The sequence below is a fragment of the Solanum verrucosum genome, unplaced genomic scaffold (assembly GCF_900185275.1).
Source record: "Solanum verrucosum unplaced genomic scaffold, falcon-dt-bn FXZP01000252.1, whole genome shotgun sequence".
NCBI classification, from domain to species: domain Eukaryota; kingdom Viridiplantae; phylum Streptophyta; class Magnoliopsida; order Solanales; family Solanaceae; genus Solanum; species Solanum verrucosum.
Window position 1 is genome coordinate 5,746,357 of NW_026019988.1, and position 119,316 is coordinate 5,865,672.

At 34.0% G+C, this 119,316-nt stretch overlaps 11 protein-coding genes and 1 pseudogene across 15 annotated transcripts; 3 read left to right on the forward strand and 9 right to left on the reverse strand.

Moving 5' to 3' along the window:
* Nucleotides 1-10,506: 10,506 nt before the first annotated feature.
* Nucleotides 10,507-14,867, reverse strand: LOC125819110 (CDP-diacylglycerol--glycerol-3-phosphate 3-phosphatidyltransferase 2-like). The gene is made up of 7 exons (XM_049498625.1): nucleotides 14,403-14,867; nucleotides 13,443-13,540; nucleotides 13,301-13,351; nucleotides 13,025-13,138; nucleotides 11,404-11,460; nucleotides 11,231-11,316; nucleotides 10,507-11,116 (listed from the first exon to the last, which is right to left on the reverse strand). Exons 1-7 carry the CDS (start codon nucleotides 14,815-14,817, stop codon nucleotides 10,996-10,998), a joined length of 942 nt encoding a protein of 313 aa, XP_049354582.1. The 5' UTR covers nucleotides 14,818-14,867; the 3' UTR covers nucleotides 10,507-10,995.
* Nucleotides 14,868-15,427: 560 nt separating this feature from the next.
* On the forward strand, nucleotides 15,428-17,132 carry LOC125819122 (uncharacterized). The gene is made up of 3 exons (XM_049498636.1): nucleotides 15,428-15,485; nucleotides 15,603-15,797; nucleotides 16,754-17,132. The coding sequence occupies exons 2-3, from the start codon at nucleotides 15,646-15,648 to the stop codon at nucleotides 16,818-16,820; spliced, it is 219 nt and encodes a 72-aa protein (XP_049354593.1). The 5' UTR covers nucleotides 15,428-15,485; nucleotides 15,603-15,645; the 3' UTR covers nucleotides 16,821-17,132.
* A 1,134-nt stretch (nucleotides 17,133-18,266) lies between these two features.
* LOC125818672 (uncharacterized) lies at nucleotides 18,267-27,753 on the forward strand. The gene is made up of 18 exons (XM_049498183.1): nucleotides 18,267-18,579; nucleotides 19,424-19,493; nucleotides 19,783-20,412; nucleotides 20,513-20,701; nucleotides 20,841-20,954; nucleotides 21,807-21,865; nucleotides 22,101-22,167; nucleotides 22,268-22,319; nucleotides 22,426-22,518; nucleotides 22,699-22,782; nucleotides 22,917-23,323; nucleotides 24,296-24,357; nucleotides 25,166-25,235; nucleotides 25,832-25,912; nucleotides 26,005-26,106; nucleotides 26,314-26,438; nucleotides 26,643-26,763; nucleotides 27,400-27,753. The coding sequence occupies exons 1-18, from the start codon at nucleotides 18,512-18,514 to the stop codon at nucleotides 27,496-27,498; spliced, it is 2,493 nt and encodes an 830-aa protein (XP_049354140.1). The 5' UTR covers nucleotides 18,267-18,511; the 3' UTR covers nucleotides 27,499-27,753.
* An 825-nt stretch (nucleotides 27,754-28,578) lies between these two features.
* On the reverse strand, nucleotides 28,579-33,133 carry LOC125818702 (protein TONNEAU 1a-like). Its single transcript, XM_049498213.1, has 8 exons — nucleotides 32,871-33,133; nucleotides 31,594-31,726; nucleotides 30,234-30,322; nucleotides 30,008-30,130; nucleotides 29,600-29,706; nucleotides 29,495-29,520; nucleotides 29,259-29,415; nucleotides 28,579-28,768 (listed from the first exon to the last, which is right to left on the reverse strand). The coding sequence occupies exons 1-8, from the start codon at nucleotides 32,955-32,957 to the stop codon at nucleotides 28,723-28,725; spliced, it is 768 nt and encodes a 255-aa protein (XP_049354170.1). The 5' UTR covers nucleotides 32,958-33,133; the 3' UTR covers nucleotides 28,579-28,722.
* Nucleotides 33,134-37,261: 4,128 nt separating this feature from the next.
* Nucleotides 37,262-38,228, reverse strand: LOC125818731 (50S ribosomal protein L10, chloroplastic). Its single transcript, XM_049498244.1, has one exon. It carries the CDS (start codon nucleotides 38,152-38,154, stop codon nucleotides 37,465-37,467), a length of 690 nt encoding a protein of 229 aa, XP_049354201.1. The 5' UTR covers nucleotides 38,155-38,228; the 3' UTR covers nucleotides 37,262-37,464.
* Nucleotides 38,229-42,341: 4,113 nt separating this feature from the next.
* Nucleotides 42,342-47,624, forward strand: LOC125818973 (protein IN2-1 homolog B-like). The gene is made up of 9 exons (XM_049498480.1): nucleotides 42,342-42,582; nucleotides 43,883-43,957; nucleotides 44,596-44,656; nucleotides 44,766-44,852; nucleotides 45,853-45,951; nucleotides 46,027-46,129; nucleotides 46,205-46,281; nucleotides 46,591-46,698; nucleotides 47,514-47,624. Exons 1-9 carry the CDS (start codon nucleotides 42,398-42,400, stop codon nucleotides 47,622-47,624), a joined length of 906 nt encoding a protein of 301 aa, XP_049354437.1. The 5' UTR covers nucleotides 42,342-42,397.
* Nucleotides 47,625-48,219: 595 nt separating this feature from the next.
* Nucleotides 48,220-53,294, reverse strand: LOC125818713 (nuclear transcription factor Y subunit B-10-like). Of its 2 annotated transcripts, none has more exons than XM_049498225.1 (7): nucleotides 53,075-53,294; nucleotides 52,771-53,019; nucleotides 50,628-50,757; nucleotides 50,328-50,333; nucleotides 50,146-50,229; nucleotides 49,970-50,034; nucleotides 48,220-48,558 (listed from the first exon to the last, which is right to left on the reverse strand). In XM_049498225.1, exons 2-6 carry the CDS (start codon nucleotides 52,992-52,994, stop codon nucleotides 49,978-49,980), a joined length of 501 nt encoding a protein of 166 aa, XP_049354182.1. In that variant the 5' UTR covers nucleotides 52,995-53,019; nucleotides 53,075-53,294; the 3' UTR covers nucleotides 48,220-48,558; nucleotides 49,970-49,977. The 2 variants fall into 2 exon arrangements, with proteins under 2 accessions (XP_049354182.1, XP_049354181.1); XM_049498224.1 differs by having other exon boundaries at nucleotides 48,247-48,558; nucleotides 53,088-53,294.
* A 1,639-nt stretch (nucleotides 53,295-54,933) lies between these two features.
* Nucleotides 54,934-63,197, reverse strand: LOC125818644 (uncharacterized). The gene is given in 13 exon segments (XM_049498156.1): nucleotides 54,934-55,436; nucleotides 55,438-55,664; nucleotides 55,801-55,911; nucleotides 56,508-57,531; nucleotides 57,695-57,833; nucleotides 58,936-59,027; nucleotides 59,148-59,196; nucleotides 59,278-59,361; nucleotides 60,470-60,579; nucleotides 60,728-60,881; nucleotides 60,956-61,083; nucleotides 62,516-62,615; nucleotides 63,022-63,197. Coding segments are annotated over 12 exon segments (2,607 nt in total). The 5' UTR covers nucleotides 62,609-62,615; nucleotides 63,022-63,197; the 3' UTR covers nucleotides 54,934-55,040.
* A 3,072-nt stretch (nucleotides 63,198-66,269) lies between these two features.
* Nucleotides 66,270-78,329, reverse strand: LOC125818639 (mediator of RNA polymerase II transcription subunit 15a). Of its 4 annotated transcripts, none has more exons than XM_049498149.1 (11): nucleotides 78,086-78,329; nucleotides 77,333-77,444; nucleotides 75,509-75,629; nucleotides 73,578-74,972; nucleotides 73,142-73,212; nucleotides 71,640-71,714; nucleotides 69,285-70,604; nucleotides 68,861-69,196; nucleotides 67,179-67,379; nucleotides 66,966-67,054; nucleotides 66,270-66,632 (listed from the first exon to the last, which is right to left on the reverse strand). In XM_049498149.1, the coding sequence occupies exons 1-11, from the start codon at nucleotides 78,220-78,222 to the stop codon at nucleotides 66,425-66,427; spliced, it is 4,065 nt and encodes a 1,354-aa protein (XP_049354106.1). In that variant the 5' UTR covers nucleotides 78,223-78,329; the 3' UTR covers nucleotides 66,270-66,424. The 4 variants fall into 4 exon arrangements, with proteins under 4 accessions (XP_049354106.1, XP_049354109.1, XP_049354107.1 ...); XM_049498152.1 differs by having other exon boundaries at nucleotides 69,285-70,586; nucleotides 73,142-73,203; nucleotides 78,086-78,279; XM_049498150.1 differs by having other exon boundaries at nucleotides 73,142-73,203; nucleotides 78,086-78,279.
* Nucleotides 78,330-87,210: 8,881 nt separating this feature from the next.
* On the reverse strand, nucleotides 87,211-89,932 carry LOC125818668 (mediator of RNA polymerase II transcription subunit 15a-like). Its single transcript, XM_049498180.1, has 4 exons — nucleotides 89,446-89,932; nucleotides 89,142-89,212; nucleotides 88,022-88,096; nucleotides 87,211-87,425 (listed from the first exon to the last, which is right to left on the reverse strand). The coding sequence occupies exons 1-4, from the start codon at nucleotides 89,930-89,932 to the stop codon at nucleotides 87,219-87,221; spliced, it is 840 nt and encodes a 279-aa protein (XP_049354137.1). The 3' UTR covers nucleotides 87,211-87,218.
* Nucleotides 89,933-89,935: 3 nt separating this feature from the next.
* On the reverse strand, nucleotides 89,936-95,058 carry LOC125818969 (mediator of RNA polymerase II transcription subunit 15a-like; the record flags this gene model as incomplete). Its single annotated transcript, XM_049498476.1, has 4 exons — nucleotides 95,030-95,058; nucleotides 93,656-93,708; nucleotides 91,565-91,639; nucleotides 89,936-90,952 (listed from the first exon to the last, which is right to left on the reverse strand). Coding segments are annotated over exons 1-4 (1,170 nt in total), but the record flags the coding sequence as incomplete, so codon positions are not given.
* A 12,536-nt stretch (nucleotides 95,059-107,594) lies between these two features.
* Nucleotides 107,595-112,147, reverse strand: LOC125819128 (mediator of RNA polymerase II transcription subunit 15a-like; annotated as a pseudogene).
* Nucleotides 112,148-119,316: the final 7,169 nt, after the last annotated feature.

Genomic DNA, 119,316 nt, shown 5'->3' on the forward strand with positions numbered 1-119,316 from the left:
GGATTTTGGATGAATTTGGAGTTAACAAAGACTATGTCGTTAAAAGATGGAAGTTGTAGTTCTCCTATAAATGAGCGGAACAGTCCATTTAGAGAGGTCTCTTTTGGTGTTTAGAGTTCAAAAAGTGTCCATTTTCATGCCAGACTCGTTTGAAACAACCTCTATAGCTCATAAAGACGGTGACATATTGCATACACTTTCATTATCCCGAATTTCACTATATATGTTAATTATCCCCAAAATTATTATTTTTTCAGTTGCTTTGATTCTGTTAGGTATAAACTGTTAACGTGAAAAGGAGAGACAATTTTTGTTTCGAGGAAGAACATGATAAGTGTATGATTTCTAAATTAATCACCAAATCCATAATTAGATTTAGTTATTAACGGCATCACACATTCTTTTTTAAAATTTTTTTTTATAGATTTAGTTATTAGGGTTGCTTATTAAATATTTACATGTATTTAATAATTTTTTAAATAAAAATATATGACTTAAGCAAAATTTATATATTGAATTCAGTTAAATCCACTTTTAAAATGATGGCTATATCATGTTTTGAACGGTAAAGTGAAGAGGTGACTTATTAATTCTTTCACAAAATATTATGCCACTAATAAGTTGAAAAATAATTGAGTCTCATTTTTCTACCTTAATTTTGGGTGACAAATATCATTTGTCGCAATATTTTATTTTATATATGTTGATTTTAGCATTTAAAAGAATATCAATCGCAAATCCATTACAAACTTCTTTTCTTTTATCAATTCTTTTTGTATAAAATTTTAAAATACACCGTATTTGATATATTATATGAAAATTATTAAATAAACGCTTAAAAGTAATTAAAAATATTAATTATTTGTTTGTTTGATAGTAGAGAATGTACCAAGTGCAACCGAAAAAAAATAATTACTAAATGAGGAACACAACAAAACATTTCATGTTCACGTAGATTCAGTGAAAAGAGTGCAACCAAGGGGTGTGATGCCCTTTATAAACCCACTACTACATTTTATTCCCTAAAACAAAACTAGCTTAGTGATGGATTAATGAACTAATTAAACTAATTAAGTGTCATTTTCATGACACTAATTAATTATAATTAATTAACAAAACTTAGTGCAATAGCATTTTCTATGAAAGCCAAATCCAATGCAGTCTCCACCAGAGAAATATTCGTTACGGCAGACGAGAGCGCAGTTGTGGTCATGCAGGCATGGACCCTTGTACCTATGGCTTTGCGAGATGCACACTCTTCCCTCCGCCCCTCGGATCAACATTTCTGCATCCATAATTTCAATTTAATCGGTTACAACATGTTATTATGTATGTCAAATTTGTTACGATCGATAATAACTACAATTACATATTCAATGCGAATACTATTGCTATACCATAAGTTGGAAATTATTAATAGGGTCATTTTTTTATGATTCTTAATTAATTACCTTGAAGTATAGGTAATTATTTTTATATATCTTTGCATCAATAGAGGCCAAGTAAAGAGGGAAAAAAAAAGATTGATTTGTACAACAAATATATGACCAATATTCCTTCATGGGAAGCAACAAAAGTCGTAATAGACTAAATAGGAACATTTTATTTAAAATATATGTAAAAATGTGTAAGGATACATTTTAAATTAAGGGTGTGTTTGGTACCTAGAAAATATAAGTTCTTTAAAAAATGAAAAAAATAATAATATATTTTTCTGATGGAAGTAGAAAAAAAATATATTTCACAAGTGATATTCTAAATTTATTGTCTCATCCCCACATCAAGACCTCCATTTCTTGACCATCCCACCCCCAAACCTCTATTCCCCACCAATGGCGCAGACAAAAATCTTGCTAAGGGTGTTCAACAATCAATATATACTCATGAAAACTAATTTAATTTGTGATATATTTATATATTTATCTAACTTTTAATATTATACAGTATAATTTTTCGACGAATAGGATGTTGATCAACTGACCATCTTTTACTCTAAGTGGTTACACCACTAATCTCCATCATATTCCACCCATCATAATATTTTGTTAGATAACATATAATGTTCTGTGAACAATATCTTTCATTTACTTATCAAATATCATAAAATAACTCAAAACTCAGTTTTTTTCCCCAAAAATATTTTCCTTTATACAAAGCAAACTCAAGATATGAGCATTTTTCCTAAATGTTTTTTCTAAATATAAGTTCACATTAAAAAAAAAAGGAAGAGGAAAAAAGGACTTACGTGAAGTGAACAAAATGACAAGGAGAAACAAAAGACCAGAAATTTTCCTCTCCATTTTTTCTTTATTCCTTTCTTTTTTCACACAATGATATGATATTGTTACTCTTTAAGGCTAATGACATTCACTATAAATAGAGAAATGGTAGTGTCAAATGCCATAATTTTAAATTAAAAAATACAAATTAATTTTTTAAATTATTTATAAACGAACTTTAGTTCAATAAAAAAAGTAGAGTATAACATGACTTGTAGTATATTATATTCTTTAATATAATCATCTTAGTACGGACAATCTCCTCACGTTGAGCATATGCATTTCTCGATATAAATGGTTTAAAGGTTGGTAAGAGTAATAAATATCAAAAATAAAATTTGATTGTTGATAGTAATGGTTATTTCGATATACTCCCTCCATTTCAAAATAAGTGAATCGTTGACCCCTATATTTATAGTTCAAAATAAGTGAATTTTTCAAATTTTAAGAGAGTTGTTGGAAATTGTTTCCATTTTTAGTCTTCATTTATATCTTTAAAATGATATTTTCAAAAAGAGTTAATTGCTCATATTTATGATTTACTTTGAATTATTTATATTTTCAAGAATAGTTCGAGAATATCTAAAAGGGTAAAAGTGGAAAGTGGTGTTCATTTTATGTCATAAACTTTTTTTTCTTAATGAAACACATTGCCTCAACAATTCACTTATTTTGAAATGGAAGAAGTAAATAGGTTAAAAATTGGTAAAAGTAATAATATCAACTATCTCAAATCAAGTTTTTTGAAGAATTTGAGATTTCATCTTGTAAGTTAAAATCATGAAATAAAATCATATGTCCAAACACTAATTTTATCTCATAATTTTAAATCATGAGATAAAATCACATATCCAGACGAATGCTAAAATTGCCGTATCAAAAGAGTTTAATATAATAATTAGATATTTACCAAAGCATGCATGGCTAGTGGCTAACAGCTCAGCTCCTACTAGACTTTAGTGTTCCAAGGAGGAATCACGTGATTAAGAGCCAAATTAAACATTAATTAATAAAATGATTAAATTTAGTGGTTTGCAAATTCAATACTACTATAGTTTTTAGGACTGTGTATCGATCAATTCAGTTCAATTTTGAAGTTTATCGGTTTAACTTATTGGTTATCGATTTGTAGAGATGCGAAATCATTATAGAATCACTAAAAAATTGACTTATCGATTATTGATCGTTATCGGTTTAACCATTAAGATTTGACACAGAAAAAATCATTGAAAATCACATAAAAACAAGGTGACAAATCAAATGAACCATGCACATGAGTTCACAAGTTACATCTTTCTCAAAAGCAAACATTTTTACATTGTAGAATAACCAAGAATTTGGGACAACCAGAAATAAAAGTAGCAAACCAAATTCTAAGTCAAGGACTTTATATACACATGGTCTAAATATAATTATTTAATTTACTATCGAGTTATCGGTTAAACCGTTAAGAAAAACCTAAAACCGTTAAGAATCAATAACTCGATAACAAAAAAAAATCAAAATCGTTAAACCAATAACCCTTTTTCGATCAAATTATCAATTTTGAACAACCCTAATAGTTTTACATGTTGTATACTATGGGTGTGTTTGGTATGAAGGAAAACATTTTCCGGAAAATGTTTTCCAATTTTCTCATGTTTGGTTGGGTTAAATGTTTTGGAAAATCTTTTCCAAATCAACTCATTTTCCTCAAATTTAAGGAAAATGACTTCCCTTCAAAACTTAAGGAAAACATTTTCCAAACCTCTCTTCCAACTTCAAATTACAATTTATTTTTTTGTTGAAAAATTCAATTTATTTTGTCTCTACCCTCAAACCAGCCCACCAACCACCCCCCAAAAATAATAATTTTAAATCTTATTTTTAAATTCAATTTTTTTACCTCACCTTCACCCCTACCCCCAGCCCTTCCCAAAAAAACATTAAAAATTGTTTTTAAAAGATATTTTTAATTTCAATTTTTTATTTTTTTACCCCCACCCACTACCCTCGCCCCCCATCTGCCCCCCTATCAACCCCCAACTCCCTTCAAAAAATAATAATTTAAGTTTGTTTTTTAAAAATATTTTCAACTTCAAATTTTTATTTTTTCATCCCGATCATCGATCACCCACCCCGCTCACCCCTCCCCCCCTCCCCCCAAAAAAAATTTGCCCCCACCCCCCCCCCCCAAAAAAAAATTAACGTTGTTTTTAAAAAATATTTTCAATTTCAAAATTTCATTTTTTCACCCCTACCCTCGACCCCCCACCCACCCACCCCCTACCACCCCCCCGACCCCAAAAAATAATTTTTAAGTTTGTTTTTCAAAAATATTTTCAATTTCAAAATTTAATTTTTTTCACCCCTACCCACCACCCCGGCACCCCACCCACCCCCTACCAGCACCCCCCACCCCCAAAAAAAAATTTAAGTTCGTTTTTAAAAAATACTTTCAACTTCAAAATTTTATTTTTTCACCCCAACCCTCGACCCCCCCCCACCCCCTACCAGCCCCCAGCCCCCAAAAAAAATTTAAGTTTATTTTTAAAAAATATTTTCAATTTCAAAAATTATTTTCTACTCTAGTTAAAATAAAAGATATTTCTCAAAAATATTTTTCATTCATAAGTCAAATACTAAAAATCTTTTCCGAAAAATATTTTTTACTCATCAACCAAACATGAGAAAATAAGTCAAAAATCAACTTGTTTTCCAGGAAAACATTTTCTAGGAAAACATTTTCCATGGAAAACATTTTCCTTCATACCAAACACACCCTATGTGTTAAAAAAAAATTAAATAATAAAAGGCGTGTACGAACCAGAGTTTATTGAAATAAGCAAATCTTAACGCAGTTATAATATCAAAAAGTTTATAACATGAAAATAAAAACTATCACATCTAAAACTAAAAGTGTCAGTAAAGGAAAAGAGACATTTAATTGCAATATATTTTATTACCGTATTTAATGTTAATTGAGTTAATGTTAATATATATTATGGGTTAAAAATATACTTAATATAATAGTAATAAAAGAAAAAACTAATTACAAATATAATTTAAATTTTTAATGGGAAAAGGGTAAAAAATGCCCTTAAACTATGTGAAAGGAATAAAAATATCCTCCGTTTATAGTTTGGCTTAAAAATGCCCTTACCGTCAATACTTTGGTTCAAAAATGCTTTTGCCATCAATATTTAGTCCAAAATGCCCTTATTGTTATTTAATGGAGCAAAATGCTCATTTTCCAAATTAATATATTATTAATTTCTTTTTAATACATTCTTTTTCTAATAATGTTTTTAAAAAAAAATTACCAAATGTTTATCTTACTTAAATTCAGAAAAAAAAAATATAAAATAAAAATATTTCTTATTTTATTATCATTATTTTTATCGTTATATAAATATAAATTAATGATGGATATACTATGATCTTATATATATGACATGTATTATATGTCGAAAGGGTACATGAAGTTATTCTATTTTAATTGATAAAATGAGATTAAGAAGAAAAAAATATTTCCTACATTTTATTTGTTAAAGCGATTTTAGAAGAAAGAAAACAAGAATAGTGTTCTTTAATAATATTTTAATTAGGATGAAGATGTGTTTAAAAAGAAAAAAATATAATATATTTATTTTGAAAAGGGCAATTTTGACCCATTTTGTAATTATAGGGGCATTTCTGAACCAAAGTATTGGTTGCAAGGGCATTTTTGAGCCAAAATATTGATAGTAAGGACATTTTTTAGTCAAACTATAAACAGAGGACATTTTTATTCCTTTCATATAGTTTAAGGGCATTTTTGACCCTTTTCCATTCTTAATTAAAACTCCGACATAGATTTAGGTTAATTAAATGCAAATGAAGACAAAAATCAGACAAAAGGAGCTTGGACGGTTCTGACCCAAAAATCGAAAAGATCTTTGGGTTGTTGGTGGGATATTATTATAATATTTGAGATTTGAGACTATAAGATATAATTCGAATCAATATTAAATTTACTAAGTTTAAAATTTGTGATTTAAAATATATTATAATATTGGTAGGAATATAAAAATCTATGGGAAAATGCGTCGCATAAAGTCATTGTTTACAAATTTAAGACGTGTGTCATTTTCCAAAAACAAACCTTAAAAAATACTTTTACCGTTCATCTTTATTTGTTCATTATATTATTTTGCGATATCTAATAATATTTGACCAATTTATTAAATTAATAAATAGTTTATCATGTTATGTCTATTTTACTCTTATTATTATATCGTGTCAAATCAATAGTGAACAACTATTATTGAACAGAGAGAGTAGATCACATTAATTAGAACGAATGAACTATTAAATAAAATCATTTTAATAAAATATATCATCAACAGTAACACATATGATTCGATTAAAGTCTTAAAGAATTAGGAAGCTCCTATCTTTGTTTTGCTAGAAAATTCGAACTAAATATTTTTAGAGAAACTATATAACTAGAGTATTAGACATACTTTATTATCATATATATTTGGTCGTGACAGTATCTCACACTCCCACCTCCACGATCTTCAAATACCTCCACTATCTCCCTCTCTTTCTTAATCTTCTCAATCAGGGGCGGAGCTACATGGAACCGAGGGGGTCACCCTAACCCTCTCGCGGAAAAATTACACTATATATGTAAGGTCAAATTCTGATTTTATGGGTATATTAATTAAAATGAACCCCCTCAACACTAAAGAGAATGATAGTGGAATGGTCAAGGGGTTCAAGTTCCACCTGGAAGGGCTGAGTTTCAGGCACAAATCGCAATAGTGTTTTTTTCATCTTTTTTTTATGCTTTAAAAGGGCTGAGAAGTTTTGGGCCCAGATTCCCAAACAAATGAAAAGGCCTCATTGGTTCAATGTGAAGCCTTATCCTTTTTATTTTTCATTATTTTCTTTTTATGCTATTTTTTTTTTTCAATTTATCTTTGTTTAAATTTATTAGCCGCATTCTTTGTAAATTTTTCTTTTAGATTCTTCTTATTTATATTTTTCATTTTGTTTCTACATAGTTCTCTTATGTGTACTAAGTTGAAGAAACGATAAATTTTTATTAAATTTTAAATTGAGTTTGAAAAAATATTTATATATAATAAAGTAAATTAAATTTAACCGAACGAAGAAATATTAAAATTGTGAATAGTTTTTTAAACAAAATCTATTTAATTTAATTTTTTCTCTTTAATTCATTGTATTTTTTTTCAATTCTATTCTAAGGAGATGAAAATTAAACTAATCTTATTTGATTTATTGATCATTTGTTTTTTTACAAATGACTAACCTAGTAAATTGAATTAATTGAAGTAAAAAAAAGATAATGTCATTTATTTATTTTCTAAATATGTCAATTTTTACCCCTTTAAAAAATCTTGGTGATTTTTATAGTAACATAGATTGAAAGGGCACTAATTCATAATTTTTTTAATAAAAAAAATCAAAATAAAATAAAACATGACAAAACTTAAAGAAAAAAAGAGCACAAGAATTTGAAAAAAAAAAATCGATGGAGCAGGGTAAAAAGTAAGAACCTAAACGTAGCATAACAAAACAAGTTAAATTTAGCGAGTTAAGATTAATATTTTTCTTTCCCATCTCACGTATTTATTACTTTATACTTCGAACCCCCTTAGCGAACATCCTGGCTCCGCCACTGCTCTCAATACATATTTGCATGTCCCTAATTCAAAACTAAATCTTGATAGTCAAAAGTATACAAAGAGGTTTTTTTTTTCATTATTCTAATATATCTTGGTTTACATCCCATTCATGTATCTGAGATAGAGTTCATATTGCTCTAAAATTCGATTTTATAAACTTTTACAAATTAGGTTTTACATTGTTTGTTTTTGTTGTTTCTCAACTATTTTAATGGATGACCATTTACAATTAAAATCGGATGATTCTTGTTAAATGTATATCTCAGTTTCGATCCTATACCAATCCATGCCGATTATTTTGTTTGTTTTTCATTAACGGTTTTGTTATGTATTTTGTCATTGCAGGGTCTTCATCTGCCAACATTCAGAGTGAAAATAGATCTAAGTTTAGGAACAACCCAATCAAAAATGGAAGAATTATGTGCCAAACTTTAATTAACACAACAGATACACAATTAAACCCTTTAAAACTGTTGGATACACATATCTCGCCTTTAATGATACATGTATCTCGCATTAACTACCAAAGAAGGAACTGATGAAGAAGATAAAGTTTAGGGTTACACAATTATTTTGGTTTGTGATTTCGTTATTTATGAAAACCTGTTAGAGTTCACATGCAAGGATCTTGTAATCAGTTTGGGTTGTTAATTTGTCATCAATTAATCCTTTAATTAAGGAAATTGGTTACACCCCCTTTAATTCAAATTAATAACTTGTGTATCTCGACTTTTAAAACTGTCGGATACACGTATCTCACCTTTAATGATACATGTATCTCGCGGCCAAAATATGATATAGAAAGTAATATTACAAACTACCCTGAATTCTATAATTAGGATCTAAAGTGTGTTTATATAGTTTGCCTACTATTTTCTGCCTCGCTCATTTATTTGTTACTACTAAACTATCGAAAGAGAAAAAAAGTAATAACCTCCAAAAGAAGATTTTATGTAATGATCATTCAAACCAGGGGCGGCTCTAATAAATCGGTGGCCTAAAGCCAAATTCGAATAGAGGCCTTAAATTCGAATATATTTTTTTTATGAAGTTTATTATAGCCAATTATTTAATCTTTCTTGAGACATAGTACTCATAATTTATCAAACTTCTATTACTTCTTTGCTATTTTATGAAAAGTTTATATTTTCTACAAATAATACTCAATATTTTTTTATGTATAACATATTATTATTATTTTAAAATGAGGCCCCTCAAATTTTGGGGCCTAAGACGGTTGCTTTTTTTTCAAAGGGGTAGAGCCGCCACTGATTCAAACCCATTAAATTCATATATGTAGATCTCGACCTAAATAAATAGAAATATTCAAAACTCATTCATAAATTAATATCCTGAAATTGGAATAAAAAGTAAATAAGAAAAGCCAATCAATCTAAACAAATCGTAATTGAAAGAGAAAATAAAGTCCTAAATTCGAATTTTATAAAATGAATATTAATGAATGGAATTGTTTATAAATACAACAATAACAATACATCCAGTGTAATTTAAATAGTTATCCTAAAATTCAGCACAAGCCACTTACTAATTGTACTTTATAGTATAACAAACTCGTATGGTAGAAATAACGCTTACTAGCTCCTTTTCAATCCTATTTTGGAAAAGTAATTCAACTATCAACATTAATGTTGATTAGACTCTTTAAAATATTATTGTATGTGTTAGATCCTTTATAAATTTACTAATTTTGAAGGATTCGACACGTACAGATCAATAATTTTTAAAAGTTCCAGTAACATAAATTATCATAGTGAAATTTAAAACTTTATCAAGTGACTATTTTCAATTACAGAGACTAAAAATATAGCTATTGTGAATTTTAACTGCTTATATAAGTGATTTAGGGCGAGGAATCATATTACTCATTTCAACATGTTTTGGTACCATATTCCTAACAGCTTAATATTTTATTTTATTTTATTTTCATATTGGGGTGGAGAGGGGATTACAATACGGGAAATCGAAACTTCATCATCAAGGTGGGAGTTTAAATAGTCAATCAACTAAGCTACTAAACCTTGCTATTATTACCTCTCCTTTTTTTATCAATTCAATGTCAACTCATCTCTTCTATATTTTCAGCATATATCTCTTTCACCCTTTGAAGGTAGAGGTGAAGATAAAATTGGCGTACACTCCATCTTCTCGATATTTCACTCATGAAATTACATTTAATGTTGTTGCTTTTTTATCAATTCAATTCATTACATTTCCATTGCCGATTTCACTTGACATTCAAAATTTCAAATCATTTACCTCCTTTTAAAAAGGATTTCTTTGCGTTTACATTCAAACTGCAAGTATGCTGTGTTCGAACTCTTCAATTGATGTGTGAAAGAACCTGCATTTTTAGAGGATCCTATACGAGTACGACAACACAACAATTTTGAAGAGTCCAATCAACATCGACTGCAACAGCTGCCCAACTCAGACGGGTAATTCTTCACACGTATGTTTCATCTCTGATAAGACAGATAATGAATGACCTTAAACAGAGAAATTTATCAAAATTCAAAACGACTCTGTACACCTTATTGTTCTTAACAAACACCTCGTCCATAATTTATTGCATGATAAACTGTTACTGCAATGTGTAAGATGCTTTACGACATCAGCAATATTGATCCGAAGGAGACATAAATACGTCTGGTTCAACCGGAACAATATTCGAGTATAAATTCTTCCTGTCAGAATCGATTACAATAGATATAGCAAATTCCATGTATTTGATGATATAATTCCTATTGAGCCTCCAATTTCACTAAAGAATATGGTTAAAGAATGAAATGGAATAGCAAATGTTGAACACAGCCAACATTTTCATTTCTCTCTGTCACAACCAAAGTGCACCGGATAAATATGGGGCGAGGTATGTCAGAATTAAGTTAGCAACTTCACTCATAGTCGAGATGCAACTGCAAAGTGCAGTTCCCTTTTGCAGAATCATGGATCAGCTTGTGTACAACCTGCTTCTCCACAGCTAGTAGCATGAGCCACAATGTGATCATTGGCCATGATTTCTACATCAACAATACTTTCGATATCTTTCTCATATACACGACCAGAGACCATAAAGCTAACCATGCTGAAACATATAGCAAGATCACACCAGAAGCTACAAAAGTTCCAGCCCCTGATAAACTGCAGAGAGGATAGTTACAGAGGTCAAAGAAACATTCACATGAATCTTCAATCAAAACAATCAACATCCCTTTTCCTTCAAATATTAGCGTGAGTATAGAACAGAAAAGTTACCTGCTATCTCTGGTAAGGAGAAGGATGGTCAATGCAGTCATCTGAGTGGCTGTTTTCCACTTCCCCAAGTTATTCACAGCAACAGCCTGGAAAATTCATTATTTAATACTGGGATAACTAAATCACGAAGTGGATTACTCTTAAGAGTGAATAATAATAGGTTGATTGTGAACCTCTGAAAGTTTACCACCCTGAGAAGCTGCCCATTCTCTAACTGCAGACATAGTTATCTACAAAAAGATTTGCAAAATGAATAAAAAAAACAGTGTTTATCATTCATCCACAGTGAAAAATAACTAAAGATGCAGTGAAAAGATTTTCGAGGAACATGGAAAAGCATCGTATGATGTATATTTGAGAAAAGGTAATAAAAGAGCATCATGGAAAAACAGATATTGCACCTTGAGCAAAAGCGACTCCCAGGCTAAATATGGACTAAGATATCTCAAAGACCAGAAAGATCACATACTATGCAAAACTTAATAATCTAAAAATACAATAAGGTTTATCAAGAATACGCACAGTTCCAATCCATGTTCTCAAGAGCTCTCAAATGCCTCTTTCTTTTCAATCTAAGACGATCAGTGCTTGCATGTTTCAGAGAAGTTTATCCTCGCAGCATTACTTGAAATATTCATACTCGATAGTTTACTTGACACAAATGAAGAGGAACAGTTCTAACTAAATACATTTCAGCAAGAAGGATATGAATAATAGCTTCAGGGAACTCTAGAAAAAATATTGTGATTGTAATCCCACACTGTGGGAAACGATAGCAAAGATATTATCTTTTGAACAACTAAACTTATACGTGGAAAATCTATGCATTAGAATTAAGATAAAAAAAAATTATGACCGTGGTATCTGGGCCAGCTTTCACGCACCTAGAATTAAGATAATAATTCAGTTCAACACCAAAAGTACTATTAACTGCTTAACACAATTTACCTCATGATAAATGTCATTTTCATTTCCCTTATAACACAGATTTGTAGTTTCTTACTAATATACTAGAAGCTCAAATTGCTAATCAAATTTAACGTGTATGATGGATCCAATTACTATATGGTTTGAATTTTTCAGTTAAGTTCTTCTTATTCTTCCAGGCCCTTGCAACTCCACTCCAACCTCCCCCCATCACCAGAAAAAACAAGTAAAATAAAAACTGAAGTGTGCAGCGGGCAATGATCCAGTGACCACCGAGAGACATGCTCCCATGCAATATAATTGTATACTGATAGAGTGAATAGAATGCTAAAAGGATCAAAACTTTTCACACCAATGCTAACAGTTTTCATGGTCCATCTAACATCTTCTATTTCCCTAAGGCCAGTGTACAATAGAATTTAACAGAAATATAATCTTAGTGAAACCTTCTGCAAATTTAAAAACTCTTTCAGAAACTCATTATCCAAAATGTTCCTCTGGTATACTGCAACAAAAAAGAACCATGTCGAAAATGAAAAGTGCAAGTCCGTTATGGTGTTTACACACCTACAAGAGAAAAGAACTATGACAACATAGTTCCTGATCTCATGACTATTAATATCACAAATTTAAGTTCTATTTCTGAAAAAAACACCATGTGAAAGGAAATGCAATCTATATTAGTATAAAGCGGCATTATTCCTTCACTAAATCCTCCCTCACTTGTCAGACTGTCATCCAAAGGAAGTTTTACGATATCTTGATTGGAAACCATAATGCTCTAAAGCACGTCGTTATGGCACTTTGGAACACTGCCAATGTGAAAGGAAATGCAATTATGAACAGAAGTACAGTTAATCCACTCACCTCCCTGCCAATTATAGCAATTGAAGGTACAGTTAGTAGCCATGGCAATTGTCCAAACAAACTAGCCTCCAAAGGTTTGGTGCACAACAAGATCAAGGTGGCAGCGACCATTAGCTGTTGAAGTCGAGAAGAGTTGTATAAAAAATGTCTGCTCTTTTATTACAAGCAATGATGCTCAAGAGTCTCAAACATTATGGATAATGGAAGCAACTTGGCTAGCAAACTGGCCAAACTTCCAGGTAATGCCATGTGAGTTAAAGAATAAAGAGAAAATACCTTATCAGCCACTGGATCTAAAAATGCACCAAAGGCAGTTCCTAAGTTCATCTGGACGTGTCAAACCAGCCAATTTTGAAAGTTGAGATAAGAAATTATAATTCAAGAAGAAATGATTCTATTGAACAGCAGAAGCATGTACCTTGCGAGCAAGATATCCATCAAGCCAATCAGTTATTGCTGCAGCAATAAATATACCTGTTGTAGCGGTTGGTCCCCACCAGCTATCAACGTAGAATGCTATATTAAAAAGGCTACAAAATCAGTTTTCTTTTACAGTGTATCATCTGAAAACAAATTATGCTGTCCAACCAAGAAAATAGAAAAAGTTAAGAAATTCTAATAAACTTATCCTCTCATCCTGATTTGTCCTAATGACTGTGTAAAGGGTAACAAGTGAAACTTACAATCCAAGAACTTCTGAGATTAAGTAATAAAAGAGATCAGCAAACCCATATGCCACTCATTAGAAAAGCTTACATAAAAAGCTTACAATAGACTAATAACAAGACAACTACATTAAATCGTCAGATATCTGAAACGCCTACTCTCTTTATTCAACTATTAAGAAGTTCTATACAGCCTTTAGATCAGAATTCAGGACAGTTTCCTCATATGGATCATCTGTTTCTTGTCTCTAATCAATATGCACCATGCTCCTCAAGTTAGCAATTCAACAAGCAAAAGGGATTTTTTTTTTAAAACAAAATCTCTTTTTACTTATTCCAGCTCCCAAACCATTGTTCCATTGCAAAAAGATACAACTAGGTTTTCTTAGTACACGGAATTTCGGAAGAAAATCAGTGGCTTTCTCCTCTCCCACTCATTACACCAATCATTTCACACCAAATTGAGCAACTTCCTTTTTTTTCTGGATAAGTCAAATTGAGTAACTTTAATGCAAAACGAATACATACTTCCTTCTTCAATCTAAATGCATCAATCAATTCTACTAATCAACTTAAGACATTGAAACTCACAAAAAGGAGAAAATCAGCTCCAATTACACTCCAATTTCAGATATCACAACTAAATTTACCACATTGCACCCTCTCAATTAGCTAGGGTTAAACAAAACTAATTGTATCCCCCAAAAACTTACTGGTAACGAGAACCGGAATAGCGGCTACACGTCCGATTGTCAAAATTGTAGGCAGTGTGAGCAGTTTATCAGACTTTGATGGAGCTGATGACGACGACGACGACGACGACCTCAATGTCTTCTCCCTGTGGTGATCCTCCTTGTTACCAGGTGTATAGCCCATGCCAGTGGTAGAAATATTCCTCACTGAAAAAGGGGCATACTCCTCCTCCTCCTTCTCCTTCTGACAGGAAAAAACTGAGACCTTCAAGAATCCCGGCGCCGGAGTTGAGATCCTCCGGCAACGGTAAATGTGTGTCGGCACCACCGGAAAATTTGTTGTTGGCGCGGCGGTGGAGGAGAAGGTGCGGTAAAAATTGTAGGGCATGTGGCCATAAATAGAGACCACAGCTTTGAGTTTGAGCCCCACGAGCATCGTCAATTTTATTTTTTTTGGTAATAATACGCACAAAGGCTTAGGTTAGTCGAGCTGGTTGGTGAAGAGGCTTATTTTGTTAATAATGTCTTTTAACTTGCGCAATCGATCTCAATCATATTTTGGTTTTTCAATTTTGTACGTGCTTTTCTCATATATCACTAGCAAGATTAGGATCTAAGATATAAAAATCTCAAATTAAATGATATATTTATATTTTATATTTTTTTTATCTTATAAAGTTACGATTTTATAGGTCATTTATAATTTACTAAAAAATAAAATTTATGTTATTTTTTATAAGAGATTTGTTTTTTCTACTTATAGGTGAATGTTTGGATATTTCATATGAAAATTTGAAAAAAGTATTTTTTTGTTTTCAAATGAAAAAATGATAGTAATTGAAAATTAGATTGTATTTGGTCATGAATATAAATTGAAGTAACTTTTGATTTTTTGTGACTGAAAAAGGTAAAAATAATTTTTTGATGTTTTTAAAATTTCAAAATTTAACTAAAATTAATTTTGTTTTTCAATTTAACTAAAATCAACTCAAACCCTAATGAACACTCTTGCTCTGAGATCTAGTTCGGTACTCACTGCAGCCCCTCTCTGTTACTCACGGCGTTCTCCTGAAGTTCACCTCTACCGCTGCCGATTAAATCACTGTAATTTCTTCATTTAGGATTACGTTTTGTTTCATTTTTGAAGCAAACTGTTAAATTTACATTCAAATTAGATCACCGTGCTGATCATATATTCATCTCCACTTGATTAATCGCAAGGTTCAAGCAATTTCACAATCAAAGAAACGAATTGATCTCCAGAATGGCGTTAACGAACTTTATACTGACAGTTGCGGGAGTGAGCGCTGTGGTTTTACTGATGAGGAGCGACGTTAAACAGTCTGCCTCCATCTTCAAGCGCAACGTTCGTCAAATTCGCCACTGGCTTGAGGAAGAGTCTGCTTCCGCCGCTAAGTATGTCGTCTACTCGTATTTCTCTTTCCTGTTTCTAATCAAGTATTTGCTCTGTTCATTTTGTTATCTGGTTGAAGTTAGTCGTCTTGTGCTTATAGTTTGCATTTAGTCATCTCTGTTTGGATTGAAAAAGTTATCCATTGATGAATGCTAAGTGATAAGCATTAGAACTGACCATATTCGTAGAACTAGTCGTGCTATTGCTACAAGGGTAGCAGTGTGAGAAGTAATTGACTGGCTTAACACTAATCAGTTCTAGTTAGAATGTTCTTGGTTCTCTTTTCTTTCTGCTAATTTCCTCCATAACTCAAAATTTGCCATATCTGCTATTATACCTTTGGGTAGAAAGAAAGTACCCTGTTGAAGAGAAGAATGGAAGTTACATAATGGTTTATATTCTTCTTCAACATTAGGCCTGTCAAAAGGTCTCAAAACGGTTCGGTTCAGTTGGTCGTTCCACACGCACATTTAGTGTTCAGCCCCCTGACTATTGGTAGTACAGCTCGACAACTGGCCAATTAGTGTCCAAGCATAGAGAAAAGTTGTTGCCACATTTTGCTAGTAAACATTGGAGCTCTATCGCTGATGATGTCTTCTGGTATACCATGAAGCTTGTATATGATATCCAAAAATAGTTTCGGAATATGATAGCAAAATTCAATGCATAATAACATGAAACAATATGTTTTATTCTTCTATAGTTAGAAGCCTAAGTCCCATAGAACTGTTTTATGAATTTTATTCAAAAACTCTTTCTCCTTGCGCTTCTTTTTTTTCATTCATCATTTCTCGTCTTCTCTTGTATCTTAAATCTTTGCTCATCTCATCTTATCATATTTGTTTCTCTTTATATTGAATCCTTCACTTTTGCTTGTTTGGTTATTAGTTGCAGTCATCATTCTGTTTGTGTGAATGAGATAGACGTGAGTCGTGACATGCCATTGATATTTTTGTAGGGGAATGGAGAAGGCAAAGCCGAAGGAGATACCTCAGAAGGACATCCCCAAAGACGACAAACACTAGATTTGATTCCTCTGTCGAAATACATACTTATCAGATGCCTTGTGATTTCCCAGCCACCATTTCAAATTTTGTTCCATAACATATGACTAATTTAGACTCCCCATTAGTGTATGTATCCTGTTAAATATACTTTTGCCCTTTTTGGTATTGGCAAAATGAGTTATTTTCACATACTGTGTCACCATAGAGCTTTCAAAATACTAATTGACATGAACTGAACTCTCTTGTAAGTTGTAATAATCATGATCTCTCAGATTCTCTTGTATCTTTGAAGCTACTAGGTCAAATAACATTTGAGACATCATTTGTTTTCTGTTTTGTTTCCCCACCCAGTATTTGGTACCCGCATTGGAGCCTGACTATTTCGGATTTGCGTTGCGTGGATCCATTCCCTCCCTACCAAACTTAGAGTTCAACATTTTTTTTCCTTTTTGATGATGAAAAAATGTTTACAAGTCCTTTAACTTGTAACCAATCTTCTACCAGCAATTATATTGTTTGTTAATGAAACATTGGAAACTCTCCTTTTGTAACTTTTACTTGATAATGATTATAAGTATTTTATTATAATATCCATATCAATTGATGTATAGTTTTAAGTTTTAGAAATGATTTAAAGAATAATTTTGAGTTACGGAATATTTACTATGGAAGCAACTAGCTAGCATCGTACGAAGTTGCTCAAGATTGTCTGTTCGAATTATCAAACAACCTTTTTTGGTGGAGTCATAGTCATGTTGATTATTGTAACCACCAGTATTAGATTTGTCAAAAAAATGCATTTTTTGTTTCTTTGGCATGCAATCACAAATCAATCTCTCCTTTTGTCCTAATTAGTCACAAATCAATCACTCATTTTGTCTTAATTTTTAGATATTTTAAGTGTAAAAATAAAAATTTCTTGAAAGAAATACATAAACTAAAATTGTAAAAGTCTAGCCAAAATTGACTATCTAGTAAAATCAACACCAATAATCTTTATAAAATAAAGAGAGTTAAATAAAAAAAAATGGAGCAAAAGGAAAAATTGCTATTTTTAAAAAATGAAACATTGATTAACACTCATATTTTATCATAATATCTATATTAATTTGATTAGTATAGTCTTAAATCTTGAAAAATAATTTTGAAAATAAATAATTAATACTGAAAGTAAAACAAGAAAAATACAATTGTCTTTTCTTTCTATATTAAAAATGACAAATAAAAGTGAATAAAAAAGTTACTTTTATTTGACTAAAAATAAAATAGTAACAACCATTTATTTTGAAACGAAACGACGGAGTAAAGATTTTGGTCCCCATAGTCATCGATAAGCAGAAAAAAAGTAAAGAGTTTTTTTTTTTATGGAGTTTGGACAAAAGTCATGGGCCACCAATGGGGCCTTAGTTCATTTAACCTGATCCACCATCCCTGAGATCTCTCTTTCTCAGAAAATCTCTCCCCTTTTTCCTCACTCTCACACTCTGAACTCCGTGTTAAGGAATCTCACAGCACATACCGTCAGAATAACGTGACGCTAAACTCGCTCTCTTCCATGTGAGTATGGAGCATTTGAGTAGAATGCTAGCAAAAAAAAGTTGAAAATTCAGTTGAAATAGAGTCATTTTTCGGATTTTACGGAGAATTTTAAGGGGGAAAGAGGTTTGAATCAGTTTTGACGGTGAGGATTTTGGAGAATTGTTGTTTGTATGATGACGAAGACAAATGCTGAAACAACTGTGTTGAATCCTTGCATCATTTCTTTCGATCATAAGAGGTATACATACAGTCAGTTCGTTTTTCTACCTTTTCACGTTGTATTTCTGTTTGTAAATCGTTTTGATCCATTGTATGAAGCTGCTGGATTCTGGATCACACTTCACCGGACCAAACAAAAAAGGGAAAAAAAATGATGATATGTAGTGCTGAAAATGAACTTATTTAGATTAGGCATAATATATAAACAGATACTCAAATTTGCCCTGAGCTGACAAGTTAACACTACTACTTATGAAACGATCATCTGGAAACCTCTAAAATGTATGTGTATTGTGTGTCCATGAGACACTGTGAGCACAAGTTGGAGTGTTTAGTTGAAGTTGAGGTGTCTAGATGTGTGCAATCAAAGTTGAAGCGCTTAATTGCTAGATGAGGCGAAGTTTGAGTACTTGTTTATGTATTATGTCTTTAGATTATTGTAATTCTGTTTTGATATATGAGTTTAAAGTGAGTGTTGATTAGTATGACCGAGATTTGAAGTGTTGAATAGCAATTTTGAGTGTTTGGTGAAGCAGTGGATACTAACTGAGTGTTTTCTCGATAATTTGTGTTTACTAATTTTATCAGCTATTGCAGAAGCTGCTGGCTGGTAAACAATTGAACAAGTGAAGTGGCTAACAGTCGGTTGTTTTGTTCAATTAGCTTGCATTGTCTTATTTTGATTTTTATAAAGCTGTCATGAAACTTCTGAAAAAATAAATTCCTTTTAAAAAATAATGCTCAATTATGAAGAAATATCTAATTTAATGTATTTTTTTGGGAACTTCTTCTAATCAAGATTTTTGTTTCAATCAAGCTTTCTTCTAAAAGAGTTTTTGACCAATAACTATCAATATGAACAGGGATGCTTATGGATTCTCTGTACGGCCTCAGCATGTACAAAGATATCGTGAATATGCTAATATCTACAAGGTACTATCTTGTCATGATTACAGGTTTTAGTAATTAATGTCCTATTTATTGGTGAGAAGTTTGTGTAAAGTAGAGAGAAGGGATAGAAGAAAGAAGAGCATTCAACTAAACGAATTTTCATCCAACTAATTAGCCACACAAGAAGCAGAAAAAAACCCAGCTGAACGATGTTGAGAATCTTCCGTCCATTGTACTTCTACCACAGTTCTCAGCAACCATGCAAAAACTTTCTTTGATTTATAGAAAAAAATATTTTCTGATTGTTATAATCTGTTTGTGTTGTTTCTAGGAAGAAGAGGAAGAGAGGTCAGATAGGTGGAATGACTTTTTGGAACGTCAGGCAGAGTCTGCCCAATTGATCATAAATGGGGTGTCTGCAGACGGCATCTCCAGCAGACCTGATACTGGATCATTGTTGCAGAAGGCAAGCTCCTTTTCACAGAATGGAGATGAAGACAATAATCAAACCGTTGAAAAGCGTGGTTCTGAGGGTCATCTTGAAGGTGCAATAGAAAAGGATGATACAACAACCTCAGTTGTGAGAAAAACTCATCAGGCCCAAATATGGTCGGAGATCAGACCAACTCTACATGCCATTGAGGATATGATGAGCATTCGTGTAAATAAAAAGGTAAATTTGGCCAAAAATGAGCAAGACCGTGGTCTGCAGGAACATCCTCTTGCAGTTGAAGAGTCTGGTGCCACAAAAGGAGAATCTGAAGAGGACTCAGAAGACGAATTTTATGATTTAGAAAGATCAGAATCTATGGACAAATTAGATGTGGGTTCCATGCAAGATGTTTCTCTAAATGAAAATATTAGTCATTTGGCTACTAAATGTCAAGAGTCTTTACCATCTTGGAAAGAAGAACTGGAGTGTCTTGTTCAAGGTGGAGTACCCATGGCTCTCAGGGGAGAGGTTAGATAAAATGCTCAAAATCTTCTTATGGTGTTTCTCCTTGAGTTATCTGAGTTCATGCATCAGCTTTATTTGTATATTTTTGACACTTGCATCACAGCTTTGGCAAGCCTTTGTGGGTGTAAAGGCACGCAGGGTGGAGACCTATTACCAGGATTTGCTTGCTTTAGGCACTAAACCTGGTAATAATGCAGAGGATATAAGCACTGTATCAAAGGATGGAAGTTGTGTGGACTCAAGCATAGATACTGCATTTCTTCCTGAAAATTGGAGAGGGCAAATTGAGAAGGTCATTGAACATGCTACTTTTTTTTTCTCTTTCCAACATGCTACTTATCGACCTTTTTTTGCAGTAACCACAACATTTTATATAGCTGTTGGGTTAGTATCCATTTTGGCTTCAATCTTGCCTTGCTCTTTTGACACAGGATCTACCCAGAACATTTCCTGGACATCCAGCTCTAGATGAGGATGGAAGAAATGCTTTAAGGCGTTTACTTACTGCCTATGCTCGGCATAATCCCTGTGTAGGCTACTGTCAGGTAATTCTATTGCTAGTGGTCTCTTACTCTTTTTTGTGGGTGGTAGTGCCCGACTAAATATGTTTGCTTTGATGCTTGACATTTGGATGGACCATGTGGCGTAAGACTTGGCAAATCAAAAAATCATAAACTGGCTATCGATTGAGTTTTGGTATTAATTTATCGCCTTATTGGAGAGCTAGAAATATCTAGTGCCACATTTTTCTTTCTTGATTGATAACTGGTGCGAGGTTTTTTTCAGATATCTTTAGAGAAGATATAATGATAGTTGCTGAATTTTGTAATACTGCCCGAAGTATTCTTTGTCTTCAGTTGCTACATCACCAGTTTCTGATTGAATTTTATTTTACGGTGTCGTTTAGATTCTTCTTTGAAATCTTCTCGCAATCACATAACAAAAGTTAAGATGTGTTTTGGGAAGCACCACATAAATGTTTTTTTTAATAGTGTTACCGGATAAAATTTCAAATGATAGCTGCCCCGCATTGGAGCTTCTGAGAGTTAGTAATAATTGTAGCCTGACTGAAATGTTTTGCACATTCTTTTGAATGCCTATCACTATTACCTAACAGGGAACCAAAAGATCGTAAAAGAAAATCCGTGGGAGAACCTTTTTTCGAAAATTTTCTTACGAGTAAGATAGAACAGAAAGATATAAAGGGGGAAACTTTATATCATGATCGTAAACATGATGATACATTTCCAGTTCCATATGAAGGTCTTATTCTTTCAACTTGTGGTTCACCTGTCTGGGCAATACACAAGCTGTCTTTTTCTAAGTGGACTAGATTTTCTCAGGATCGTATCATTTACCCTTCGGTATTTCTCAGTTTTGCTCGTTTGATAATGCAGGCCATGAATTTTTTTGCTGGTCTGCTATTGCTTCTAATGCCCGAAGAAAATGCATTTTGGTATGTTTTGAACTTCATCTACATCTTGTTCTCCTAGATGGATGTGTCTTCAATTATGTTCTACAAAGGTGCTTCTCAGTAGTTTTCCGCTTCCAAAAGGAAGAGGTTATAATTGCAATTCAGAGTTGGAACAACTTTTGTGTTCTTTAATACCTTGTACTTTAAGAGTTTTATTTGGTCTGAAGTGCAAAATGTGTTTCACTCCTGTGGAATAAAAATGTTGATAAACTTACAGGACTCTAGTGGGGATTCTAGATGATTATTTTGATGGCTATTACTCAGAAGAGATGATAGAGTGTCAGGTGACAATCATGTTTTGCTTCTACTTGCTGCAGTTCACATAAATTGCATTGTGAGAAATATAAAGATCACAATTTTATTTGCTACACTCTCTCTCATCAGGTTGACCAACTTGTTCTTGAGGTGTTGGTGCGGGAGAAATTTCCAAAATTGGGTATGTCTCTTGTTCTCACTTTCTTAATTCAAGCTCATTTTCCAAATTTCTGTTGATTATATTGCTTGCCATGTGTTTTGACTTCCCAATTGATGCAACCGTGCAGTTAATCATCTTGATTACCTGGGAGTTCAGGTAGCATGGGTTGCTGGACCATGGTTCCTCTCCATATTTATGAACATGCTTCCATGGGAAAGTGGTCAGTTGGTTTATCTTGCCTTGAAAATTCTGATCTATAGTAAGGCTGGTATTACATATTTATAGGTTTTAAGCTGATGAGATGGTCAGTTTGAGGTCATTTGCCTGAACCTTCTTCTTGGCTCTTGAATTGTCTTACTGGTTATTTACCCCCTTTCTTATGTTTCTTTTTTGGTTTTAGTCCTCAGAGTCTGGGATGTACTTCTGTTTGAAGGAAACCGAGTGATGTTATTCCATACTGCACTTGCTTTGATGGAGCTTTATGGTAATTTTTTAAATTCATGAGAGTTGGAAAGTTTCTAAACATTGTGTTTACGCAAGCTTCTTTTCTTCTTTGCCATTGCTGTTCAATTCACTTGTTTGTGGAGCTCAAAAGTGATGTACTCATTTGTTATTCAGGACCTGCATTAGTTACCACAAAAGATGCAGGGGATGCAGTTACCCTGTTGCAGTCACTTGCTGGCTCCACATTCGATAGCAGTCAACTGGTGCTGACAGCCTGCATGGGCTATCAAAATGTTAATGAAGCTCGATTAGAAGAACTAAGAAATAAGCATCGACCAGCTGTGAAGGCTGCTGTTGAAGAGAGGTTCAAAGGACTTCGAGTTTGGAGGGACTGTCAGGGGTTAGCTTCTAAACTCACCAGTTTTGAGCATGATCCTGGATCTGTAATTGTTGGAACCACTGGAACAGATAAAAAAACTGATGAAGTGATGAATAGTGATGCATCTAGTTATGTGGATGAACTTCACATGAACCTTAATGGTAATGTGGAAACAGATTCTGCTCCAGATCTCCAAGAACAGGTAACTTCCTATTTTCCCATACATATACCATTGAAGCCTGTCTTTTCAACTTTTTGCACCTCTTTTCCTGATCGTCTTTTATAATTCCTGGTTTACCTGCTTTATCTTCTTTTTGCTTAAATGGGGACTTCAGAATTTGTTTCATACAATTATCTGGAATGGCAGAATGTACTGAAATTAATTCTTCTTTCCAGCAGTATAGAATTATTCATATAGAATATGTGCTCATAGGTGAAATTTGGATGGTCACTAACAAAGTAAGGATTTTGGAGCAAGATACTACTCCCTTTAAGTAAATACTGCTTTAAATGGGAAACTATGAATGAATTGCCTGATAAAGCAGAACTTGACTGGGCAGTGAGCTTGATGCCTTATTTTGAAGGGAACTTCTCCTGGTTAGGAATTTTTATTAGAAGGACTAAGGACTGTCCTTGAAGCAGGACCTTTAATTTTTCTTTACACCAAATCGATTTAAGCTTAGTTTACAAATCAATATGTACCTAAGGTCGGGATGTACGAACAAATTGAAAAAGAGCGGATAAATTGGAGTTCATAACTATTAGAGTTTTAGTGATGGGGATATATGCAACTTTTTACTTAAAAGTGATCTAGCGTGCTAATGTGTAAGTAGCTTGCTGCACCAAGAAAATGAACGTCGATTGAATTTCTAATGGTAAAGCATGCACAAGTTTTCTCCTTCTACTTTCTTTTTAAATTGTTTTCATTTCCCTCCACTCCCTTTCTTTATTATCCTTTATATTCCTACTTCCAACTCTATTTTTTTCGGTATTATTCTTTTTTGTTTCATTTCATTCTGAGTTTATACAAGTGTGCGAGTAAGTGATCAGTTGTTCTGGAAATCCTCAAAGTTATATTCCCAATATCTGAATATCATAACCTATTGTTTGAGTTGGTCATCCACAATTCTGATTTCCATCTATTTTGCATACATTGCTACATGACCTTAATCAGGTGGTCTGGCTGAAGGTTGAGTTGTCCAAGTTGCTGGAGGAGAAAAAATCTGCTGAACTCAGGTGCATATTTCGTGTGTTCATGCTACTTTATCTAGTGAGGCAATATTGTGCAGGTTGACTTTTCCCAAAACTAGTCCTGGGAGAGTTGGAGTTCCAGTGTTAGCTTCTCTTTCCTTTGTGTTCCTTAGGAATGAGCTGATTTTGAAACAGCTAAGTAACATACTTTTGGGTAAATTTTCAAAAATTTATGATCTATGCTACAATCAAGCTGTAACCTATATCTGAAGCCAAATGTTTTACTTCGGCTGCATCAACAATGACCTCTTTTTCATAATTTAAGTAAAAGGTAGAAGTGAAAAAAGAACTGAGGCCATGTCTCTGCCCTTTCTGCTCATCCAAATCCTGCCTCTTGTGATTTTCTACCACCGTTTCTCCTTATTCTTGTCCTTCCCGTAGCGCTGTCAAGATTCAGGTTTGGGGCAGTGAGACCAGATTATAACATGGGAAGGTGGTGCAAATTTAACTATTCAAAACGTAATTAGGTTCAGCTATAATTGTCTCAAGGGCGAGGGGGATCTCATCCCTGCCAGCGTCAAGCTCACTGAAAAAATTGCAAAAACTCTTATCCAAGAAACGGAAAATCATGATGTTTGCTGAGTGGCAGTTCAATTGTCCATTTAGGGAACCTGTTAAACTGTAGAAGGTTTCACTGAAGTTGAATATTTCTCAACTTCTGTTGCAAATCTAATTTGAGAGCTTTCAGAATGATGAAATCTTTTAACTTTTTGTGTGTATAGGAAGCTAAGGGAACTAGATCTCATATTGATTGGGGACTGATCCTTTTCCTCAATTTTTCCCATGTCCACAGAGCTGAGGAGTTGGAAACAGCGTTGATGGAGATGGTCAAGCAGGATAACAGGCGGCAGTTGAGCGCACGGGTACTTAAGATGCTGCATTATAAATCAATTATGTGCTTTCTTCAGAGCAGGAAATCATATCCCCAGCTCATCTCCTACCAAGTACCAACCCCCCAAAACAAAGGAAAAATAATAACCCAGCTGCCAGTCCATTCCTTCAAGCTTGCATTTATGCGCCTTTCCTGTTTATAGAGCTGCTCTAACATTTATAATTTCCTTCTGCTTACATTGATATCCCAGATTGAACCTCATTCCTGACAGTAAATACAACTTTCATCTTGAATATACACCTGAACCAGATTCATCGATAAATAACACAATGTACCATGAATCCTTTTGGCTTACTGTGAGTGTGACTATGTGCTTCCATACATCTTTTCGGTATGGATAGAAGACTTGAGGAATTTCTAGATGGTTAGCACAATAGACTGCATCACCATTACCTGCTGTGCATTTGGATTTAGAGCTTTTATATTTATTTGCTTTAGTCTTTTGTTACTCATATTCTGCTTCATAATATGTTGATTGCTTTTTGGCATATATCGTCTTCCTTTTCCTTGAGAAAATTGAATTTATCACAATTACATCTGAACATTGGCATTTTCTGTTGGACTCAGGTTGAGCAATTAGAAAGACAGGTTTCTGAGCTTCGAGAGGCCCTTGTTGCTAAGCAAGAACAAGAGAATGCCATGCTTCAGGTGACAATTTTTGTCACTTGTTTGATGATGCATTGTAACATTATCTCCTAATCTCTCTTTCTTTAAATTTTGGGTTTATCTATTTATTGTAGGTTTTGATGAGGGTGGAGCAAGAACAGAGGGTAACAGAAGATGCTCGTATATTTGCTGAACAAGAGGCAGCAGCTCAAAGACATGCCTCTCAATTGCTACAGGTTTCTTCTATGATCCAATTTTGTGGTGTAACATTTTGATTTCTAGTTCTTAATCTGGGAATTCTTACTCAGCCGGATTCTTTGTGATTTTCTTCTCAAACCTATCTAGTTCATGATTTCATGCTTGATGGTGGAATTTGAATTGAAAATATGACATTTGTTGGCTGATATATTGAACATCCTGCGTGTCATTGCAACAACCTGCAGGAAAAGTATGAAGAAGCCATTGCTTCCCTTGCTGAGACAGAAAAGAGGGTGGTTATGGCAGAATCGATGTTGGAGGCTACCTTACAGTACCAATCTGGACAAGATAAAGTACTACCCTCTCCAAGGTATATATGCATACTTACATGTTCTAATTTTGTTGTGTTATTAAACACTATGCCCTGGTGATCGTGGTGTTATTTACTCCACCTGCTTCATTGGTTGCCAAAGGACAATACATGCCTATGTATGTAGTAATAAGAAAAACATACCGCCTTCATTAATGCATAGCTTGTATTTTGTCTAACATGGAAGAATATGTTCTTTTATAGATCTACGCAGCAAGTTTCATCTCCTGTAGGGGGCAACCAAGAATCATCACTAGAGATACCTGCTAGAAAGATCAGTTTGCTCTCAAGACCGTTTGGACTTGGCTGGCGTGACAGCAACAAGGTATGTCCTAAAGTTTCTCCAATTTAGGGATGAAACCTAGTTGATTGGGTCATCACCTCTCTAGCAGTTATTAGACATCACATGTGCACTTGTAAGACTGCCAGACTCCTCCAGCCTACACGATTTTTGATAGATATATAACTAAATACTAATGAAATCGTCATATATTTCCTACTTTCTTGTGTAATATATCCATGTAACACATACGTAATTCCAAAGTGCAAAAGAAGTTTGGGATGCAATTATCCCTTTTAAAGAATTAGCATTTGATAGTATTACCGCAGATTATCTTACAGAAAAGTTACATAACCCCAGTCCCTCATATGTGGTTGAAGTTGTAGTAGTAGTATGACTTACGTAAAACAACATACCCAGTGTAATCCCACAAGCAGTGATGCACCCCTACCTTAGTGAGGTAGATAGGTTGTTTTCAATAGACCCTCAACTCAAAAGAAAAGTTTCAACAAATCATAATTGCAATAATATGACAATAAAATAACAAGATACAAAGCAGATGAGACAACATATAGTAATATACACTGAAAAATATATAAGTTTTCTCGTTTCTTTGTTCCTTAACAGCCAAACTGACGGGCTGGTTCTAATATCTGGCATAAAAATAATTGAGTGAAACAGGGGAAGCAGGCCGAGGAGGTTAATGACACCAAAACTGTGAATGAGGAGCAGAAGGAAATAAATGATCATCAGTTCGAGAAGAAAATACAAGAGGCCTAAAGATGCAGATTCATATAATGACGCCAAATGTCGAATGCCCTCAATATTGGTCACTATATTTTTATAATAGAGGTGATAATTTTTGTATTCAGTTGCTTATTCATTAAAGTAAGACAATAATCAGTAAAATGGTGTAAAGAAAAAAAAGGGCATTTGGGTTACTGTATTTGTAAAATCATTCTCAATCTTATGTATTCCTCCCTTCAATTGTAAATCGTGCTGGGTGCCCAAGTTGTACAATCACTTGATGACAAAGTATGGAAGAATTTACTAGTCCCCTCACCTCCACCCCGTTAATGCTTATACTATAGCAATTCTCTATTATTATAATTTTTCGACAAAGGGTTCGAATGAACATGTGTTTCCACACCTGTAGGGAGATACAGCTCTTACACATATTCATCCGTACAGACTATTTACAATGCGAAACATACTTATATGTAAAAAAATACTTGTCTTAAATCTCAACCCATAATTATAAAAATATAATAAGATCATGTAAAGAAAAACTTCAAAGGTTGAAACCTTCAAGTTTGGCCTATGGATAGTTTTCAGTTGTAGGAAAGAAAGAGGCAAAAGAGAACTAGGTAGCCCTCGTGTCATAGTTAGGGGTTAGCTAATGTGATTGTTCGTGAGCTTCAAACATTTTTTTTTTTGGTATTTTGTGAAGCTTACCCCCTTTCTTCTTTAATTTTCAAGATAATTACCTGAACTATTACCTTCTCTTTATATTAAAACACACCTCAATGTTGAGATAATCTACACGCGCTAGCTATGGATTGAGATGGGTTTTAATACAAGTTTAGATGGGTAAAAAGAGAGAACAATGAATAGTTGAGATACAAAAATCACAAAAAGGTGATAATTTAGGTAATTTAGGCATCCACCTCAAAGCAATCATTGTTCCATGAAAATATGAATGGGTCGGATATAGCATTACCCATTATGAATCCACTCATATGCCAGCACTAAGAACCATTAATATGACGAAAAATTGCATTAAAAACACCGCTTGCTTTGCCACACAAGGGACATCGTGATAAGGGGAGAGAACAAAAATGAACAAAGAAAAAAGAAACGAAAATGAGAAGCACACACAAATTACTACAAGCAATATTGTATATAAATCATACATAGCGTACATTAGAACATTGCATTTCTAAGTTGAAGGATATCATCAACTCCCATATAATTAGTGATTTGGAGATGATATAATCTCATCTATTATTCCATCCTGCCATCATCCTCAGAAATGCCATCACCTCTGTGTCTGCAAAATTCAGTACAAGTTGAGATACCACTCAATTTGCTGGACAGTAATTTAAAGGATGACAAACGACGGAGACATCAACAAAAGGAAAAACTACTCTATGAATGTTTTTCAAGAACTTCCGCAGCTTATCATCAGTTCTTGGCAATCACTTATCACGATGATATACTTGAACTTCCCATGACACTCATGTAACAAACTTCTACTCAACAACAACATACCCAATATGATCCCACAAGTGGGGTCTGGGAATGGTAGGGTGTACACAGACCTTACCCTTACCTTGACATGTAGATGTAACAAACATCTACTCTATCAAATAAAATGGGAGGACTTTGCAAGCATAGTAATGTCTTTGAGGGGAGCACTTAAAAAACATGATTTTTTTGGCACTATAATCCACAAAAACTGAGGACTCATTACAAGCCAACAGATAATTACATTATAACCAAATATGTAATTTAAGTCCTTTGAGAGTTTAAACACTGACCGCCATGAAGTGGTAAGGTTCCGAGCTTTTCTGTCCAATTGAAGGTTTTCTAAGGCAGATGAGGCAAGCATTACATCTTGCGAAAGCTCTTCATTTTCATATCTCCAGTTGTATTCATCTTTCCTATATCCGGATATAGATGAACCTGCCCTTCTGTCTAGAAACTCAACAATATCAAAAATTCATGCTACGGGAATTAACTGCCAGAAAGGGGGAGGGCCAGCTAGACTACTTACCAGATGACTGCGCAGCAGAACCTGGCCTGTGACGTAAAATGGTTCCAAGTCAATTTTAAATCCAAACAAAAGAGTAAAAGAAGTGATAATATTTTATATGTTAACCTTCCCAACGGAGGTAACCCGCCGGCAACTGAAGATGAAGAAGGCTTCCTAACATTCCTAGCTTCAGTGTTGGACAGAGATCCAGCACCCTTTGCTTGAGAGAAGTTCTGGGAAAAAATAAAACAAAATTAGAAACATTACTTACTATTATTTCTAGTAGACACGCTTTTGCATACTGACCCACATAGTACAGGAAACTGTTATTTGCAAATACTATAATAAAATCATTTACACAAATTAACACCTCCAACCATCTGGAATAACAGCAACAACACAGCCAGAACATTGGAGATCCCAAAAGCAGAACAACAATTAGTTACTACCAACTAAGTTTCTATATCAATTTTTACATATTGATACACTTTTTTTTATACATGTCAATCAATAACTAACGTTTATATGTCAAACCTCGTATTTCAAGAATCCTTCAAGAACATCCAAAAGCAACGGTGCACTGTCACCATTCCTGTTAAGATCATATCCATTCTTGCTGCTGAATTCTTTTAGCTCAGATTTCCATGACTCCTTTGGCTGCACAATCACACAATGGGTTCTTTGTATTTAAAACTAAATATTGACAAGACTTTGTGAAAGGTATTATAAACTCACACCGGAGAGCACAGTACATGATTACCAAGTTACACTCTGGCAAATACACCTTAAGTGTGTGGTTTAATTGAGCCCAATCCAAATATTCACATATAAGTGCAGTTAGTAGCCTTCCTGCACACAGAACAATCAAACTGTTAAAATGAATAAGCAAAGTGATCTACTATTCGAGGATCAAGGATGTATTAAATTTTAACACTTCTTAGACCTAAAACACAACTATGTTGATGCATTGATCATAAGATGTACGGACTGCAAGAAGAGGTACATTATCATCCCAGTTAGATTCAATTAAGACATGTCTAGAAACCTTTGAGAAAATTCTAAAGTAACCAGAGAAGTTTTACTTCAAGGGGTATAGCCCTCAAAATTTAGTATTTTTTTGTAAATGATGTTGCTTTTTGTATATTCAGATAAGACATTCTTTATGAAGTTGCCAAGACCATATAATAAGAATCCATTCCCCCAACCAATGTGAAATACTCTACACACCCTCGCATGCCCAGCTAGATATTTGGAGCACTGACAATATAATGAGGGCCAAACAGTGAGTAAACCAAGAATAGTTATGAGTTTGGCTTAAGAATGTGAAGGAAAAAGAGGTTTTGGGAATATATTTTAAGCATGATTTAAATAGTGTTTAAAAAGCAATCAAAAAGAGGGAAAGAAACACTAAAAGATGGAATGAACACATTTCACTAGTTCTCTGACATAAAATGCCAAAAGTTGAAATATTAGACTATGTAGGGGTTTAGTAGTTAATTTAGGGCTTAGTAGTTAAGGAGAAAAGATATATTGTCAAGTACTAAACATATTATTATCATGCTCCCAGACATTTGCATTTCAATTTCAATATGTTTACCTGAGATAAATCAAAGATTATTTACCGTTTAGACATGGAAGAAAAAATGTACTCTCTAGTATTTTCTCCAAGACTTTTTAGTGTCTTGGAAACATTAAATTTGATATTGGAGATTGTAATTTGTTTTGGATATCTTATTTCATCACAAAATACAAACTAAATGAATCTGAAACAGGAAAGTAACATATTTGTTGGGAAAGCAAAAGGTGTAGCCATCTGCAAGTTAGACATAGGTTTATCAGGAGTGAGATTCACAGAATCAGATCCTAAAAAAGATATTGAATTTCTAGGTCTGAAGAGCTGGCAGAGGTTGTTCAACCAAATGTCAATCCAGACAACAGATTGTGACTTTTAATAGACGGTCTGCTGCAGTATATGAAAACAACTCAGCTTTCTGATATATATTACCAAAGTCGATAAAAATGTTCTAGAGAAGATAAGTATGTCTCCTTCCATCTTTAACACAAAAATTTGCAATGATTTAAGCAAAAGACCAACAAAAAGGACAAAAATAAAAAATGACCTGAAGGTGAGTTATGGAGTTGTTTTGCCTGATCATTGCAGCTACCCAATAGCGCAGGAGGCAAGGTTTCATCCTTCTCAATTACCCTATCCTCGTCTTCAATTGCCTCAAAAACGCTTGCTCTAAGTTCAGCCTACAAATTGTCACACCATAAAAATATGTAAAATTTGAAAAATATCTTATACAGAATACAATCTACAACAAGAAAAGAATGACCCAATTCAAAGGAAGCAAATGTGATCCAACAATTAGAGATCATCAGTTTGTAGTTTTTACTACAATTATGTAGCTAAAGGATGAAAACAACATGTTAGACTAGATCAGTTCACTGCAAGAATAGGCTTTTTGTACAAATGGGTTCCTTTCTTTTTGTTTTTGTATAGGGGAACCCCTGATCATGTAATCACAAGCATTGTCTTAGTGCTTGGTTATTGTTATTTATAAAATAAAAATACAATTCCAAATACATCCTCCTTTCATGGATTCTACAATCCACACTATCATTGAAATAATAAAGAGTTGCGCATTGAGAACCATGAGGTCTCAAGTTCGAATTCTAGAGGCGGCAAAATAGTACTCCCTCCGTCTCAATTAAAGTGTCTTACTTTCCTTTTTGGTCTGTCCCGAAAAGAGAGTCTCTTTCTGTATTTAGTAAGTTTTCCAATTCCAACATCCTCCATAGAACGTTTCAGAACACAAGATTTAAAAGTACTACATACATCTTTTTAAGTTAAAACCACAAAATTCAAATGTTTCTCTTGCTTCATAAACTTCGTGCCCAATCAAACTAACACACTTATGAGTCGTTTGGTTAAAAACAAGTTATCTCGAGATTAATTATCCCGGTATAAGTTATTCCACCATGTATATGAGATAACTTATCTCATCACTAAGGTATAGATAGTGGAATAAACAATCCAAGGATTACCTACCTCCAACTAAACACAGTATAAAATAATACTGCATTTTCTCCTGAGATTATTAATTATTATATCTTATAACTCCCACCAAACACCTCCTTAAAGAGCCGGAGGGAGTAGGTAACTATTTCCATGCATTTGGCGGAGTTACTTGGTACTTGAAATGAGTCAAGCTGCTCATAAGCTGGCTCGGACACCGCGATTAAAAAAAAAAAACTTAAAAACTAGAAATATCATAAAGCATTGATACGTATTAACCAGATCGGATCCTAAGATCATTCTACGTCAAAAAATAAATAAATTATAAACAAATACATTTAAAAAATGAAAATGTAGAGGAGAAAAGGGGTTAATTACTCGGATCTTAGCGAGTACGCCTTTCTTCTCTAGGGTTCGTGTAACGAGGGTTTTGAGGTCCATCATTTCTCTAGTATAATCGTCCATTTCTTCAGATTCTTCTTCTTCTGCTGCTGCTGCTTTGAGAGGGGCTCTGTACAGTTTGGTAGAAGTAGAAATGCTTGCTCTTTGCTTCTCTGCTGTATTCGAATGGCTTTTTCTCTTCTCTTCTCGGAGAAGACAAGTTCGTTTTTGCCCTGTTTGTATTTGAGAGATTATTTGGTTTTGTTAGTAGTATATACTATATAATGATGAAAAATATATTTGAATAATAGTGTTTTTGCGAGTTTATTTTCTGAATTATTATAGGTGTTTGTGGATTAATTAGAAGTGTACGAAATTAATGAATTAGTTATCATATGAATGAAATTTTATGCCAAATTAATGTCTTTAGTCGATTATATTTAAATAATACTTAATCTAGTTAATATTGAGGATTATTTTTTAAAAAAATCAATAATAATTTATGTAGAAGATTCAAAATATAAAATTCACCAAAAAAAATGATTTTTATCTCAAAATTATTTATGCTTGTCCAGCGTACCAAATAACAGCTAATAAACATGCTATGAAAGTAAAGATAACTATCACATCTCTTAAATTTTGAGCCTAAAAATAAAATAAATCATGTTAAAAGACCTTTTTTCAATAGGTGCTATATGATTCGAATTTAAATTAATTGACATTTCAATATAAATATCATGAGTGCAAAACCAAAATAAATCGTTAATGAAAGTACGAAAGTAAAAGTTATTTGATATATTTACACCAAATTAATAATTGCATGTTATTTGTTTGTATACACTATATATAATCACTTAATTATAATTATTTAATGTATACTATTATCTTAAAATCACTTGAATTCTCGTTATATATGCTATTTAAAGAAGGATTCGGCCACAAAAATTTATTACAAGACATCTAATATACACACACACATATATATATATAAAATTCGGAATTGGATTTGTGATGTCTAGGTAATAAACGCTATTACTATTTTAAAATTTAAATATATATCTTTTGGACTTGATTCTAAGTTTAAATACTTTTAAATTTTAATATTAAAAGTTGCAATTTATAATATTTTATACAGTCCTTTAATATCTAAATTTCATATTATAAAATCATTGTCCTAATTACGATAGAAATTTTTGTCATTTCTAGATTAAGATTTATAGTTTTTGATCCATTTTGTTGGTTTTATAATGTAAAATAATTTAATTTTGTTGATTATTTGGAATGAATACCACAACAATGAAGTCCAAGCAATTCCAAGGTGGAACAAGGCAAGAAGAGTTGGAAACTGAGGGTTGAGAGTAATACTTTATTCTGTCTCATATTAGTTGTCAACTTGTCTTTTTTTTTTTTTTAGAGTTAAATTTTGCGAAGTAATAAAAATTGTATTCAGTGTGAGAAGATTGTCCATACTGTATAAAAGAATATTATATTAAAAAATAATTAGTTACTTCTATTGTTAAACTAGTAAATCTTTGTAGAATTGTATGTATTCAAAAATTTATAATAACATGTAATTGCAAGTATGTATTCATTAGATACACGATTTATTAACGTAGCGCCTTAGAATGTACCAATACCTTGTTTATGAACAATGATTTTGCTTATTTGGTAAAATTGTATAAAAGTTGAGAAATTTTGATAGTTTTAACAGATTGTGGAGCTTTTATATTTATGAGAAAAAAATATAATTTAAAAAACTCAAATTACATATTTAAACAAAATTTCAACGTCAAATAATAAATCACGTCCAAACCAGTCCTTAGTCGTAGTGAGCAATGATGGCACAAATCATGTAGGAACAGAGTACAATGTCTTCATAATGAGAAAGGACTTAAAAAGGCAGTAACAGAATTCTGTATTACAGCCTCCAGTTCAATACTGATCATTTTTTATGATACACATTACAACAACAATAAAGCATATCCAGTGTAATCCCACGAGTAGGGTCTGAGAAAGGTGGTGTGTGCGCAGACCTTAACCCTACCAAAGGTAGAAATGTTGTTTCTGATAGGCTCTCATCTCTCAGATCAAGTAAAGCATTTCAAAGCAGGTCATGATACACATTAATGAAACTGAAATACCTACAGAGCTTCATAAGTGAAGCTTTGTGAAAAAAGTTCGCCGTTCATCTAAGATAAGTTAGATAGGCAGAAGGAAATTTACTCCTTCTACACAAATCAATGTTGTAAAGATATGACATCTATGTCCAACTCAACCCCAAAAGTTAGCTCACGTGGGGAGGATTACCCAAGTCCATATAAGCAGACCACCACTCCATTCCCCCACAACCAATGTGGGAATCTGTCAATGAGATACAACGGATTTGTACTAAAACTTAAGCATCAGAACTCTAGAGAAGTCCTCAAAATTATACTCACAGCACAAATATTATATGTTGAGATGAAACTTCAATCGAGAGTTGAAACAGAGTTTAGTGCATGAATGGCAAGTCAAACAAGAACCAACAGAATAACCTAACAGAAGGCGGAACTATTCTAAAAAAAAAAGAATATTTGGGGAAGGAAGTGCGGTCATTTTCAGGTGGAGTTGCTATGGAGGAGAATCTCAACATCAAAGATATACCCTGAGACATGAAATTTCTTTTGTTGCAGAAGAGCAGTGAAAGGAGAGTTCATATAGTAAAGGCCGGATGAACCGATGGTCATCAACATTTTCTTGGTTTTCCGGCTATTGGCTAAAACAAAACAACAAGCAGCATAGTGCAAAGGTAAGATCTCTTCACCAGCATTTCAGACTAGGCCTTTGCTTATGCTGATTTCTCATATTAGCATCAGAATGTTCAAAAGTAATAAGTAATACTGATAACTTGTGATTAGTTCCTTGTCTTCACATTTTGACGGAATAATCTTGCCCTATTTTAGACGTGAACCATCAGTAGACCTGTGCATCTCATAGAGCAAAAAGTCCCATTATGTAGTGGGGAAGTAAATCTTTGGTATCATCAAGAATGGTAGAATATCCTTGCACACCTAGTACTTTGTTATGTCTAAACCTACAAAAAGGCATACTTATCTCAAATTGTTGTCTGCAACAATAAACCTGACGCCTATCTGTGCAGCCATTTAGAAGAATCCAAATCTCCAAAGTCTTCAACAGAAACTTATTCTCAACAATGGTCAGGTATGTTCTGACATAGAATAAAACCAAAAGTTTCCTCACTTACTGAAAATGATTTAGCTTTTAACGTTTGATTAACCATCTGGAGAATCCAAATCCCTGGAGCCTCTAAAGGTCGTAGCTTTTCCAAAGCAGAAGTATAGGCATGCTTTGACATAGGAAAAAATGCAATCTTGTTCATCCATTCAAAATCAGATGGCTTAAGTGCCAGATCAATGTCATTGCTTCCTTGTCCTCCTAATAATATCTCTCAGAGGCCTTTAACTAATTCCAGTCAACAACATTGAAGTTCTAAAATAATTTTATTCACCGACTATAACAACTAGTCCATCCTTTCCCCAAACAAAAGGCACTGAACTTATTTCTAAAGAGAAATCATCCACCAGATTATAGCCACGCAAAACTAAAGTAAGTTTTGAAATGCTGAAAGGGGAAAAGAGGAGATAAAGGACTGAGTGACAAAGCCAGAAGATTCAGCCCTTTCAGTTACAAAGTGGAATATGTGTCTCATAAGAGGTAGGATTGCTGTTGCTGCTTCTTTTTTTTAAAAAATATTCTACCCTATTTTACTACATAGGAAGGGGAGAGTTTGGTACAATGGCAAGAGTTGCTGCCCAATTCACCAAGAGGTCACGGTTTAAGCACAGAAACAACCTTTTGCAGAAATGCAAACTAAGGTTGCTAACAATAGATGCAATGTGGTCCGGCATTTCCCAACAACAACAACATACCCATAGAAATCCCACAAAGTGGAGTATGGGAAGGGTAGAGTGTATGCAAACCTTACCTATACCCAGTGGAGGTACAAAGGCTGTTTCCAAAAGACCCTCAACTCAAGTGAACTAAATTAAAGTACTAATGAAAAGGGAAAACGACAGTAAGGAAAGCATGACAACTAGTAATAGTTAAGCACTGCAGAGGATACATGCAAGGAACAATAACATCAACAATATAGTGCGATCATCTAAATATAATAAACAACCGATGGCAACATGTAACAAAAGCAAGAAACTGCATGAATAAAGCTACAGTCCTCCAGCCTACCACCAAAGCCCAAACTCCTCAAATAGTGAGAGCTTAGTGTACCGAGCTGCACTTTTCATGTTTGACAAATATAGTGAGCTGGAGCAGGAAGACAAACTATTTCTTGGTTCAGTGATAATGGAAAGTGCAGACAGTACATTCCACAGACACAAATCCTCTCAAACAGTCATGAAGTAATCCAGTTAATTATCCGCCAAATACAAGGACACTAATTAGAACAATTGGCAAAGGATTAATTCATTCTACCAAAAACATAAAATTTACAAAATTCCATCTTTCAGAAAAATTTCAAATATTGAACCAAATTGACAATAACATTAACTTACCATATCCAAGAACTACAACAAAATTATTGACTTCCACCTTCTTCCTCCTCCAATTTCTTTACATAAGCCTTAAGCACCATAACCAAATTCCTTGCTGGAGCTTGAATAGTCCCAACAACAGCTGAAGCCGGTCCTTTCAAAGACCCAAGAAGCTGTGAATAAATCTCAGCTCTTGTAGGCAAATTCTCAAGCACCTTAAACTCATCAGGTCCATAAAATTTCCCTTCAAAAACCCCACCAGTAAAATCATTCTCTTCCAATTTCTTCTCCCTTAGAAAAGTCCTATAAGGTTTCAAAGCAGCTGGGATTTCTTCACTATGAACAAATAACCAAGCATTCATTCCTTTCATACATGGTTTCAATGCTTCCCATTTTGTCCCTTCAATTGCTTTAAGTACCAATGTGTTCTTAGCAACAAGAAGCTTTGTTGTTTCTGGGAGTTGAGCCCTTAGATCTTGAAATTGCTTAACTGTTAACCCCTTGTAACTGATTCCAGCTAAGAGATAACAATCTTCAAGCTGCTGCTTCACTGTTTCGACTGTTTCTTCTTTCTTGGTTCTGCTAATGGCTGAACGGATAGTTAGAGTTCTGGATTTGGGTTTGAGGTGAGAATTGGATTGGGGGATTATGAAGGGATTGTTGAAGTGGGATTTCACGGAAAATGGGTAAGAGTGAGAGGAAGAGGAAGGTAAGCTGAAGAGAGCAGCCTCCATTGATGATAGCTTGAGAATTGGATTGCCTTATCTTTTGTGCTAAGATAGAATTTTGGGGTATTTCATGAACTTTATGTTTTTGAAAATATTTATGTCATACCAAACAAACCATTAAAGAACCTAAGGCAAGGTAGGTGTAATATTTGCGTATATTTTACCGTTTTTAAATTAGAAGTGGTTTGATACGAGGGATAAAAGATAATAATTTGATAAAATTCAAAACCCTTTAATCTTATGTTTAACTAGGTAATTTGCTCGCGCTTCGCGCGGTCATAAATAATTGCATTGATTATTGAACTTGCAAAATAGTTCTTTACTAATATCCATACATTAAAAATAATAGTAAGTTCTTAAAAAACTATTAGCAATATTTCAACATGAATCTGATTATTGTCATTATCACATAACTCAAGAACCTCTAATGAATGAATTATTCACGAAATAATAAATCATTGAATCTTTAATCAACATTAAAATGAAAATAAAGAAGACAATAAGAATATATAAAAAGGCATTTCATAAGAAAAAAAATACATTTAAGTTGCATAGATTATACAATCGGGATATTTGTCTCAGGAAAAAATTAAAAAAATTGTTAACAGATTCAAAAACAAAATTATGCTTGAACATGAAAGCAATTTTAATTTTTGAACTTGCATTATGAATTTCTTCAATTGATAAGTGAGAAACTTCATAGTAAAAATAGATAATATATAAGCTTATATATAGTACTTTTATGTTATAGAAGTTTATATAGAATATCAAAATATGAATTCTTGGAACTGAGTACCATAATTATTTTCTGCGCAATGAATATACCTACTATATGTGTATATGTTCAATATAATCGGAGACAATAACTTTGCAGAAACATAAACAACAGAGTTTAAAACATGTACTCAAAAACAACATAAGCATAAATTAATGACTATAGAAAAAACATACCAGAATATATAACAATACAATGAAATGAAATAGAAGGAAAAAATCGAGTTCACTGAATGCACAGTGTCTCCTTAAGAAAATCATTCCTCTCTAATACCCAAGGTTTAAAGAAATAGATTCTTTCAGGATGGAACGATTTTATTCACCAGTGTATTGATACAAAAACAATGGTGTCAGTGAGTCATTCAACATGAGCAAAGTACACGAATATTTAACTGTGCAGAAGAAGAAAAAGTAGTTTAGAAGTTTCGTTGTTTTAAAATGAGAGGAAATCCCTCTATTTATAAACAACAAAGGATAGTGTGAACAAATGCTTATTGTGCCTTATCGAAAAGGTCACAACTTTTTGGAAAAGTCACAACCCTTCGGAAAGGTCATAACCTTTCATAAAAGTCGCAACTCTTCATAAAAGTCACAACTTTTTATGAAAAGGAAAAGCTAGTTTTGAAAATTAATAAATTAAAAGAAAATCATGGCTTGTGGTAGTGCCACATAGGCGGGCTTAGGGTTCTCTTATTATATTTAGAGGTATTAATGATATGTTTTGATCAGTTATTGTAACATATAATACCATATAAATTTTATGATTATTCCAAGGTGCATAGTTAAACTTTTAAAAAAAAATTATAATAAGCATATTGATTTTTCTTTAATATCATATGTTTCAATAATTTTGCTTGAATTCAATAGTAGAGTCACATTATGCATAATTAATGTAAACATTATATACTTTATTTGATATTAAGGTATGTATATAACTTAATATATGGAAATATCAAATATGTGATATTAGTAATACAAAGATTATTAATTCACGCTTAGCATAATTAAAGATACTGTTGCTCTACAAAACTCTTTTTACATCATTTACTATATTTATTGAAGATACTTCTATAAACAAATAATTATTATTATTTTTGAAATTATGTATACATGTTATTTTTAATACATCAAATCAAATATAAAACAAAAAAATATTATCAAATATAATTAATCATATATATATATATATATATATATAAAAAAAAGAGAACCTTATGTCCGCCTATGTGGCGCCACCAGAAATCAGAATTCTCTTTTAATTTATTTATTTCCAAAACTAGTCTTCCCCTTTCATGAAAAGTTATGACTTTTATTGAAAAATGCAACTTTAATGAAAAATTGCGACTTTTATGAAAAGTTGTGACTTTTATGAAAGGTTGTGCCCTTTCCGAAGGGTTTCAACTTTTCCAAATAGTTGTAATCTTTCTGATAAGGTACAATAAACATTTGTTCACACTACCCTTTGTTGTCTATAAATAGAAGGATTTCCACTCATTTTAAAACAACGAAAATTTTGAACCTCTTCTTTTTCTTCACAATTAAATATTTGTGTACTTTGCTCCTGTTGAGTGGCTCACTGATACCATTGCTTATGTTACAGATCCTGATATGTATTTTTACAATCATTAATTTATGTTTATGTTATTAAAGATAAATGATAAGATGTAATAATTTTCATTTCCTTTAACATTATTAATGTTTGTTACTACGTAATCTTATATATAAGATAATATAATGTTTTAGTTTTAATGCTTGATATGTTTTAAGTATTATTTTATGAATTTTGTAATATTAAATTTCCGCACAAAACGCGAATAATTTTACTAGTACAAATATAAGTAATACTTATATTACTAAAATTTACTATGTTCAATATTATTTTTTTATACACTCGATAAACCATCCTTAAGTAGTGACTAGTGTATATTATGTATACTTCAATCATATTAATAAATTAGTTTACTTAGTACATATATGTATACATAGATCTATAACTTTATCAATTAAAAATGTTCACTTGAATAAATTAGTTTACTTAGTTAGTACATACATGTATAGATAGATCTATAACTTTATCAATTAAAAATGTTCACTTAAAAATAAATTTCAAGAGTCAAAACTATTCAAAAATTATTTTTGAATGTAACGAAAATCATAAGTGGCATTTTTATCATTTTCTCTACTCAAATCCTAATCTTTGTTTGAATCGTCGTTATGTCTCATATCATAATATATCATATTATATTATATTATTTTAATAAATATAATATTTGAATAGATTATATCATTTTCCGTATTGCATAATATCACACCTTTATAATTTGAATAATAAACCTATAAGAAATTGTAGGATACTGAGTAGAACTTAGGGGTGTGCACTATTTGGATTAAACCGAAAAACCAAACCAAATCAAACCGAATTGTAATTTGAATTGATTTTTTGGATTTTTGGATTGATTTTGGATTTATAAGTTACTTTGTTTGGTTTTTTAGTTTGGTTTCAGATTTAGAAAAATGAAAATAAAAAAACCAAAAAAAACCGAATTATATATATATATATAGGCCGTAGGGTACTAGTAATTCAGTATTACCGTAATATTTAGGCCCATATCAAATTATTGTCATCCTATTTCACTAAATTTAAGGCATTAGGTTTTACATTATAACTATAAATATCACATATTACTTGCACTTTCACGAAAAAAAATTAGCAGAACTAGAATTAGCGGCGCTAGTCAACTTTTTTATTTTTGCAGTTTGCTCTTTTTTCTTGCTTTATTTTATTTATGTGCTATTTGCTTTTGAAATTTTTATCTATTTCTTTCTAAAAAGTTTTTTCATCATATTTCAGGTTTAAGAGATCTTAATTGAAGACATGAGTTAAATTGCTGGTTCAACCTCGATGCGATTTGTGGTGATAGTACTTTAGAGTTTAGAGTTAGTTTCATTGAAATTATTGATAGTATTGTGTTTTTAATGTTTTACTCGTGTTACTTTTCCCTATATGCAATTTTTATTTTTTAAGCATGCAAATATAACTTTGATTATGTTATTAATTAGTTATGAAATAAGTTATAACCGAATAGCCAAATCGGAAAAAACCAAACCGAAAAGAGAAAAATCGAACAAAACCAAATTTTTTTTAGTTCGAATTGGGTTATACTTTTTCAAAACTGAAAATCGAAAAACTCAAATCGAATAACAAAAAACCGAATGCACACCCCTAGTAGAACTACTACAAAAAAGATAGAATAAATACTAAAATAAAATTATAACCAAATCAAAACAAACATTGTATTTATACTACCGTTACAATACAATACAATACAATGTCATCATGTAACAACCATCCAAACGAAGTGTAAGAGGGAAAAGAGCAAAAAAGAAGAAGAAAACACAGTTCCGCCAGAGACGAGTGGGAAGATAAGGAGTACTACGCATTAACGAACCAAATTACCAAAACCTAAAGGAGAAAATGGCAGCTTCGAGCATTGGGTATCAAATTCATATTAATGTCAATTCTCCAATTCTTCTTCCTTTGAGAACCAATTTCAGTTCACTCTCTTTCACTTTCTCTAATGCTAAATACCCATTAAAATGGAATCACATTGGCTGCCCCAAAATGTGTGCTCTACCAGCTGTTTCAATAATGGCTTCTGGGTACTCTCTTTCTCTATTTATTTTTTAGCTATTTTTTCTGGAATTCTCGTATTCTTCTAGTTTTAGGGTGTGTTTGGTTGGTAAGAAGCAAAATGTTATTCACGTAAAATATTTATCTGGAAAATATGTTGTTTTCTTACTTATTTTTGACATAACCGTCGAAAACACACTTGAATTATCAGTTTTACTTAATTTCCTATGTGAAATATAACCATCTATATATTAAAAAACACTTCAAACAATAAGTTGTTTACTTTTATCATCTATCAGGTAGAAAAATGAAACAATTAATAGTTGAGATGTGAAACTTGCGAAAAAATTACGTTGAGTTAATTTTTTTTTAAAACCATTGACTCCTTATCTTTTTGATGGTTGGTAAGTGAACTAGAAAATATTGTTTCAAATGTAATCTAAGAAAATATTTGTTGTTTCCTTTACTTTGGGTTATCATATTATTTGTCGTTTGCTTATGTTATCTTCTCTATTATTTATTTGTTAGTATGACTTTTACATTACTATATTTACTTTACATAATTGATTTCTCATATGCGTTACTTGAGTTGAGGGTCTATAAAAAAAAACATTGTCTAGCTTCACAAGGTAAGGAGTAAGGTTGCGTACACACCATGCTCTCGAGTCCCCACTTGCAGGATTACACTTAGTATGTTGTTGTTAAGCAAATACAGCAGGAGGCCAGAGCTAGGATTTTCAATTTATGGTTCTAGATTCTAAAAAGATGTCTCAATAAGTTCTGAATAAATTATACATATTAAGTGAATATTTAGCATAAATTCATGGTCTGCATCAAAGCTCATAAGCAGAATGCTAGCACCGCCTCTAGGGTGGGGGTGGCGTGGATGTAGTAATCAGAGTTGGGGGCTAGGAGCGTTGAGGGCGGAGAGGAACTTGTTTTTCCTATTCCTATCAGTAAAGTCATTTTCTGATTTTTAAGCAACTTATTTTCTCAAAGATGATATTTTAAAAACATAGTGACCGAACAAATATAAAAAGTTCACACCTGTAATTTCTTCTACTTTGCTTACTCACTTGTCTTCAAACATTGATATTTAGTTCTTGATTTGAAGGAGTTGATTTCTCGAATGGTCACTCAACTAATAGTTATTATTTCAGAAAATTACCTTCTAAGTTGAAGGAAAATTGAAATCAAGAATAAAAGTGACCGTTTGGGATAATATTTATTAGTTGAGTGATCATCTGTGAAATCACTCCATTCTAAAAGCCGCGCCTTCTATTGGGTTCAACGGTTTTTGTTAGTTCTAACAATTCCTTGTTTAATCAGAAGTTCCAGAGAGATGCTTCCTCCTGCCCTTGATTCCTCTTCAGAGCCACCATCAATCTTTGATGGAACTCCAAAGTTAGTTGCTTTTTTACTTTATTGCTCCTTTTTTTGTTTGTCTCAAATGTGATTGTTGCATTTCTATTCTTCTTCTTTGTATGATATGATATGGTTAAATTATATACAATAACGGTTAAGTCACTTAATTATTCTTTTGTCATGTTAAAAGTAACTAACACCTATAATAATGAAGTCACTAAACTTTATCCTCTATAAAGTACTAAAATTTATCCATTGAAGTGACTTTTACTGATATAGTGCATAAAAATCTATGACTTTACTGTTATAATGGATAAAATTCTTTGTCGGATATTATATGGTTAGTCCAAATATGGTTACTGACCTTTATACACTATAACAATAATGTCTACTTTTTTGTCGCATTAAACTAGCTAATAACTGAACCTTACCCGCTATAACATTAAAGTTGCTAAACTTTATCCACTATGAAGTAAAACCTACCCATCAAGGAGACTTTTTGTTATAGCGGATACAATTTTGTGATGGTATTCTTGTAGTAGGTAAAGCTGTGACAAAAACAGTTTTGTAACTTTACTGTTATAGTTGGTAAAATTCAGTGACCATATGTGAAATCAGCCCGATATATTAGTTTATCTCCCTTGTGATAGTCAATTTATTCATTTTCTTGGTTGAAGGCTTTATATCTCTTACTCATGCCCATATGCCCAACGTACGTGGATTGCTAGAAATTGTAAGGTTTGTATGGAGCAACTATTGATCTAAAATTTGGTTAAATTTAGTGTGTATTCGAATTTCTTCCAGTACCTATAAAGTTAGTTGATTTATATTCTTGTATGTAAATCAGGGGCTGCAGGAAGAGATTAAGTTGGTTCCTATTGATCTAAAGAACAGGCCAGATTGGTATAAGGAGAAGGTTTATCCAGCTAATAAGGTGAAAGTGACATTATTGTTATAAATAAATGGCGACAGTTATTCAAAGGCGTGATACATAAACAAACTGTCAAACTTGGCCTCAACTGGCAAGTAAATGCTCCAATTTTGATTATGCACATCTAGGCACCTCAACTCGTCTCCATTGTGTCAGTTGAACACTCCAACTTACAAAATGATCATCTAGACACCTCCAAAATTAATGTGCCACGACAGCATTGGGTGTCCACAACACAGTGGGGACGAGTTGGAGTGTATAGTTGCCAGTTGAGACCAAGCTGAGGTGTCTAGATGTGGTCTCTCAAAGTTGAAGTGCTTACTTGTCAGCTAAGGCCAAGTTTGAGTATATGTTTCATGTATTATTCCGTTATTCAAATGGTTTATAGTCTCTGCTTTCTTTGAAGTTCTGCAGTCCAGGCCAGAAGGTTTATCCATAGTAGAGTTAAGCTGTTCTGCTTGTTGTTTTAGTACAGTAAATCTACAAACCTGCTTTATCAATTCCTAAATGATAAGTTGAAACCAATGATGTCTCTGTGCGTCTCTTGTGTGTGTATTTGAGGTTCCCTTCTAATATATATTTATCTGTGATCTAAGGGTTTGTCAATCATTTTGCTTACATATCGTGAACTTTGAAATTCGCAGCAGCATAGGAACCACGGGACCCCCTACTAGTAAAAATGTCCCTTCTGTCCATATCTCTACTGATTCAGATGGCAAGGACCCATTGTGGCTTTAGCCCGCTTCTTGTTACTAAAAAGATTGTGTATTTATGTATGTTTAGACTCTTGAGTTTAATTAATTTCAAGTTAGTTAAATTGAAAGGCCCCAGAAAGAAAGTTTAGCTCATCTCTGAATGATTTGATTGATCAAAGGTAAATGAGTCGATTTAGGTCTGCTAATTGACAGGTTTAGGTGGCAAAATTTACATACTAGTTCATTGAATTACACTATGCTGTCACTTTGTTGTGCTACTCCGAGAACTTAATACTTTTCTTTCACAGGTACCATCACTGGAACACAACAATGAAGTTAAGGGAGAGAGTATGGATCTCATTAGATATATTGACAGTAACTTTGAAGGACCTTCACTTTTCCCTGATGTAAGTTCTTGATAGGATTTCCTTTGAGATTTTCCTACTTTTCTCGTCTCTCAACTTGTGTGCTCGCTAATGTAGGATCCTTCCAAGAGAGAATTCGCAGAAGAATTGTTCTCCTACTTTGACTCCTTTTACAAAGCTGTAATTTCGTCTTTGAAGGAAGACAAAATAAATGATGCCAGTAAGTTTTAACTCCTATATAATTTACATATTTGCTTTGCGGTAGAATCTTTATGTTTTAGATGAGTTGGTGTAGTTGCAGCATTTGATTCCATTGAGACTGCTCTTTCCAAGTTTGTTGATGGATCTTTCTTCCTTGGTTCATTAAGTCTGGTGAGTATCCATAGCTTATTTTTCGTCATTCAATCTACGCTCATAAAAGACCTATCTATAGATGCATTAGTCTTGCGCGGACTCTTCACTTTCGATGTCGTACCCGTCTCGGATTCTTCAAAGTTGCACTACTTTTGGAGAGTCCGATATACACCCGTTGACATTTTTGAAGAGTCCGAGCAACATAGGCATTAGTAAGTGAAAAGGTGAAATCCGCTGTTAATGTTTACCATAAGAATTATTTTCTGGGAATGAAGCAAATTTATCCATGTATTCCATTATTCACTACCTTGTATATGTGATGGACAGGTGGATATAGCTTACGCGCCATTCATTGAAAGATTCCAGCCCTTCTTGCTCGAGGTAAAAAACTATGACATTACAACAGGCAGGACAAAACTTGCAGCATGGATCAAGGTATTGCACGGATTACCTTTTCTTTGATACTCTTTCCAATGGAATGCTTTGACCACCAGAAGTAAATTTTAACTATAGTTGTATACCAAAATATTTTCACTTGAATACTAGAACATTATGTTCCTCGAAGCTATTATTGGAATTTGCTACTGTCAAGTTTATAATGATCGTCTGCTTGAGTTCTATAGTGCCCATCCTCGTGCTTTGCATACAATAGGTGGATCTACCGCCAAACCCATAATTTTAGGCATAAGACATAAACAGACCCTCAAAATTGGTCTCAATTGGCAACTAAATGCTCCAACTCATCTCACTGTCTCGTGGACATCCAACGCTGGCATGACACATAAATTTGGAGGTGTCTAGATCATTCTGTATGTTAGGAGTGTTTCAACTGACATAGTGGAAACGAGTTGAGGTGTCTAGATGTGCACGCTCAAAGTTGGAGTGCTTACTTGCCAACTGAAGCCAAGTTTGAGTTAATGCTTATGTATTATACCAATTTAGAACCCAACTATTTGCACTAGATGAAGTCATCATTTTAAAATTCAGGATCCATAAAGTTGAAATCCTAGCTCCGCCTCCGATCACATGTTCGGAATCAACATTATAGCCCTTGGGGTACTGCCCTTCCCCTGACCTTACGTGAAGACTGTATGCTTCGTGCATCCGGTTGCCCTTTCTCCATTGTTTGTAGATAACTACTATTACCATCCTAATATCTTAAGTTTTCTGTGTGTGTATAAGCACTAGTCTTTTAAACATTGTGACTTTTGCAGAACATTAGTTGATGTAGTATGATGTATTTACTGCAGGAGATGAACCAAATTGAAGGTTATACAGTAACTAAACGTGACCCAAAGGAGCACCTGGAGAACTATAAAAGACGTTTCTTGGTATATTGCTTGTCTACTGTTTTTATTTGAGTTGATTTCTCAGATGATCACTCAACGAATAGTTATTATCTCAAAAAATCACTCTTTATTATAAAAAATAGAATCAAGATAAAGGATGACTTTTTTAGATAAGAACTATTAATTGAGTAACCATACAAAAATCTAACCAATTTTTATTTCGGAAGTTGTTTTATAACCATACTCACCGCCATTTCTTTCTCTTTATATTTTTGCAGTCTCAGCTCTAATGAGCTCAGTCATTACACAGCATCCGCAATTACGCAAAGATTACTGCTGAGTGTGAAAGGGGCTGTCTTGTTCATTGTATTAGAATATGATTAATCTCAGCATGAAATTCCACATATGGTATAACTAGTGTACGGTTTGTTGCCGCATAAATATATAGTTGCACAATGAAGTTGTCTCTGTATGATCTATAGGTTGCAAATTTGAGCCGTATTAGTAACCACTAATGCTTGCATTAGAGTAGAGTGTCTACATCACAAATCTTCAGGTGTGGCCCTTTTCCCAGACCCTACAATGGGGATGCTTTGTGCACCGTGGTGCCATTTATAAATATACAGCTGCACGGTGACTGTTTCTAATCATATTAACACCAAGAATATTTCTGTAAACTTCCAAAAGCAATGTCTTAAAAGCAACTTCATACAAAAAGTTAAGGTCACTCACCCATAGAACCTAGCAAGTTTTGCAGAAAAAGAAGATTGCTCTCAGTTTACAACAATAAAAGCCAAATTACATGTTACATGTACAGAGCATCAAAGTACTGGAAGAGAAATTCAGAAAATAAAGTGTTTTGTTGTATGGCTAAATTCAAGATTTGCAGCATACTTTCGGTTCCTAGAGCTTTCAAACATATATTATCAGCAACCATTGAATGGCTTAGTACATAGATCAACATGAACGGAAGGCAGAAGATACTCGCATCAGCACCGTTGTAATTCTGCAAATCGACCAAAAATAATCAGCACTTTAATTCAACTATCAAGACAGCAACAGAGAAGCAAGAGTATCAAAGTTATGTTCCGCACAACAGAATCTTCTTCATTCATGCTAATACTAATTTACAGTTTGTATTTGTATAACAACAACAAGCAAACCCAGTGTAAACCCATAAGTGGGGTCTGGGGAAAGTAGAGTGTATGCAAACCTTAACACAAATCAAAGCACAGTTTTTATTTGTCGTTCCCCAAAACTAAGCTTCAACTTATCTTACCTTTATACACGCTATTGAGAGGTAGGCAACCATCTCCCCCACCCCCCTCTTTTTGAGAGGTAGCAAGCTTGATGAACACCAATTTTAATCTACCCATTGTCCAAACTATAGTCTTCTCTGCAATCAATTAAACCTAGTATTTGTTACAGTACGTCTCTTGAAATAGAACAGTTGTAAATATTAGCCTTTTGGTGTATATTAAAGATGTATACTACAGACATTTTACTCTTGCTCAACTCCTTACCAGATTTATACGGAACAATTACACTCTTGTAGCTTCACTGTACCTAGACAGATCTAGTTTCTTGCCTTTGTTGCTTGTTTACTTATTAAAAAAATACAGTAAGAGAGCAAACTAATTAAAGAAGAACCCAAACCCAGGTAAGCTTCTTTTATGAAATATCGGTAAGTAAAACAATCTGGAAAATAACACTTCTACATATGATTATGTTTCTTTTACTTCACTATCCTTTCTTGCTCAGGTCTGCCCATAAAAATGGTGTCAATACTAATATTACAATATTATAAGACAACTTTATCTAGCTCTTAGATCCAAAGTAACCTTTAAACAGAACATCCAAAACTCCTCAACACTACTGCCGGAGGAAGGGAAGATTAAAAATGTTTTGGTCAGCCAATTTTTTTTTTACTTCTAGCAAATTGTCCTTGTACTTCTACGTGTACTGAGTTGAGGTCCTAACCGAGTACGTCATAATTGAGAAAGGGAAGACCCACCCACCCCAGAGCCAGAACACACGCAGCAACCCCTCTGCCACCAGCACAAGTTAAAGAAAGTTAGCTCTATATTTGTTTATCTGGCCCTAAAAAATGTAAAAAGGCAAATGTCTCTTATTTAAATCTTTCCATGTGCACCTCATATATAAATTAATAGTGGGGCAGGAAAGGGGGCCATCATAGGGTACATACAGGAACTAATCAGCTTCAATGGAAAATCAAAATTAATATAAGGATGATAACCCAATGAGTTTCCTCAGTCAAAAGATGTTATAAATAAAGGCTAAAAGAAAACAAAGTGAGGAGCAAGGTTAGTATGATAACTTACTCTGACAGAAGTCATTCTTATTTATCTAATATCTAAACACTTGCAACAAGAGGAAGTGAATGAAGAAGCACTTACTTAGAAATTCACATTTGGGAGTTCCCATAGTCGAAGCCTTGTGAAAAAGACCCATCATAGACAAACTGCCATTTTCCATGAAAAATAGGAGTCAAAATAGTAACACCTATTTACTTAATTCTAAAAGGGTTAAGAATACCAGAACATGGTGAATAGAGAGTTTGGTACCCTCTTACCTGTGTAGTGGGACTGAGCTGACCTCCAACTATATCGTTTCTAGCAGACGTATCTCCAGCCCTAGAAGATCCCTTGGTGTCTCCCTGACATTAGAAACAATCCCCAAGGCATAGCTAGTGACATATCAGAGGTAAAGACAAAAAGCAACTCTATATCATTGATGCGGGGAAGCAATGCATACCTCCATCTGCAATACCATGATTAACCCACAGCCCAGCAAATAGAATGATTCATCACCAGAAAAAGAGACATTGATCAGTTGATAATTGGATAATAACACAGGGTCAAATTAGAAGTTCTTCAAAACTACAGAGGAAGTTCATATAGACCACTGATACACAGCAAATCTTCCAGATGAGCAGAAAAGAACTATTCTGTCTCTCTTTAGTTGTCGATTATAAACACACGCACAAGAATATCAAGATCTCTTCATTTATCAAAGCTTACTTATCATCAGTAACTGAGGAGGAACTGCAATTACCTCTCTGTACCTAATCAAATAGGCCTTTAGTGGCTCAATGTAGTCCTCAAATCCTAAGGTGGTCAAAGACCATACCAAATCATCTCCATTAATTGTCTTTCTCTTCTCTTTTTGACACTTGTCACTTGCCCTGTAAAAGACAGAAACACATTTAAAATCACATGCAAGACCACAAACTACAACTTCAATGTCATCAATAAATATCACATCTAAGTTCAAAGAAAGCTGCCATCTCAGAACCATTATTCATCAACATTTTTTCGATTTGCAATCATCTATTAACATGTACAGTAATACACAAGTCCTCACTCGAAGACTCAGCGAATATAGATGGATTGGAATTCACAGCTTGACCATTAAAACAGTAATAGCTGTACCCATAGAAAGAGTAACATATCACACAGAATTTCTCTGATCTAAAGAAAGAATATAGTAAACACACATAGTGTACACAAATAGACTAACATTTTTGTTATATGGGGCACCTTTTTACTATGTTATACATCAATAATAACCAGGGAAAAGGTCCAAAATTTCTCCTCAACTATTTGATATTGTTTAACTTTGAACCCCTTTGAAAGTTGGCAACAAAAAGACCCTTGTCACCCTTTCGTATCAATAATATCATATTTGCCATTCTTGGACAACTGGTGTCAACCTAGACCATTTAATCTCAGTTGGTGCTATTCTTCAAGCGGTGTGGAATTACATGTGAATGTACACTTCTCCAAATTCCTCTGTCACCTATAGTGGGCCCAATCATTCTGTCCTCTTTTTCTTCTCTTCTTCCCTTCCCCAAATGCCTCCGATATTCTTTGCTTCCATCCCTCGCACAGCCTCTCTTGCTCACCTCTTAGGCCCTTACCAACAATACTTGCACTCTTTCTACAAATGTTTCCGATATGCTCAAAATAGTTACAAGCATTGTTTTGTTCTTGTTCAAAAAAATTTGGAACTCATAATGTAGATGCACAACAAATTTTCAACATATATCACAAATCATTCAAGTCGTATCCATAAGCACATCAAACACGGTAGTTTCAACAAATATAGCAAATCATGTAAGTTGCATCCATACACATAGAAAACATGTGCAGAGAATACGGTTGCAAAAATTCTGACTTCCACCATATTTCAAACCTAAAAAGTGACTCCAAGTACAATGAACTCCGAGATTCAAGAATACCACTTCAAATTTAAACATTTGTAATTACAATTCAAATAAATCCTTAGGTATATGAAGCTCTTAAATCTCTTAACTTGTATTAATTAGTGTATGATGTCACTCTTAACTAATTTGTTCTTTTCTCTTCATTGAAACACTTGGATGTGTTCTCATTAACAAAAACCCCCACCTGTATTTATTCCATTATCAATCTAAGGGTATGGAAGCATATCGATTTTCCTATTATTATAGGGGAGGACTACAAGCCAACAAATGGGTTCCGAACCCAATTGCTTTAGTTCAAATGTGGTATTTATATTAAGAAACACACTAAATATGTATAAAAATTAAATTTAGGACCCAGTTAGTAACACTTGATGTCACTATACTAAAATTTAGAATTCATAAAGTTCAGATACTACAATATAACACTTACTCACTGGTGATCAAACTCATGAACTCAGAGGCACACTCCTAAACACTTGGATGTGCTTTCACTATATGAACTTCTAACCTGTATTTATCCCATTATCAATCTAAAGGGAATAGAAACATGTCGATTTCCTACTATTACATGGGTGGAGCAACAAGCCGACGTATGGGTTCCGAACCCAGATTGTATTAAGATTCACTAATATCTACAAAATTAAATATAGAACCCAATTAGAACACTTGCTGTCACTGGACTAAAATTTAGAACCCATAAAGTTCAAATCCTAGCAATATACTCCCTCAATTCATTTTCACAACTGTACTAAAATAAATTTTCACTTTTACTTGTCACTTTTAGTATATTCATGAGCAAAACATATTTTTTCCATGTTTTACCTTCAACATTGATTACTTATTTCCCAAATCATATCACAAGACTTAACACTAAACTACACATCAATTAAATTAATATATAGGTATAGTGGTAAAATACTCATGTATTTGGATTTTGGACAAGTAAAAGTGAACAAAGTGAGAAACACTTACTCGCTAGTGATGAAGCTGATGAACTCAGAAACACATTCCTGAACAGTATCTTTAGCTTCCTTAGCTATCTTAGCATTAGCAGGCAATCCTTTTTTCATGATACGACCGATGTTCGCTATCGGAAGGTATCTGTCCTGTTCCCTCACATTCGATTGAGGACTCCGTTCACCACCACTCTCATGACTTCCACAACCACCTCCTGGACTCGCCGGAACTTCCGCCATACTCAACAACAACACTATTCAAACCCTAAAAACACAAAACAACCACCATAAAATACACAAAAAAAATTATATAACCTAACCTTAGCAGCTTACTCAACTGTTGACCGGATCAGAATTTTTTTCTGAATTTTCTTCAATTTTCCGTTCGTTTGCTTTGTGGATCAGCAGAGAAGAAGATGAAGAAAATGAAGTTAATTTTTTGTATTTGGCGCGCTTAGTTGATGGATTGAAAGCTTTAGCGTTTGAGAGATCGGACGGTAGAGAGATATGGGGAAGAAACAGAACCTACGTTTGTAAGTAAATAGGGCTAAATATGTTTTTTTTTTTTTTGTTAATGTATTGATAAAATGTATAAGAACATTAGGGGTAGTTTGGTCATAATATTTTTTATTGATGATGAAAATTTCAAATTCAATGTTAAAGTTTATGAATATTTTCTAATATTTATATATAATAAGTCACAATGCAACTATTATTGTAACTATCTTGTTAGCTTTCAACCAAAAGCTAACAAGATTTTTAGTGACATATTTAACTATAGTTAAATAATAAATATGTCATTGTATGAGCTATTTATTACTCATTCCTTTTGAATTTGTTAAATTTTGTTCTGACACATAATTTACGAACTCCATAATTTTTTTAATAAAAAGTATAATTAAATGCGATTTTATCTATAACTCGAACTCCATATTTTTTTTAATAAAAAGTTAAAAATATTTGAAATTTATGGTCAAATGCTTATTTTTTATAATAAGTAAAAGATATTTGAAATATATGGTCAAACATCTACTTTTTGTAATGAATACAAGATATTGAAAATTTATGAGCAAACATACTAGATAAGTAAAAATTTTGTGCGGCTTGCAACAAACTATGTAATCATGTAATATATAAATTTTATATATATGATTTTAGTATCCATATATATAGAGAGAGGTGGAACCAGTGTAATTGATTTCAACAAGTGATTCAAATCATATGTCCATGTTAAAAAATCAACAAACAAAAGAAATTGTGATACATAATTAATAAACTAGAAATGTTGGTTATGCATTTGCATATATTATAGTCAGCACCTTATACATGAAGTACCTAATATATCATATATGCAGTAAATATGTAAATTTATATCAAATTGGAAACTCTACCATCAAAGTGCACATATAACATGAAAGTCATGTGAATAGTAGCGTTTGCTTGAACATGCACTATATACATATTAATTTTTTTATTTAAATATCTATTAAGTATATGATTGTAAATCTAATTTTATATTGTTATATGAACCCATAAATTTACATTTTTGTATTTATTTCTGATCGAGGTCAAAGATAAAAAAAAAAGTAACTAATAACGCAGGATTAAGATAAATTAAGCAGCACGAAACAAAAAAAATGGAAGGCATATAATAACTCTAGACTATCAAATTAAAAAAGAATATAATAACTCAAGACTATCAAATTAAAAAAGAATGAAAGGCATGTGATGACACAAGACTAGAATGGGAGAGTCTTGAGCCCTACACGACGCAAATTCAAGATATAATAACTCTAGACTATCAAATTAAAAAAGAATGAAAGGCATGTGATGACACAAGACTAGAATGGGAGAGTCTTGAGCCCTACACGACGCAAATTCAAGATAGTCAGAGACTCAAAGCTCCAATATGTATACCGAATATTAGGTGGAAACCAAAAAAAATGTAATAACACAAGACTACAAACAATAATTGGTAAAAAAAATATTGGCGGCATCTATAATTTTTTCTAAAATACTTGAATTTTTAAAATATATAAAAAAAAAGAACTACGGAGGAAAATATAATACGGACTGATGAGATAAATGTGCTTTTTTAAGAAGCTAATGGATGATTGGAAAATGAGAAACAAATAATTGGCTCAATTCCCTCCACACCTCAACTCGAAAAAGCCAATACTAGTCAAGTATGTAATTACTGGTAACATATTTATAATTTTCTGCAGACAACATAGGCAACACAAAATAGTTGGGGACAATTTTCATTTTTGTAAAGTGTCTTGTGAGTTACATCCCAAATACTCTGGTGTATACATCGCCAGACCGGGGCGTCTGGAACATCACATCTCCATATCCAGCATAGAATTTTTTGAAACCTAATGAATCATTTGACTGGTGTTGTGTCATGCTGTCCATTTCATTACTGCGATGGATATCGTCCAAGCTATTATGCTGGAAGCCATTAAAGATGTGGCCATTTGTCGCAAGCTTCTGCTGTGGAAATTGTGAATAGGAAGATGGATTGAAACTTTGGTGTTGATCCACCATCCTTGACGAGAAGCCATATATATCATCATGGCCAAGATACTCATCTCCGCCATGACTAGGAAACCTTCGTGACTGATGTACAGATGGTGTTTGAGAAGCAATTCGTTGAGAGAATTTCCCTTGATCTAAAGATTTTTTGTTGCATAAGATGCCAGATTCTTGCCTCATCTTCAAACCCTCTCCTCTGTGGCACACAAGCTGACCCGATTTCCAAGGCTGATATATCAAAACCATTTGTTGGTTTGCCATTTCCAAAGACTGATGTGGCAGGGTCAACAAAATCAATATCACCTGCACTGCTAATGCTTCCGGTTGATGGTGTGTGAAGCAAACTTGAAGAAGAACTATTTACTAAACGACTACCTGTAGAAATAGCAGTATAAGAACTATTTACTAAACGGCTACTTGTAGAAATAGCAGTATAAGAACTATATACTAACTTCATTCACAGCAAAACACAGCTTATTATGCAACTGTGAAATTTAAATGTGGGTGTTACCAGAGAGAGCACGAGGCATTCCTCCTATATCATCAGATGAGGCAAAACCGTGAGGCAGGTCCCTTGGGGGCATTGAGAACCCAGGTGGAGCCGAAACTTTTGGTCTGGTGACTGTTAGACAGCTCAGAGATTTCAGTATACAATAATCATTTGACTGCAATATTTTTCAATAATGTACCACTCTACTACCATAAAGATGCTCAGAAGTTAGAAGTTTGTAACAGAACACTATGGTGCAGCAACTGGGTAGGCAGAGTTATAGAGGTCAGAGGAAATGCACATATACACATTAAATCCCTTTGTATTTTCTCATTGGTATACATTTTGATGCCTGGAAAACTCATCTCTTCTTCGCCCTTTAGAGCAATACCAAACAAAGCAAGGATAATTGAAGCCAGAAAGCTTGTCAAAACTAAGCAAGGATAGGGTAGCTAACAAGAAAGCTTGTCAAAACTATGACCAAATACCTTTATATATATTCACTGAAAGCAACTAATGCAGTAACATAAAGCAAAGCTAAGAATTGAAGCTAGTGTCTCGGTTTTCTCTAATAATGAACAGAAAACCTATAAACAAGCAAGGGTCAAATTGATTCCAATAAAAATGAAAGGTAATACAGGGAGCTAAATCCAAGTTTTGTTGTTGAAATGGAGCTAAATCTAACTGTTTTACTAAATAAAATAAGGAAAAGTCCTGCCAACACTTACTTTGATAGGGAGCCTTGTGCACATACTGATCCTTGTTCTCTCTGAAATCCTTAAGGATGGATGAATTCTTTGACATCTGACCAATATTTCTAAAAGACGACTCCAACTCACCTCCTTGCCTGGAAAAGTCATCTTGCTTCACAAAAGAGAACCCTAATTGGTCGCTGTGCAAAGAATTCCAGGAAGCACCATGCTTCCCAACAGATTCACCATACGAGCCAACAAAACTACGACGCAAGGCCATTGAATCATCACATGAATTCAAGTCCTTTGACATAATATTTGAAATAATACTGCTTTCTATGGCATTGAATGAAGAATCTTGATAGTTCGTCAAGTTATCACCATCGATCCTCCGTAGGTGCTCCACTATTTCTTCATTGGAAAATGAGGTAGAACTTCTGTAAACCCTATCAGATTTGACAGAACTTTGGAACTTCAAGTCATGAAGTCCTTCATTTAATATCGCATTTACACATGAAAGTGGCAGAGAAGCTTCATCCACTTGATTATGTAAAGCTCCATAATCCATTCTATTGCTACTCAGACTACATGGCATATGTACTAATAAACGACCACCAGAGTTCTCTGTGGATTGAGCAGAACAAGATGGCATAAGAAAAGCCTTTTGATCCATATTATTTGGATCCTTCAGTCCTTGACTGTCAAAAGATGTATAATCTTCCCTGTAAGGTTCATCTGAAAATTCAACAAAATTTAGGTTGCCTCGCGGATGATTGACAACGTGATTTGAAGATGGAACTTTGAACAAAATTTTATCAGGATATGTTTCATGACTATGATTATCTTTGCTAATGGTTACTGAAGATAGGTCAGAAGATAAATTCAAAATCCTACAATCTTCCGTGCTATGTCCATCTCTCTCTGCACCAGAAGTATTGTACCGTCCGACAATATCAACAAAAGTAGTCATTCTGTTTGGTCCACCAGCGTCTCCATCCTTATCATGAGGAATTACATGAGCCATGTAGCTACTGTAATTCACTGTATCATTTGATGCATCCTAGATCACATAAAAGCATTCGGTGAACATTTTTGCAGTTCAAACCAAAGAATCCATACAGTATAAAAGAAAAGTACAGCAACTTTTGGTGCTGAAACTGAACCTAAATGTTTAGATACTTTTGTGTAACTCACATGCAGAACTACACATCAAGGTTTCTTACACTTACTGCATTTCTAATGCTAGATGTCTCAGTCAATGTAAAGCCAGTGCTAGATAATTCATCAATTGGAGGTGGCAAGACATTTCCTGAACGGTTCATCATATTACTGGCGTCACCAGCTATTTGTTGAACTCTATTCCTGTATAACCAACAAATGAAACCAATGCTGAGACTATACCCAGGAGAATTTTATTATGCAAAGCAACAATAACATAAAACCCTTCAGTTAGGCCAACTACAGAAATATATAAACTTCAGGAACCTCTGAGGTCCACTAGAACAAATCTGCAGGCATTCCTTGGAAAAAAAATATCATTGAAGATCTGAAGAGTCAACATTCAATTAGCACAAGAAATAAAGCTTGAAATTGTCCAAGACAAGGCAGTTATTTATATCATACAGAAAAGCTGTAGGTTTCGATGTGTCAATTCAATGGAATTTAAATTACAAGCTGAGAGTATATTAGTCATTTCATTTATAAACAGATTAGCTCTGTTTATGTGCTGTGATGATGTCTATATCTAATTTGATGGTCACTCACATGTATTAATTTTCATTATTTGCAATTTCATATCAAAATTAAGTCCATTAAAAATGAAAGTTCCAACTTCTACGATGTTGGGCTTGTGCTAGCACAGGCCATCACAGCCTAGTATATTAAGAAATGGGAAACAGGGGGAAATGTGAACTACCTCCTCATTATTTATCCATAATAGAAAATTCCTTCGTATCTCACCAAGAAATAAACAGGTTGGCATTCATCAATTCTCAAGGAAGATATATTCATGTTACAGTAAAAGGCAATAATGTGTCACTGGATATTAGCATGTGCAGAGTGACATTCAACAGACCTTAAGCACCAAGTTTTTATTTGGAACTGGTAACATGAGACCTTCAACAGCAAGTTGACCAAAATGATATCTACTTGGGTGCAACAGGAACATCATTCTTGTCAACCAAGTATCAAAATCATATACTTGGAACACCAGTTCTGCAAGTAAAGCTTGCAGAACACCAATTGGATTGAAACCGATTTAGTTAGTATTGCAAAACCGAGAAACTGATTCTTCTTTTATGCACTATGTTTCATCCCACCCAAAAGAGGACACTAGAAAAATAAGACAGCTATAGTTTATTACGGGTAATGCAGTCATACACTGCTCTCTCAATTAACCTCAGATCACATATGCACATCAGAGGGAGCACATCAGTATTGGAGGGAAGTTTTGTATCTTGAATACCTTGTATGAATCGCAGCTACATCATCTTTGCCAAAGCTATCTTCATCAGCACCAATGCTATGCAAATATAGACAAGAAGGATTACTGCAAGGCTGCGCAAAAGAAAAGGAGCATGTCAACACTGGTTATTCATTTGTTCGGCAAACTTTAACATGCTCTCACAAAGGGAGTGACAAGAAGAACAGTGATCACAAACAGATCACAGTCCATACCGTGTTTCTCAACCACGCATGGCAGTATTTTGCAGTCCCAAATGATGCTCTGCATAGGCCATTTTTAGTGTAAGAAAAATCAAGTACACATCACTGCCCAAGGAAACAAAAGAAAGGGTGAGATGCTTACCTCAAATATCTATCTTCCAAGACAAAACCATGTACAAACTGAATACACCGCACGGCCTCCTCTTCTTTTGAATATGTAATATATCTGCAAAAACCAAGAAGCAGAAAACAATCAAATATGAGAACGACAATCCTGAGGGGTGGAAATGCAATCAAACCAAAATTGAACAGCAAATTATGCACACTCTAGAAATGCACAATTATATGAAACTGCGAAGAATAACTGAATACACCAAGAGTCAACGAGTTCTGACTTCCATAGTACTAAAACAAATCCAAACAGAGACATTCAATCAAACCTTCTATTTTACCCCACATGCAGTTTCAGCACCGAAGTATTTTAATAACACCTATAGTTCTAGGCTTCTAGCCTCTTACTGATCATGTATCATGGCTAGGCCACCTTTGAATTAAACACCACCAGGTTCACCTCTCTCAAGTCTCAACTACTGATACAATCAAAAGTTATCATCTTGCAATATCCTAATAGAAATAACAAGTTAACCACTATGAACTTTAGTAATATCCAACAACCCAAACATAATGTCTAAATTGTGACAAACTGGTTTGCCCTTTTAACCTCAATTTGGAAATTTCTTTATGAGAAGTTCAGTGATTTGAGTTTCTATACTACAGGAGTTTAGAAATATATATCCAGATTTTAATTGTTAACCAAAGATTAACTGGAAAATAAAGCAGCTGAGGGTACAAGCACCTACAATTGAAGGATTCTACAATTTAGCACCTTATGTTGGTATTAAGATTAGTAGGGATAATGTAACAGCTTTCAGCAAAAAGAAATTTGATAGGTAAAAGTATAATTTAACTGATGAAGCAGCACTAAGATTGTGCTGAATACGTACCCAGTTTCAGCAAAACAAAAACCAAAAACAAACAAAAAAATTGTCTGCAAGACAAATAGGAAGAAACCCAAGACATTAGACCATTGCAACATGAGATAAATAATATTGACCTAAACAAAGCAATAAGATCCAAACAAGGGACAATCAGGATGAAGTAATGGGAACAAATTGAGGTAATAGCATCAGAGAAAAATAAAAAATGAAGTCCCACCCTTTGAGACAAAACTTGGACTAGTTGAATCGAAGGAAACAAAGAGCCCGTAAGAGCAAATCTCTCAGTAATAAAAACCTACACAAGCCAAGATAACCAAGACATGTAGCATTACTCACACACTACAGGTATCATTAACAAATTGCTGGATGGCACCACCAGTTGTCCGAGACAGAGAAATTTTGGTAACTTTTCCATACTGCCCAAAATATTCCTTCCGCTGTAAACGCTGCTCAAGAATATAAAATCATCAGTAGAGAAATGGATAAGAAGAATTTTTCCTATAATTACAGGGTCAATAAAATTTAGAATTAACAAAACCAATTACTTCATCAAAAAGAAATTAGCAACGGGTAACATGGAAAATAACTCCGTACATCTTCATCTGCAAGATTTAGAGGCAGGCCAATCACATATGCCATTTTACGTTGAATGACCCGAACATTCGTGAGATCCTTCTTGGCTTCAATAGTTTTTGGCTTTGCCTTTGGTTGTTGTTTGTTTTTCCTATTGGCATTGTTGTTCCCTGCCCTGTTTGAAGCTAACTGTCAGTTATATTCTATCTCCGTACACCATAAAAAGTAAATTAGTCACAGGGAAAAAACCTCTCAATATTTGTTTGCATTCTAACAACTTTCTCCTTTTCGTATGTTGTTCGACATGCAGGACATCGTCCCTCTGACTCATCTTTTTCTGCCATGTCCATTATGTGATGCCAACACCAAAGACACACCTGTAGTAATAATAGGAAAATATAAGCCACAAAAAGAAAATTATGAAAGTCCACATTTTAGCACTCCTTCCTTAAATATCATACTATCAAGTGAGCTGTCTTACCAAGATTCCAACAAAATCTAATAGTGATGATAACATCACATCGAGTACTTGGAAGTGTGATAGCAATGATATACCTAATTATTCTTTCAATTAACTTTAGACGGCTCAAAAATTATGAACTGGATCAAAATTAAATATGAATCATCAACATTTTCTTAGTTCAACAAAATAATATTTAAAAACTAGAAATAACAATAAGAGTCTTTATGTAGCTTTACCAGGAACCTCATTTAAAGAAAAATACATTGGTCTAATAAAAAAGGATAGCACCAGAAGTGATCTTAGAAACCAATTGAGTTCTGGGAAAAAAACTCAGTATCATATTCGTCAAGAAGAAAAACAAAAATTGCATACTATTGGTCTTTCTCTAGCTGAACTCTATCCCATTTTCTAAATATTAAAGATAGCATTCAGAGTACAACAAACGTCACATTTTTTTTATATTTTTTTTTTTTTTGACAAAACAAACGTCACATTTTAATGAAAGAATCTTTTATCCATTTTAATTAACTTGAAAGAGCATGTTGCCATCCCGTGAGGAACTGTTTTCTATGTAGTGCTCTTAGGAGCTGGAGCTACTTCAAAGCTGACAAAAATTAAGTCTGTCGATACATCAATATTTTCAAATGATCACTGAAGTCTAAACCATTCCAGTCGTATTCATGAAAAAAAAAATGATGTGAACACTATTACAGTAACTCATGGCTAATATTGAATGCAATTTACTATTGAGATAAAACTTTCATTCAATTCAATTAGAAGCAAATAAGGCTGAAGGACCACGTCAGTGTATATACTAATTCTATAACCAAAAAAGGAGAAATTTCCTGTTATCACAAAATGTATTTATCATTAATCTAGTCTTACCTAAAGCAATAGTTCACATCAAAATAAAGCTCGTAATTAAGTTATTTATTCTCTCATCAGCACAATAAAGTAAAAAAAGTTTTAGACCAAAAACTGCAATTAAAAGGAAACTAGGATTGAGCCAACCAAGATTTCTAATTTAAAAATACAAATACAGGTGGCAGACGCATACTAGATACATGAAATCTGGAGCAGAATCAGCAAATGTCTACATAAATTAGCACAAAAATGTGAAAATCTTCTACAATCGCCAGATAATAGCAAACTAGTTCAACTGAAATAATTTTTTAAATGAAATTTAGTTTATACCAGTTCAATTATAACATATATTCAATACCAGTAGCACTATCTACCAACCAGAACACAAAACATGCGATATCCCATACCCCTCTATTATTTCAGTTCAACCAAAATAAATAACAGGAAATTCAAAACAAAAGAAAAAGCTAAAGAATCTATACCTGATAACCACATCTGCAAGGCTTAAACTGCTGATCTGTCCAGTCCATCTCTTCAGCACACAGAGGACATCTTTTCTCTTCTTCGTTGCTCATGATTGCCCTGCAATCAATTCCAAAAATTAATTTCAATTAATTCTACTACAATAAACATCTTCACACATTAATACTCTCACCTACATTTCCTCCAACCTAGTACACATTTATTATAACAAAAAAAAACTTCAAAACCCTAATCTACAGGTAACACACCAACATTTCCACAACAGATCAGAAAATTCAAAAACAAAAACATAGATTCAACGCATTCAATTAACAAATCTAGCTATACGATTCACACACCAAAAAATAAAACCATACATGTACATTCATATAATCATCCGCATTTCCACACAACACAAAAATGAACAAAACAAAAAACAAAAAAAATTCACACATACATTTCGGAATTCTTCAAAAGTTAGGGTTTTAAAAAGCTCAGATTTGCAGAAAACTGAAAAAAAACTTACAGTGAACTTTTTTCTGATGGAGAGAAAGGCAGAAAGAGAGAGAAAGAGGAGAGAGAGAGGCGAAAAAACAACTGGGGAGAGAGAGTACGGCCACCAAAGGATTGAAAGACACAGAAGATAGAGACCGCTTTTAATGGTTGGCTTTTGTTAATTTGATGAATTTCCCTCTTCCCATTCCCCACACACTCCTTTATATTATAATTTTTTGTTATTATATGTAGCGGGAAATGGGAAAAATAATTAAATAATTGACTCGCTCTAAAGAGGGAAAACTGAAAAAGTAGAGGGCCAAAATGGATAACGAATTAAAGCTTTTCTATTATCCACATTTGAACAATGTATTTTTCTCCGTTCTAATTTGTTTGTTATGTTTTAATTTAGTAAGAAATTTAAAAAATAAATAGTACTGAATATATTTGATATGAGAAGAATAGAATGTACGCAGATCATACATTTACCTCGTGGAGATAAAAAGATTTCTAGAAGATGCTCGGGTTTAAGAAAGTAAAGAATGTTTTTAAAAAAATTGATTTGTATTAAAGATATGTCAAATGTACTAAAATATTATTTAATCTTGTGATTTAAAACATGTAATGTGGAAAATTGAAATTAAAAAATTATCAAAAAAGGACAATAAATTAAAACTCTTCTAATATTTGAATCTCAATCTGAATAGGATGTTGTATTAGTGGGAAAAATAGAGGACAAAAACAGACAATAAATTAAAACTCTTCTAATATTTGAATCTCAATCTGAATAGGATGTTGTATTAGTGGGAAAAATAGAGGACAAAAACGGACAATAAATTAAAACTCTTCTAATAATTGAATCTCAATCTGAATAAAATGTTGTATTAGGGAAAAATATAGGACAAAAGTGGACAATAAATTAAAACTTTTCTAATATTTGAATCTCAATTTGAATGTTATAATAATAGTTGATAAATGAAAAAAATATAAATTTGTGATTTAAATATGATATCGGACTATCAACTTTAAAAAGAAAAAAATAGAGGGCAAAAATGAACAATGAATGAAATTTTTTCTAATATTTGCATCTGAATTTGAATGTTGCAGTAGCAGTAAGTTAATATATGGAAAATTTTTAAATTTGAGACCTGAATGTGATGTATATTACCCGCTCTGAAAAGGAAAAGTTGAGGATAAAAATGGACAATAAATTAAAGTTCTTTTATTAATTGAATATGAATAGTAAGTTAATACATTGAGAAGTTTTGAGTTTGTATATGATGTCGTGTTAATTAAGAAGCACGTCAACCGTTAATATAAGTATTTTTTTTGGACATAAATTTAAATTCAATTGGATTTTCATGTGAATAATGATTGTGAATCTATTAACTTATTTTGAGATTTTGAATTTGAGATGTGGATGTAAAGTCGTAATTATTAAGGAGTGTTTTAACATTCCACATAAAAAATAAATACTAACGATATTTTGAATTTAATCATGTTTCAATGCGGATATCAATTATTGAGTGAGAAACTAAGAAAAAATAATTTATTCGTTTCGTTCTAATTTAAGTGTCTTAGTTTGTTTTGACACATAATTTAAATTTAAAGAAAAACTTACCAATATTTGATCGTAAATTAATAATATTTTAAATCTTTTAAATTTTATAGTCTTACACTTGTCATTACAACAATAATAATATATCAAATATAATACACATATAGAATTTACGGAGAATAATATATATCTAATATAATTTTATGATCTTAAATTTGTCAAGAAAAATATTAAGATGAGAACACAAACAATCAAATCTATTTTTGTGCTTTTAATTGTTTTACTAAGGTGTTTCTAATAAAAGAAGTTAGTTAAACAAAAGTTGTTAGATTAAGAAAGGGAATGTTCAGAAACCTTATCACAAATAGAAACTTGTTATTTTTAGTAGAGAATGATAGGAATATGAGTTTATTAAATACTACTAAATTTCGAATTGTGTGTCATTAGTCCTTAAAAATGATTATCCAAAGAATATGTTTTATGACTATTGAATTTTCAAGATTCTATCATATAATGTTGTTTTATATTATAAATTACTAATGTCACGTATTAAAGTCACTAGTTCAATCTTGATTATAATTGATTTTTTTTAAAAAATACATTCTGAAAATTAAGTTTCGCGCATTATAAAATTGATTTATGAAATATTATTCACAATATAATTTCTTTCATTCCCAAAACTCATACGTAGAGAAATGAGAATGATAGGAATATGAGTTTATTATTTACTACTAATTTCGAATTGCGTGTGATTAGTCCTTAAAAAAATGATTATCCAAACAAAATGTCTTATCACTATATTTAATTTTCAAGATTCTATCATATAATGTTGTCTTATTCTATAGATTAGTAGTGCCATGTATTAAAGTCACTAGTTTGATAATAATTGATTTTAAAAAAAATTAATCATTCTATAGCATATTTATATTGCAGTTGGATGAATTCGGATTCGCTTTATAGATTTTATAATGGTGGTATTATTCGCAACAAAATTTCTTTCATTTCCTAAACTCAAATCCGTTCCATCAGGTTTACTTTAATCAATTAGTTCAATATCAAGTTTAATCAAAACATTTTGACACTTTTTCTTTCTACTTCTTTTATTTTGCAAATAAATAATTCTGAGTTATACTCGTAAGTTCAACGAAAAATTATAACTACAATTCTGACAAGAGGCAAAAATTGAGGGAAACTGTAAGGACGTAAATAAGCATAGGCAGATAATCCTAAACACTTCGACTAACTAACTAACAAAATATGTACAAAGTGCATAAGTTGCACACACTTCATACTAAAAACTCATACCTATACATACAGATATATATTTTGTCATGTTGGTAAATTAGTTGGTCGAACGATATATATCTATAACTTCCTCCTCCTGTAATCATGTAAGTGCCCCATTTATAAACCTCATATGGTTCCAAAATGAATCAAGGCAGACCACCACAATGAGCAAGCCATAAAAAAACCAATGTTTTAAAACCTTAAAATTTCACCAAGGGCACGTTTGGTTGGGGAATAAGTTATCCCGAAATCAATTATCCCAACCAAACATGGGATAAGCTCATCCTAAACTAATCCTGAGATCAGTTATCCCTTGTACCAAACAAGCGCTATGTTAAAAAAATATTCTGCATAAAATAGTCATTTAAGTTGAAGGACAGACACCTCAAAAGGCAAACTCCACACACTTGAGTACAAACAACTCAAGGGGGTACAAAAACTTATCCAGCAACAACCAGCATATAAGAATGAATCTCAGCATTCAATTCAAGAAGACGACAATTACGCAATCACCATCAGAAAATAGGAGGTAGCAGCAGGAGAGCAAGGCCGAAGGCGGATGAAGAAAACCTCATAATTCCGTCTTTGATCATGCTGCAATCGAACAGTTCTCCCAAGACCCGTACTTTGAGCTGAAGGTTCCTCCTCCACTTTGCTGTGCATATTCACAAATTACAGCACGAGCACAAACATCCCAAGTCTTGGCTATGTCTTTTAAAGACATTGGCTGTGAAAGACTTCGCAGGGAGACACTAAACCTTGACTTGGCCTTCGTGGATAGATCTTCATACTCTTTACTGCAGAAGAAAATAGTTGAAACACAGTTTTTAAATGTATCACATAGGAGTTAAAAGTGGAGACTATAAGATTGCATAAAGTGATTTTCAAAACCTAGTTGATAATCTTAACGCAGATCAAAAGCCACATGTACAAAATCTTTTATGATTGGCCATTAGAGAATTCAAAATTGTAAGACCTTTTTCACAAATCAACAAGGTATAATGAATACGGCATAAAATCAGGTCTATTAATGCTTTTTTGACTTCATATGTTATAACTGCTCTTACTTTTTTTATTTTATAACAAGGACTATAATTGCTCTTATCAAGAAGACTGCCAAATTTACTCACCTGACTTCAACTGGAAACTTGTCCAACAAAATCGGAGAGCAGTTTGGATAATTAACTGGAACGAGCAATCTCAAAGGCTGAATTGGAGACTGCACAGAAGTAAAATACCATCATTCAACCAAAGAAACAAAAAATGTAAAAGAGTTGATGACTGATTTTCTTTTTTTGATACGTAGTTGATGACAGAAGTTCAGTATATGATCAATATCTTACCATCTGCGCTGAAGCATACAGTGCTTTTAAGTTTGGACTCAACGCAACGGCAGTGAAAGAACACTTAACAGTAGTGCCTTCACCGCCCTCTGTTGCAGCAGCAAGAGCACTTGGATCAACACCTTCGTCACTAATTTCTACAACAGTGTCGATAAGTTGCCGATTGATTTTCTGTATCTCTTCAACCAGTGCAATATTAACCTACAATAGAGTACTAATTGCTGTTATTTACAAGGTAAAGCTGGAGAAACCAAAAGTTGACAAGTAAAGCAATTTCCTTGTCAAAGATCAACACATCAATATGAATACAAGATCAAGGAAATCAGCATCTGAAAAAGATAACATTTTTGTGATCAAACACTCTATCTTACATCAACAAACATTGGATGTCTGATCATGAAAAAAAGAGAGGATGAAATGCACCTATGTGACAAACGAAATAACAAAAATAACTCATTTTCCCATAAATGCAAAGCTTTACGGAATAAAAACACCATTCCAGAATGTTGGTTCACATGCTGCCTAGAAGCAAAGTTGCTTTATATTCTCGAGTCTTAAAAATTATAATGCCTATTGCCCTGTATCCTTCCAAAGCTTGGAATGTTTTCAATTTGTATTTCTGCTTTTCCTGTTGAACAAATTTACTCGTCTGGAAATACAATTACTCTATCAAATGATTAGGTGGGATTCAAGTGATTCACATTGTTTATAATAACACAAAAAAGGTAGGGTGAATCCAGGCATAAAGAAACTCAATATGAAAATGCAAGGACCAAGTGTTTCGTGTCAATCTAAATGCCAAAGAGCCTAGCAATAAAATGAGGTGCAGTTGGGGATTCAAGTCAAAATAGTTCATAAATAGGCAGTAACTAGACATCTGAGTACAACTTCCACCTCGGTTTTAGTTCACCACTAGAATATATTCACACACTAGTTGCTACAAAAGGGATAATATTGAAACCATATAGATAGAAGGCATATTATTATTGTTTCCGTATAGATTTGTATCGAGTGCTGCTCAGGCACAGTAAGGCTGAGGGACACTTAAGAGCCGGGAAGTTTGTGGTATGGATTGGGCATTATCATATGTTGAAGGAGCAGACACTGAATGACAGTCTGGTACAAAGACTGAGCAGCCAACTGAAAGTCTCAGGTTGCATATAGCATTCAATATAATGCATTTGTTTTATTCTAGACAGTCATTTTATTTGTTCAGATTATTTAGACATACTCACAAGCTGCAAGAGTACTAAAGAAGTAAAACTCATGTCTCATTCACATAAAGTAATGTTTGATTTTCCCATACAATATTCTACCATAGCCATCAAAGTTTTCAGAACAGAACTATAAGTAGTAGTTTGGGGTTGAAGTTCCAGTTGCAGAAACATAATCAATTAAATGAAAGAGCAGGCACATGGAATGATTGTTAAAAACCACTTTGAGTCGAGTTTCAGTTTGCATGCAAGCTGAAACTTCAGGAAATATTCCACCATATTGCATTTGGTCATTCTACTCTCTCTCTAGCAGTCATGGCCAAAGATCAGTTTTTACTTTTTTAACTCTAAAGTGCACCTGAATGGACCTCCTTTTCTTTTAAGAACCAATATAGTCTACCACGGAGCTCTCATGTTTGGACGTGCAGTTTTGTACTTTTGTCCTGTAAGTAGGCAGCAGAAGATTACCTCTATTTTAGGTCTTTTGGCATTAGATGTTGCTGTTGACTCTAACTCAGGTGTTTCAGAATAACTCAGCTGCCAGAAACTATCATTTAAACTGCTGCTTGACGACACAACGTTGGAAGTTGTATATCGCTTCATTTTCTTTGTTCCTGTAGGTCCATCCTGCGTAAAGTAGTTTCTCGCTTGGAGACGACATTTGGTCATGGCAACCAAATCTTCGCCAACAGCTGCTCTTGATCCATTTCCTGGAGCAGATCCTGCTATTCTATCATTCATACTGACAACTGAACAGATGTCTTGAACTGACGACTGCAATGCTTTGTCAGACATGTTTTTAACCTGAATATAATAAATATGTCAAATCAAATGAAGACAGATTATTGGGATTACTGAAGATATAAATTAAGTAGAATGGTATAATACAAACCGCTCTCATCAAGCGATCCAATGGTTGTTCAACACTTGACCTGCCAGGAACAGCAGCTGAGACATTGGCATGTGTACCATCTAGAGGAGTAAACTCAGCAAGCAAAGGTGAGGCTGATATCCCAGGAGTACCAATTGCAAGGGATTGGGCAGGTGCAGAAGCAACAGTAGCTTGCTGATGCATTATATTTCCAGATGTGGTATGTGATCCAAGGCCAGCACAAACTTTTTCAGAATCCCCCGGCATTGGAGATGGAGCCAAGGGAGTTGAAGGAGAAGGGACAACAAATGGCGAGCTTGCGGATTGGAGAGGAGTCCCAGCTTTGGTAAGAGACGCCAACATATTTTGTTGGTCAATTTGTGGAGAAGGATGTTGGGTAACCTGAGGAGACAATGCTTGATGGAGTTGAGGTGAAGATATTCCTGGCTTCAATTGGGGATGATGAGATCCAACACGCTGGCCAACTGACTGTTGTTGCTGTAAAACTCCTGTTTTTATCCCCATTTGCTGCCTTATCTTTAGGTCATTAGCATCAGTCATCTGTTGAAGCTGAGACATCTGGTGGGTTGGCAATAGCGTGGTCTGCTGTTGCTTCGCTTGCTGCTGTTGTATTATCTGCTGTCTTTGAAAAAGTTGCTGCTGCATATGCCTATGGTGGTATTGCTGTCTTAATTGCTGGTTCTGCAACATTTGCTGCTCGTGCTGCTTAGGAAGTGACTGTTGCAGGGCGTTTGAATTTTGCTGTAGGGAACCGAGGTTTGCCTGTACGGAGTTTGTTCCACTTTGTGAGCTTAATGAGCTCATGTTAACTTGTTGAGGACTGTTAACAGGATTCTGTTGTAAAGAGCCAGTAGCCACCTGCTGCAGTGAGTTCAATGAATTACCCTGTCCCAAATCTACAGTGGAACCAGGCTGTACTGTATTTATCATGTGTTGCTGGGAGTTGGAAATTGTCGATATGCCAGACAAGGTATTATGTTGCAAGTTGGTGAGATTATTCTGCGGCATTGCTGCCATGGAACCCTGTACAGGTTGCATCGATGGATTAGATTGACCATCAAGAGATTGTGGTTGCTGAAGCTGCATGGAAGACTGAGGAAGTTGTCCCTGCAGTGGAGAAGAAGAAGGCTTGCTGCGCGGCCTATTGGAACTAAGAAAGAAACTTATGTGCTTCTCAACCGAAACCAACTTTTCCTTGTGAGAAAGTTGAATATCCTGCTTGTTAAGCCGCAAGAAAAGCACAATGCGTTCCAGCGTAATCTTGAACATCTTGAGCTTTTCAATTTGCTCATTTTGAGGACGCTGAGGAAGAGAATCATGCTTAAAATCAGGAAAAAAAAAATCAGTTTAGTCAAAGTCTTGTTTCTTGCCCTTTGCAAACTTTTAAAAGTCATGCTTCAAGTACCTCCCTCCCACAGCAAAGAAAAAGGGGGTAAAACTTAAAACCAACATAAAAAGACAAATAACATAGTAGCCAGGTGCCCAATTCAACAGAATGCTGACTTAAGCGCTCTTAAAATTTAGACAAATTAAGCCCTTGCCCGAAGAATTAGGGAAGCCTTGAACCCTTCCCCCAAGGGAACATAAAAGTGGCATCTACATCACAGTGTTCACCTAGATATGTGTAAATAGCTCATTTTATGGTGTCCTCCACCTATACTTCACAATCATACACAACGCTTCAACACAGACAAATGATGCAGATGCAAGAAATAAAAAGGAATTAACCGCACTACAATGTATTCCCAGTATGATACAACTGTTTCTCAAGATGGCTGGAAAGGAACTAAAGATGCAAAACTGAGAATTTAGAGTTTTGAGCTTTCTGCATCAGTTCTCAGTTAGATAATATTCTAGGATTACCTATGGGCGTATCAAGGAGTTTGTATCAACTAGAAATGCCAGAGAATATATGTAAGAAGGAGCTATAGTACGTATCAGAAACATGCAAATAGATGAGAGGAGTTTCCAATAACCATAGGTTTATGAAATTTATCTGATACCAGTACTTGTTAACCTAGTTATGGATGACCTAACCAATATAATACAAATGCAGTACACCTTAGTGCATGCTATATGCAAATGATGGTGTGTCAATTGACAAAACTTTCAAGGGAGTCAAACCATAATTTAGAACTATGATGAAGCAATTACAGGGCAATGCCTGCAGTGGTTTTGGATAAGTAGGGGAGAAATATATGATTGCAAGTACTGTCCCCATAAGAAGAATGATTTCTAAGAACTATTAACATCTCAAATTATATAAAAAAAACTAGTATCCAACATGCTGCACCATACACAGCTGGTAGAATTGCTCCAAAAATGTAATAATGGATTAAAATGTTGATGACATACCTGTTGCACTTTAGAAGCAATTTTGTGGTATAGGTCATTGAGCTCTGCTAAATACGACTCCTTCATAGACTTTATCTGCATTAAAAATTTGCATCAGCTCAGAATTGCGCACATGTCCAGACTGCATTCCCATATGGATCGGTAGTAATTAGATCAACTTTCCGATACAGTAGAGAACAAACTAGAGAATCCTCATGAAAGAATCTTCCAGATAAAAAGGTAAAAAGTGAAGTGGAAGAGGAAGACTAAAACTCGTTAAAGAATCCATTTTGCATGATTCAACATGTGAATGAAAAAATAAACTGAGCTTTGCTTCCTTCAGCTTCTTCGTACACGTTTCGCTCAGTGCTCACAGCAAGGGGCTAGTTCCAAGATGTGATAATAGACCAGCCCAATCAGGAGAAATTAGAATATACTTTTCTATAATTGTTTGGGAGATATAATATGGTTTAGTGTGGGAACATCATTTTCTTTTTCACTTTACACCTTTATTACCAGTGAAGCAAAATGAGGGTAAACAATGAATAACAACAATGTAGTTAGCTTCACAAGTAAAAAGGCATGTTGATGTTATATCTTTATTCTTGGCCAACTCAAAATATTCCAACTTACACTCCTAGCTAGTAAACCAAGTCGGGTATTTAAGTACAAAAAGCTAGAGGGGCAGACTCATTATCATCCACATTTCAAAACAGGAAACAATGAATTTCTCGTGCATCCCAAAAAACAGAAACAAAAACAGTTACCAACTAATACAGATGAATGTGTCTTTTCACAAAGAACAATATTTTCTAATAGCCATATATGCAAGCATATACTTCCTGCATGAATAGATTTACCCTTTAATGTAGCAATAAATTTTTTAGTTTCCATGGAATGAAACAATTAGGGACATATTATGAGGACCCTGACCCAAACTTACGGACATATTACCTCGTGAGTTCAGACAATACATAACAACATTCAACTATTTATAATCACTTCATCAAAAAACAAGTGTAACCAATCAATTTATTTACTTCACTTCTCAATTATGCCAGTAGAAAGTGTAAGGAAATTCAAGTGCTATAATATTGGATTGAGAAGAGCTCAAATGAAGCGACATAGACAACAATAATTCATATAACAGACCCTAACTTGATTAACATTGAGGCATAATAGTTGTTGTACCTCACTTCTCAATTGAGAATAAATCAATTTCTTACAAGTTAGCTGTAACAAGTGTAATTTCATAATTCTTCTACGAATTGGAACACAGTAAAAGTGCTTTGCGGGAATGGGTATGACCATGAATTTGCCGAATACTTATTTTGATAAACCTCCTCTATTATTCCATCAATCACAGGAAATATTTCACAGCATTCAGCTACTTCTTATATTGTTGCAACCAGTCAATTTATCAAAATACAGTTCACTTGTCAATTTCCAAAACAACAATTTCCAGTAATTTCCTCAGTCTTCAACATCCCGTGCATATAGAAATACCATTGAAAAAAAAATACCTTTTGGTAAACCTCCTCCTGCCAATCAGCTGCATTTGCATTTCCCGTCTGAGCTGTAGAATCTAAAGATGCTACAAATAAACCAAAAGTTAAGGATAGCACAAAAATATTGAAGGACTTGACTCCTTACAGCATTAAAATTTCAGGCAAATTTTGGGATATGAAAGGTGTTGGGTATTTCAGATAAGTATGAATATTATCTAAAATATCCATCACCTTTCATATCCCAAAACTTGCCTGAAATTTTAATGCTGTAAGGAGTCAAGTACTACTCATTTTTACATAAACAAAATGTAAACCAGTGGTTAACATAGTGTAGAAGTCCTATACCTTCACACACATAAGGCATGAAAGGTGGAAATATCTAAGAATGACAAACTGCTAAAAAGTGATTTATGAGACCTAATTGAAAGCTTTGATTAAGAAAAATACATACTTGATGAGGCTTCAGGTGCGACTCTTTGTGATTGATATAGCTGCTTCTGCTGTTCCATTACATTCTGCTGTTGAAGCAAGGGGGCTGATGGTTGAAGCCTCTGTTGCATCTCTCTTTGCAATTGATTCGCCTGTTGCTGCAAACCCAAAGGTGGCTGTAACTGTCCTGGTTGTGATTGACTCTGAGACATCATTTGCTGTTGTGCTGGCTGCGACTGTGATTGTTGACCTTGATTTGGTAACAAGGTTGTAGTACTCTGCAGCATTTGTTGTTGTACAGGAACTTTTGGTTGTTGCATCAAATGGATAGGGTGCTGATTAGATGTCAAGCCAGAGTTACCAGGCTGTTGACTTCCAGACAGCTGTTGCTGCTGGACCCCAGTAATATTACTTTGAGAGCCCAACTGCTGCTGATGCATATTTTGAAAGCTGTTTTGCGGATTAAGTAACTGCTGCTGCTGCAGACTGTTATAGTTGTTCTGTTGGCCCACTAGCCTCTGCTGCACATCAGGCATTGTATTCTGTTGACTCATCAATTGGTTCTGCTGGAGATTTGCAACATTTGTCTGTTGTGCAATCAGCTGCTGCTGCTGCTGTTGTTGTTGTTGGTGCTGTTGCGCTGGTAAAATTGGTTGCTGTAGCATTGACGATTGCTGTTGATGAAGCATGGGAGCCTGCTGCTGTCTCATAACTGATTGTTGCCGTTGGTGAAGTACAGATTGAGTTGACTGTTGAGCATTTGACTGTTGATTCTGCTGAAGGTTGGACAAAGAAGTTGATTGTATTGAAGAAGGTTGCATCATAGCTTGCTGAGAAGGTTGTGTCTGAGTAGATTGTAGAAGGTTTTGTTGCTGCTGTGGTGGCTGTTGCTGCTGCTCCTGCGGCTGTTGCTGTTGCTGTTGCTGTTGCTGCATGTGAGATTGCATCAAGGACTGTGATGTGCTTCCCGGCTGAAATTTCTGCTTCATCATTTGATGCTGATGCAGTTGCTGCTGGTAAATATATTGCTGTGTTGTCTGGGACTGCTGCTGTTGCTGTTGAGAAACAACCTGTTGTTGTCTTCCCTGCATCTGCCTCTGAGAATTAGCAACCATATTAGGAGGCATGCCTTGCCCAATGGCATTTCCTACTAAGTTTTGACCAACATTTGGCATGTTTTGCATGGTTTGCAAATTTGAATTCTGGCCCACGACATTTGGCATGGTACCCTGCGTCAAATTACTCACAGAAGGAAGTGAAGGAGCCAAGCTAGCAGAATTTTGCAGCCCAGTTGATGCCATATTGTTCTGAAGGTTTTGCTGCAACAGTGGTTGTCGTGTTTGAGTTTGATTGGCCACCATAGGTACAGGAAGTTGCTGTGCTTGGCTGTTAACTTGGGATTGCATACTGTGCGATCCTACAGAAATGAATCAAAAAGAAGCCAGTCAAGATGCTATCAAATAACTAGCAAACATAATAACATTAAAATAAAATACAAACAAGCAGCAAAAGTAAACACGTATTTTTTAGTTGAAGATACAAGAAACAGAAGTCATTGCTTTGTGAAAACTGATTCGAAAATACAAAAGAGAACTTTGACTAAGTTACTTATTAGACAAATAAACAACAGTATGTAGTACTGTAAATCATAAGCTTTTCTTCTGTCCCTTATCTTGGTTAGCTAATAAGAAAAGAATAGTCTGGATATAGAGAAAGAGCAGGGCCAGGACTCTGACCTAGAGCGCAAACAATACTTATTAGGGCTAGTCACCAAAATTATAGATCACTCAAAGAATAGCTCAATGGTTCAAGCATCTAAAATTTCCTTTACACTTATTAGCTACAGAGAGCAAACTTTTCAACAGCAGAACGAAGTAATTAGGTTTGTACAAAACGTCCTGTCAGACAAGATTTCCCTATTTGAAATACAGCACATGAGATTTCATTGTTCACCTGGACCAAGGGCATTCTGACCACTACTTGCAGGATTTGGCTGAACAGAATTGGTCATAGGAGTTTGAGATTTTGTCTCCATGGTCAGCATCTTTAAAGATATCTTCCGAAGATAATCTTGCTGCAATATTAGATAAATATAAGTTAAAATACATACAACATAGGGTTGGCAAACTGAAGGTAGGCTATGCAGGGCGGGTTCAAATATTTTTTTAAAAACACTGATACAGCGTGGGGCGGGTTGCAGAACTATGAAGGGGGTTTAAACAACAATGTATCCAGTGTAACTCCCACAAGTGTGTCTGGGCAGGGTGAGGAGTGTACACAAACCTTACCACTACCTCACCACTACCTCAAAAAGATAGAGAGATTGTTTCCGATAGACCCTCGGGCCTCGGCTGAAGTAAAGAATCTCCAAGCAGCGGTTTGAACAAGAACAAAAAAAGAAATTAAGTTCTTAGTACTAAACTTCCTTAGGCGAGCAACCAGATCTGGGAAGGATAGTGTTTACACAGACCTTAAACCTACTTCGTGGAGGTTGCTTAGGCGTGCAAAGACATTCAAATTAGATCTAAATTATTTTTTTGTGGTGGTCAGTATAAAAATTAGTGTAGAAGTAGATTTTGTGAATCTATGTGGTCACTCAAATAAGAAATTATTTAATTTAATTCCATATAACTTGATTCTATCCATTTTGTGTTGACAAATATATAGTCAGCACTGCCCCCAAGGCCTAGCTCGAGTGGCAAAAGGTGGAGGATTTGTGACTTGGGTTGCATATTCAAGCCCCTCACCATGCAAACCGAAGCTAGGTATTTAAGTGGAGAAGTGTAGAGGGGAGGGCCCATTATCCACCGAGTTTAAAAGGCTGTGATTGGTCCAAAGGGTGGAGGGTCACAGCCAGATTTCTCGGTTATAAAAATAAAATAAAATATATATATATATATATATATATATATATATATAGTGAGCACTCTTGGGGAATAATAATTAATATGATACTATAATATTTACATGTGAGAAAAACATGTCAATATGCAGAATTAACCCTGTTTTTTTGTTCTTGACATCACTGTAATAGGTAATTTAACTTAAATAAATTACCAATTAAATACGATTTACAGATCTCATGCTTAAGATGAACTATATATAGTATCAGGCTCTTCCATTTCCCTGTTATAAGAACCTTGATGAGAGCAAATATAAGAATATCCAATTATTATTTTTAATGTCAGCAATGTCTTAGTAAAATTGCTAAACTAGTGATTCGTTTAGGAGTGCGAAGATCTACATAAACATAATGATACGGGTGGGGGGTCAAAATCTTCGCAGGATTATGCGGGTTTGGCCCGCAACCGCACTGTACCCGGTCCGCTTGCCATCCCTAATACAACGCATCTAGATGACTGGAAAGACGAATGCAAGTTTATACAAGCAGGAATAACATCAATGAAGAGGAGAAAAAATTGAATCATTTATGTAGAAGAATCACACATCAGATAAATGGGTGGTTTCCTTGTATGGTTTTGGAGAACAAATTGCATCAAGAGTCCCAAATCGGATGAAAAGGATGGGCTTATATGGTCTCGGAGAACAAATTGAAACAAGAGTCCCACATTGGATGAAAAGGATGGGCTTATATGGTCTCGGAGAACAAATTGAAACAAGAGTCCCACATTGGATGAAAAAGGGATGAGTGATTCCCTTATATGGTCTTGAAAAACAAATTGCATCAAAAGTCTAATATTGGATGAAAAAGGCAGGGGTGGTTTATGAGCTAGCTTTACAATTCGAACAAATAAGAAACACGTGTAGACTACATACCTGACTTGTAGCAGCAGAATAGATCTTTTCTTCAAACCTCACAGCAATTTTCTTAAGCTCCTGTACTCCTTCTTGCCCAGAAACAGGAAGATGCCTCTTTAAGGTCTCCATTCTATACAACCATATCAACAAAAGATCAACATAAACTCTTGATAAAAGCACAATCTAGATAAATACTTCTCAAATATATTAAAAACAATTCGACATCACGCCCTGCTACAAAAGACTAAAACTTATTTCCTCTAAACAAATATAAGTAGTTATAATCCAATTATCGCGAACAACAACCTACCATTTCGACATATCTAAAACAAAATATAAAGCACAGTGAGTAAAACTTGGTTTTCCCACTTGAACTAGTTCCTTGACTGATCCACCACACGCTAACCCCACCCCCCAACAACAACAACATACCTAGCGTAATCCCATACGTGGGGTCAGAGTGTACGCATATGTTACCCTTGACTGATTACCAAAATTGGAAATAACTAGGGCATAAACTTCCAATTAACTCACCCAGTACCATTTCCAAAAACCCCCAAAATTCACCTGATAAAGTGAGTTTCCATAAAACAGAAAGACACTGGAAAAGAACATGTATCAGATTGATTAATCAATACTTCTAACGAAATGGGGTTTCTTCAGATAACCGATAAAACACAAAAAAAAAACCCTAAAATTCAAAATTCCAAATCCTTTTAACAAATGAAAAAATAAGAACAAGTCGCAAAACCAAAAATAGAAAAAGCTTACATCTTGTTCACAATCCTTTGACGCGAATCGGGCAAAAGTTGAGTCCTCCAATCACCGGAATCCATAGCTCCGGCAGCCGGTCCGCCACCTTCACCACCTCCCTGAGCCTGAGCGGCCCTCCAATTATTCCCATCCATTTCAATTCCACACCAAAATTCCTTAATCCACAATCAATAATCACAATTTCTGGCTTCGATCAAAAGCAAAAAAAATTCCAAAATTTCGACGAAAAATCACAATTCCGCCTAGATTCTGAGTGTATAAATAAGAAACAAGACTCCCAAAGTCTTAATATTATTCATTCATATATAGTATAGTAATATAAATATTTAGTAATATCTGACTAATACCAACGTGTCCAGCCGCCATTGACTCAAAATCTCTGGCCCATTCACTAGTTTTACATTATTTTAAGAAATTTTATGTTTAATATAGTGATTTTATTTTAGCTTTGTGTAGTTAATAAGAAGCTTTAAAATAACTAGTTTTTTGACACGTGCGTTGTAAGTGATTATCAATTTCAAAAATATATGTTATAGTAAATAGTATTGCTTATTTAAGCGAAGATTTGAATAATAAGTTTAGCAAAAAATAATATTGCAGATTCCTTTGTAAATGTTCAATGTGGATCGTCATATATATATATCTCTTATTCATGCAAACCTATGAAGATGGTAAATGAAATTTTTTATTAGTTAGATGCAATAATGTATATATTTATTTCAATTTGATGAGGTATGTAATTAGTCTTATCTCACTAATATTAACTTATATTTGCTTTGTATTTTTCTTGTCATCTAACCAGATGTGTTTTACATCATTAAATTGTTTAGATGTCATATTAACATGTGAAGAGAACAACTACATTTTATATATCCACATATTTTCACATTTGTTAGGAGTTTTTTTTATAAAAAAAACTCGAAACATTTTAAAATAATATATTTTGAAGTTAGAAGATCTTGTTAACTAGATAATACATTTGTGACATATATAATACTTTAATTTAAATATAAATACCTACCCAAATATAAATATATATTTGCATTAATGAAAATATTTATCTCATAAAATTAACAATTAGATAAATAATAGAAATTAAACTAATACAAACTTCAACTGACGTTATTACAAGTCATATGAACTTTTTTTCGTCTAAAATACTGAAATATTAAGAAATAGAAAATAAGTAAAAAACAAAAGGGCAATGTTTATATAGTAATAACTATTTTGAAGCAAACTTCTTGAGAGTCTAAATCACATAAGTAATATTGATAAATAAAGTCATTCTTTTGTTTTGAGTATCAAAAACAAATCGTGACAATTCTCTAAATTTTGGAAAAGATATTCAGAAGCATATATCTACATAACAAGAGAAAATTGTTCACAAAAACAAATGAATTTAGACTACATCATCATGTTAACTTCATATATTGGAACATTACATACTAATGTATATATTAAGCAAAAAAAATAATTATTATATCATCAAAATTATTTTCCTCAAGTACTCGAGGTTATGTAATATACCTTCTTAGGATAGAACAACTTACTTCATCAGAATAGTGGTACCTCATATTCCGCTAAACTTCGAACTCACTCAACGACAATAAATCACACAAAAAAGTTTAAAATGCAAGAAGAAGAAGAAGAAGAAGAAGAAGAGTAGAAGATTAAAAAAATAATGGTTGGAAAATGAGAGGAAGCCCCTCTATTTATAGTAAACAAAGGGTAGTATGAACAAATATTTTTTTGTGTCTTATCTGAAAAGTCATTACCTTTTCGAGAAGTCACAACCCTTTGGAAAAGTCACAACTTATTGAAAAAGTTACAACTCTTTGGAAAAGTCACAACTCATCGAAAAATCACAACCCTTCGAAAAAAGTCACAACTTTTCGAAAAAGTCACAACTCATCAAAAAAGTCACAACCTAAGTTAGGGATATTATAGTAATTTAACATTCAAGTTAGGAGTTCATTTTTTTAAGGTAACTAGTTTTGACAAACGCACGTGAATATCAAACCACATATCACACTATTTTTAAAAATAACGTGAATGTTATTAAAATAAAAAAATAGTCACTCTTAAAATCTCTTAGTTTCAGCTCTTAAATATACTTTCTCCTCCCTTCTCTATAGTACATTACTTTGTTATTATTGTATTAGTAAACTTAGCCGCGCTACACACGGTGTAAAAAAGTTTTAATTTTTTTTAACTTTCAAATTCAAATATATTAGATAATAAATTTTAACACTTATATTTGTAATTTTAACTTGATTTATGAATTTATTTTATCAAAAAGTTAAAAAAAAATCCTTAAATTAGCACCGTCCAATATCTATACTTTTTTTTGGGTTGAATAGTAGCTATTATTTTATGTTAGTTATAATATAATAATTAAGAATTTATGACTTTATTATCCATTTGAATGAGTTCTCAAAATTAAATATGGTCACCTTTGATATTTTGTAAAAAATTTAAAGTGGGACTTTTAGTCTTTTAATTTTTTTTTAAAAAAATCAAAAGAATTTCTATAAAAAAATCATGATTAGTATCATTAAGAATTCAAAAATATATTATTAAATGTATAATTACAATAGGAAAAAGTGATAATTATAAGTATTAGACATGTCAAATTATTTTATCTCGTAAAAAAAACGTAGTTTAAAAATAGAGGAAATCCCTCCATTTATAGTTAAAATGTGTAGTATTAGTATGTGCATATTGTTCCTTATCATAAAAATATAGAAGATGTATTAAATAGGATGTTTAAAGAAGAAGAAGAAGAATAATGAATATTTTTTTTAAAAATGTAGTTTAAAAATTTGAGGAAGCCCCTCTTTTAATAGCCAACAAAGGGTAGTGTATAAAAAAACTACTTATTGTGCCTTATCAAAAAGATGTTAGAACCCTTCAAAAAGGTCACAACTCATCGGAAAATGTCACAACCCTTCGAAAAAGTCATAACTCTTCCAAAAAGTCGCAACCCTATAGAAAAGTCACAACCCTTCAAAAAGGTCACAACTCATCGAAAAAGTTATAACTCTTCGAAAATGTCATAACCCTTCAATGTGAAAAGGTTTTTGTCTTTAATATAATATAGTATAATACACATAAATAAATATAATACAATATAAAATATAGAAGATATACTACATTTGGTGTTTTAAGTTTGGTAGTATAGATAGATAAAAAAAGATAGATACAGATTGGTCTAATTTTAATTTGATATGGAATTTGTTTAAAAGTAAAGAAGACTTTTAATTCAAGGATCATATGTTAAATATATAAAAATATCTTTTCACTTTGTGGTCTTAAAGTGCACCCCACCCCAAGAAAAAAAAACATTCTATATTAAACTGAATAAAAGTAAAAGTACACTAAATAAATTGAAAACGAAATAGTACTTATTAAATGTAGTTTGGACTCTTCAAACAAGTTTTTGATCAAATATTTTTTCTCCAATAGTTTGAGACTTTTCAGATTCTAAACACCAAGTTGTAGTTTGTGCAACGGAAAATCATTGATCTTCTTGTCAAGTAGAAGTTTCTACAAAAGTATATTTTATGGCTATGAAAATGAGTAAATATATTAATTATCAAGATACTCTTTTTATTTGAAGTTGAGTTATTTCATTCTCCTTGTTGAATCAATTTTTGTTGATCTATCTAATTTACCCACAAAAAATATTGTAATTTTATGATTGAACAACTCTCACAATCTTCCTTGTTTTAAGAAGAAGAATAGAAAACTTACAAGATTTGTAGTTGAAAAGTGTGAGAAACCCCCTCTCTTTAAAGACATGAAAGGATAGTATGAAAAAGTTCTTATCGTGTCTTTTCACATGAGTCACAACCCTTCAGAAACACCACAACTTTTCGAAAATGTCATAACTCATCGAAAAAGTCACAATTCTATTAAAAAGTCACAACCTTTCGGAAGAGTCATTGCCCATCAATGTGAAAAGGTGTATGCTTTTAATATAATATAGCGTAAATAAATATAATATTAAATATATTACATATAGACTAAATTTAGTGTTTTAAGTTGGGAGTATTATAATAATTTAACATTCAAGTTAAGGTAGTATAGATATAGATTTATTAATTATTTAATTAGAGATAAAAGTGATAAATTTATCGTTGCTTGAGTTATTAAATAATTAAGTTTTTTTTTAATAGAATATCTAATTTTCTTGAGTAAATGTTATATACTGTCACTGAAAGGAAGACTAATATAACAATTAGCAGTAGTTAATTTTATTTGTTATATATATAACTAACCCAATAAAAAAGAATTCCATGCTTGTCTACTTCAGTTATATTTAATGCAGATAAAGAGGAAACTAAGCAGTTAACAAGATTAATATTTTGATCAGGTTCGTTGACAATTTTTATTAACAGGTCGACTACTTTGTTTTTTTCATAAAATTATGCTTAGTTTGGGAGTTAAAGAAACTCTCTACATTCATAAATTAAATTGTAATAAAATTAAGTGATTGTCGTGTATGTAATTCGTGCAATAACTGAGTTAGTAACATAAACAATGACTTGATATTTAAATTTGATGCAATTTTTCGAAAAGTAGAATAACAGTAAATTTTACATATATAACAAAGTTCGTAATTATTTTAGCAGAGAAAACTGCAATTCTATTTTCAAATTAATTGTCTCCAAGAATTTTTTTTTGATGGGGAACCTCGTTGTCAATCTTTATTAGCAGGTCAACTACTATATTTATCTCCATAAAATTATGCTTAAAAGCATGAACTCCCAAACATTAATGTCGAATTACTATCATATCCCCAATTAAAAATAGTCAATTTATTTAATTATGTTATATTAAAAGTTGATACCTTTTCACATTAATGGATTGTGACTTTTTCGATGAGTTGTGACTTTTCCAAAGGATTGTGACTTTTTTGACGGGTTGTGACATTTTCGATGAGTTGTGACTTTTCCAAAGGATTGTGATTTTTTCAAAGGGTTGTGACTTTACCATAGGGTTGTGCCTTATTCGATGAGTTGTGACTTTTTCAAAGGGTTATGTCTTTTCCAATGAGCAGATACTATTTTGAAAGGTTGTGACTTGTCTAATAAGACACAATCAGAACATATTCATACTACTATTTGTTAGCTATAAATAGAGGGGGTTCCTCTCACTGTTAAACTACAAAATTTTTAGGTTTTATACTCTTGTTCTTCTTAAAAAATCTCAATTGTTATTTGCAATAGTTTATTAAGTTCAGAACCCAACGAAATTTGAGGTACCACATAAGAAAGAGTTGGTGAACAAATTGTAGCAAATCATTCATCATTTCACACTCATATTTTCCTCTAACGATTTTCTTCACATACATACATCAATATTATTTATATCATTTTGAAAATTAATACTCTTTAATTAAAATACTAATTTACTACGAATAGTCACAATAATTTCTACCTTCATCTTTCTTCGATCATAATTCACAACCATTCACTCCTTATAAATTCTTGGGGATCTCTTTTCTATGACAATTCGTGATCATTTAAAAATTTTCATAAATGATTTATCCCCAATCCATTGATATGTTTCACCGAAGTTCTTAGTATTGGAATTTAGGTATTGACTTTCTATTAAAGAAGAAAAGAAGAGAACAAAGAAATATGCAATTAACTATTAACTTTGTTTCACACAGAAATCTTCTATATACTTTGAGCGGGAATTTTAAATTTATTTTTCTTATTTTATTTCTTGAATAATTTCTTTTGTGTTTTCATTCGAGAGAGAATTTAAATACACACATTGTTGATTATTTTTTTCTAATAAAATAAATAGATAAAGATGTAGGAGAGACAATAATAATAAACAAATACAAAAAAGGCACATGTTTGGGGTAAGATATTTCTTCTTTATATTTCCATTTCTTATTCTTTAAACATAAAATGAAGGAGTTTCTTCCTAATTTTGATAAAACATCAGGCATCAACGCAATCCATTGAATTAATAGTTTTGATGTTAAGTCTACTGTTTCAAAAATAGATTTTCACTTTTACTTATAATATGATAAAATAACCATGATAATAAATAATTTTTAACAGATATTTAAGTAAAAATGAAAGGAGAAAGTAAAGTGTTGGTGGCAAGAGATTTCAATCAAATGAAACACTAGGGTGAATATATCATGAACATATATTTTCGCCTTCCTTCTTCATTGGCTATTAATTGATCCACATATTTTTACTTTTTTATATTTACGTTGATCAATTTGATTTTTTTAAGTATGAATTACTTGTTATTTTGTGTTCATTTTGATCTAACAAAATGTTCTGTCATAAGATACACTCTTTTCTAGCTATATAAAAATGATAAGAAAATTGTGATTAATCATAAAATGATCTTAAATCAAATTAAAGATTCTATAAATAATACTTTAGATTTTATTCATCTTTTAATTTTTTAATTGAAAAAGTTTAATGTTTTATATTGCGATAGAACATCTATAAGATACTAGATACTCTCATAAGACAACATCTATATGATATGTATGCGGCAAAATAAAGGATAATTTTCTTTAGAACTAATTATTGACGTAATATATTTTTCTCTATAACATTCTACGTATAAAAGTATTGACATTCACTTTTTGTTTTTGTAAAATTACATCTATATCATAGTCTTACACAAATATTAATTGAATAATAATATCTTGTAAAAGATATATAACGTTTAAGGATAAAATATTAAAATATCTCTGACAATCGTTCTTCTTGTCATGCACAATTTCAAATATTAATATCTAAGAGAATAATTTTACTTAAATGGTGTCCATTATTTACTGTCATAACCTCAAGAGGAAAAATTATTGCTGACCATTTTTTAATCTTGATAATATTTTTCTGTTTTGTTGGTTAAGTTTGTTTACCAAATTGAGTAAAGTAAAAAACAATACTACTTAAGAATTTTACTTTTTCGCCATATTTAAATTTTTTGAATGCATTTTTAAATGTTTCAATGATATCTCGTAATTTTTATCTCAAAAAACAATTAACTCTATTAAAATCTATATTAATCATTTAAAAGCACTTGTTAATATTATTTCCGTTATAATTATTTACTAAAAAACTTTAATTTAGTAATATTGATTGATTTTATTTTACAACATCGTATACTATATGATATGATACACACATGCAATATATATATTCCATGATATATTGAGAGGTCAAACAGATTATTTTGAAACATTCATCATTGAATTGCCATCTGTTTTATCAACTACATTTAATAAAAACTAAAAGAAAATAAAGAATAAGGTGATAGTATATTTTCATTTATATATAGTTTATCTTTTAACTGATTTTATGTATCGAAGAACTTATACACTTGGCTAAACTGCATTGTGACTAAAATATATATAGAGGTTAAACAAAACAATCTTAGAATTGTGCAATTCAGCAACTAAATTTCATTATTGATATAAGATAAACTATTAACGTCTAAAAAACGTTGCCCAAAATCGAGTTTTCTAGCTCCCAAAAACATGAAAAGAACAATGAAATCGTGTCGGAATTTTTAAAACTATCTCAGGAATTTAATGCAAACACGACAACCCAAGCGTGAAGGTAAAGTAAAATCACCCTTTTCAAATGAGTCTCAATTTTCTCTAAATGGTTCCTCAACCATGCCTAACCTTTCATCAACATCGTTAGGTTTAATGCTAAAAAATTTTGCCAAAACGACGACTGAAAAATAAACTACAATTACTAGTATTATCACAAAAGAAAAATCAGCTTATAATTGTTCTTAACGAATTTTATATTTGAAAACGATTAAAATAGCGTATCATTATTTAAGGAAACATACTTTACGAATAAATTGAAAAAAAAAAAAAACTAAAACGAGAGACCACAAATTTTTTCAAGGAGAAACGTGACCTTTGTCTTTTCCTACAGAGAAAACGACTAACTACCTGCAAAAGCACACTATACTCTGCTTCAACAAATGAGAGTTTTCGATGGAACTGGTGAACCACGTGAGCTGGTTAGATGCGTGGGACAGAGGGCTTGTAGTACCTGCTAGCGTGGCCATGCAAGATTCAAACATTAGAAAAAATTAGAGATGGATATTTTAAATTTTAACCCAGGTTCCCACAAAATTTAATTAATTTATCAGAATAATTGCGGTGCTTTCTAAATAATCTAGGGAAGGATGTATAAGTTGATTCACGAGTACTTTAAATAATCCACATGGGTTCAAGAGTACTTTACATAACCCCTTTGTGCGCTCAACGCTCGTCAACTTTAGTACCCAAACTCAATCCATCAAAATTGCAACCCAATCTATCTATCAATACCAAAACTACCAAAACCATTCCATACATAACACAATCCATCATAACTACTATCTAATCAATCAAACACAGAAGTCTATCAAACTCAGAAGCAATATCTTGCCCACTGAAATCCAACATGGGCGGCTGACGTGCATATATATCTTGTGCCTGCGTAGAATATAACGTGCAACATATGATTAGTAACTTACGAGTAAATTGCGAGAGATTGTAAACTTTACACACAAAAAACCTTAGAACGAAACCAAGGAGATCAACAACAACATAGCCATGTAATTCAACAAGTGGGATCAGGGGAGGGTAGGATGTATGCAAACCTTATCGTAGACAGGTTGTTTCTAATAGACCCTCGGCTCAAAAGATATGTAACCAACGCAGGAAAGTAAGAAAGAAAAAGAGAGAACAAAGTAGCAATGTAAGAAACAAGTGTAGCAACAAATATTAATACACATAGGAGAGAAAAAAACTACGATCTACCTAAATCATACTACTAGAACTACGACAACACTAGACTCCCCACTAACCTTCTACTCAAATGTTTGACCTCCATACTTTCCTATTTAAACACATAAGATCTTAGAACAAAGTAGAAGTAACACGAGAGATCATTCATAGCTTAAGAGATTTATACTGGGAAAATTATAACAAGTCCCGAGTTATAAATCCCCCCCCAAAATAAAAAAATAAAAAAATGTAGATGCATGTTAATACAAGTGGAAAACAACTTCAACAAGGTGAAAAACAATTGAATTATCCAAACAAGTTCGGATTGCATACCTGACTTGTATGGATGGAAGGCTAAGGAAGTTTCCCGTGCAATGGAGAAGAAGTAGGGTTGTGTGGACTTTTGCCACTAAGAAAGAAAGTTATGTACTTCTCAAGCGAAAACAGTTTTTCCTTGTGAGAAAGTTGAATCTCACGCTTGTTAAGCCGCAAGAAAAGCACAATGCGTTCCAACGTCATCTTGAAAATCTTGAGTTTTTCAATTTTCTCATGTTGAGGATGCTGAGGAAGAGAGTCATGCTCAAAATCAGAACGAAATCAGTTTCTTGCCCAATGCAAATTTTTAATAGTCATGCTTTAAGTGCCCCTCCAGGCCAAGAAAAAAGGGAGGGGAACTTCAGAAAAAGGCATAAAGAAATGAATAACATAGTAAAAAAACTAAAAATGAACACTTGTTTTTCCTTCCACCAAAAAATAATAAAAAAAACTATCACTCTATGTTTCGACAAAATGTTCGCGTAAGTGCTTTTCACAACTCAGATATATCAAGCTCAATCCCAATCCCAATCCCAAAACACTAGGAAGGACTTGATCCCTTTCAGTGATGGAAAAGAGACTCTAACATCAAATTCATGTCTATATAACAATTAACAGTTACACAAAAAGGTTAAAATGAGACATCGTCGTCTAAGATGGCTCTCTCATCTAAGATGGTACAGACATATCCTAAAAAGACGTCCGAAGGCATCAATAGGTGGGACATTATGATGATTGAAGGTAGTAAAAAAGATGAGTTAGACTTAAGATATATCAATAATAATTATATCAAAGGACTCAAGTTCTCTTGGAATCAATGCAAATTTAGCTAAAAAACAAACCTGCTGCATTTCAGAAGCAGTTTTCCAGTATAGATCATTGAGCTCTGATAAATACATCTCCCTCATAGACTTGATCTGTGTTACAAAATTTCATGAAGTCAAATTCACAAATGTCAAGATTGCATCTCCCATGAGGATATGTGATAATTAGATCAATTGTACGATGCAGTAGAGAACAAACTAGACAATCTTCATGAAAGAACCTTCCAGATAAAAAGGTTAAAAGTGAAGTATAAGAGAAAGAGACTACTAGCATGTTTGGTCAAGCTTCTAAAATATGCTTAATTTGAAAAAATGCTTTTCAAGAAATTAGTGTTTTGGTGACGTCTGTATATGACTAATCAATTTTAAAAACATTTTTGAGCAGCAATTAGTGTTTGCCCAAGCTTTTAACAAGTGCTTCTAAAGTGTATTGTCTCAAAAGTACTTTTCAAAAAAGTACTTTTGGAGAAAAACTTTCCTTTTTAGCTTCTAAAAAACAACTTTTGTTACTCTACCAAAAGACTTATTTTCTCCCAAAAACTTGGCTGAACTTTTTTTAAAAAATAAGCACTTTTGGCCTTCCAAAGCGTGGCCAAGAGGCTATATAGTTGATTAACATGTGAATGATATAAAAAAAAAATTCTTCCTTTAGCTTCTTGGTTCACATTTCTGCTCACATCAAAGAGTACAAATTCCATAATGTGATCATAGACCACCATGAATTACAAGTTAATCAAACCGGATAATGAGGATTCATATAGTTGATTCCAACTAGCTTGAGATTGAGGCGTAGTCATTGTAATAGTATTCTTCAATTGAGAATATTATCTTCTTTTTTTTTTTTAATAATCGAGAAATCCGTCTGTGACCCGCCCTTTGGACCAACAATTGAGAATATTATCAGCCTCTATTAATTACAAGTTACCTGTTTAAAGTACCTAGGGGTTAGGGGTATGACGACCATGAATTACAGAAAATATTTCAGAACATTCAGCCATTTCTTATACTGTCATAACCAGCTAGGTTATCAAAATGCACATCACTAATCAACTGCCAAAAAATTCAATTTCCAGCTAGTCATCTCTAATTTCCTATGTTTTCAAAATCTTGAACAAATAAATACCATTGCGAACAATACCTTTTGGTAAACCTCTTCCTGCCAGTCAGCTCCGTTTGTGTTTCCCGTCTGAGCTGAAGAATCTAAAGGTGCTACAAATAACACAAAATTGAGGATAGAACAAATATTAAAGAACCTGATTACTTACACCATTAAAATTTCAGGCAAATTTTGGGAGAATGTTAGATATTTCAGGGTATATTAATACATTTTTCTGCAACAGTTTCTTTAGCTAATATTCAGCAAATTAGTTGTGGCAATTGTAATTACACCATTGTTTTCATTATTATATATAAATAGGGGTTGAAGGGTTAGCATAGCTCACTTGGTGAAATCTCTATACCTTCCACAGTAGAGGTGTAGGGTTCAAACTCCATCGGTAGTGTAGCTTGCTGATGCATTATATTTCCAGATGTGTTATGTGATGCAAGGCCAGCACTAACTTTTTCAGAATCCCCCGTCATTGGAGATGAAGCCAAGGGAGTTAAAGGAGATGGGACAACAAATGGTGAGCTTGCGGATTGGAGAGGCGTCCCAGATTTGGAAAGAGATGCCAACATATTTTGTTGGTCAATTTGCGGAGAAGGATGTTGGGTAACCTGAGGAGATAGTGCCTTAAGGAGTTGAGGTGAAGATATTCCTGACTTCATTTGTGGATGATGAGATCCAACACGCTGGCCAACTGACTGCTGTTGCATTAAGTGATGTTTCTGTAAAATTCCTGTTTTCATTTCCATTTGCTGCAGTTTCATTAACTGCTGTATTGGCAAAAGTAGCTGCTGGTTCTGCAACATTTGCTGGCTCTGCGACATTCGCTGCAGGACGTTTGAATTTTGTTGTAGGGAACTGAGGTTTGCCTGCACTGGGTTAGTTCCACTTTGTGGACTTAATGAGCTTATGTTAACTTGTCGACGACGGTTAACATGATTCTGTTGCAAAGAGCCAGTAGACACCTGTTGCACTGAGTTCAAAGAATTACCCTGTCCCAAATCCAAATTGGAACCAGGCTGTATTGTATTTATCATGTCTTGCTGAGAGTTGGAATTTGTCGATATGCCAGACAAGGAATCATGGTGCAAGTTGGTGAAATTATTCTGTTGAATTAACTGCTGCAGTGAGTTCATTGCTTGCTGATGTTTCATTAACTGCTGACTTTGAAAAAGTTGTTGCTGCATCAGTAGCTGGTTGCACAGGGGTGTTAATTGTTGGTTCTGCAACATTTGCTGCTCGTGCTGTGTAGGAAGTAAATGAGGCAGCGAGTTTGAGTTTTGCTGTAGGGATTCGAGGTTTGCCTGTACAGGGTTTATTCCACCTTGTGTACTGAATGAGCTTATGTTATCATGTTGAAGACTGTTAGCAGGATTCTGTTGTAAGGATCCAGTAGCCACCTGCTGCGGTGAGTTCAACGAATTACCCTGTCCCAAATCCCATCTGGAACCAGGTTTTACCACATTTATCATGTGTTGTTGAGAATTGGATATTGTCGATACGCCAGACAAGGAATAATGTTGCAAGTTGGTGAGATAACTCTGTTGCATTGCCTCCATAGAACCCTGTACGGGCTGCATCGGTGGATTAGTTTGACCACCAAGAGATTGTGGTTGCTGAAGCTGCATGGAAGACTGATGAAGTTGCCCCTGCTGTGGAGAAGAAGAAGTCTTGCTGAGTGCCAAATTGGAACTAAGAAACTTACTTATGTTCTTCTCAACCGAGACCAGTTTTTCCTTGTGAATAAGTTGAATATCCTGCTTGTTAAGCCGCAAAAAAAGCATAATGCATTCCAGCATTATCTTATACATCTTGAGCTTTTCAATTTTCTCATTTTCAAGACGCTGATGAAGAGAGTCATGCATAAAATCAGAAAAAAAAAATCAGTTTAGTTACAGTCCTGTTTCTTTTCCTTAGCAAACTTTTGAAATTCATTCTTCAAGTACCTCCCATGGCAACGAAAAAGGGAGTAAAGTTTAAGAAATGACATAAAGAGACAAATAACATAGCTCGCAAGGTTCACACAATTCGCAAGAATGTTGATCCAAGTGCTTTTAAATTAAGATAAATCAAGCCCTTGCCCGGAGAATGGAGGCCTTAATTCCTTCCCCAAAAGCAAAACCAACTAACAGAAAAATTAAACACAAACAAATGATGCAGATGCTAGAAATGAAAAGGAATTAGCCACATTACAACTATGAGAGCACTGTTTCTCAAGATGACAATTGACAGGAAAGGAACCAAATTAAAGAAGCAAAAATGAGAATTTAGTGTTTTGAGCTTTCTGCATCAGTACCCAGTTTGAGGAGTTTCCAGTAACCAATAGAATACAATATGCATTACACCTTAGGAATGCAATATGCAAATGATGGTGTGTCATTTGATGAAACTTGCAAGGGAGTCAACCAAAATTTGGAACTATGATGAAGCACTTAGGAGGGGGGTTGATGACATACCAGCTGCATTTTATAAGCAATTTTCTCGTATAAATCATTGAGGTCTGATAAATACCTCTCCTTCATAGACTTGATCTGCATTACAAATTTCAATTAGTCAATTGAGGAGATGTCAAGAATGCATTCCCATGTGGTTAGGTGATAATTAGATCAACTATACGATGCAGTAGAGAACAAACTAGAGAATCTTCACAAAAGAACCTTCCAGATAATAAGGTTAAAAGTGAAGTAGAAGAGGAAGACTACAACTGATTAACATGTAACTGATCTTTGCTTCCTTTAGCTTCTTGGTACTCACATCAAGAAAACAACTTCCGTAATGCGATCATAGACTAGCCCAACCAGGGGGAATCAGAATATACATAGGTTGGAAGGACCACTAATAGAACTTGGTTCCCACAGGTTGATTGTGAGGAAGGTGGGGGCCGCTTCCTGCTGAATTGGAGTGTCGTAGCAGCTGAATGTGCGTGAGATCTATGTGAGTTACTAATAAAATATGAACACTTCAGGGCTGGTGCTCTATCTCTGCTTGGAACAGTGCCTTTTCTGGTAAAAGAGGGAGGTTCATTACAGAGAAGGTGCTGGTAACATGGGTTTTTTAGGGGCACAGTTCTTAACTCGGTGGATAACGTGTCTGATCCTCTACCCTTCTCCACTTAAATACTAAACTCTTGTGAGATGCGCCTAATTCAATACGTCCAATATTACACTCTTACCACTAGATCAAAGTTCGGTCATCTCCTTCAAAGCATTAATCTTTTTCCAATACCAACAGCAGCCTTGCGGTGTTTGGTGAGTCCAAATATTCTATTACAGGGAGCTTTAATGCTATGTTGGGGCAGCAGAGCAGACTAAATATTGCATAACTCATTTGGACAGCACTTTCATAGCCAAAGCATCGATTTATTGTGTGGTTGGCTGTACAAGGTAGACTACTTACAAAAGAAAGTCAATCTCTGGAAACTTAGTTACACATCTTGGATAGAGACATTGAGAGATAGCATCCAACAGTGAGTAGGACTAACCATAACTAAGGGTGAGGTTCAGAAAGTGCTGGAAGGCATAAAGAGGAAGAACTGGAAGCAGTTTCATCACAGCTATTCGGGGAGCGGTGATCTATCATACATGGAAAGCAAGGAACTCGAAGATTTTTAGAGGATCATCGGTGAATACTGATATAATGTTAGTACAGATTAAGAAAGAAGTTATAGAAAAATTAGACTTATTGAAAGGATCTAGGAAAGCTAGTAACAATCATAGGTTGATTACCAAGTTACTTAGCACCTAATTATTTTTCTTGTTTAGTTGGAAACCTATGCTTCTTAGTAATCTTATGCTGTAATGTTCTTTGTTGGCTTGACAAGTGAAAAACGACGGAATGGAGAATACAGAGCATGTTAGTGTTATATGTTTATTCTTGGAGAAGTCAAAGTATTCCAACTTATTACTAGCTAGTAAACCAAGTCGCGTAAGTAGAGAAAGACGATTTTCGAAGACGAAGCATTGAATTCTCTATTATAAGAAATAAAATAAAAAACAGAAAAAGTATACCAACTAATACAGATGAACGAATGTCTTTTCACAAAAAACATCTTCATATAGCCATATATTTAGGTATATACTTCTTGCACAAATAGGTTTATCCCCAAACTAGCAATTAAAGATTTTAGTTGCCGGGTTACTGTAATCAATAAGTTTATCAAATATGCACCACTTCTAAGTCATGCCAGTGCATGTGAAACTAATTTTTTGTCGTTGACAATATTGGACCAAGACAGGCTTACACAAGCACCACTGACAGTGAGGATTCATGCTCGTTTCTAACAAGTTACCTGTTAACATGCTCAGATTTCTATTTCCTCAAGAAATTGAATACATAAAGCACCTTGAGTGGAGGGGTACGGTCATGAATTTAGCTGAACACTTGGTACGGTAAACCTCTTCTATTACTCTATAATCATAGGAAATATGTCGAAACATTCAACTATTTCTTTATAATGTTATAACTAGCCAATTTATCAAAATCCACATATCAAATTTTCACAATTTTCAAAATCTTGTGCAAATTAAAAGTACCAGTGCAAACCATACCTTTTGGTATACCTCTTCGTGCCAATCAACTCCATTTGCATTTTCCATCTGAACTGTTGAGTGTAAAGAACTTGATTGGTTACATCATTAAAATTTCAAGCAAATTTTGCGACATGTTACATATTTCAAGCATATTAATACATTTTTTTTTTGATGACCATGGTGTCCGAGCACCTCCCACTTCTGTCCACTAAGGCTATGATCCTATTAAGGATGGGAAGAATCATCTAGTATTTTTTTTGTCTCCCTTGGGATTCGAACCTGAGACCTCATGGTTCTCAACCACTTAATTGACCACTACACCACACCTTTCCGTCCAAATGTACTTGTGTAAGTTTCCACTTTTATTGGATATTTGGAAATATACTAATAGTTCTATCTTTTAATCTATACTATTATAAAAGTACGAAACTCCACACAAAATTACCCGTCATAAGTGCACCTGTGTTGGATAATATTGTTATTACAATTAATTTTTACACTTCTTTTGAGCCAAGAGTCTATCTATAAGTAAGATGTGCCTGCCTCTCTTACCCTAAGAGCTTGGGAGAGACCTAACTAGTAGAATTACACTAAAACCTCGTACGGGATAACTAATCAAACTAATCGAGATTATAATGTTACTTTTATTGGATAACAATCATGGATAAGAGGATAATTAATCCGGGATATATAATGATCTTACTTAGTATAACTTAATTCGAAGCTGAATCGCGGAAGTAGAGTAACTACTTCAAAAATAAACGATCAAGATTAAATTCCACGGGTCAAGATCCCGCCACGTTATCTGAAGGTTGTTATAAACTGGAGAGAGAATACAACAACGAACTTCTGGTAAACCAATTCCTCCCTCGTTTCTCTTCTCTCTCTTCCTTTCTATTTTCTTCTTTTCTAATTCCGATCTTTTCTTCTTTTTCTCTCTGCACATTCGAGATCAACCATGGATATCAACTCATTCTAGCTATCTTAGATTTAATTAGTTTTCAATTTCATTGTAGTAGAAATCCATTTTTCCAGTTTATATCAATTCGAGAAAATTGTCCAAAAAAATTGAGTTGATTTACTTTTGAAATTGCATTTTACCATCAGATTCTAATTCTAATTGGGATCCTGACATCCTAACAATATAACTTGTCCCAACCAAACCAAAACACACACTTGCTACCTTCGGGTTCGTGTAAACCCCGCTCTAATGTAATAACCCACAAAGCACACAGAAAAAATAAACACAAACGATTTCAAACCCTACATTCCCAATGCAATTCTACGAATATCTAGTAGTTGTAGTAATAGTGTAAAATCATTGACAAAAGAAAGAAAAAAAACAAGTACAAGTAACGATCCAAAAAAAATAAAAACGAAGGAAATCACTACCTTGAGTATTATTATCAATATACATCGCTGATAAACATTTTTTGATACCCTAACTTGAGCCCTAGTATATGTATTTTTATATATATATAGTTAAGTTTATATATAGTCTCTCAAATATTTTTATAAACTTCGTTTTTGTAAAATAAAGATATCCTCAAAAAATATTTTATTTTATTTTATAATAAAAAGTCAGTCCAGTTTGTTTTGTAACATAAATGTCACTCAATTAATGATAATAATTTCAAATAGTTATACAACTCTATTTTATAATTAAAAAAGTCACTTAATATAACTTGGGAAAAAAATCAAACCGAACCCTGAAAGTAAGTAAGAAGGAAAAAACTAAATTCAATCTTATTGATTTACGGGGTAATAATTATATGTCTCAAATATGTTTTTATAAGTGTAATTTTATGAAGTTATAAATTTGTATATTAAAAAAATTTGAAGGTTATGAACATGAAAGGTTAGAAGTTATAGACATTACTAGATTAATTAAGAGTTGAATTTATTACAAATGTATAACTTCATAAAATCACACTTATAAAAATCTATTTGAGACATGTACGATGATTATTTTATGTTAATTTTCTTTTTCTTTATCTTTTGTTTCTTCGATTAGTCAATTTTTTGTCTTCTTTGATCTGATTTTGTAGGAGAGAGAGGTATAATGTCACGCCCCGAGCCTACACCCTGGGCGGGACTGGCACTCGAGAACCATTGTTGGCCCCAAGCGAACCCTTGGCCTGACTTACTTACTCAACGGAAGACTATATGCAATAAGAAAGGAATTCAAATGCTAAACAACTTAACTATCTCAAACTGAACTCATAATGTTTTGAAAATAAACATTTAACTTAGCCAAAATGGCAACTCAAATCTGAACATAAGTCAATAACAAAATGATGACGAATGAACTAACATCTGACTGACTATCTATGAAGCCTCTAAAACAACTGAGATAGATGTCGGGACAGGCCCACGACATCCTAATGAACTATCTAATACTGAAAGTTAACAAAAGGGATCCTCCGGAATGCAAAGAGGCTCACCAATAAACTCTGAACTGCTCACTGGATCAACGATACTCTGGATGTCGATCCTAGTTACATGCGTCTGCATCATAATACGATGCAGGTCAACTGGCATCAGTACATTTAATGTAAAAGTATGCGAGTTGGAATGATAAACACAACATAGGCTTGAAAAGAATCTGAAAGGAACTGAAGAACTTACCTGGCTCAACTCAACATAACTGAACTCATTTCAATATAAAGTAGTTTAAAACAAGTGCAATATAAAAAAAAGTTGTTTAAAACATGATGTCAACTCTGTGTGTATGAAAATGTATAAATAACTCTGAGATGTATGTAAAAATACAAATAAGTTGATGTATATAAAAATACAAAGTACTGTTGTGGAGTTTCTCCAACCGACAACCATCACATAAGAGCTATTGTGATGATACATCGATCTCCCTCACACTGCCAACGCATCATATACCCTGCCAGGGGTATAGGACCTAAATTTCTAAGTGGATCCACTAGTCTATGCGAAAAGGATTCATCTAAAAAGTATGACCCTTTTCTACCCATGATGGCTACATGGTTTATGGAGACGTGAGTTATCTGAACTCATGCTCGTCCCCATATCGGTGCTCAATACTATTCCCAAAATATGATACTAGCTCTTTATGTTTAAAACATACTTCTTGGAAATCAAAGTTTCCCCTTTTGCTTAATTATTAAAGCATTTACTCTTTTATGAAAACTAGCTCAAAGACTCTTTGGAAATCAAGTTTTTCCTTTCTTGTTTAAATATGAAAACATTTAAAACCCTTTGGGAATACATAGTCCCCATATACTTTTGAAGAAATGAACTTCAAGCTTTACTCTTTACTCAACTCAAAACTTAAGTCTTAAAACAAAGTTAAAACGTTTGTAAAAGACTTTTAAAAAAAGAAACGTTATGAACTTCTCTTTAACTTAACTCTTGACTTCTTTTGACTTGACTCCTAACTGATCCTTAAATTGAATTATGGATTCAAGGATCGTGAATTGTGATAGGAAAGATCTCATGATGTTTAGGAATGAATTTAGATAGCTAAACATGAGAAATAGACCAAAAATCAATATCTGAGGGTGGCTCCGCAACACGGAGACATATTTAATTTTTAGGTTCAAAAATGACTTTTGAGGCAGAAGACTCCGTGACGGCTCCGCGACGAGAAATGAAAATTCCCAAAACTGGGAACCAGCTCTGCGACTCGCCACTGATGTCGAATTTCGTCCAACGAAATCTCTTCTTTGTTTTTCGGTTGTAAACCCTCTAAACTCCGTGGGTTCTTTTACCCAACACTTAGAATCGATTAAATGTTCAAAGTACATCAGATTCTACTCAAAATCGAACCTAAAATCACAGATTAGGATCAAACAACTCCTCAACGAATTCAACGAAACTTCAACAAACCCATTCATGAACTCAATTTCTAAGCTTTCAAGAACTTAAATTCGCTGAAATAAATCATGATTGGCACGTGGGCGAATTAACCCAACGCTATGTGATCTCACATACCCTGTAGAAATCACCCTCGACGAAATCCACAAGCCAAACTTGACGATCTTAACGATTCTTGAACGTTCTTCTCCTTTCTCCTCTTCTTTTCTCTTCTCTCAAAACCCTAACTCTTTTTCCAAAAGAGTAAGCTGACTAAGTTCAGTTTAGACCCCTAAGTTATTACCAAAAATGAATTAAAATAAAAGGGTAAGGAAAAGACCAAACTACCCTTCAAAAAATCCGGATTTGGACTTTCCTTAATTCAACAGCCCAACTTCCAAAGGGAATAACTTACCCATACGAACTCGAAATCGTGCAAACTCGGCGGCGTTGGAAAGTTCATTCCAGAAGCTTTCCAACCATATCTCGAAGTACACCTAAATCATCCTGAGCTAGGAGTTATGGATCTTTGAAGTTGACCAAAAACTCACTTTTCCTAACCTAAACAAATTTCTAGATTTTCAATTCTTTCCAAAAATGACTATTTCCAATTCTTAGCTTCTTCCTAACTATTTCAAATTGCGAGATGTTACGTATAATGAAAAATATTAGATATTCTTGCATAGTTTGATTTTACAAGGTAAACATACGTGATATTATTATCATTTTTTCCATTGTTAAATTATATAAAATAACGAAGGATAATAACAATATTGGTCCTTAAGATAGAAGGTTCATACAAAAAATTTGAGATAACATTAGTAACTAAAAAGATTTATATATGGCAAGGGATTATTAATTTTGAACACATGAGATCTTAGAACAAAACACAAGATGAGTAATTTTAATTACTTATATATTGCAAATTTTGCTAGTGATAACTATCTCAAGAGTTTTGAAAGGAAAAAAAGAACAATAATTATCTGTTGGGAAAAGTACTACAATATTGATATTGGATTGGAATTGCAAAATAGTATACAACTTATTACAAACACTGTGTCGTGGCAAGCCACTGCCGTGAAAGCGATTTTAGCCCGACTCTGATGTAAATTGTTTTAGCCGATCGCTCCCCAAGGTTCCACAGTCACTCTCAAACACGTGCACTCGTGGCTGGAAGTTTGGAGTTGCACAAAAACAATTGCCCAGAAATCCGCAATAGGAAGAATGATGGTTTAAGCCAATAAAGAAATTGTTGAAGGAGATAGTAAATGAAAGAAAGGACTTGGTTTTGTTCTCTATGTTTAGCTCCCAAATGATATCCTTAAATAGGAAAATTATTTACGTTTTCATCCATCAGAAGAATGTAAGAAACTAACATATAATCAATGTAATGAAGCATTACTCTTACTTCAATGACAAATTTGTCATAATACAAAAGTAACTTCAAGTCTTCTGAATATCTTCTTATGAAGTTAATGTCACGCCCCGAGCCTACACCCTGGGCGGGACCGGCACCTGGAGACCATTGCTGGCCCCAGGCGAACCCTTGACCTGGCTTTCTTAACTCAGCGGAAACCTAACTCAACAGAATAACTCAACGTCATGCAAAGACATAAACAACTTAACTAATAAAAATATGGCCCAAAGGGCAACTAGAGCCTCAAAATAGAATATTTACATATATATATATATATATACATGGATGAGAGACTAAAAACTAACTGACTGTCTGACTGTCTATTGAAGCCTCTAATATACTGAGATGGATGTGGGGACAGACCCCGCAACATCCTAATAGAACAAAACTAAGTACACAAAATAATTGAGTCCTCCGGAATGCAAGGAGGCTCACCACAGACTCTGTAGTGCTCAGCTGGATCAATGACGTGCAGGATGCTGATCCGGGGTACCTGTATCTGCATCATAAGACGATGCAGGCCAACTGGCATCAGTACATGGAATGTACGAATATGTGAGCTGGAAAAGCTGAACCACAACTTAAGCTTGAAAGGAGAACAAGAGATCACTTACCTTGACTCTGAACGACTCATATACGTAACTGGACTCAAAGTAAAGCAATAAGACACGAGCCATACATATAAAGCTTGTAAAAGAATGTAAACAACTTAGATCGTTAAGGATAAAATGATAACAAACTAAACTTTTCTTTTATAAACATAATACAGCTTTTGTGGGAGGTTCTTTAACCGACAACCACCACTACGAGCCTTAGTGATGATACAACGTTTTACCTCACGTTGCCAAAGGACCATCCTATACCTTGCCATCGATATAGGACCTTACTTTTGCTTAGTGGATCCACTAGCTTAATCTTACGTGATCATCTAAAAAGAATGATACGTCAAGTCCCATGTTGGCGCATGGTTCTTATAGAGAGTCGAGTTAATATGAACTCGTGTCCCCAATTCGGTGCTCAATACTACTCCCAAAAATACTTTGGCTCATGCTTTTAAAATAACTTCTTTCTTTGATTGAGACGATTACTCAAAACTTAGCCCAAAGGCTCTTTTGGAAAACATGGCTCCTTTCTTACTTAAATGTAAAAACATTTAGAACTTCTTTGGGAAGTACATAGTTCCCTAATAACTTTGGAGAAATGGACTCGACTCTTTACTCCTTACTTTACTTAAACTCTTTAATTTTGACTTGACTTGAAACTCTTAACTCAACTTGAGACTTGATACTCTTAACTCAACTTGAGACTTGAAACGACGTTAAGACGTTCAATAACGACTCTTGAAAAGCTTTAAGGACTTGCTTTGACTTGCTTAACTTCTAAGCTTGGCTCTAACTCCACTTGACATTCTAACTTCACTTGACTTGATCCTAACTTTCTTGAATTGAATTATGGATTCAAGGACTTGATTTGGTACCTGGAAGGACCTCATGATGTTAAGGAATGATTTGGGACAGCCAACCTTAAGAAAATAATTGATCATAAATTCTGAAAACAGTGGAGTCCGCGTCCTGTCCGCGACGCGGAGAAGATTTTGTTCACAGAGGGAACAAGTCCGCGACGCGGACGTGCTCCTCGCAAGCTGCCCGACTTTCTCCTTCACGTCTCCAACTCTAAATCCTCTAACCTCCAGGGTTCCAGCCCCAATCACTTAGAAACATAATATCCCTCAACATTCAATAGAATACAACTCAAAACCCCAACCGGAAACAAGTCCCAAATCATCAAGAATCTCAACATTTCAGTCAACAACAATACCAACTATAATTTCAACAACAACAACTAACAACTTTAACAACTTCAACCACGACAACTCACAACTTTAACAACAAAGCCAATCCTTTCTTAATGAATAAAAGGGGTTAGGTGTGTGGGGGAAAGGATCACCCACCACTAAAAGCTCACATACCTTGATAGGGATCACCCCCGACGAAAATCCACGATGATCTCCTCGATTTTCCTCTTCTTCTTCTCCTCTTCTTCTCTTCTTCCTCTCTTCTTCACTCTCAAGCCCTAGCCTTCACTCTCTTAGAATGGAACAAAATGATCCAAAGATCAGCCCTATACAACAATATAATCCCAAAAGAATTGGCTAGGGAAAAGACTAAAATGCCCTTAATGATTCCCGGACGGATTTCCTTGTCAACTGCCCAACTTTCAAAGGCCCTAACTCGCTCATACGAACTCGGAATTGAGCAAACTCGGCGGCGTTGGAAAGATCGTTCCGAGGGCTATGCAACCATAACTGGAAATACTTCTAACTCATCATGAGCTAGCAGTTACGACTGATCAAAGTTGGCCAAAAACTCACCTTTTCCATACTTAGCCAAAAAATTTCCAGATTTTTAAATCCTTTCCAAAAATGAAAATTTCCAATTCTAAGCCTCTTCAATTATTTCACATTGCCGGATGTTACAGTTAAGAAACTTGAGATAAATGTGAACCATTAATGTGGAAGTAACTCTCCTATTTCACATATACTAACGACTTAGCAATGCTCACATATAGATTAATTACGGAGAGTTAAAAGATGAACTTATCCTTTGCATTAAAAGAAAAGGAATATTATCCACATTATCATCAAGATAGTATATAAATTTTTATATTTGAAGACTGATTACAATAGTATCATTATTTAAGGAAACACATTTTACGAATCAAAGAAATTATTTTTTTCTTAAAAAAAAACGCCATAAAATATTGTGAAAAATTGTGACCGTTGTTTGTAAAAGTAATGCAAAAGATCCAAACAAAGAAAAAATTGGAGATGTGTCACGCCCTGAGCCTATACCCTGGACGTGGCCGGCACTCGAAGACCATTGCTGGCCCCCAAGCGAACCCTTGGCCTGGCTTTCTTAACTCAGCGGAAACTTAACTCAACAACATAACTCAATGCAATGCAAGGTTATAAAACAACCTAACTGATAAAAATTTGGCTAAAAAGGCAACTCGAGTCCCAAAATAGAATATTTACATATATACATAGATGATGTAACACCCCGTATCCAAAAATAGAGATTTCAGATTTCTAGTGTTACAGGTGGCACTCACGGACACCATTCACGGACCGTAGGTGGACTCACGGTCCGTCCTGCAGGTCCGTGGTTCGTGGCAGAAAACTTTCCCAGAACTCAGTCAGAAAATTTGGCTAAGTGTTGACCCACGGCCGGACTTACGGTCCGTAGGTCAGGTCACAGACCGTAGTTCGTGTCCGTGGATCGATGCCCCAAAAGCCCAGCTTTAGTCCCAAACTATGGTTGACCAGCACGGACCGTCGTTCGATCCACGGTCCGTAGGTCTAACCGTAGATCGAAGGTTAGCAGCCAGTTAGCTGAAAATTTTGATGGGTCAACTTCAGATGGTCATAAATTTTAGTACAAAATGAATTGTATGTCTCATGACTTATGGTTAGATAGATAATTGAATTATCTTTCCAACGCCATCGAGTTTGCTAAATTCTGACCTCCGAGTAAAAAGTTATGCTCGTTTTAGTGAAGGCATGTCGAGCAGGCTTGACTTACGGACGCAATCTACGGACCGTAGATGAATTATCTTTCCAACGCCACCGAGTTTGCTAAAGTCCGACCTCCGAGTAAAAAGTTATGCTCGTTTTAGTGAAGGCCTGTCGAGCAGGCTTGACTTACGGACGCAATCTACGGACCGTAGATGAATTATCTTTCCAACGCCACCGAGTTTGCTAAAGTCCGACCTCCGAGTAAAAAGTTATGCTCGTTTTAGTGAAGGCCTGTCGAGCAGGCTTGACTTACGGACGCAATCTACGGATCGTAGATTGACCTACGGCCCGTAGGTCCATTCCGTCAGTCACTCCGACAGCAGTTAATTCAGGGGTCTTTTGGTCTTTTCCTATTTCGTTTAACCCCTAAGATACGTCGTTTAGACCCTAAATCATGAGATTTTAATTAGTTTAAGCCTAGAAACATAACTAGAACTTATCCAAGTCAATTCATTAATCTAACTTAGAAAATTAGAAGCAAGAGAGGAGAAAAAGGTCAAGAACCCTAGTTCAAGAACGCAGCGAGGTTTCTTCAGTTCCAGCCCCGAAATCGAAAGATTTCTCCGTGGAATTCTACACCAGGTATGTGGGATTTCACTAGTGGGTTCCTTTCGCCCATTAGGTCCCTAGAATTCAGTCAGATTCTTGATTCCATGATTATGAACAGACCTAGGGTTTCTAGAATCTCAACAGATCATCATGAATTAGTTATTTAAATGTTCCAAATCAGATTATCATGTTATTGCTCAGTTTCTTACATAAATTTCAAAACCCTAGCTATGTATTTCATTAGTTCTTGAATTACACATGTTAGGTCAGATATTTCAGTTATTCAGATATACATGCTCCAGTTTTATGCCACATTATCAGTATATTTCAGCATAAACCCTATTTTGAGTTATAAATCATGAGAAGCTTTTCTTTAAGACAACACTTGAGTTTTAAACGGAGTTTTTGAGAAAGTTAAGATGAGTTTTGAGAAAGAGCTTCTAATACATGATTAGTATGACAATTGAGTAGGTCATCATTATGCAGTATGACTTCCCAAGTCATCAATGATCAGAGTATTGTTTTCTAAAAAAGAGTTTCCAAGTATGAGTATCTACATGTCAGTATTTTAAGTTATTCAGTATTTCAGTCATAATATATTCAGTTATACATGCCTCATTATCAGATTAATTGTTGCATTCTCAGTTTGCATGTTCAGTTTCGAGCTATCCAGTATTTACAGAAATTCAGTCATAATGTGTTAACCACTTAATCTATTGGGAGTAGCATAATACCGAGTTGGACTAGGGTTTCAGCGTACCCATATAGTCCCAGAACTACGAGCCACGTAGGTGTAAGTCCCCTCTGTGGGCAACATCAGTTTAGTGATCACGCCAGCATGTCTCTATACCTCTGGCAGGGTATATTGGGTCCTCTCGATGGGGCATATACATCGGACTCCACATTTAGCTCATGTGGTTTTATGTCGGTTATTAGTAGCTCCCGCAGTTCAGTCAGACTCTTTTGCATTGACCATATTTCAGTACAGTCAGTATTCAGTCTCAGCATGTTATAAATTTGGTCATTGCATCAGTTAGCTCAGTATTCAGTATTTCAGTATCTATATCATGTTCAGATTATTTCATTGCTTTATTGCTTTGTTCAGTTATATGTTATTTCAGCTTTACTCTATCCTGCATGCTCAGTACCTTTCAAGTACTGACGCATACGTGCGCTACATCTTCTCGTGATGTAGGTTCAGGTTCTCAGCATCCAGATCATGTTTAGATCGGTTCTCGATCTTCAGTTCAGCAGCATCAGTGGTGAGTCCTCATTCTTCGAGGACTAGTGACATGTTTATCTTTATCGTTTGTAGTCTTTAGTTTCAGTTTTGGTAGATCTAGTTGGGGCATGTCCCAACATTTCTAGTCAGTTTAGAGGCTTATTTCAGACATAGTTAGATTCAGCTTAGTATTGAGTTAATATCTTCTTTGTATTAAACTCATCAGTTATCATATATCTCAGTTATAGTATATGGGTAGTCCCCATCTTTTCATCTTATTTATGATTTAGCTTCCGCACAGTTTCTATTATTCAGATTATATTTAGTATGTTCATGATCATGCCAGCAGGGTTAGCTTAGGATCACTTGTGGTCCTAGGTCCCGTGTCCGCGTCTCGGGGGTAGCTCAGGGCGTGACAGATGAAAGACTCAAAACCAACTGATTGACTGTCTATGAAGCCTCTATAATACTGAGATGGATGTTGGGACAGACCCCACAACATCTTAATAAAACAAAACTAAGAGAACCAAATAATCAAGTCCTCCGGAATGCAAAGAGGCTCACCACTGACTCTGAAGTACTCAACTGGATCAACGGCGAACCAGATGCTGTCCCTGGGTACCTGTGTCTGCATTATAATAAGATGCAGGCCAACTGGCATCAGTACATTGAATGTACGAGTATGCGAGCTGGAAAGCTAAACCACAACTTAAGCTTGGAAAGAGTACAAAAGAACTCTTACCTTAGTACAAAAGAACTCTTACCTTGGCTCTGTTCAACTCATGAATAACTGAACTCAATATATAAAGCAATAAGACAAATGCAATATATAAAGCTTGTAAAATAGTGTAAACAACTCAGTTCGTTAAGGATAAAATGATAACAAACTCAACTTTACTTATATAAAAGTAATATAACTTTAGTGGGAGATTCTTTAACCGACAATCACCACTATGAGCCCTAGTGGTGATACAACGTTTTACCTCACGTTGCCCAAGGACCGTCCTATACCTTGCCGTGATATAGAAAGCTAACTTTACTAAGTGGATCCACTAGCTTAATCTTACGGATTCATCTAAAAAGTATGACCCGTTAACTCCCATGTTGGCGCATGGTTCTTATGGAGAGTTGAGTTAATATGAACTCGTGTCTCCAATTCGGTGCTCAAGACTACTCCCAAAAATACTTAGCTCATAAGTGTTTTAAACACATCTTTCTTTATTTGAGATAATTACTCAAAACTTTGCCCGAAGGCTCACTTGGAAACAATGTTCCTTTTTCTTGAAAACTAGCCCAAAGGCTCTTTTGGAATCATAGTTCCTTTCTTACTCAAATGTAAAAACATTTGGAAACTTCTTTGGGAATACATAGTTCCCTAATAACTTTTGAGAAATGAACTCAACTTTAAACTCTTGACTTAACTTGAAACTCTTGACTCTTTACTCTTTACTTGACTTGAAACTTGAGCCTTAAAATGAAGTTAAAACATTCAATAAAGACTCTTGAACAACTTTAAAGACTTACCTTGACTCACTTCTTTAACTTCTAACTCAACTCTTAACTTCACTTGACTTGGAAACTAACTCTCCTTGAATTGGAATCATGAATTCAAGGTGTTTGATCACGTGTTATGGACGAGTTCTTGACGTTTAAACGCTCCTTGGGGTGTTGGAAACAACTAGGGAACATAGGTACAATACCTAGGAACATGCATGAGAAAGTGGGGAAGGAATGGGAAGACTTGGCGCGAGCGCCAGACCTCAAACTTTAGAGGGGTCTGGTTGGGGCGGCGCCCCAAGGGCTGGACCTCAGAGTCCCTTTTGGGGCGCGCTGGCTTGCGCGACGCCCCAACCCTTTTCCCCGAAAACTCAACTTTTCTCCTCCTTTTCTCCAACTCTAAACCTTCTAAACTTCAAAGCTTTATCCCCCAAACACTTAGGATCATCAAAACCCTTAACATACACTAGATTCAACTCAAAAACACCACCGGAAACATACACCAACCAACAAGAACTACAACACAACACAACACAACTACAACTTCAACAATTCCAACCAACAACTTCAATCAAACATAATCAATATTTTCTCGAAATTAAACGAGCTTGGCGTGTGGAGGAAAGAACCAACCCAACACTATGAACTCACATACCTTAATAGGGATCACCCCCGAAGAAAACCATGACGATCTTTACGAAGTTTGCTTCTTCTTCTCCTTTCTCTCCTTTTCTCTCAAGAACCCTAACTCTTACTCTTTTTAAAAAGGGAAAAACTGATCAAAAATCAGTCTTACACCTTAATATATATCCAAAGACAAGGCTAGGGAAAAGACCAAAATACCCTTACAATTTCCGGACGGATCCCCTGCCAACTGGCCAACTTTCAAAGGGCATAACTCGCTCATATGAACTCAGAAACGAGCAAACTTGATGGCGTTGGAAACACCAATCCACGAAATTTGCAACCATAACTGGAACCACACCTAGATCATCCTGAACTAGGAGTTATAACTGTTCAAAGTTGGCCAAAAATTCATTATTTTTCCATAACCAAATTTTCCAGATTTTTAATTCTTTCCAAAAAGACTATTTCCAAGTTTTAAGCTTCTTCCTAGTCCCCAACTTGCAAGATGTCACAAGATGGATATGTCGAATTTTACCCTAAGTTCCCACATGAAACTTAAGTAATTTATCAAAATAATTGCAGTACTTCACATAATCTTGGGAAGGGTGCATGTGTTCACGAGTGCACGAAACATAAACAATTTAATTATCCAAACAATCATGTTGCAAATCGATAATATTGTTTTGTTGCAATGCCTTCCATGGAACCCTGTTCGGATTGCATCTGTGCATTAGTTTCGACCATCAAGAGATTGTGGTTGCTCAAGCAGCATGGAAGACTGTTGAAGCTGCGACGTCTGGTGGGTTGGCAATAGTGTGGTCTACTCTTGCTTTGCTTGCTGCTGTTGCATTAACTTCAGTCTATGAAAATGTAGCTGCTGCATCTGCCGATTGTGTAACTGCTGTCTTAATTGCTGGTTCTGCAACATTTGCTGGCTCTGCGACATTCGCAGCCAGACACTTGAATTTTGCTGTAGGGAACTGAGGTTTGCTTGTATGGGATTCGTTCTACTTTGTGTACTGAATGAGGTTATGTTACCATGTTGAAGATTGTTAACAGGATTCTGTTGCAAAAATCCAGTAGACACCTGTTACAGGGAGTTCAAAGAATTACTCTGTCCCAAATCCAAATTGAAACCAGGCTGTACTGAATTTATCATGTATTGCTGAGTGTTGGAATTTGTCGATACGCCAGACAAGGAATTATGCTGCAAGTTGGTGAGATTATTCCGTTGCATTAACTGTTACAGTGAGTTCATTGTTTGCTGATGTTCCATTAACTGCTGACTTCGAAGAAGTTGTTGCTGCTTCAGTAACCGGTTGCACAGCAGTGTTAATTGTTGGTTCGGCAACCTTTGCTGCATGGGCTGTATAGGAAGTAAATGTGGCAGCGCTCTTGAATTTTGCTGTAGGGATTCGAGGTTTGCCTGTACGGGGTTCGTTCCACTTTGTGTACTGAATGAGCTTATGTTATCATGATGAAGTTCCCCCTGCTGTGGAGAAGAAGAAGTCCTGCTGCGTTCCCAATTGAACCCTAGAAAGAAACTTATGTTCTTCTCAACCGAGACCAGTTTACCCTTATGATTAAGTTGAATATCCTGCTTTCTAAGCCGCAAGAAATGCATAATGTGTTCCAGCGTCACCTTGAACATCTTGAGCTTTTCAATGTTCTCATTTTGAAGACGGTGATGAAGAGAGTCATGCTTAAAACCAGTAAAAAGAATTCAGTTTAGTCACAGTCCTTAGCAAACTTTTAAAATTCATGCTTCAAGTACCTCCCACGGCAATGAAAAAGGGAGTAAAGTTTAAGAAACGACATAAAAGAGACATAACATAGCTCGCAAGGTTTACACAATTCAACAGAATGTTGATTCAAGTGCTTTTAAATTCAGACAATTCAAGCCCTTGCCCGAAGAATGGTATCCTTAATTCCTTCCCCGAAAGCAAAAAAAAACCAACAGAACAATTACATGTGAAAATAACTCTTTTATGGTATCCATTACCACCTCGACTTTACAATCATTCACAATTCTCAACACAAACAAATAATGTTGATGCTAGAAATGAAAAGATATTAGCCGCTTTACAACTATGTGAGCACTGTTTCTAAAGATGACAATCGACAGGAAAGGAACCAAATTAAAGAAAGCCAAAATGAGAATTTAGTGTCTTGATGAGCTTTCTGCATCAGTTCCCAGTTTGAGGTGTTTCCAATAACCAATAGAATACAATATGCACTACACCTTGGGCATGCTATATGCAAATGATGGTATGTCATTTGACGGAACTTGCAAGGTAGTGAACCAAAATTTGGAAGTATGATGAAGCACTTAAGGGGGTGTTGATGACATACCTGCTGCACTTGATGAGCAATTTTCTCGTATAAATCCTTGAGGTCTGATAAATACATCTTCCTTCATATACTTGATCTGCATTACAAATTTTCAATAAGTCAATTGCAACAATGTCAAGAATGCATTCCCATGTGGTTAGGTGATAATTAGATCAACTATACGATGCAGTAGAGAACAAACTAGAGAATCTTCACGAAAGAACCTTCCAGATAAAAAGGTTAAAAGTGAAGTAGAAGAGGCATACTACAACTGATTAACATGTAACTGGTAAAACAAGTAACTGATTTTTGCTTCCTTTAGCTTCTTGGTACTCAAATCAAGAACACAACTTCCGTAATGTGATCGTAGACCAGTCCAACCAGGACAAATAAGAATATACTTTTTGAAAGTTAGGTTGGAAGATATAACACAGACACAGTTTACTAGCAATAACCATTTTTTTTCACTTTACACCTTTAACATCAATGTAAAAAACAAGGGTAAACAATGAAATAATAATGATGTAGTTGACAACTAAATCCTGAAATAAGACATACATAGGTTGGACGAACCAATAATAGAACTTGGTTTCTAACATTACCACACGTGTATTACCTCCTAACATCAATGTATTTCATACTCAAATGGATTATTGGTCATTTTTTTGCTATTAAATCCCAAAATAATATAGACATAGGTTGGAAGGACCACTAATAGAACTTGGTTTCCCACAGTTAAATGTGAGGAAGGTGGGGACCACTTTCTGCTGAATTGGAGTGTCGTAGCAGCTGAACGTGCGTGAGATCTCAATGCTGATCTCAGTTACTAATAAAGTAAGAACACTTCGGGGCTGGAACAACGCCTTTTCTGGTAAAAGAGTGAGGTTCATTACAGAGAGTGTGCTGGTAACATGGGTTTTTTTGGGGCACAGTTCTAAACTCGGTGGATAATGCGTCTGCTCCTCTATGGCTCTATCCTTCTCCACTTAAATACTAAAATTTTGTGACATGTGCCTAATCCAACACTTCACATGTTATGCTCTTACTACTAGATCAAAGTCCGTTCATCTACTTCAAAGCATTAATCTTTTTACAATACCAACATCAGTCTTGTGGTGTTTGGTGAGTCCAAATATTACAGGGAGCGATAATGCTATGTTGGGGCAGCATAGCAGACTACATATTGCAGAACTCATTTGGACTGAACTTTCACAACCAAAGCATCGATATTTTGTGTGGTTGGCTTTACGAGGGAGACCACTTACAAAAGAAAGATTAAGGCATCTAACTATTCCAGTGGAAGATGCTACATGTTGTCTTTGTGCGAGAAATCAAAGTATTCCAACTTATTACTAGCTAGTAAACCAAGTCGCGTAAGTAGAGAAGGACGATTTTCTATGATGGAAGCATTGAATTCTCTATTTTAAGAAATAGAATAAGAAACAGAAAAAAGTATACCAACTAATACAGATGAACAAATGTCTTTTCACATATATATTCATCTTGCACAAATAGGTTTATCCCTCAAACTAGGGGAAAATGCATAAGTACCCCCCAGCCTATGCTCGAAATCCCAGAGACACACCTAACCTTTACTAAGGTCCTATTACCCCCCCCCCCCCCGAACTTAATTTATATATAATATTCTACCCCTTTTCGGCCTACGTGGCACTATCCTTGAAAAAAATGTCAACATGTGCTGGGCCCACAAGATAGTTCCACGTAGGCCAAAAAGGGGTAGAATATTACATATAAAATAAGTTCGGGGGGGTAATAGGACCTTAGTAAAGGTTAGGTGTGTCTCTAGAATTTCGGGTATAGGCTGGGGGGTACTTATGCATTTTCCCCTCAAACTAGCAATTAAAGATTTTAGTTGCCGGGAAATAAAACAAATTGGTGACATGCCATGAAGACTTTGATCTGAACTTACAGACAAATTATCTCATGAATTAAGTTAATATGATCTCAACAGTCAACAACTAATTTTCTGTAATCAATTAATTTATCAAAATATGCTTCACTTCTAAATTATGCAGTGCAAGTGAAACTATTTTTTTGTCGTTGACAATATTGGACCAAGACAGGCTTACACAGAGCACCATCGACAGTGAGGTTTCATGATCGTTTCTAACAAGTTACCTATTAACATGCTCAGATTTCTATTTTTCTAAGAAATGGATTACATAAAGCACCTTGCGAGGAGGGGTACGACCATGAATTTAGTTGAACACTTGGTATGGTAAACCTCTTTTATTACTCTATAATCATAGGAAATATTTCTAAACATTCAACTATTTCTTTATAATGTTATAACCAACCAGTTTATCAAAATTCACATATCAAATTTCCACAGTTTTCAAAATCTTGTGCAAATTAAAAGTATCATTGCAAACCATACCATTTGGTAAACCTCTTCCTGCCAATCAGCTCCATTTGCATTTTCTGTCTAACCTGTAGAATGTAAAGGTGCTGTAAGTAAAGCAAAAATTGAAGATAACACAAATATTAAAGAACTTGATTGCTTACATCATTAAAATTTCAAGTAAATTTTACAAGAAATGTTACATATTTCAGGCATATTATTACATTTTTTTTAATGTCTGTGGTGTCCGAGCACCTTCCACCAACAATAAGTACTAGGTAACTCTATCCACTAAGGCTATGAAATATGGGAAGAATCACCTAGTGATTTTTAGTCTATGAATCAATTAGTGTTTTTTTTGTCTCCTGTGAGATTCAAACCTAAGACCTTATGATTCTCGACCTTTATTGACAACTACGCCACATCCTTACATCCAAATGTACTTGTCTAAGAAAGTTAAGTAATTTCCACTTTTATTGGGTATGTGGTAATATATTAATACTTCTATCTTTTAATCTATACTTCTATAAAAGTACGAATCTCCACTACAAAATTTGATTACCATTCATAATTGCACCTGTGTTGGATAATATTTTTATTACAATTAATGATAATACTTCTTTTGAGCCAAGAGTCTATCTACTGAGAGACCTCATTAGTAGGAATATACTAAGAACTCTAGCAAACGAGGGATAAAGGATAACTAATTGAGATTATAGTGTTTATTTTTATTGGATAACAATACTAAGAGGATAATTAATTTGTGATATGTAATGATCTTACTTAGTATAGCTTAATTTGAAGCTGAATTACAGAACAAGATTAACTACTTTGGCAAATCCAAGATTAAATCCCAATTAATGAGGCACAGGGTCATTATTATTCAATTTTGTTGTATTAGACATCCATTTTCCAGTTCATATAAATCATAGAAAATTGTCCCCAAAAAACTGAGTTGATTTACTTTTGAAATTGGAATTTACAGTCATATCCAAATTGGGATCCTGACAAGATAACTTGTCCCAACCAGAACCCACACTTGCTACATTAGGTTTCGCATAAAGTAAACTCCGCTCAAGGGTGATAACCCACAAACCACACATTAAAAATAAACAATTTTTATAGTAGTAGAGTAAAATCATTGACAAAACAAAAGACAGAAAAAAGTAAAGGTAAAATTGAGAAAAAAAAGAAAAATCACTACCTTGAGTATTATTTTTAACAATATACATCTCCATCCTGACCAACCTTTTGACACCCTAAGTTGAGACCTAGTATGTATATAATATTTATATGTGGAGTTAATTTTGTGTACAGGCTCTCAAAAAGAATAACTCACTTTCCTTTTTAGTCTGTTTCAAAAAGATTGACTTCTTTTTTATTTTGGTAATATTTTAATTCCATCTTTTCACATGGCATGTTTAAGGCCACAGGATTAAAGAACAATTTTGTACATTTAACATAACTTTAATTTAGGATCACAAGACTTAAAAGTCTTCTTTATTTTCTTAAACTCCATGCCAAGTCAAACTAGACCACTCTTTTTGAAACGGAGGGAGTAATATTTTTTAATCAACTTTGTTTTTTAAAAATAATGGTCACTCAACTAATGATAATTATCTGTAAAAATTTTCTTATTTTATTTTACTATAAGAAGTTAGTCAATTTTGTTTTGTAATATAAAAGCTAACTCAATTAATGACAATTATTTCAAAAAGTTATTCAACTCTATTTTTTAATATATTAGAAAAATCACTTAACCATGCTATAGCTCGAAAAGAGATCAAATCAACCTAGGAAAGTAAGAAAAAAAAGGAAAGAACTAAATCTAATGTTGTTGATTTACCGCATAAGGAATTACACCCTCCAAGCAAGCATTAAAATCCTCTATTCAATGTCATTAAGATCAAACATTTAAGACACACCGATACTGTCATAGCTAATTTAAGTGCTAGTCTAGTAATTAACTACGATTATTTATTCAAGTATCATTCCTTTATCTTTCGTTAGAAGACCCTAGCATCGTTTTTTTCTTACCATGCTTCTAGCCAAAAGTGATGAGTTATCAATGAATTTAAATTTGTACAATTTTTCAATCTTGCCTGTTGACGGACATATAATTATCATTCGCAGTCAACCGTACTTCGATTGAAAAGATTGATGTGTCAACCGTACTTCGATTATTTATTTGGTGTTTGCATTTTAATAAATTTCCTGCTCTTTTAGAAGATTTTTGTGATGCAAACTAGGTAACTGACAATGATGAAGTTAGCTCCACCAATGGCTATGTGTTTACTTTGGGTGCGGGTGCTATTTAGTGGAAGTCTTCCAAACAGACTTGTATAACATGTTCTACCATGGAATCAGAATGCATTGCTCTCGAATTGGCAGGGCAAGAAGCTGAGTGACTGAGAAATCTTTTGTCAGATATGCCATTGTGGGGAAGACAAGCTTCACCAGTCTCTCTTAACTGCGACTCACAAGCAGCAATTGGAATTGCCAAAAATAGTGTGTACAATGGAAAAGAGACATATTCATCACATCAGACATGGTGCAGTTAAATAATTGTTGAAACTGGATGTTATTTCCTTGGAATATGTAAGGTCCAAAAGAAATTTGGTGGATCCTATGACCAAGGGCTTGACAAGAAAAATAATCCTTGAAACGTCGAGGGGGATGTGGGGCTAAAGCCCATTGATTGAGGTAATGTGGTAGACCTGTTAGGCCTCAATATACACCACATTTTCTATCCCTATGGCGTGAGGCAGTGTTTTACAAGATTGAGCTTATTTTGCTCTTAATGATTCTATAGCCTTAATGTGGTCTATTTGAGATAGGCTTGATGGAATCACAGTGTAAAGGTGTGGTCGCCTTTTATGAAAGAATTGGGTCATCTTTCTAGAGCAGTCATAAGACCCAAGGTGTGTGTGCATGACCATAAAAGCACTTTGTTGTATCACGGAGTTTGCATAAAATCAAGAATATGGTATGTGTTGTGGGGGTCTCAACTTATGTCCATTTAGTTCAAGAGTACTTCACTTTGTGGTAGGGGTGTGCATCGGTTGGTTCGGTTTATCGGTTTTTTATTTTTAAATATGTTAAACCAATAACCAAACCAATAAGAGGTTTTTTATTGGTTTTCGGTTTATCGATTTTGGTCCTTAACGGTTCGGTTTTCAGTTTAACCAGTAATAAAATACTTATAAAATAAATATATGGCTTCTCTAATAAATTTATCGCGACAACACAATAATGTAATGAAAAAACTATACAAGTGTAACACAAAGAGAAATTAAGAGGAATAGGGTTTTTACTTTAAATTTTGATGTTTTGTATAATGTGAAGTTGTGAACTAAACGTCACTTTAGAATGTGAATTGAAGGCTAAAGTATAAAGACAGTAACTAGTAAAATATTGAGATTAATATATAATATTTATATACAAGTAAATGTAGTAAATTACTAGTCTTAATGGGTTATCGGTTTACCCAATAACCCAATATTAAAAACCAATACCGAACCAATAACCCAATATTTTTTTTATAAAACCATTAAAAAACCGTTAATCCAATAACCCAATATTAAAAACCAATACCGAACCAATAACCCAATATTTTTTTTATAAAACCATTAATCCAATAACCCAATAACAATAAACCAATAAAACTTTTTTCGGTTCGGTTTATCGATCGGTTCGATTTTTGCACACCCCTACTTTGTGGATATGTGTTGTTGCCTCATTTCACTACGTGTCAATTCAAATCGAAAGATATTGATATTTAAGTACATGTTCCTTTCTTTTGCCCATAAATTATTCTTATTCTTTATCTTTGCATTAGTGGGGGATTGTGGATAATATTCCTTTTCTTTTAATGCAAAGGATAAGTTACATCTTTTAACTCTCTGTAATTAATCTACGTGAACATTGTTAAGTCGTCAGTATATGTGAAATAGGAGAGTTACTTCCACATTAATGGTTCACATTTATTGCAAGTGTCAGTTTCTTAACCTCATAAGAAAATATTCAGAAGACTTGAAGTTACTTTTTTATTATGACAAATTTATCATTAAAGTAAGAGTAATGTTTCATTACATTGATTATACGTTAGTTTCTTACATTCTTTTGATGGATGAAAACGTAAATAATTTTCCTATTTAAGGATATCATTTGGGAGCTAAACACAGAAAAGAAAACCAAGTCCTTTCTTTCATTTACTATCTCCTTCAACAATTTCTTTATTGGCTTAAACAATCATTCTTCCTATTGTGGATTTCCGGGTAATTGTTTTTGTGCAACTCCAAACTTTCAGCCATGAGTGCACGTGCTTGAGAGTAACTGTGGAACCTTGGGGAGCGACCGGCTACAACGATTTTCACCAAAGACAGGCCGAAATTGCTTTCAAGCCAGTGGCTTGCCACAACACAATGTTTGTAATAAGTTGTTTACTATTTTGCGATTCCAATCTAATATCAATATTGTAGTATTTTTCCCAACACATAAAAAACAAGTCAACATGTAATATTATAACTTTTTATTTAATTTTTATTTATTTATTTACAATTGAAGGACGGTACATAAATTGATGTACCGATTCTTTCTTGGGTAATCAATTGTATAAAAGAAAGAGCAATTCTCTGTATAAGATGACATTCATCTACATGCATGTGATGTATTTTTTCTTTAAGAGATTTATGATTTTTATTCTTTACAACAAGTTGGGTTGGGTAGGACAATAGTAATTGAATAATTGATAATTTGTGAATGTGATGTTCCTTTTTAAAAATTATTATTCTTACTATAGTTACTTCATAAACCATCTCTTATTTATAGATGAAATGAAAATCAATTCATATGTGATTTGTGACTAAATACGCTCAATTTGGAAGAGGAAGAATTGAAAAAAATTGTAACACCCCGTATTCTATGTGTACTAGTTCTATTTGCATGACGCTTATAATGTGCCTTGTGGTATAGTTATGGACTCGGTTTTTTATGTGACTAGTGACAATAAAATAGGTTTAAAACGAACTGTCCATAGATTTTGATGCGACCCGATTAAGTTGACGTCAATGGAAGTAGTTAAACTTGATATCATAAGGTGGTATTTGAGTCTAAAGTTTAAAGTGACATAGTGTATACACGTTTTAAGTTAAGTTAAAGGTATTAAGGTCTAGAAATGGAATAAAATATTGAGGTGCTTGCTTGACTTAACTAAGCTAGTAGGTGACAAGTAGGTGCATCACCTACTTTGACTTACTGATCTGACCAGCCCAAAGGACCAAGTAGGTGCATCACCTACTTTGACTCATTGACCAACCCAAAGAACCAAGTAGGTGCATCAGCTACTTTGACTTATTGACCAGCCCAAAGGATTAAGTAGGTGAATCACCTACTAAGACTCTTTTGACCATGTTATTGGGCCAAGTACACTACCACCTACTTTCATTAATCTGGCCCAAGTTGATTAGAAGAATAAGGGGAAAATGGACAGTCAAGGCCCAATGTTCTTAAGTCCAAAAAGGCCCAAGTGAAAAGTCCAAGTAGGTGGATCACCTACTTGACAAATTATGGCCCAAAATGAGTGAGGAAGTCGACCAAAGCAAGTACTTTTAAAAGGGATTGATATCAGCTTTTTCCAACCATTTTTACTTTGACAAAAAAATCTGATTTCAAGAGCTTTCTCTCTTCTCTCGCTTAGCTTCATAAAGTAGCCATTAAATACCATTAGGGTTCTTGAATATTAGGGAGTTAAATCTATTGGAAGGTACAATTTAAGACAAGTTAAGGAGGACAACCTTTACCTTGAAGAATCCAAGTCTTAGCAAGTGGTAGTTCTGTCCAGCAAGGTAAGCTACTGTAATTTTCTCTCTCTTGTTCTTGAGTTAATTAGGACATTTGGTATGTGTTAGTGAGTTGGAATTTGCTCCTTTTACATGGTGTAATATTGGGGAGGATGTTCTGGTGATTAGTGCATACTGGGACAACCATGGAGGGGAGTCCTCTTTAAATTCAGTTATGAGCTTGTTTGAGCACTTTAAAAGTGTAATGTTAGCTCTTCAAGTGCTGGTGATCAGAAACTATGATTCATATTTCTTATGTTACATTATTATGTTTAAGGATTGTTTTATGTATGTTATGATAAGGGATGTGACTGAATGTGCGGGGAAGTTATGGAGACGTTAAAGGACTTAAATATTGCAGGGAGATTTGGGGAGGACCTGATACGAAGGTTGTATAGTATATAGACACGATTTAAGGGAAAATGAAGGAAAGAAAAGATTGGCTAGATAAATTGCATGCTTACTATTTAGTTACTATTTTGGTGAGATCAAGTAGCTCAAATTGATTGATTAGCTACTAATACTAGTCTTACAAATTATTTTATTGTAGATTAGTAATCTGAAGGGAATGAGCTTAAGTCATACTTTTTGAATTGTATAGCAAGGTATGTAAGGCTATTTGATTTCCTATTTCTTTGGCATGAATCCAACACTTGTATTACAAAAAGTAAGCTTTCTAAGTGCCCTTGGTAGTGACTGGTCGATAGTTGCAGTTCCTACTCCCTAGAGCATTAAAGTGAGTACTCTAATATGAGTTTGTTACTAAATGTATGTGCTTACACTACCAAGTATTAGCATGCAAGGTTTAAACTTGTTTCATCGTCAAAGTACCCTTGGCATGTATTTCCCTTATATAAATCAAAATGATCCTAGATTACACATGGTACATATGTTTATATGTTGGATATACAATCTGCCCATATCATGCCAACTTGCTTCAATTGTCTATATATATGTCATCTTGTTACATGTTCATATGTTCCCTTTATTAGTTATTACTCCCATTGTATTAGATTATAATGTTACCTCACAAGATCCCTACTTGCTCTATTGTACATTTTTTATGTACTTACTTGGAATATGTATCTGTCCTTGAGTTGAATCTGCCTATGTTCTCCCTTGGTTCCACTTTCATGTATACCTTGTATTTGAGTTAGTGAGTATTTGGCTACCATATAGAGTTCAAATTTCTTGGTTGAAAGTTAAATGTCTTCACTTGATATGTGCTTTAATTTGAGATGTCAAAATGCTTACTGAGTCATATAAGCTTCTAAATACTACGTTGGTATCATATTTGCTTCCCATGTCATTGTTATTATCGTAAGTCCATATTCACATGTCTTCTACTAGTGGTTCGTAGTCCAACTCTCAACAATGATTATGACCACCAAAACAACAATCTCAAAAGAGTTATGATCATCAAAAGAACAATCTCAAAAGAGTTATGAATATCAAAACAACAATCTCAAAGATAAAGAATTTAAGTGAAGCTATCTGTATAATTATGGGTGGCAGCCCAGGGGCAAATGCCTAGCATGGGTCGATCCCAATTGGTATAGAAGGGTGGCAGCTCAGGGGCGAAAGCCTAGCATGGGCCAATCCCAATTGGTATGAAAGGGTAGCAGCTCAGGGGCGAAAGCCTAGCATGGGCCGATCCTAATTTGTGAAATTATGAGGACAGCATCCCAAGGGTTAAAATGCCTTGAATGGGTCATCCTCTTCTACCGGTGATCAACTAGTCATTTGTATCATATATCTTATAAATATTATAATGCACAGAAAAGTAAAGAAAAGAATGTAATATACACGATTCCACAAGTATAAGCAATAGTGGTCTCTAATCCTTATCTATTGGTATTTGGTTTCACTTGAGCTCTCATTTTACATATGGTTGTATTATGCCTTACATATTTTGTACATTCTTTCGTACTGACGTCCCTTATTGGGAACACTTCATTTCATGTTGCAGGTACAGGTACTCAACTAGTAGATCTCCCCAATAGAAGCACATGATACTCAGCGGTTGTTAGTGAGCTCCAGGTTGATTCGGGGCTTTGCCGAGTCTTTACTATGCATATTTTCATAGTGGTACAGTCATGGATTCCAGTAGAGGCTTTGTAGACATTGTAAAGTTATCATCTGTATTCATAGTTTCACTTGTCACATGTATCGGTTCAGCTAGTCAATATGTGTTGTATATGAAGCTTCTCATCAGTAAATCTATCTGCATAGACATTTACTTTCTCATCATACGTCACTTGTAAAGCATGTGTTCGTATGGTACTTGTCTGCCTCACCTAGGGTTGGGGTGTGAAGTAAAAAGAAGAAAAGACGGAATATTAAATATTATTGATGCATTTTGTATCTTCGTTATATTGTGTAACTAAAATTTTCTTTTTCTATGAAATTTTAAAACTTGTTGCTTTAGGTAT

Excerpts from the sequence above, each read along its gene's own strand:
- LOC125818668 (XM_049498180.1), bottom strand. The coding sequence starts at position 89,932 with ATGTCGCAGAGCCAGCAAATGTTGCAGAACCAGCAGCTACTTTTGCCA. Across the intron at positions 89,213-89,445 it reads AGGTATAGAGATTTCACCAA|CACCTTTAGATTCTTCAGCT; the intron begins GTGAGCTATGCT and ends TGTTATTTGTAG. Across the intron at positions 87,426-88,021 it reads CTGCTTCTGAAATGCAGCAG|CATCCTCAACATGAGAAAAT; the intron begins GTTTGTTTTTTA and ends TCTCTTCCTCAG.
- LOC125818639 (XM_049498149.1), bottom strand. The coding sequence starts at position 78,222 with ATGGATGGGAATAATTGGAGGGCCGCTCAGGCTCAGGGAGGTGGTGAA. Across the intron at positions 75,630-77,332 it reads ATTCTGCTGCTACAAGTCAG|CAAGATTATCTTCGGAAGAT; the intron begins GTATGTAGTCTA and ends CTAATATTGCAG. Across the intron at positions 67,380-68,860 it reads CCAAAAGACCTAAAATAGAG|GTTAATATTGCACTGGTTGA; the intron begins GTAATCTTCTGC and ends ACTCTATTGTAG.
- LOC125818973 (XM_049498480.1), top strand. The coding sequence starts at position 42,398 with ATGGCAGCTTCGAGCATTGGGTATCAAATTCATATTAATGTCAATTCT. Across the intron at positions 42,583-43,882 it reads GTTTCAATAATGGCTTCTGG|AAGTTCCAGAGAGATGCTTC; the intron begins GTACTCTCTTTC and ends TTGTTTAATCAG. Across the intron at positions 43,958-44,595 it reads ATCTTTGATGGAACTCCAAA|GCTTTATATCTCTTACTCAT; the intron begins GTTAGTTGCTTT and ends TCTTGGTTGAAG.
- LOC125819110 (XM_049498625.1), bottom strand. The coding sequence starts at position 14,817 with ATGCTCGTGGGGCTCAAACTCAAAGCTGTGGTCTCTATTTATGGCCAC. Across the intron at positions 11,461-13,024 it reads TTGCTATAATTGGCAGGGAG|ATAACTATGTCTGCAGTTAG; the intron begins GTGAGTGGATTA and ends ATCTTTTTGTAG. Across the intron at positions 11,117-11,230 it reads CTCCTTACCAGAGATAGCAG|TTTATCAGGGGCTGGAACTT; the intron begins GTAACTTTTCTG and ends TCCTCTCTGCAG.
- LOC125818713 (XM_049498225.1), bottom strand. The coding sequence starts at position 52,994 with ATGGCGGAAGTTCCGGCGAGTCCAGGAGGTGGTTGTGGAAGTCATGAG. Across the intron at positions 50,758-52,770 it reads ATCAGCTTCATCACTAGCGA|GGCAAGTGACAAGTGTCAAA; the intron begins GTAAGTGTTTCT and ends TGTCTTTTACAG. Across the intron at positions 50,035-50,145 it reads AGCTCAGTCCCACTACACAG|TTTGTCTATGATGGGTCTTT; the intron begins GTAAGAGGGTAC and ends GGAAAATGGCAG.
- LOC125819122 (XM_049498636.1), top strand. The coding sequence starts at position 15,646 with ATGGCGTTAACGAACTTTATACTGACAGTTGCGGGAGTGAGCGCTGTG. Across the intron at positions 15,798-16,753 it reads GAGTCTGCTTCCGCCGCTAA|GGGAATGGAGAAGGCAAAGC; the intron begins GTATGTCGTCTA and ends ATATTTTTGTAG.
- LOC125818731 (XM_049498244.1), bottom strand. The coding sequence starts at position 38,154 with ATGGAGGCTGCTCTCTTCAGCTTACCTTCCTCTTCCTCTCACTCTTAC.
- LOC125818702 (XM_049498213.1), bottom strand. The coding sequence starts at position 32,957 with ATGGACGATTATACTAGAGAAATGATGGACCTCAAAACCCTCGTTACA. Across the intron at positions 30,131-30,233 it reads ATTTGCCAGAGTGTAACTTG|CCAAAGGAGTCATGGAAATC; the intron begins GTAATCATGTAC and ends GTGATTGTGCAG. Across the intron at positions 29,521-29,599 it reads GGGTTACCTCCGTTGGGAAG|GCCAGGTTCTGCTGCGCAGT; the intron begins GTTAACATATAA and ends TTTACGTCACAG.
- LOC125818672 (XM_049498183.1), top strand. The coding sequence starts at position 18,512 with ATGATGACGAAGACAAATGCTGAAACAACTGTGTTGAATCCTTGCATC. Across the intron at positions 19,494-19,782 it reads AATATGCTAATATCTACAAG|GAAGAAGAGGAAGAGAGGTC; the intron begins GTACTATCTTGT and ends TGTTGTTTCTAG. Across the intron at positions 25,236-25,831 it reads GGCGGCAGTTGAGCGCACGG|GTTGAGCAATTAGAAAGACA; the intron begins GTACTTAAGATG and ends TGTTGGACTCAG.